The sequence below is a fragment of the Alligator mississippiensis genome, chromosome 2, assembly GCF_030867095.1.
Source record: "Alligator mississippiensis isolate rAllMis1 chromosome 2, rAllMis1, whole genome shotgun sequence".
Lineage (NCBI taxonomy): Eukaryota > Metazoa > Chordata > Crocodylia > Alligatoridae > Alligator > Alligator mississippiensis.
Window position 1 is genome coordinate 276,815,645 of NC_081825.1, and position 144,179 is coordinate 276,959,823.

At 44.9% G+C, this 144,179-nt stretch overlaps 1 protein-coding gene across 1 annotated transcript; it reads right to left on the reverse strand.

Moving 5' to 3' along the window:
* Positions 1-250: 250 nt before the first annotated feature.
* On the reverse strand, positions 251-89,174 carry PRIMA1 (proline rich membrane anchor 1). The gene is made up of 5 exons (XM_006274360.4): positions 88,958-89,174; positions 88,655-88,791; positions 81,626-81,776; positions 41,593-41,722; positions 251-5,324 (listed from the first exon to the last, which is right to left on the reverse strand). The coding sequence occupies exons 2-5, from the start codon at positions 88,745-88,747 to the stop codon at positions 5,225-5,227; spliced, it is 474 nt and encodes a 157-aa protein (XP_006274422.1). The 5' UTR covers positions 88,748-88,791; positions 88,958-89,174; the 3' UTR covers positions 251-5,224.
* Positions 89,175-144,179: the final 55,005 nt, after the last annotated feature.

A 144,179-nucleotide genomic window follows, 5' to 3' on the forward strand; every position in this document is an offset into this window, starting at 1 on the left:
GAAGAGCTCATTAAAAGAGGGTGTTTGCTATAATAGGGTTAGTCAATCTGTTGCATCATAATCATGGAAAAAAATGGCCCTGCTGTTGGAATTGTTAAAAGTGGAGTTGTCATAATGAGGTTGTACTGCGCACTTAATACAGGCAGTCTTATAAAAGTATGTGAAAAGTGCTTAGTTTGTTTTGCCTTTCAGTATTTCCCATGAATACATATCTATATTCTTAGCTAGAGAGATGACAAGACACAGGAAACTTTTTACAAGTACATTTTTATTTAAAATAAAAATTAATTATGGTGCCTTTTTAAAATAGGGTACTGCACAATCTGTATATGCAACACAGTTTTTGGTACAGAATATACTTATTGAGCAATATCCTTAAATGCTAAATATACGTTAATGGCTTGTTTGAGAAACATGACAACATTAATTCTGATATTTTTCTCTTTAGTCATTTAACCACTGATACAGATTTTCCTATAAACAAGATTTGTTTTCATCTGTACATGTGGTACACAGTCAAGAAGGCAGATCTTAGAATATTTACATTCATGCATTAGTTTTAACACACTATCTTTGAGTTTAAAATCATATATTGTGTTTGTACAGATGCAGGAAGTATTGTGAATGGATGCATATATATGTATAATTATACCAGTCCCCAGTCTCCACTGTTTTGTGACATGTGCAGTCTTTTACACCTGGAAAAATTGAATGCAAAATAGGTGTAAAATGCTACCAAGTTAGAACAATTTATATTCCCTTGGCACGGTGTAAACAAGAACACCAACACGGTAGAGAATTAGGGCTATGTATGCATATATATGTATGCTTCTATCTGAAACTTAGTCACTCTGTCTTTTCTTTTAAAGTCTGTTTTTGCAGGTACTAAGGAAGGTCTGGAATCCACACTGGCCATGTGTTTGTGGTGGGTCCGAGGCAGGAGGTTCTGAGTACCTCTTGCAAAGTGGTGAGCTCCTTCAACTGTCTTTAACTTCACCAAGTCTTGGAGGAGTTCAGCACTTTACAGGATTAGGTTCTTTAAAGTGCTGGTCTCAGATACAGGACTTCAGATTCCAAACATTTCTTTAATTAAAATGAGTGCTTGAAGAAAATTCAGTTAATCCTCTGTCTTCAGACTTAACAAAACATTTGGATGTTTTACCCGTATGTCTGACTATGATTAAGGGGTAGAGCTGTGGTTTCTAAATAAAGCCCTACTCCAATAACAGAACTAGGTACATCTAAAAAAAACTAACTGAAGCCCCAAATTTAGTGTAGGTCAGTCAGTTTGAGTTCAATACAGACAAATCACTTTCTATCTGTTAAGGAGTCAGAGGTGTTCTTGTGACCTGGGTGGCAGTGATGGCATCCTCCATTTTGTGCCCCCTCTAAGTCAGTGCCCACTTCTAATTATGCTACTGTGAGCATCTGTTCGATTAGGTGCACTGAGCTATTACAGGGCCTTTCAACATCTTACCATAAGGGAGGATAGAAATAAATTTAAGTGCATCTATACATGTGCTGGATGTCAGCTCCGATGCATGCTAATTAGCATGCATCAGAGCAGACTCAATTAACTGAGTTTGCACAGCGTCCATGTCAAGTGCATTCACCATCCCTGTGCTTCAAAATGGCATGGGGGGGATGGGTGGTGGTGGATGTGGTTTATGTTGAACATTTGTTGAACACTGAATAAGCTTTAGCTAAAGCACCCCCACTGCCATTTTGAAGCATGGGATGCTGAATACACATGATGCTGTCGGCACTTTAATTAGAGTAGCTCCCAAGAGCAGTTCTAATTAAAGGACCCCCACCCCCAACTCGGAGCACATGTAAACATGTCCCTAAATGCCTCTAGACCTCTACTATGAATTGCCAGTTCTTGCGCTAAGGGATCATTATGCCAGTGAAGCCTTTATTCAGCACAACTGGTATATTTTCTTTGTATTATTTCCTTTGCATTTCATTAAATGGATAATAAGTGTTGCAAGTAACCTGGAGAGCATTAAACAAAACCCCAAGCCACATCAGAAAGCTTCAGAAATAATCCCCAAAAGCACAACCTCATTGGTCTCTCTTTTCTAAAGACTGAAATCTGCTTCTTTATCCAGTACGCCTCTCACTTTAAATTTTGGTGCAATGAATTTAACCAGAATTTTCAGAGTAATGGCTCTTTGGTAAAGGAGAGAAAAGTTCTTAATTTGGCCAATGGATGAGAGAAGAATCTGGAGTGCCGTTACCTTTTTAAATGTTGGGAATGAATATTCAGCAAGAATATCCAGATGAAAATTAATAAAGCTTCACATGCCTAAGCACATTTATTCCATAGGAATTCAATCTATCCTCAGATCCAAACTTTCTCATAACACCACTGACACTTAGCTCTTATATGGTGCTCTTCATTTGTAGAGCTAAACCTGTTGCCATAAGGAATGTAAGTCTTGTTATCCTTCTTACATAGATGGGGAAACTGAGGCACAGAGTGACAAAATGACTCATCACAAGTCACCCAGGAGGCCAGTAGCAAAACTGGGAATAAAACCATTGTTGCGAGAATCCCATGTCCAGTGTTCATTGAAACATACTGCCTACCCAGTGCTCACTGTTGAAGCTTTATGTTTCACTCTGTTTATAGCTTATATAAGGGTTGGATTCTCTTCCCATTGAGGACAATATGATTTTTGCTACTGACATCAGTGAGAGTGAGACTGAGCCCCATTCCTTAGACATCTTACAAAAACAGACACGTTTTGATGGACTTAATGATCTGCAAATCCCTTTGTGACCTTATAGAACATGCCTTTAAAGCTTTGCTAGGAGATAAAGAAAATCAAGGACCAGTAAGAGAAAGTGCTAATCCTGAGCCTGAATCATGCTAAACCTATCTGGATTTCTAGTGTATAGTCTCAGTTCAGCATGCAACCAGTCTCAAACAATGGCACAATTATACAGAAAAAACAAAAGAAAAACATGAAGGAAATGCACCAAAAATAAATGTATGGCTTAAAAAAACCCTTAGAAAGATATTTAAAATGTTTTTATGGTAGTATTTTGGCAATATGTGCCTCAGGAAATGAACATTTGGGATGCAAGATTTACAGAGTAAATTAAATTATGGTTGATCCCACCTGCATCTAAAAACATATCACTGTATTTTGTGCAAACATACATTATAAATACTGCAGTGAGATACATGATCATATTCTTGGGGTGAAGGGTTCTTTACTCCCTTTCACATATGTTTAAAAAATTGCTCCATCTCAAGAACGCCTTGACTTTTAAAAAATAATATCCATGTAGCTAAATTTCTACATAGGGGTATACAGGCTAAAAAGCTAAATAAATAACTCCTTAGATTCCTTCACAACAGTATATAGCAGCACTGTTTTGTCAGTGAGAGGATACAGATATTTACCTATACCCTATCTGTTCATCGGGTAATAGAAAACCAAATGTGGGTCTGAGCAAAAACTGCTGATCTGAATGTCTGAAACTGTATGGAGGAAAAGAGCTTCAGAGTCCAAATTTTATAGCTTCTCCTTATCTGTAATGGCCTAAATGTTGAACACCATATCTGGGAAACCACATGCTCTGGAGGATTCAAAATTCAGATGCACATTTTGTTGCTCAGACACATCTTCATATAATATTTAAAGTATCAATGTATTTCAGTACTGAAATACTCAAATGCCAAGGTGCGGTCGTTTTATGCAGCGAGGCTGCATTGGCTTGCTTGAGTTGCTCAAAGACAAAGAGACAGAGTATTATTGAAGTTTGACAGCAACACAACAAGCCACAGTGTGGTTCATATTTTTTTCACTGAATTGTGTTTTCAGCACAGTAATAAATGGAGACTTACAAAATGAATGTGTGACAGAAAAGAAAATGTTAAACATCCTATTTCAGGAAGGCAGGGCACTGTAGATTAAACATTGGCCTTTATTCTAGGGGATTACTGACTGAGTCTAACCTGAGATCCTAAGTGAAATGAGTTTGGTGGATTCAGCTTTGCTTCAAGTTGTCTGCAATCCACATCACAAAAAGACACATCACAAAGCTATCGCATATAATTTGGCACAGTTGGCAGTCTCTGCTCAGGAAAGGCAGAGAACTGAGCTAACACGGGCACATCAATTTAACAGTCCCTGGTAAATGGCCCTCTATGTCAGGTCTATGAAGTCCTTAGTGGGACAACTTGGAAAACTTAAAACCTTGACACCCTTTTTTCCTCCTCTTGCCCAGCAGCTAATCAGAGGATAAGGAGGGCTTCAGTTTCCACTGCTGCTAGTCCTTTTATCACAATTGAGCCCATATATTCACTCCAAAATGTAAACAAAATCCTTTCTAGAGGGATTCTCTGACAGATCTGTGTGGTGCAAAGACAGTAAATGTGCAGAACTTCACAGAGGACAAGAGAACTAGAAATGTTTGTAAAGCTAAGAAATAAAAGCTATGCAGTAAAAAAAGAGGCTGATTATGAAATAACAGTGTTCAAAGCACCTTGTAAATATTACCTCTATCTTTCATTAGCAATGCTAATTGCTAATGATCCTACTTGGATTTCTTTTGCCTGAAAAGTCTTCAGCCATGGAAATTGCATAGTCACCAGACTGCAGATTTATTTCCTGGGTTAATTCACAAGTTCATGCAGTTTTTGGTTCCTTGGTGGATTAACAAACCCCTTTTTCCCTTTTTCATAACAAAATAATAATTGTTATTTAAGCATACAAAGCTGGGAGCTTGTAAATGAAAATGCTGTGCAAGCCAGAGAAGCATGCAGGTGATGACTTCCACCCTCTGAACCTCAGACCCATTTATACTAAGTTGCTGCCACTCTGGCAGATCACCTTCACATCAAAGGATTCTACTTAAGCAGCTCTTTGTGGACAGTCAATCAAAAATAAAGAGAAAAAAAAAAGAAGAGGAGGAACCTGGAGGCATCGTGATGTTGCTTTCAACAGCTGCAGCATGCAATGATTATGCCTTTGTGAGGTCTTTTCTCTGGATAGCCCTGATTGGCAAGTTTATCCTCCCTTTGACAATCAGCAAGCCTGAAGAGCAGTCTCCTTTTCTTCTCTGAATAACTGATGCGTGCACTATATCTGAAATGAAGTCCTTGGCCACAGAGCGCCTTTCATTTCCTTATTTCACCCACCTTGCATACTTGCGTGTGTGCTTTGAAAGTTTAACACCTCCAGCATCGTGGGGGGGTGGGTCTCAGAGATTATACAACTGCATTATTATCAACTGTTTTGTTGTTTTGGGAGGAGGTCATTGCATATTCAGCTCGATTTGTTCCATTCTCTTCTTTTCTCAGTGGTTTCCTTGGGTGATCATGGGATAGGTGATAAATGGAGGGAGGAGAGGAGAAGAAAGCAGAGAAATAAACATCCACATTACCAACATGGACTGAAAACAAGGACATTTCATAAATGCCCTAGGTTCACGATTAGAAAGTTGTTCTGGACATTAAAACATTTCCTTGTTTTTTAACTTTTTCTGGACCAAGATCAAAACAACAGTTGGTTTTCCCCAGCCTCTTGTTCTCCCTAGAACATAGTGATTAAGTTAATAATATTACATTATACTCTGTTTTGTCAGTGATAGCCAATATGAATGAATTTGGATCAGATGGAAGTTGCTAGAATTATGGTGGGGGAAAGAAATGGGGGGAAAATCACTCTTTAGTTGAAGACCAGGTTCTTCAAGGGCTGGGGCAATGCAAGCTTCCTTATGCCACCTACACCCTCGTGCTTCAAACCCGAGCTGGAGTGAGCGCGCATAAAGTACCTGGTTCAGTCTCCATGTCCGCGTAGTCCTTGGGCTCTGTACTGACAGTACCAAGTAATGCAAACTGTGATAATGAAGAAATCTGTCCGCTAAGGACTGAATTGAGATCGCCAACCCATATAAAAAAATTAATTAAGAGTCATTATAATGTAACAACCAGAACCAGTGACTTTGGGGTGAAAAGTTGTCTTTGTTATGCCATGCCCAGTCTCAGGCCAACAGTTGAATCTCTTCCCCCAGTTTTCAAGTCACTGTGTCACCACCAGGTACCACAACTCTGGTAGACATGCAGTTCCAGAAATGTGCAGCAGGCTTAGAAAACTCTACCAAGTACTACAACAGCCACCTTACAAAAGTATGGTGTTTGTTCAACATTTTAAAGGGTCGCTGAGGAAAGAGACACCAATATAAATGTCATAGCTGAACACTTCCTCTTATGTCAAATAAATATTGTCATGGTTTCCTATCTCTCCCATGAATTCTCTCCTTACAGTGTACCCTTCATATAAACATGAATGTAAAAGTAATCTCAAGTCATGTAAGCAAAAAACAACTGTTGGTTTACCTACAGATTGTAGTCTCTAGCATAAGGCATTTCTACTTCTTTCCTATAGCCAAAAATAATAGCGAGGACTAGAGAAGCAAGCATAAACCACCAATAAAGTCTCTGGTGTTGTTTTTAAGTAGTTTAGTGAATCAACTTCCTCCCCAACCCCTATCCCAAAATAAACTTGAAAAAATCAAGACATTCAGAGTTATATCAGCAGGAAAAGTGATATTAGTTGGAGGGCTTATGGTATCCAATTACATGAAGGCAAACTTGTTCCAGTCACGACACCCATCTACTAAACTTCTTTCTTCACAACCTCTTGAATTTTGCAGCTGCTAAAAGTTAAGCTTGTTAATTTAAGTTGTGGTTCTAACAGTTAGTGAATTAGAGCGGTACTGGAAGAGAAGACCACAGAGCTTTGTTGAGTACTTTGGTACTTATGTAACTAATATTACATGTTACATAGGTAATATTTACCTTTGGCTGTGTACTTAATTACATTACAAATCGTCCAATTGATCTGCTACTCTTCTGACTAGAGAAACAAAGACCTTGATACTGACAGGCCTTTTCTCTCTTCCCCTTCTTTGATATAGAAGAACAATGTGGTAAATGAGTATTTTTAAAAACCTTTCCATTCGTTCCCTAAATTACATTTTTTTTCCTTTTTAGAATCTGAAGTTTGGTTCAAAGGTTAATAGAAAATGAGAAAAGTTTGACCATCTCTATTTTCTAATTTTTCTGTTACATGTCTTCTCTTTCTCTCACTCTTTTATTCCTTATATTGTTCTATTTTCTCTCTTTCTGCTCCTCTCATTCTTCTATGCTTCATTACAAGTCCTCTCCCCTCACTTTTCTCCACCCTTTCTTTCCCCCACTATTTATCATTCCCATTTTTGTATTACTCTTATGTCAGTCTGTTTTCCCCTCTTTCCTCCTCCTGATCCTATCCCCCATGTCTCTCTTTATTCCCATATTGTTGCTTTTGTTCATTTCCCTAATAGCACATGCTCCCAAATCCCTCTGCTCAAAACAGGACCATTCGCAACCACATCATCCCAGCCAAAGTTTTGTCTAGTGGGTCTTAAAAACATCCAAGGACAGAAATGCCACCACCTCTCTGGGTAACCTGTTCCAGTGTTTTAACTACCCGCCTCATGAGAAAATTCTTCCTAATATCTTACCTAAACTTCCCCTGCTGCAACTTCAGACCGTTGCTCCTTGTTCTGTCATCTGCCACCACTGACAACTCTTTAGTCCTATCCTCTTTCGACCCCCCCTTCAGGCAGTCAAAGGCTGCTATTAAATCCTCTCTCAGACTTCTTTTCTCCAGATTAAATAAACTCAGTCCCTCAGCCTCTCCTCAGAAGTCATGTGCCCCAGTCCCCAAACCATTTTTGCTGCCCTCGCTGGACTCTCTCCAATTTCTCCACATCCTTTCTGTAGTGGGTGGCCCAAAACTGGACACAGTACTCCAGATGAGGCCTCACCAGTGCTGAATAGAGGGGAATAATCACTTCCCTTGAACTACTGGCAACATGCCTACTCATGCAGCCCAGTACGCCATTAGCCTTCTTTACAACAAGGGCTGGCTCGTATTCAGCTTATTGTCCGCTGTAACCCCCAGGTCCTTTTCTGAAGAGCTGCTGCCCAGCCTGTACTGGTGCATGAGATTGTTCTGCCCTAAGTGCAGGACTTTTCACTTGTCATGGTTGAACCTCATGAGATTCCTTTTAGCCCAATCCTCCAATTTGTCTAGGTCACTCTGAATGCTAGCTTTACCTTCCAGCATGTCTACTGCTCCCCCAGCTTGGTGTCATCTTCACACTTGCTGAAGGTGCACTCTGTGCCATCTTCTAGGTCATTTATGAAGACACTGAACAAAAACAGCCACAGACCAACCCCTGAGGCACTCCACTTGATACCGACTGCCAACTAGACATCGAGCCATTGAATACTATCCTCTGAGCCTGAAGTTTGAGCCAGTTTTCTATCCACCTGAAAGTCCATTCATCCAGCCCCTCCTTCCATAGTTTGCCTGAAAAATGTTGTGGGAGACTATAGCAAAAGCCAAGCTAAAATCAAGGTACACCACATCCACTGGTCTCCCCCCATCTACAGAGCAAGTCATTTCATCATAGAAGGCAATCAGGTTGGTCAGGCATGACTTGTCCTTGGTGAATCCATGCTAATCACCATCTTCTCCAAGTGCTTAGAAATGGATTCCTTGAGGATCTACTCCATGATTTTTCCAGAGACTGAGGTAAAGCTGACTGGTCTGTAGTTCCCTGGAGATATACAGATTCCATACTTGTTTTTGGTTTCTGTCTTTCCTAGATTTGGAAGAGTGCTCTGGTTAACCAAATGTCTGACAGTCCAGTGGAGTATGGGAGTAAAGCTCTCCTGTGAGTTACTCTTTCAGCTGAATGGAGTTCTACATTCTATTCAAGCAATTAAATGTGAATCTGTGTACTTAAATACACAACATTTAAGTTGCTATTATATACGAAGCCTAAGGTTGCTGTCTTCTCGTTTCACTATTAATGTAACTTAAATCTAAGTATTCAATAAGATCTAGTGTTTTATACTTGCAATACTACACTATAGTTATACTATGCTATACTATACCTATCCCATTTAATGTCCGGTAAGATCATCTGTCCCTAACCCTGCTATGTATAGAACCCTTTGAACTACCATTAAGAGGAAGTGCTTGTTGTTTGTACGCTCCCACTGATGGTCACGGTAAGTTATACATTAGTAGGGAAGTTGTAAGCAGGGAACTCTTCACATGCAAGATATACTCACATAGCAGGAGAAACAGGTGGTTGGTTCGCTAGCTATGATTTGCTACACACATTGCTTTGATGTATAGCAGCAAATTGATCAAGGTACTCCATACAGAGCTGTTTCAAACGAAATGTGTATGCATCTCTGCATAACTTAATGTGGCTCCCAATGCATACGTGAAATGATGCTTCAAAGTCCATAATAACCTTTTCACCATGTACACATTAATCTGTGTGAATCCTAAAACCAAGAAAGTAGCACAACATTTAATGGATATACTTCACATATTAAGCTTTAATGTAAGCTTAGGTTCTTAACCTAGCTTCTTAGAAAATTTTACATCATCTGTGCTAGTAGTCTGCTGGGCTCTGTGTAACACCAAGGTGTAAATTATAACAGTGTATCTAAACAGAATATGTTCTTTATCCAGTAAATTTCTTAAAGAAAAGGCATTTTGAACATTTGATTAGCCCCACAACATTGAAGGCCCCAATTTGTCTCGTGGATACAATATTTTAAAAATCCATAGATGCCCAGCCAGGCAAAACCCGACCTATCAGAGTGGGTTATTTAATTATTATTATTATGCCTTTCAGTCAATACTACATGTCGGTTTATTGACGTTTCAAGAGCACAAGACCACCTAAAATAGGAATAAAAGTTTAGTTAAGAAAGACAAAATTCAGGGCCCAATCCTGTAAAGTGATCAGTTTCCTTAAGTTTTCCTGCACCTTGTATCCTTGTGTTAAGGGTGAGATCCAAAATTGGACATACATGTCACAGTGCCAAGCACTATAATGCCTCATTTTCACATTGCAGGAAAATTCTGTACATAACTTCCCTGCTGAATACCCAGACTCCTTCCCTACCCATTGCAATGAGACAAGTAGGTACCTCTCAGTGAGATCCACAAAACTACTAGTTTGTGTGGGGAACCATGAGCAGATAAAAGCTGAGAACAAAGGTATGTCTCAAATCCTACCTCCTTCTGAGGCTTAGGTGCCTGTCTTGGCTCTACCAGGAGGCACTTCTTTCCATCTGGTATTCACGGCTCTCCTGAGACAGAACTCTCCCCTAGGCCCTTACCTTAAATAAGTATAAACGTCACTTCCTGCTGTTAGAGCTGGAGGCAAAGAATGTTCCTGTAATCCAGTATGTCAGAGGTTACCCCATTTACCCAGGAAATGGGAGTTGTGTTCAATGCCCTCTTAAGCCTGTGAAGATTTAAACCCACATCTTTCAATTCTCAGGAGTGGTAGCAGTTAAGGGTGGGCACTTTTCTGGTTGAAGCTCTTTCTCTTGGCTGAAAAGAATCAGGTTAACTTGACCAAAGAGATGGAACAGCGCTGGCATCCACCTAGGACAAGGGTTTCATGTTCTACTTCAGTATTAGATTCCCATAGTATAGAAGCGTATTGTGCCAGCAGAGAGACACTAGACAGTGACACGGATAGGCCAAATAACCACTTTTCTGTTAGTGGCTAAGATAAATGTATGCAAAAGTTAAAGAGAGCAAATACTGATAAGCAAATGAGAATTTTGAATTGCTTTCAATCTGAATATGAAGATGTTACTAGTCACATATAAAAGACTTAATTCCCTTTCCATCAGTTTTACACTGAGGTAGCTGATAACTTCAGTGAAGTTACTACCAACATATATATATTGGTATAATTACAGGTCTATCATTATTATTTTTCAGCACTCCTTTACGTAAAACTTTGTGACAGAAAGAAGAAAACGACAAATACAGCAGATAAGTATATACATCAAAAGAACTGTTTTACTGGAAGCCTTATAAACAAGACTGGAAGCTTCTGTTCCTTCTATGTTCTCAGTTACATGTTTTTTAAGGGACATGTCAACTTATTTGTCACTCATCAAATGACACAGGAAGTGAAGTGACAGTGTCAGGAACTTAAATAAGCACCATTTATAGACAAACACTTCAAAGACATTCTTAGCTAATTATATTTTAATTAAAACTTCCATGATTTAGAGTGAAAAGAACAGAAAAAATGGCTTTCTTTGAAACTATGCACAATAAAATCCTCTCATTTGGTTTGTGACTGCAACATAACACACAAATAACTGTCTTAGTGCTAACCTACCTACCTTGGTTCTAGTCTTTGACTTGCAGCAATAGCTCAGAGCTCAGTGCAAGCTGTAAAACACTCCCATGAATCTGGCTAGTTACTTGGTTAGCCAGCCTGTGCTACTGTGGGTAAGCTGCTACCAATACACAAGATAGTTTAAAGCTAGCTGGAGCTTGCCTACACATACCCTTCCACTGCTGTGCTGCAAACCTAAACAAGCTGACAATTTGGTTAAGATTGTGCTTTAAACATCCTTACTTAACAAATGCAGGATGGGATGGAGGAATGAGTCTGTATTATTTAATGACATTAGCAGGCAGGACCTCTCATTACCCATCAAAGACTTGTACATTTACAGGAAGTCAATGGAAAATGAAATGAAGCCATTTAAATTTTAACAAAGACAAGGAGTACTGGAGCAACCCCGCCCAAGGAGCTTGATAACAACCAACGAAGAAAAATTAATCTGCTTTCTAGAAATGGCCCATTAAGAAGATTATCATCTACTCAGAGAAATTTAATGCACCAAAAGTATCAGGAACAGTAGAGCTCAGGATCTTCAGTTGTGATCTATCCAACCTTTAGCCCCTGGCCTCTACCATTTCAGCTAATGGGACCTCCTCCAGGTATTCTGGGACTAGGCTTTTGGGACTAGGGTTTATCACTATTATTCTCATTTAGATACATATCCCTCTCTATCCAGAAAGTCTCAGAGTAGCTCACATGTAAGAAAACCACATTTCAAAACAGACAGATACGATACTTTTCTGACAACATTTTGCAAGACTGTGAAATACTCAAGTGATCTGCATTCTGTTTTTTTCCTTGGATTTGTTTCATATGAGTAAGAAAAACTCCATCTGGAGAAATGGAACAAATCCAAGAAAAAGTGACCTCTCCTCCTGTCTCCCTTGTTTACTTCTTTCTGTTTTTGTGATAACTAGACTGCTAGGCGGTGGTGATGGCACAGAAAATCCTCAGATTTTCTGAGAAATTTTTAAGAAATTTTTGATGCATCTTAGTTGCAGGCCAAAAATCTGGCTGTTAGATAGGTGTGGCACCAGAGGACATTTGTGTAGAGAGAATTCTATGGGATTTTGATGCATACACAATATGCAATCATACAAATCAATGGCGGTTGCTATTACAGCATTAATATAGGATCATAGGAAAGTAAGGCTGGAAAAGACCTCACAAGGCCATCTTCTAGTCCAACCCCCTACTCAAGATAGGACCAACCCTGACTAAACCATTCCACTATATAAGAATAGGAGAGCTTACATATACAGGTTGTTGCAGATTTTGCAAATATCTAGAGATAGATATCTTTAGCGTGAAGATTATGTGACACCCTAACATGTCTGTAACTGCTAGTAGCCCCATAGGTGCCACCAGTTTGAGTCCAGAGAACAAGTGACATACTATTGATTACTCAAAGGAAGAGATTAAAGGCTGAGCTACCTCCCACTTCCAACGTAAATGCTCTACGGTTACCATAAAAAGCAGCTCCATCTGGCCAAGATTTTGCCACAAGCTGGGAAGTATTCAATTTTTTGCCAGTGCTCAATCTTTTGAATCTCCCAATACTTTTGTTAATGAATGATTCTCTTATTCAGCTTCCTAATTTTGCTCATTAAAATATTCCAAAGATTTAGGATACTATATGCACAAAAATTACATTGTTCCAGTATTTATGATTAATTGTCACTATGATACATGGCCTTGTCTGCCCTTTCCATTGAAAAATAAGCAGTAATTAATGGATGGCATTGCCTGAATAATGCAGAATGGTTACATTTCAGCTACATCCTTGCTTGGACTATATGGCTTGAGTTCTCTTTTTCTTAAATAGGTTGTCCTAACCACTCCTCATTTGAAGAAATCAATCAATCTTCCACTGTTAGCTATCGAACGTCCACAGTGTTAAAGACCACCATGCTGCGGATGGCCTTGCAGAATTTCTATACCGTGCTGGCTGACTGGAAAACCTTCCAGTGCTTTCTTTCTCACACAGGTATGAAAAAGGGCTCAGAAGAGTATGTACCTGTTCTACTGGGAAACAAAAGAAAGCATTTTCAGTACAAGTCACATTGCATTATTGATTGTAATGGGCTTTGGATCAGGCCCCAAACTACCCTACTTCTTAGGTTAGGCTCTATCCCATCTGAACTCCAGAGTCTTGTCCACTCATTTTCAATGTTCAATTCACAGCTGTCTCCAAAAGCTGCTCTTACCCGAGAAAATTCTAGGATAAATTTTAGCAGGCTTGTGGGTTATTTCCACATTTGGGTCCTTCAACTACCTCAGAAATGGCCAAATCCCCTTTCCTGTATGAGGATAAAATATACTGCCTTTACCCAGGGCTTCTCTTGGGGTATAATATATTTCTCACTGATCTGCAAGTTCTCCAAGTTGTGCAGTCAGTATGTTGGAGAGGGCAGATTTAATACACTCTGCTTTTCCATCATATACTCCTACTTTGGTGCACATGTGCTAATAGTGCAAATAACATTTCTGAGATACATGAAATTAAGGGCAGATGGTGTTTATTCTCCTCTTACTTATAGCTTTGTAAATCCAGACTTCAGTGGAGTCAATCGTGATTTGTCCTGCTCCAGAATGCTGGAGATAGTCACGTTTCCTTCTAGTCTACTAATTAAAGGCACTTTAATGCTCCTTACTTACTGACCACAGGCCACCAACCTTGAGTAAGAGATGAGGCTTTCTTACAAAAAGGCTAATTTCTTTAATGAAGTACTAGCAGCAACTCAACCCTGTTCTACCCAAGCCCTCACATTTCCTAATCAAGACTGCAAAGAGAACTGTAAAAGTTTTTTTCTGACTGCAGCAATTTGATCTATGGTATTATATCCCAGCTACCTCCAATGCAGAAAACATCTTTGATAGATTTTGATGTCCATAGGGAAAAACTGAATGAGCCCAAGGTCAAAAATGAACTCAGCGTGCTGACCTTTCCACCCAGTGAAAAGCCACCTAAAAAAGTAAAAGGAATTAGCATGCTCAGCTAAGGAGGCTTGGATGAAATGAGCTTGAGCAGTGAACTGTAGTGCATTTTGGGTATAAGAAGTCAGCCTCTCTGAAATATCAGCAGCATAAACAAAACACCATAACCCACAGTGATGTTATATATCACTTCAGATGCAAGCTTTATAGAACAGGATGGGAGGGACAATGATTCCATGCATCGGGGTGCCTGGTCGTGGGTTCTATTCTTAGCTGTGCCACAGACTCCAGGTGTGATTTTGGGAAGCCCTTGTTATTATTAATATACAGCAGTGCCCAGAAAGCATAGCTTAAATCAGGACATATTGCACTAGGCACAGTATACAACCTAGTAAAAGGCAGCCCTTTCCTAAACAGCATTCAATTTAAATATCAGTAGGTGCAGCAGACCAGGAGTGGGAGAAACTTCTATTTTGATTTTTACAGAGGATTAAGGGATTTGCACCAGGTCACACAGGAAGTTGGGTATTCAACCCACATTTCCTGTGCACCGTGCAGTGCAGTAAACACATACATCCTTCCTTCTCCAGTCCCTTATTCTGTCAATTTCCTCCTCACTGTGGAGGACAGACGGATGGACCGTCACTGTATCACATAGGGAGGGGCAGGATCTGTGTAAATGGTATTCATATCAGTTGGGACCTTGTAACTGCAAACCAATTCAATAAATTCAATCTGGGAATAAACTTGAAGCCAGTGCAGATCATGAAATTCACACCTAAGCCATAAACCAGATGCTCCCAGTGTTACTGGGCCATTAGAAACTGTACTGACCTTACTACTACCAACCTTCCTGGGAGGGTTAGCATCTTCCTCCAAACCACTGCTCTATTTTTTTTTCTGACCAAACTTGCAGGGATGTGCATAGAACTACGTGCCTTCCCAGGTAGGCTAGGATCATCACAAAGCAGAACTGGCCATAGTAGATCCCTTCTGAGCATGCACAGAAGGACAAGTCTAGTTATACAGTAAGGAAAAGGATCTAAAATATGTTGAAATGATACAAAGTGACTCATACAATTAAACACAGAGGTGCAAGTAGTACTTATGTGCCTCCAAGCAAAATAAGATTTGGGACCAGGTGTCCACAATGTAGTTCCTAGTACTTTAGTTCTAATAGTGTTGCTGCCACTGCCAGAACTGAAAGGGCACAGAGATATAGTAAGGCCCTGCCATGGAGACATCACTGAGATAGCAGAAGACAGGGATTTGGCATACCCTGATATATCCTAGCAAACCTGAGTAACAGTCTGAATGAGACACTGAGTAAGGCAGAAGAAACCTCCAGAACTCCAATGACTATTTTTTCTAGAGAAAAACCATGGCTGCTGTAGTTTCTATCACTACAAAAATTTAAAAAGATAATCCTTTTCTGTAAAGGAAAAAATAACATAATAGCCCAGGTTTTACTTAGTCCTTAGTTGAACAAATTTCAGTGAGATCAATAGTTTTCTCTAGGTAGGACTGAACAAGAACCTCAGGATTTGATTTATTGTAGGTATCAATTCTAATCTGCAAGAGAATTTTAAAAGGGCATGTGGAAGGAGACACGTAAAATAAGTCAACCTTTCTGCTTTGCATTTTAGACAAACCAGCTTTATCGCAGCATAACTCCTTTCATCTCCTTGGAGTTACTTCTCACTAACATGGGCAGAAGAGGAAACTCAAGCCTACAGGTCCAGCTCCATCCTTCACTATTGGATTGAGATCTAGTTAAACTCAATTGGAGCTGGAGAAGTTACTTTGGATTTACCCTGCTGTAACTAAGTTCCCAAAGTATCCCACAGCAAAGAAACATTATGGAGTGTTTGAAGGATTAAAAGTCAGTTATAGAACCGATTAACTTCCAGGTCTTAATATGAATCTAGTTCAGGTTGACATCTAGTTCAATTTGAGGCTGGTAGTTTGGCACCTGTTCAGGGACCTGTAAAGATAAGCTGCCTTTATCATGCTTCTCTGTCTGTCTCACAATCCTGCTTCATTTTTTGAAAGCTCTGCTGGCAGCCTGAGCAGAAAGGTAGAGAAGTGAAGATGGAAACTTTGCCATACTAGAGACCTAATTATTATTATTGGTAATAATAAGTTTACGTGCTTACTTATTTTTTAACACATAACACTTAGGAGCCACAGTGTATTAATTAGATTACTTATGCAGAACAAGAAGAGTCATCCTCCAAAACAGTTTATAATCTGCTATGTTCTTTCTGAGAATGGATGAAGCCTCAGACTAAATGGTCCAGCATCCTTCACCAGCACTGAACTTATTTAACATTTTTGTAGGCAAGCATAGGAAATGATGTGTGAGGAAGGACTTGGTGGTCATGATACTACTGTATCATATAGGGAGGGCCACAGCTAATGAAGGGCAAACTCAGGTTAGCTTTTTGTGATTGCTTCTCAAGAAAATGACCATCTTTCATACCACTTCTTGCCACTGCCTCAAAAAAAGGCAGATATCAAAGAAAGGAACTGTGTTATTCATCTGTCTGAGGTTCTTCCACTGACTGGTGTATCTCTAAAGTTAAGAATGACTTTTTCTGGCTAACACACCATTGGATCCAGGTTTTTATTTCTTACTATTAATACTCTTTCCTTATCACCAGGAAGTAGCTTTAAGTGTGGCTGTTAGGTTAGAACTGTTAGAAATGCTTCCTGGCATTGCTGTTTAACACTCAGTTCTGAGAGCTGGACAAAAATGGCCTGAATGCCTAGTCCAGTGTGGGGGTCAACTTTTTTTGGCAAGTGTAGCAGTCCACTGCTGCTCTAGTTTCTGCTGCCTGATCTGTTGTTCTGCCCGCTACCCTATCTGCCATGGTGCCACATGCAGAAACTACCCATGCCACTTGTGGCACTCATACTGCAGGTTAGCCATCCCTGGTCTACTCACATCCAGAAAATCGTTCTGAGACTAATACAAATAAATCATCGAAGAATGAGAAGAGTCTGGAGAACCAAGGCCATCATCCAGCTACAGTTCTGCTAATACTTGATCTGTTATATATGATCTCTTCTTGCCTGGGGTCTCTCCCAAACAGATGTACGCTTAATAATGATACAGCTTTATAAATGGGGAGGAAGGACAAAGATAATACAAATAGGATAGTGCAGATACTAGTTTGAAGGGTTTTGATAATTCAAAATCATTGTAACACAGAATTTCAGATTCCATGCTTGGGGCAATACAAGGGCTGCAGCATGCAATGTGCCTAGTGAAGTGGTGGGCATGAAGTTGCCTTAAAGCCCTATATTCATTAGGTGCTAGCCAGAGTAGCTGGTCAGCTGTTCAGGGGATAGTGAAGTAAGCTGAGTCTACCAAAGGGTGGAGCAAGGCATACAGAGATTATGCTTCCTACCAAGTACAGTACAATAACCTTTACAAAGCACTACAGTACACTTTACAATGCACTGTACCTACACAACAGCTCCATCGGGACATTTCTGATTAAAGTAGAAAATGTATAAATAAAGACTTTTGTCTGCACATGGAATTAGGGGAAAATAACTAAAGGTGTGAAGTTAATACACATAAATTAAAATGTGTCTTCCAAAGAAGGTTTAAGTTAGAGCTGAGTCACTTTACTTTTGAATGAAAGCATCCACATGGTATATACTGCCCTTGAATTTGTGCGCATTCACTTCACACTGAATTACTTAATCCAAGTAAACTTTCCTGAGTGTCCACATATAGGCTAACCCTAAAAGGAGCACAGACCCTTTGAAAAGGTGGCCATATTCTTGTCCTTTTAAAAAAGCCTAGGGCCAAACTGTAGTCAACAGAACCGCAGAGATGTAAAAGCATGGTCGCTTAGAGGAGGACCAATTAGCCTGTAGTGTTCAGTAGTGTGACCCTGAAGTTCTGGGCACCTACAATTTCAGCTAAAACAGATGGAAGCTGCAGTTGCTCAGCAACCTAAGCGATCAAGACTATTGGGTCTGCTCCAGCTGCTCTGCACATCTTCAGCAGAAAAAAATCAAATTAATTTAACTGGCTCCCTGAGGACTATGTAGGACAAATCCCTGGGTGATGCAGAGCCAAATTGCTCCAGATCACCCTCCTCCCAGATCCCAGTGCAAAGAATATTGCTGGAGGAAATAAAGTATGCTTTAGGATGTTCCAACACCCTAGTGATCTCACTGCTGAAGTGTATCTTGCAGCCTTTGGATCCTGCCTGTAGCAAAAGGCAGTCCTGAAGCTACTCCAAACAATATCCAAGAATGGACTGAAACCAGAATCACGGAGTGATCAGGTTAAGAGCTCTCTTTGAGTCTTCCTAGAGACTGTGCTTAGTATATCTCAAGCAGCCTTCTCAATTTAAATGTTTAAAACATGCCCAAACCCACAAATCTCCTGAACATGGCTTAAAAATAAGGAGATTAAAAATAAGACTGTGCTTAGTTCTTGCCTTCTGGTTTTTGAGTCTGGGATCATAATTATAAATAAAAGGCAAGATTCTTATTTACTTAGGTGACTGCAAGAGCTGGAACTTTAAGATAAATGCAGAGAATGAGGGGTCTCTTGGTTATGTGATATTCAGCAACAAACCCTCTCGAATTTAAAATGTCAGAATGAGCCTGCATCTCTTTTTAACTACAGTAGTTTAAATCCAAAATGACTCCACTGAAGCCAATGCCAGCATAAAACTAGTCCAAGTTGAGACTGCAGCATTTTTATATGGATGGAGAACTCATGGAACATGGAAAATTCTGGACTTTCTATACTGTATCCTCATCTGAAGTAAAAAACACAGTGAAAAATGGCATACTCATTAGTGCTACTGATACCAAATGAATAGACCACAGAACTGACTATTACGTTCTAATGGATTCCTTGTCAATTCTCTACAAATTAGAAGTGAAAAAGTGGATGACATTTTAATGGAAAATCATTAGAGCAACATTTGGAGCATTCATCTGTTGGTATAAATGACTAATGCAGTGGTCACCAACTGGTTGATCATGATTGACTGGTTGATTGGGGAGCCTCTGACAGTCAATCTCAGCTGGCGGGGGGGGGGGGGGGGCACACAGACTGAGACAGACTGGACAGTCTCAGCCCCACCAGACTGAGATCAATTCTCAGAGGCTCCGCAATCAGGAGTGGCGGGACGCACATGGGAAGTGGCAGGACGCACATGACTGGGCTGAGCTGCACCCCCTGCCGCTGAGGCCGGGCCAGGGGAATGTTCCACTCATGGCCAATTGCCCCCCTGCCCATCACCTAAGTGAGGAGCGCTGCCTGTCAGGGGGTGCACCAGTGCTCTCAGGGGGTGCATGTGCACCCCTGTGCACCCTCTACGTGTTGCCACTGGATTCTGGGCTGTCCTTTCCTTCAAAAAGTGATTTCCACCTTAAAAAGGTTGGATATCACTGCTATAAAGATTTTCTGCAATTGTCTAGTGCTGTTGGTGATGAGGGAACCAAGTGGCATTTTACATTTGATGTGAACAGTTTTCCACCCCGGGAAAATACTATTATGTCTCTGTAATCATAAAAGAGAATAGGAGAAAAATTTTCCCCTTTGGGATCACAGGAAAGTAGGGCTGGAAGGGATCTCACAAGGTCACCTAGTCCAGTCCCCTATTCACAGAAGGATCATCCCTGACTAAAAGCATTCCAGCATAATGTTTCCAACCTAAATTTCCTCTGGTCCTGCTTGAGTCTATTGCTCCTAGTCCTGTCCCCAACAGCCACATAGTTAAGCAGAAATACTGTGCTTATAAAAAAAATCCCAGACTGACAGTCCTGGAGAATGGAGTTTTCTTTTTATTGACAGAACAGATACTGTGCTGGCAGCAACAGGGCAAGCATTCCCACACAGCATTGTGAATGCACTTCAAACTTAGCCATCTTTATGTATAAATGGATCTTCTAATTTCTATGTTCATGCAGTCATTGATCTGTCAGCAGGAGACTGCTAATAAGTGGTAGCCATAATTTTGGTGCTACAGATACTCGACTACTTGATAACCAGGGATCCGGGTTTTCCGTTTCCCATGGAAAACAGAGAAAACCATGGATTCCCTGTTTTTATCAGAGAAAATGTGGATTTCCCCTTTTAGCAGAGAAATCTGCGGATTCTCTGCTTTTGCACAGAGTCCTTGCAGGCTGGCACGGTTCCAGCCTGCAAGAGTTTATTGCAGAAAGGATGGGAAACCCCCAGCCTTTTCTGGAGAGGAATGCAGAGGAGGAAGGGCGGGGCCTGAGCCTCTGAGTCAGCCATGGCTGGGCTCAGGCTCACCCTTTGCCCCTGGAAGTAAGGGGCATAAGGGGGTAAGGGCAGGGGTGCCCCTCTGTCAGCTGCACATGCGCTGGCCAGCCAGAGGGGTTTACTCACTGTTGCTGCCACTGCACCGCCACCACCGTGCCCCGCACTGCCTTCCTGTGGCCCGCTGCACACCTTTGCGGGCAAGCAGTGCAGCAGGAGCAGTGCGGTGGCGGCCACATGCGGGCCACACACGTGCCACCTTGCCAGCTGAGGAGGGAGAGGGTAGCTTGCATGCAGCGGCCACCACCGCACCACCACTACCGCCCTGCAGCCGGCCACTCGGCTCCGTAGGCATGGCTCTGCGGTGGCATCAGTGGTGAGGGGTGGTGGCTGCTGCTTGCCTGTAGAGCTGTGCCCGTGGAGCTGTGCAGCTGGCTGCGGGGCAGCAGCAGTGGTGTGGTGGCAGCCAGAACTGCCACATGTGAGCCCCTGTCTGTAGGCAGGGCTCCTTAGACAAGCAGCAGCGGCATCATGGGATGGTGGTGGTCGTGGCTGCATGCTGACTGGCGGGGGTGTTTCACACACAGCGGCCGCCATAACCTTGCACCACCACTGCCGCTTGACTTCAGAGCCGTGATGGCCACCTCCACGCAGGCATGGGTCCACAAGCAAGTGGCAGTAGTGGCAGCCACTGTATGCAAGCCCCACCCCCACCTCCCAGCTGGCATGCAGCTGGCACAGCCGCCACCCCGCACCACTGTGGAGCCATGCAGCTGGTTGCGGGGCACAAGCAGTGGTGCAGTGGCAACCGCCGCATGCAGGCCCATGCCCTCCCTCCTACCCCACCAGCCAGCTGGCCGGGCGGCACATATGTGGCCCGCACGCAGTGGCTGACGCTGCATCACCACTGCTGTGCCCCATGCCACTTGCCCGCAAATCTGTGCAGCTGGCCGCAGGAAGATTGCGCAGGGTGCAGTGGCAGAGTTGTGGTGGTGGCCACCATGTGCGAACCCCCCTGGCCAGCTGGTGTGTGCGCGGCCCGCAGAGGGGCACCCCTGCCCTCACCCCCGGGCCCTGCTCCTGGGAGCAGCCACAGGGGCACGCTCCCGCCCCCTTCTTGATTTGGCCCCGCTGGCACCTTCCCTTTCCCCCGCCCTGCCCTTCCTCTTCCCTCCACACACACTTTCCTTCTGGGATGGATGTCCGTGTCTGTGCATGCATGTGCCTGTATGTGTGGGGCTGGGGAGCTGTTGTGGGGGAGTGAAGGGCATCAGGAGGGCTAAGGAGGCTGTGGGAGGGGTGAGGGGCACCAGCAGCAGTGGTGGTGGGGGACTTTGGGGGGCCTTTAATTTTAATCAAGGATTTTGAGTTTTAAATCAGAGAATTTGCAATTTTTAAATCCGAGAAAATGAGGATCCCTGTTGATAACTGAGTCCCACCAAACCCAGTCCATCCATATAGACTACTCTCAGATTTTAACAGCCATCAGATCTTGTCAATTTTATGTCTTTGCAAATTAAGTCCTCATTTGTCCTACTGAAGTCAGCTGAGTTGGTTTAGTTGATTGCAATGGGACTTGGATCAGGCCTTGAGAACTCAGTTCTGCACCACTTACAAATAGCCCCATGGAAGCCAGTGCAAAACTGGGCCTTAGGCTGGACCATAACTTACAACCTAGAAATGAAAGGTATTTATATTATCAGCAGACCTTTGAGACCTCCAGGGCATATCTACACCACACTGGAGCACCACATTCAAAGCATTTCTTGCCTACTGGGTCTTACTCTGCACATGCCAATTGCCAAAACATGGTTTGTACCTATATTTAGCATGTGCTGAGTGCTGCTGTCTCAGGCTGGCTCATGCGAGTGGTGCTAGAGTTTCCCAGCACAGCTCAAACGGTGGTTATAAGGTACATTTTTGGGATCGAGTCCTGATGGAGTGGGACTGAATGGGCAGAGCATGTTTTCATGGTAATACTCCCCAGTCCTGTTCTGCATGATCTAGACATAACTCCAGTTCCTTGACATACAGGGCCAGATCCTACTTCACCTAGACACCTAGGTGGACTTAGGTGCTTCAGGGTATTGTGCTTTAGCAATCTGACCCCAGCTTTGGTCAGATAAATCCAGGAGTGTTTTAAAGGTGTTTCTCACACCTTCTTGTGCCCTTCAGCCCCAAACCTCTCTCTGCCATCTGCTGCTTGAACACTGAGAACAGAGATTCCCCAAAGGTCATCTCCTTGACCAAGGATGCTTCAGTTTTCCTCACCTCACCCAGGTCTTGTCAGCTTTTAGCAAAGTGGATTTTGCCAGCTAGAAGAATCACACTTTTGTTTAATCATGTGGGTCAGAAATGACAGATCCGCTCTTCCTTGGAAGAGGTGAACCTATATGGTCAAATGCTCTGAAATCATCTTTACCGCTGACTATTAAGTTATAAAAGATAACAAAAAGATTTATTATGAAAATGATAAGAAATCATAAGAAATCAGTAACTGTATGTTACTGTACTGTTCAGACAGAGATATAAGAATAAACAAACAAAAGGAAATATCAGAGCAAAAATAGGATGTTACCCAGCACCTTTAACTTAAGAATGCAGCTTTTAATCAACTCAGCAGGTCAGAAAGCAACTGCTGCCTCTGACCTTCCTGCAAATTCTTCTGTCAGCCTATTTCATTTCGCTTGCTGGTTGATGGCTTAAATTCATTCCCTATGCCCAGGAAAATTAAAGACAAACACTTGCCCTCATGGCAAGGCTTAAGTATGGTTTCTTTTCTGTCCATGTATATACAGTATCTATTGGATTCATAGGGAGCTCATACTATGCATATAACTTCCTGTCCCCCCACCCCCCAGCATGTTTTTTTGCCAGACCAGAATATTTCCTGATTTGAATTATGACCAGGAGAAGATTTATATCCTTTCAGACATATCCCAAGGATAATTTCTCCACTGTGATAAATATCCTTCCTACTTTCTACTTGCAAGTGCAGGGGAAGTCTGGGATTATGATTTTGGACGTTGCCTACACTGGCAAGTTGAAAGCTGGGTGCCCAGAAGGCCAGGCTTGGGCTGACAATCACCTGATTGTTGGCCCTGGCCCCATCATGAATTCAATTTAAGGCACCATACAAACCATATGGCACTTTAAATTGGGTGCATGTGTAGCACTCTTACCATTTATGCCATGATTAATATATTAATTACAGCACAAATGTAAAATGTAAAGGGAGCCTGAGTTATAGAAAAAGGGTTATATAACACACAGCCCGCTCTTCCTCACTGTATCTGTTTCTTTACCAAACAACCCTAATTAATAATCTTTTTGACTTTATCTTCTTTCTGCCTTAAATCTTAAAATAATAGAAAATTAGGGTTGGAAGGGACCTCAGGAGGTCATCTAGTTCAACCCCCTGCTCAAAGCAAGACCATCTCCAACTCGATCTTTCCAGCCAGGGCTTTGTCTAGTTGGGTTTTAAAAACCTCCAAGCATGGAGTTTCCACCACCTCTCTAGGTAACCTGTTCCAGTGCTTCACCACTCTCTTAGTGAGAAACTTTTTCGTAATATCCTTCCCTTACTGCAACTTGAGACCAGTGCTTCTCATTCTGTCAAATCTTATTGTCTAGCTATGACCTAGGTGTTTAAATGGCAGAGATATAGAAAAGAGACAATTTAAATGGGTATAATTCCACTGAATTCCTTGAAACCACACTGCTTTACAGCAGAAGACAGCTGTACTACATGAGTGCTGCTAAGATGCCAAGTCCATATGGTGGTGCCTTGAGCACAATCAGCAACCAGTGTAATAGTGGGAGGGTCAAATCTCAGTTCCTACCTACCTCCCATCTTAAACTATTTTTGGAGCATCTGCATTTACTAATCAAAATGCACCCACTCAGAGAAAAGGGTAGGAGTTACAGGCATTTAACACTGACATGCTAGAAAAAACAGCTAAAATGTTTTCAGTGCTGAACTCCTTACTCAGTCAGACACAATGGCTGTTATAATGAACACTGGCTGTGTGATCAGCCAGCATCTTAAATGTTCTGTGTCCTGCCTGCAAGATGGCTACTATACAGAGTTTGGAGTTCTACTTAGCAAACTCTTTGCATTTCTTAAAAATGCTTTCATCAAGGGTACAAGATATGGTTATGGTAGAGATAAGTATTAAGGGCCTCAAAGATGATCTGTCCTTACAGCAATATGCCAAACCTGTATGGCATTTAATTTTTTTTTTTAAATTTACTTCTCTGATATCAAGAATATAAAATATAAACAGGTTACTCAAGGTACTTCCACATTTTTGTCCTTGCTGAGCAACATAGGAGGGGAGTATCACAACATATAAACCATGCTGCCAGCATGACGCACACAATGTGCATGCTCCCTTAATACTCTGGGCATGCAAGAGTATGAGCATATAAAGATGGCGCATTAACAATCTCCACTCACAATTTTAGAGGCTTTGTTTCAGGTTCCTTTGACAAAACTGTCTTGTATATATCTTTTAAGCACTTAATATATCTGGGTTCTCCTTTTCAGTGCATATATAATGTGTCTGAGGCATCATGCCAATGTTCTAAGCATTAAAGGTAATGGATAAATCGTAGTATTCAATCCCATACGGACATTGAAAATAGAGGGATTGGAGTTTAGTCTTCCTATTGGCAGGTTTACAATGGTACAGCCCCAATGACTTCTGTGGAGACCCAGAGATTGAGAAAGATTTGGCTCTGGCAATAGTACTACACATAAAAGCACTATACACTAGATTGCATTTCACACATGGTCAACCTGAGGTCAAAAGGTGGAAATCTTCTGAATGTCTAGCATTAAAAAACATCTTGAGGGATGCACCAAATTGACTGTGATCAAATCTGGTTCTTTGAAATGGCTAAAAGAGAAGTAAACCTAAATACAATAAGATTTTTTCACCTTTTTTTCTGTTTTAAATTTGATTCTTTTGAAAGAGAGGGATGAACATAGTAGATCCAAGTACAGTGTGAATAAATCCCTGTCCATGTTTTCCTTTTACATCTTTTAACTCTTAGTGCACCAACTCTTGCTGACCCTTATTACATCATTGTTCATGTTCCTTTTGGCACTGACACTGCAAACTGCAACAAACAGCCTAGGACAGACACACAGGAGATGGCAACTAAGTGTGTGTGAAACAGGCCCTATTCGATTCGGATTTGGCCCAAATCAGGGACAGTGATTCAGTTCGTTGATTCAGATCACTGTCCCCAATTCGATTCGGCCGAATCCAAACCTGAAGCTTTGATGCTGATTCAGAGAATCAGTGATTTGGACAGACACAGTTTTAAATGTTTTTCCTACATATCTCAAGGTACCAGGTGTGGCTCATGAACAGTGTGATACTGGGGCAGATGGAGCAACCCACAGGAGCGTGGGGGCCCCCCCCGCATGCTGGGCGGTGAACCCAGAAGTAGAATGGAAGTACTTCCAGCCCACTTCTGGGTCCACCGGGGAGTGTGCTGGGGGGCTCCCTGCACCCCCCCCCGGGCTCAGCAATCAGTTGGTGATCGGCCCTGGGTACCCCCCAGACCCAGGAGGTACCAACTGTCAAGCCGTTGGGGGGGGGGGTGCTCTCCCTGGCGGACCCAGACGTGCTTCTAGTCCACTTCCGGGTCTGCTGCCAAGCGTGTTGGGGAGCCCCCCGCGCTTCTGTGAGACGCTCCACCTGCCCCAGCATCGTAGCATTCACGAGCTGCCTGCTACCTAGAGGCATGCAGAAAAAACATTTAAAGCTGTGTCTATGTCCAAATTGCTGAATCTTTCCGAATCTCTCTGAATTAATTTGGAGGGTTCTGATTCAATTCAGAGAGATTAAAGGGTCCTCTGATTCGATTTGAATTCAGAGATTCGGCCACCGAATTGGGCCAAATATCCGCCAAATTTAATTAAGGACCGAAACTTCACACAGCCCTAATAGCAATCATTGAGGCTGAAGGCTGCAAAACTCATTTTACTTGTAAGCCTTAAACAAATGTAAGCTCAGATGTCCAGGAGAGGGACTAGGGCGAAGATCTTTAACACTGTCCTTAATTTTATTTGAGAAGCAATGATTTCTTAGGGTGATATATTTTATTGGACCAACTGTATAGTTAGGCTAGAGTCAGACAAGACATGCAAAACATTCTTATCATGTCTTGCTTTCAAAAGCTTGTCTAATTCTATTCCAGCTATATAGTTTGTCCAATAAAAGTTATCACCCTAAGAGCTCCTTTCCTCTCATATAATTTCTGGACTATTACAGCTGAAACTTCACTCTTACTCTACCATTTAATTTTATTCACATTTTCAGAAGGGTACATAAATCTGTATTTACATTTATTTTGGCCTCAACTGTGGTGTTTGTTTTCCTCACAGACATACATTTATTTTAAGAAATAAGAGGTCAAATTGCTCTAGATATTTTTATTTAGTCTCTTGGCCCCCCATCTTTCCACTTCTGGTCTGAGCTTGCTCATTTGAAGTGAATTTCTGTAGGGCTTGTGACCCTGCCAGTTATACATGGATACTACATGGCCCCAAGTTTGAAAACTGCTGATTAAGAATAAGAACATAGGAACTGTCATTTACTGAGTCAGATGGTAGGCCTATCTTGCTCAGTATCCAGTGTCAAACAGTGGCAGACCGGGGGCTGAAAGGGAGAGTGAACAGGGTTTGACCAGGGTTTTTTCCAGTGCTCCTACTTGCAGCCTCCAGCATTTAGGATCTAGGAAGTTCTGATTCAGAGGCTGTGCCCCTAACTCCCATGCTCAATAACTATTGATGTACCTTTTCTTCAAGAATGTGTCCAATCCAGGGGCGGGCAATTATTTTGGGAAGACGGCCACTTACTGAGTTTTGGCAAGCCATCGAGGGCCGCATGACGGGCAGCCAGGGGCAGATAAATAGTAATTTTCTAAATTTTTTAGGGGCCGCACGGGCTGGATAGAATGGCCTGGTGGGCCGCATCCAGCCCATGGGCCACGTTTTGCCCACCTCTGGTCCAATTCCTTTTGGACTCTGGCTAAACTCTCAGAGTTCCACATGTTGTGTGAAAAAGAGCTTCCTTCTGTTAGTTTTAAATTTATTACCAACTAGTTTCATTTTATGACCCCTTGTTCATACACTGAGAGAGAGAGTAAATAATGAATATTTACTTTCTCTTCACCATTTAGTATTTTTAAAACCTTATCATGCCCCCCCCCCCAGTCTCTCTTTTCTAAACTGAATAGGCCTAGCTTCTTTAGTCTCTCCTTATATGAATAACCCTCCATACCACTAATCATCCTTGATGCCGTTCTCTGAACATCCTCTAATTCTTCCATATCCTTTTAGATGTCTGGGAACCAAAACTCAGCACGGTATCAAGGTATATCATGGATTTATAAAGGGGCATAACAAGACTTCCTTTTCTGTTTTGCTTACAGCTCCATTCTTAATACTCCCTAACACTGATCGCTGTTTGAATGCTGCCGAACACTGAATTTTAGTGAACTGTCCACAATTACTCTCAGATCTCTTTCCTGTATGGTAACAGCTAATGTGGAGCCCATCACAGTGTAGGTATAGTTTGGGTTATTTTTGCCCAGGTGCATCACTTTACACTTGTCTATTGAATTTCATCTGCCATTTAGCTGCCCAGTCACTCAATAGTGCCAGAAACTTCTGTAGTTTCACTTTACCACTTTGAATAAATATCGTTTCATCTGCACATGTGGCCACCATGTGACTTCCCCACTTTTCCAGATCATTTATGAATATGTTAAACAGCTCCAGTCCCAGCACAGATCCCTGGGGAACCCTGCTGCTTACTTCCTTCCATCCTGAAAGCTGACCATTTATGCTCTTTGTTTTCTCTCTCTAAAACAATTTGTAATCCATGTCATGTAATCCCATGACTACCTAACCTACTCCTGCTCAGTGCAAACAATTACGATGTCATAGGGATCACGGAGACCTGGTGGGACTCCACCCATGACTGGACCACGGGGATAGTTGGCTATACCCTGTACAGGAGGGATCGTGTAGAGAAAAGGGGCGGGGGTGTAGCTCTCTATGTTAAGGAAAGCTACGCGTCCCTGCAAGCCGATATTGGCAACCAGGGTGGACGGCTGGAGACCCTCTGGGTTAAAATCCGTGGGGAACATGGCACAGGGGATACAAGGGTGGGAGTCTATTACAGACCTCCCACCCAAAGTCCTGAGCTAGACCAGGAGTTTGCCCAGGAACTGGCTGAGGCAGCTTGCTCCAGGACCATGGTTGTTATGGGTGACTTCAATTACCCAGACATCTCGTGGGAGGATCGCTCAGCAAAATCTGAGCGGTCGCAGAGCTTCCTCTCGTGCGTGGATGACCTCTACCTGACTCAAGAAGTCTATGGGCCAACGAGAGGCAAAGCGCTGCTCGACCTGGTGCTGGCTACTGGGGAGGACCTAGTCGGCGACCTAGTGATCGATGGGAAGCTGGGTGACAGTGACCACGAGCTGATCACCTTCACCATCCGCCGAAAAGCTGGCAAGTCAGTCAGCAACACGCAAGTCCTTGACTTCAGGAAAGCCGACTTTGACAAGCTCAGGAGGCTTGTCAGTGAGGCCCTAAGGGACTGTGACCACAGGGAGAGGGGAGTTCAAGAAGAGTGGTTGCTCCTCAAGGGAGTGATCCTCAATGCACAAACTAAGTCTATTCCATCTCGGAGGAAAGGCAGCAAGAGGGCACAGCAGCCCCCCTGGCTCTCCAGGGACCTAGCAGACCTCCTGAGGCTAAAAAGAAAGGCCTACAAAGGATGGAGGATGGGAGTCACCTCCAAGGAGGATTATTCTGCACTGGTCCGGTCCTGTAGGGAGCAGACCAGGAAAGCCAAGGCTGCAACTGAACTCTAGCTAGCTTTGAGCATCAAGGACAATAAAAAGTCCTTTTTCAGATATGTGGGGAGCCGGAGGATAAGCAGGGGCAACGTTGGACCCCTGCTGAACCAGATGGGGCAACTGACAACTGACGCCCAGGAAAAAGCCAACCTATTAAATAGGTACTTTGCGTCGGTCTTTCATCAGCCCCATGGGACGCCCGTGCCCGCTACAGGGCTGGGAAGTCCGGGTGAGGGTGATCCCCTGCCCTCCATTAATGCTGACTTTGTGAAGGAACATCTTGAGAAGCTGGATACCTTCAAGTCAGCCGGCCCTGACAATCTTCACCCCAGGGTACTCAAGGAGCTGGCGAGCATCATAGCCCAGCCTCTAGCGCGGATCTTTGAAAACTCTTGGCGCTCTGGTGTAGTGCCCGAAGACTGGAAGAAGGCCAATGTGGTGCCTATCTTCAAGAAAGGGAGGAAAGTGGATCCGGCTAACTATAGGCCCATCAGCCTGACTTCTATCCCGGGGAAGATCTTAGAAAAGTTTATTAAGGAGGCCATCCTTAATGGACTGGCCGACGCCAACATCTTAAGGGATAGCCAGCACGGGTTTGTTGCGGGTAGGTCTTGCTTGACCAATCTCATTTCCTTCTACGACCAGGTGACCTATCACCTGGACAAGGGAGATGAGATTGATGTCATATATCTTGACTTCAAAAAAGCCTTCGATCTGGTGTCCCATGATCGTCTCTTGGAGAAACTGGCCAATTGTCGCCTTGGGTCCCCCACGATCCACTGGCTGGAAAATTGGCTCCGGGGTCGGACCCAGAGGGTAGTAATTGATGGAAGTCACTCATCGTGGTGTCCTGTGACCAGTGGGGTCCCCCAGGGCTCTGTCCTTGGACCCATACTGTTCAACATCTTCATTAATGATGTGGACACTGGAGTCAGAAGCGGACTGGCCAAGTTCGCCGATGACACCAAACTTTGGGGCAAAGCATCCACGCCAGAAGACAGGCGGGTGATCCAGGCTGACCTGGACAGGCTCAGCAAGTGGGCGGATGAGAATCTGATGGTGTTCAACGCCGATAAATGCAAGGTTCTCCACCTTGGGAAAAAAAACCCGCAGCATCCTTATAGGCTCAGCAGTGCTATGTTGGCTAGCACTATGGAAGAAAGAGACTTGGGGGTCATCATTGACCACAAGATGAACATGAGCCTGCAATGCGATGCTGCGGCTAGTATAGCAACCAAAACGCTGGCTTGCATCCATAGATGCTTCTCAAGCAAATCCCGGGACGTCATTCTCCCCCTGTACTCGGCCTTAGTGAGGCCGCAGCTGGAGTACTGCGTCCAGTTTTGGGCTCCACAATTCAAAAAGGATGTGGAGAAGCTTGAGAGAGTCCAGAGAAGAGCCACGCGCATGATCAGAGCTCAGGGAAGCAGACCCTACGATGACAGGCTGAGAGCCCTGGGGCTCTTTAGCCTGGAAAAGCACAGGCTCAGGGGTGATCTGATGGCCACCTACAAGTTTATCAGGGGTGACCATCAGTATCTAGGGGAACGTTTGTTCACCAGAGCGGCCCAAGGGATGACGAGGACGAATGGTCACAAACTGCTACAAGACCATTTCAGGCTGGACATAAGGAAGAATTTCTTTACTGTCCGAGCCCCCAAGGTCTGGAACAGCCTGCCACTGGAGGTGGTTCAAGCGCCTTCATTGAACACCTTCAAGATGAAACTGGATGCTTATCTTGCTGGGATCCTATGACCCCAGCTGACGTCCTGCCCTTTGGGCGGGGGGCTGGACTCGATGATCTTCCGAGGTCCCTTCCAGCCCTAATGTCTATGAAATCTATGAAAACTTTGTTAAGAGTCTCTGATGGAGAGCCTTGTCAAAGGCATTTGGAAATCCAGATATTCTATGTCAACTGGATCCCCAGACCTGCCTGCTTTTTGACACCCTCAATGAACACTACTAGGTCGGTGAGGCGTAATTTTCCTCTGACATAGCCAAGTTGATTCTTCCCCAGCAAGTCATGTCCATCCATGTGCTGAACAATTCTTCTTTTTAAAAAAATTATTATTGTTTCTACCAGTTTTCCAGGAACAGAAGTTATCCTCACTGGCCTGTAGTTTCCTAGGTCTCCTCTAGCACCTTTTTTAAATATGGGAATCACTTTGGCAATCCTCAGTCTTCTGGTAACAAAGCTGTTCTTATTGCTTGTAGTTACTGAGGTGGTGTGGCAGAGCACCTGCATGTCTGCCAATTTAAGGTCTGAATTTGGCAGTGGAGCAGCTGGCAGGTGGGTGCTAGCTCATCAAGGCTAGCACATGACCCCAGGAGGGCCCTGAGATTGGCCGAGTGGGAGGAGCAACCTCCATTTTAGCCCAGGCTGCAGAGGGGAAAGCAGCAGTCTGATGGGGGAGACCAGAGTGACAAAACTGGCCGAGCGGCTGCTCAGAAAACACCTTGGAGATAAGGGCACGTGCTGTGGGGGTTGGCCGGAGGCTCCTAGTCCTGGGTATGATATAAAACTGCACCCTGCCAGGGAAGGGTGGCCTGGTGGGACTCCCTGTAGTGGGGGAGTCCCCAAGAAACGCCAGGCCAGTTACCTCCCTGGTGAAAGGCAAGCAGGGGACCCTGAAAACCCCCGCCCCTGCCTGCAGGCGGGTTATAACACAAGTGGGGCCAGGCAAGCAGACCCGAAGTACTACATAGAGTAAGGCAGGTTGACAGTGGTCCGGGAAGTGGACAGTACACAAGAGGCCCTGCGAGAAAGTATGGTGCATAAGAGGCCTAAAGGGGCAGTGTGTGTGTGGTGGATGCTAGAAGTCATACCAAAGGCAGAATTTGGCCCGACCTGAGGCCAGAATTATTCATCAACTGAGACTGTCATCTGCGAGGCATGGAACACATGTACGGGGACGGGAGGCTGGAGCGTGTACGAAGGCCCTTGTAAGGGCGAGCAATGGGCAGCCTCCCACCTTGGTAACATCCTTCATATTTATTTTCACCAAGGCATGGCAGGAAAGTGAGGTGGGGGTTTAGCCCTGAACAGGTGGGCAGCCGGCACTGAAACCTGGCCCTGCAAGGCCAGCCTGCTACAGATGGCTAGAATTTTTTAATGCTGTGCACGCTTGTATAAAACAAAACAAGGGCTTTGGGATGGTGGCAAGCATCCTTAGAATTTATTAGTAGTAATATTTCATATTTCCATCATAATAATGCCCAAAAACTTCAGTGAAGACCAAGATCCCACTCTTTTACATGCTGCACAAACATGAAGATATGCCCCTCCCCAGACAGTTACAATCTAAGAATTCTGGGGTGTCATATCCAGGTTCAAGACTTTAAGGGACAAATGACTTAATTCTTAATTTTTAACATGTATAACTTTTAACTTGCTGAAGGAACAAATAATGAGCCCCCTGATGCCCCTGGGACATAGGAAAACTTTATTATATCTATTTTGTAGGCAAGGAAACTGAGAAGGAGAGATATTAAGGGTTGGGTTGTTGATGGTCCCTACTTAATTGTACAAGGGGAAAGGGTATAAAGAGTCCTGCCCTGCCCATGCTTGTACAAGGGTAGTCCACACTGTGATGAAGAACAAATGTTTCTGTAGGCTCTAAATACTTGCAATGGCAGCTTTCATTTCAAGGTCTAAAGACAAGACCACAGCCCTGATATCCTTGGCACCAGCCAGACACGGAATAGAGAGCGTGCTGCACCCCCTGCATAGATGGAATAGTTACTGAATCTACATGCATGCCGTAGAAAACTGAAGGGTCTTTGAAAAATCTACTTCGCTGTTCAGGTGTACTGGGCTATGACGCATCTACTCTGCATCCATTCCAGGTCAATTCAAAGTGAAAAGAGCATCATAAGATTCTTGTTAGTTACACAAGGCTACAGAGCAGTGATTCTCAATGATGGTATTGTGGCACCCTGGGGTACCTTGAGATCCTTTCAAGGGTGCCACAGGATATCAAATAATGTTAGTGCTGTTAGGTTTGCAGACATAATCCACAAGATAAACCCAGGTATCTCAAATAGGAATCTGTGATGTCAAGCATTTTGACCTGATATGGGTTTTCTGAGTTCTTTGCAACTGAAAAATTGCTCTACTATAATTCTGCAGTAAAAAATGAGTGAAAAGTAAAAGCTGACACTTTCTGAGTGGTGCCTTGAGTATAACAAGGGATGTCTTGAGCCTAAAGAGGGTAAGAACCCCTGCTATAGAAGAACCATGGCTGGCACTCAAATTGTTCTGGTTTCTGTAGCATACCAGACTGTGGCTCTATCTTAACTGACGGGCTTGCAGTAAAACTAAACACAGAAATATCAGATACACTTGATCATGGCCAGTACCTTAGCAAGGGGGGGGGGGGGAGTGAGCAGGGTATCTGCCTCAGGTGCTGAAGCAAAGGGGTGCCAACAGATGCTGCCCAGTTCTGGTGGGGCATGAAATGGCACTGTAAGCAGCTCATTTGTGGGGGTGCAGGGACAGGGGGAAGGTGGCTCCTGCCACTGTGTACACCCCTGGGCAAGGATGGGGGGGCATGTGCCCCCCGGATCTGTGTGCAGGGTGAGGGTGGGTTGCCACTGTGGGCTTTCCCCAGGCACCAAACTTCCTTGCCACAGCACTGATCATGGCAAACTGTGAAAGGATGCAGGCTGCACCAAAGTTGGAAGCCTTCAGAAGGGTGGTTAGATTGTAGGGACAGATATTGTTTGGTGCACAAGATGTGGAAGCCAGTTTGCATGCCTAATGGTTAGTGTTAAAGAAGATGCCAAGTCCAGAGTAAAAGGGAACGTCTACACATTGCCATATGGCAATGTTGTTATGGGACTCTGTGCTTTAGTATTTCCTTTTGTAAGTACTAAGGCATGGTGCAGTACAGGTGGTTACTGTACTGTGCACTGGGCACATGGTTAAATTTTGCCACTGTGCCACCATAGCAGCATGATATACCCGGGGAGCATGCTGCTACAGCGACATAGCAGGTGATTGCTGTAGTGTGCTGTAGTCCATTGTTACATTACCATAGGGTGACATGTAGACACGCTCAAAGGAGCTGAATACTAATATAGAGTCAGACAGGAGTGTTGGAAAGATTAGTCATTTAGGCAGTCCCTCTAGAAGGGCAAGTGACATAAAAACCAAGACAAAGCACATTTACTAATATGTCGCAAAGAATGAGAAACCTCTGCCAGGAGGAAAGACTATACTAGAATGGAACTTGGCTCAGAGGGCCACCGAGATTCATTCTTCCTGATACGTTTCTTCTATCTTTCTCTAGATAGGTTTACTTCCTGAAGACATTGGGGGGAGGAGCTGGTTGGGAATTTCTCAGCCTATCCAAAACACAACTGCTCAATAAAACCAAACAACTGTCTATGTTGAAAGCAATTATGCTTCAGAATGATATATTTTATTTCATTTGCCAGGGTTTGTCAATAAATATACTTTAAAAAGAATCCAGGAATCTAAACTATTGGGGAATGCTGCCAACAGCTCTTGGGCATCCGTTTAACAAAACTTGTACTGAAAGGATTCACTGCAAAGGAGAAATACACTAGTTACTCTGAAAACCAATTTCACTTAATGAGATTTTCTTTTATAGACACTTATCCCTCATCTGAGCTGTTCTCAGGTTAGCATTTGTCAATAATGTAATCCTCAACACACAACTCAGCAGTTAAGCTGACATTAGGTTCAGAGAAGTGAAAATTTTTCTTAGATCTTCCTAACCAGGTTGCCTTTGCCTGGCACATGTATTGCTCCTTGTTGCAACAGTAAACACCAAAACATTATGTTTGAAGTCTCTAATGGCTTTCTTAAGGTAGCTCTAAACTCAGATAGCTATATTTTTTGTATGCTGTCCCACCTACCAGGAGGTAACCAACAGTATAGGTATTTCCCTAGAAAAAAGACAGAATTGGGAGTTGGCTCCCATATGTTTTTATAACAAATGTAAGTTATATAAATGATAATAAAACTTATTGTACTGCTAAGTAACAAGCAAATAATCTGGTTTATATTACAATTATGGTTTTGGCCTCCAAAATGCCTTTCTGAATCTTCAGATGACATACTAGAAGCAAAGATCCTGTTCTTGGATATATGTGCCAAATCTTATCAACACTTTTCCTGCAGTGTTGAGAAAAGCACTTTTGTCATTCTTTCCAAAGAACTAAAAGCACAATCATTGTGTCCTGAAGTAATTGGCAGAGTTAACGCAATCTGGAGAAGAACCAAATTATTTTCCAAAGCAATATTACAACGCCATAGTAAGATAAGTAGTCTCTTGTGGAAACCTCTTGGTGTCCTGTAGAACTGGGTTACATTCTCCAAGAATTCAAGACGGTATGCAAACAGTAAAACTGCATTTTAACATACACATACTGTTTATGGCAGAGCAGTAAAATTCATACAGCTGCTTAAACTTCACCATTTCACTTTGAAAAGGCATAGCCCATGCACCACAGTCTTCATAGCTGATATATTTTGGAATTCAGCCCTCGAAACCTTTTGGTATTTCCACTGCTTCATCACTGCACCTTGTTTTCAAGTTTGATAACATGTGTTGAGGACTACATCATACCCTTCAACCCTACATTTAATTTATATAACAGAAACTGAATCCTGAGAAGCCTGTTAGTCAAGAAAGAATAGACTAAATGTTAGACTTTTTGCAGATTATCCTTGTTTTGCTCAGAATAGAGTAAAAGTGTTAATTGCCATGTCTCATATTCTTTCAAACTAACTTACTGCTGTATTGTGTGGTACTGTGGCTAAGTACACATTGAAGTTTCTTGTCTGGACTGTATCCACAGTAGCCTGAGTGATTGTCAAAACATCAGGTTATAAACAAAACATCATAAGTAACTTGAAGCACACAGCGCTGCACTCTGTGAGTTCCAGTGACCCCACGTGCATCCAGTTCTTCAACTTAAATCTAATTTTCTATGGCAGTAAGAGGGGCTTTAAAATCTTTCTTGACACCCAGTTTTGCTCTTTGATGCCCAGAATGGGTATGATTGCAATTTAATTATCTTCTCAGCAAGACCAGGACTATTGTGTACCTTATAAAATGCCATTATGCACTTTGGGCTTGTAGCAAGAATGGCATAAAGCTTGTCCAAAATTCTGGAAGAAAGTTAAACTTCTCAAAAGGATGATGCCATCTGAACCAAAATCAGACTGAGATATTTTGCTCTACTGTCAGTCTGGTTCCTATGATCGAACTTCAGAGTCCTCCAAGTCATTCAGTCATTGGAGAACATCATCCATCCATTGCTTGACGTGGAATATTTGCAGAATTCAGACTATGTTCAAACCAAAGAGCTTTAAGCTTCTCTTGGAACAGATCAGTTGTTGCTCTTTTTTATTTCAGAGAAGTATAAATATCTCTCTTAGCTGTGTTTTGTGCATATATCATACCAAAAAGGTCAGATCATACCGAAAAGACAGACTGTGTCAGGGTGCTCTCAGGGTGCTTTCATCTTAACCTTTTCTCAAGCTGGCCACAAATCTTTGTACCAGTACTTAATATAATGGGTTTCAGATGCTTGTTGAAGAAACATTCAGCAACACAAGCAACATATGCAACCTTTTGATGTAGAAAACTTAGTCAACTTCATATGTTGGGTTTGGAATGAAATGAGCACCTATTGAATTAGCTGACAAAACCCTTATTTGACAATAGTTTCCCATATCACAGGAGCAATCTGAGCATTTTGAGCATTCACTGGGATATTGGTGACCTTGCACCATTGCTTGAAATTTAATCTGTAACTGTGGATTCAGTGGATTTGACATAATCATTTTCTTCTGAATTACTGATATCTTTGGTATTCTTACTAACTAAGGATCATTTGTGATTGGCTTTATTTTGAAGTGGCCAGATCTCTAGTTCATCAGTTCCTTGGCCTGCGTCAGTGAAATGACAGAATCATAAGGTTGGGAGTAACCTCAAGGATCATTTAAGCTAACCCCCTGCAGAAATGCAGGATGCATTATTTCTATACTATCCCAAATACTTATTTGGCCTCTTCTAGGAAACTAATAAGGAAGGAGAACCCACAATGTCTCTAGGCAACATAAATGCTTTGGATTAACTTTGCAGAAGCAATATCATTTTTAACCCTCTCTAATATATTTTCTTCAGTTGATTTAGATGCAAAAAAAACAACCCACCCCCTCCAATATCTGAGGTATTTTCCATGATGGCCATAAGTTATTTCTCTCTTTCATTGTGCTTTGTGTAACAAGATGCATTTCCACCAAGCCCAAACATGATTTCTTGGAAAACAACCTGACTTGAAGAAGTAGGGATAATTCTGATGCAATGTCAATAGGTTGATACAGAACACTGTAACAGCAAAACACTACTGGTTGTCATAGATTTCATAGACAACAGGGCTGGAAGGGACCTCGCAAGATCATCACATAGAACCCCCTGCCCAAGGGGCAGGAAGTCTGCTGGGGTCAAATGATCCCAGCAAGATAAGCATCCAAGTGTGTTTTAAAGGTGTTCAGAGTAGGTGCTTGCACCACTTTTGGGGGGAGTCTATTCCTGACTCTGGGGACTCGGATGGTAAAGAAGTTTTTTCTTATGTCCACCTTAAAATGGTCTTCCCGGAGTTTATGACCATTAGACCTTGTCTTCTCTTGGGGCGCTCTGGTGAACAGCTGTTCTCCCAGTGCCTGGTGCACACCCCTAATATACTTATAGGCTGCCACCAAGCCCCCCCCTGAGCCTTTGCTTTTCCAGGCTGAAGAGTCCCATGCTTCTCAGCCCTTCCTCGTAAGACTTGTTCTCTTGTCCTCTAATCACGCGCATGGCTCTCCTCTGAACTCTTTCAAGCTTCTCCACATCCTTCCTAAAGTGCGGAGCCCAGAACTCAATGCAGTACTCCAGCTGTGGCCTCACCAAGCCTGAATACAGCAGGAGGATGACTTCTTGGGTCTTGCTTGAGATGCATCAATAGGTGCAAACCAGAGTTTTGTTTGCTTTGCTGGCTGCAGCATCACATTCTGCTGCTTTTGCTGCACATGATGTCAGACATGGTGTGTCTACCATGCTGTCCAGCAAGCAAAAGCAAAAGGGTCTTTTTATTTTGCATATTGATTATCCAGCTAATATTGTTCATAAGATCCTAAGAAATCAGGGCTGGAAGGGACCTACTGAGAGGATCTAGTTCAGCCCCCTCCTTAAGGCAGTATCATCCCTGACTAAACCATCTGAGCCAACTGTCTATCTAACCTGCTCTTGAAAATTTTCAGGGATGGAGAATCCATGGTTTCTCTAGGTAGCCTGTTCCAATGCTTGACCATCCTCCTTGTCAGGACGTTCTTCCTAAAAACATCAGGACTGAAGCCAGGACCTGAACTTCTTAAAACTGAAAAGTGCACAGCTCTACCACCCCCATTGTAATTGCTATTAACTTTTAAAAAGATATAATTCTGTGCAACAAGAGCTGATTTCAGTGTTGCAAAAGGCAGCTTACATGTTATGGAGACTTTCAACAAATAGAGCTCATTCTCAATGAAAATAAGAAAATAAACTGATAATTGCTACAGGAAATGAGTTCAAACAGGATGGGGAGCACCTTGCACAGTGTGCAAAAATCTGATCTTTGCATGATTCCTAAGCAAATGGCAGCCTCTGGAAATTATCTGTCTTGCCTGCAGAGGAATGTTCCTGGGGTTACTGCCCTGAAGAGCGATTCCGTGCTTGGGACCTGTAGAACTGACTGTCGCTCTCTCCATGAATGCCCTTGAGTATTCCTTCTGGTTACAACTAGATACAAACTTCAGGTTGAATATGTTTTGCAAACACTGGTAGCACACACAAGCAATATTCTATGGTTCAGATTCCTCTAATAGGGCTTATCAAAAGTTTTGCATCTGTTTTTGATAGAAAATCAGGTTTCTAACAACATAAACATTTTCATAAAACTGTCTTCCTTGTGCTGAAAATCTCTACATTTTTATTAAAAACACCCAACATTTAGTTTTGGGGCAGAACTCCCCAAACAATTTTAATATTATAAAAGCCTTAGTCCAGGGGCGGGCAATTATTTTGAACGGAGGACTGCTTACCCAGTTTTGGCAGGCTGTCAAGGGCCGCATGGGTAGCCCTGCCCCTTGACAAGTGCCCCACTCCCTGGTCCCAGGGCCAGCACCAGTGGGGCCTAGAGCAGGGCGCAGGCTGGCAGGGGTCCGTGGAGCTGGGCTGGGCTGCACCAGTAGGGAGAAGGGGGAGCTGGCCCGGATCCATAGAGTCCCTGCTGGCTGGGACCCCATGCTCCTGCCACCCTGCTCTAGGCCCCACTGGCACTGGCACTGGGACACCGGTACAGGCCCCGTGCTCCCACTGGCTCCCCGCCCGCTCACACCCAGTGCCCCCCAGCCCCGTGGTACAGGCAGGGGTCAGCGCACAGCCCTGACCCCCTGCTCGCTAGCAGGGAAGAAGCTGGTGCTGAGCATGGGGAAAAGCGGCCCCTCACCTGCCCCATGGCTGGTACCCTGTGTTGCAGGTGCTCGCAGCCCACATGGGGCTGTCCGGAGCGGGCACAGGCAGCCCCACGTGGGCTGCAAGCATCTGTAGTGTGGGCAGGGAAGTGCTGCTTCCCCCCTGCCATGCTCTCCTTCCATGCCTGGGGTCCCCCCCGCCACTTACCTGAGCTTTCAGAGCCGGGGCAGCCACATGCTCCCAGCCCAGAAACCTGGGGCTTCCAGCTGGGGGCGGGGCTGGGCGGGCCTGCTGTTGTTGGAGCCCGCCGGGCTTCCCTTGGGTCCTACTGCCCTTGGTTCCTGTTTTTTTGACAGGAACCAAGGGCAGAGAAATATTAATTTTCCTAATTTTTTTAGGGGCCCCGCGGGCCAGACAGAATGGCCTCGCAGGCTACATCTGGCCCGTGGGCCATATTTTGCCCACCCCTGCCTTAGTCTGTCTGTCTGTCTGTAATACTTTATTCGCACTCTGATTGGTTGTCCGAAACAACCAAAGTGCTCCAAGAGCATTCCGGACAGGAGGCAGTGGCCAGAACGCCCCCCCCCCCCCCCTTACAGCCAGCAGGGAGCGGGAGGCGGCAGGGAACAGGGGAGGGAGGGAGGGGAGCAGGAAGGGGAGTGGGTGTTACTGTGGCAGCTCACTGCCATGTGCAAGCTCCCCTCTACACCCTGGTCCTAGGACATGGTTGGGGGGGGCAATGGGTCTGGGCCCAAAGTGGTGGGGGGGAAGGGAGAGGATGGGGGGGAGGAATGGCCCCAGACCTGAAAGGGGGGGCAACGCAGGCTTCTGTCCTTGCCCCCTCCCATCCCCCACCCCCCCATCATGCTTGTTGGGCAATTTGCTAGTGTGGTTCATAAATGTCACTGCTACTGTAGACTAATTACATAGGGGCTGTAAGTTGGATAACTTGTACTTCCATTCTTCTCTTTAAGTTGGCTACCCACAGCCAGAGCATGGCTCCATAGCCCTCCACTCACAAGATTCTTTGTAATGACCAGTCCCATCACTGCAGGTTTATTTATATAAACCTCTGTCTATATTTTATAACCATCTCTAGCCTGCACCATTGTTGACAAAGCAGAGGCAGGCTGTAGTTTTGCAGCTGAACCCAGGTTGCTAGAGACAGTCTAGACATTAGTTTCCCAGTGGAATGAGGACATCCAGCTCTGCATTTGGGTCTCAAGAAAACAATTTGGAACCTAGAATGGGTCAGTTATACAGTCCACAAATAAAGAATTTAGTTATGTATTCTATGGTTTGGGTGACTGGAGGCTGAATCATTCTAAGGGGCAATTATTAGTGACAAGCTTGAACAAAAAAACACCTAGCTCAATACTTTTGAATTCTGGGTTAAATCAGATCAGGATCCAGATCCAGATTTGAACAGTACCAATGGTTCCTACTTCTATACTGGACCAAACAAAAACCTGGATGCATATGCCAGCACTCTGAGCACCTCCACTTTGGGGAAAGTATCCATTACAATCTTAACTTTGTGCTGAGGCTCATCTTGAATTGTCATCAAGACTGAGTACTTGTGCACTGAACCTAATCCTTTAGGCAGGAAAGAAGTCAGGTTATAAAGACTGGTTTTATAACAAAAGCACAGACAAGCTATTGATGGCTGGGGTGTTGCAGGAAGCATTAGGGAAAGGAAACTGGAACCTAACATGGCAGCCATAGACCTACTCATATTTGAGGAGGTGATTTGCTCAAGGCAAATATGCCCAAACTTACCTTTTTATGGCTTTGTAGCAAATGATGACAACTACAATGAGGAACACTAGCGTGGCGCAGCATACTGCAATGATAATAATCAGGCCTGGCCACCAGGTCCCCTCAGGCGGGCAGTAGGTAGACTTTGTAGCTGTAAAAGATAACATGAAATACATATATGAGTTCTCTTAAGTATAAATTTTATAATCAGATATGCTTTATTCTCCTGGAATACAGTATTATTACATTGAGGTCTTAGACATAAACAAAGAAGTTATTTTACATACAGGACCTTGTACTCAATGTGGCTTGAGTACTACATAGTACAGCAGGTCATCGAGTGCTGGCCACGGCGCTTTGTGCCACTCAGTCGTCCACCACCTTGTGCTCAGAGAGAAGGGGGAAGGCACAGATCTGCTGCTAGCCATAATCTCTTTTCTGTGAGTGATTGCCATCTCTTGCAGCAAAGGCTTTCATTTTACAGAGAGGCATCATGCTGATAAGTGTAGGCTTTTAAAAAAATTAGAGAAGGTTTATCTAGGAGAAGTGGCACGACTTCCAGCCAAAGTTAGAGCTGTTATCATCATTATTAACCTTGGATGGAGGGCAGGGTATTGGTTTTAAAAAGAACAGGAGTTCTATTACATTTATTAATTGCTTTTGGAGGACTTGATTTGACAAGCTTTTTAGTTCTACTGCATTTCACTTTGAGACTTTTGCTCAGTGTACACGCGTTGGTGTGTTGCTTATAAAAACATAAACTACAAGAGACATAAAGTTATTGTTAAAGGACTAAATTCTGCCTATAGGCACTACCCAGAGTAAGAAATAACTTGCTCTAGAAATAATATTAAGAGGCGTTTAACTCAGAAGTACTTTTGGAGCTATGAGACACCTAACTACACAGTAGCCTAGTTTACTGTGCAGTAAGCGCACACATCTATACATGCGCGTGCTTACTGCATAGTAAAAACCCTTAATCACACACAAATTTGTTACCAGCAAACTCAATCAAAAGGTTTTATAATTTGGATCTCAACTTTTGGCTCAAAACCACAAGGATACACTTGACTCCATAGATAGAGAGAATAATTTTATTACAGTTCACTCTTTCCAGAATTAGGTAAACAAATAAACAGTGCCATTCACCAATGAATCAAAGGATGTCTCTTCCAAATGATGTTCAATCATTCTGTACATTGGGCCCAGTTTTCCTCAAAGCTCCACCAGTTTAAATTAAGTCTTTGATGTCATGTAGGTGTAAAATAGGTGCAAGTAAGGAATCAGACCAATCATATGTGGATCTGATATTCAGATGGAGATTACAACTGCTTCAATCTACTCTTGCCTGTGTTTGCTTGCTTCCCTCCTCAGACCTGATAAAGAATGTTATGCATTTGGAAGCTTGTCTAACTTCGTTCCAATCATACTTGTCCGATAAAAAAATCTCGCCTTTCACACAGTTTCTGGACCATCATGGTTACAGCATAATGTATAATTAACCACCTTATACAATCATAGAAAATTAGTGTTCAAAGGGACTTCAGGAGGTTATTTAGTCCAACCCCCTGGTCAAAGCAGGACCATACCCAACTAGATCTTTCCAGCCAGGGCCCCCTGCCAGCTCATTGGGTATGTCCAGATGAACATGGCCATGCAGTATGTGGTGCTGCAAACATGTTTGCAGGGCCAGGGTACCAATGCACACATGGCATGGGCATTCCCTGGGGACAAGAACCAGCAGTGCAAGGTGCACTGCTGCTACTTGTCTCCAGGGAAACAAACATTGAGGGCAGATTTGCTCTCAACAGGGTACATTTGTAGACGCATTCTCAGGAAGGCTTCCTGGGCAGCATTTTATTGTGCAATAAGCCTATATCAAATAAATAGCAGGTGTAGACACACCCTCCATCCATCTTTCACCTACCTTCTCAACTGCAGCACAAAGCATAGGATGAAAAGCATTAGAAAACTGAAAATATGTTTTAAAAAGGTACATGGGAAGAGCCAAGTAATTATGGCAAGTCAGCATGACATTACTCCTGGCAAAATATTAGAAGAGCTGATATAGGACTTAATAAATAAAGAGTTAAAAGAGATTAATTGATGCTATTTAACATGTCTCTTAAAAAATAAATCCTGTCAAACCAACTTGATATCACTTTTTGATAAAATTACAAGTTTGGCTGATAAAAGTAACAGTCTCGGTGTAAGAGACTTCATAAGGCATATGACTAGGTCTCAGAAAACATTTTAAGAAACCAGAATGATACAAAATCAACATGGCATACATTAAATGGATTGAAAACTGATTATTTAAAAGATCTAGAGATGTAACCGCAAAAGGTATGTGTTTCCCATAGAGATCTTGTTCTTGCCTTGGAATAATATAATGGTTTTATCAAAGTCCTTGGAGAAAATACAAAATAATTGCTAATAAAGATATTAAATGATAGCAAGATTGACAGTGGTAAATAATGAAGTTGGTGGGTCAATGCTCTATACAGTAAAATCCCTGGTATCTGGCATTCTACTATCCAGAACACTCTACTAACTGGACTTTCCAACTGGCTGGCTGGGCGCGGGGGGAGTGGGGAGCTTACACGCAGTAGCTGCCACCGCCACCTATCACCCTTCAAGGTTGTTGCTCCATGTGCAGCCGCTAGCCCCCACACCCTGCTCCATGTTCAGCTGCCACCACTCTCCCCTCCTCCAGCCTCCCCACTCCACATCTGTCTGGAAACCCATGCTCCTCAGGTAACCAGCATTTTTAGAGATCCAGCACCCCCCATTCCCTGCTCATGCTGGATAACAGGGATTTTACTGTATTACTTAGTAAACGGAATGCAAAAAAAACAATACGGGCTTGAATGTATGGCAGAAGGCAGGCTAGGTATGCATCTTATAGACTGACTAAATCTGAGATGTATACAGCATAAACTTTCATGGGCTCAAGCTCATTTCATCAGATGCTGGGCACAAAAGCTTATGCTATATACAGCTCTGATTTAGTTAGTCTGTAAGGTGCAAATCTACCCTGCCTTCTGCCCGACTTCAGACTAACATGGTTAACTACCTCTCTCTTTCAATGTATGGTTATACATCCATGTTCAGGGATTGTAAATTGTCTTTACAGGATATGGAATTTCATGGGTAGCACTGATTCTAAGAAGACTTCAGAACATGGGCAACTGGTGCCTCCTGACTCTGGGGGGGCCACCAGTGGCTGATCGCCAACCGGGGGAGTGGGGGGTCCCCTAGTGGCCAATCACTGACCCTGGAAGCACTGGCAGCAAAATCAGAAGTGCCACTGGCAAAACTGGAAGTGCCGCTAGCACTTCGGGGGGGGCACACCAGCCGGTGCTCCTCACTCCCCAGCCACCGAAGGCCAATCTTGGGGGGGTGGCACGTGCTTCACCTATGCTTCAGGACCTTGCTGGATAATGAACTGCCAGTACAGTGCTATGGCAAAGAAGGCTAATGTGATCATTTGACCCATAAAAAAGGAAATATATCACCTCTATGATTGGCACTGATGCAACTAGTACTTGAATACTTTTGTCCATTTCTAATCTCCACACTTCAAGAAGGATGTTGAGAAAATAGAAAAGGCTCAAAGAAATGCCATAAGAATGACTAAACAGTTGGAAAACATACCCTTACACCAAAAAACAAAAGGGGATCAATCTATTTAGCTTGTCAAAGACAAGATTAAAGGGACTAACCACGATGTATCAGTGGAAGTATCAATGGAAACTGATAAAAGAGGGCTCCTCCACCCAGCAGGCAATTATAATAAGGTCCAATTACTTAAAGGTAAAGTTTAACAAAATTAGACTAGAAATAAGCTTTATATTTTAACGCTAAGGCTTGGTATAGACAGGCAAAAAGCTTGAGGCTGAATTGATTCAGTCTTTGCAGGTTAATTTAAACTGCACAGATTAAATTGAGACAGAAGTGAACAGACATTCACCTTTCATTCAGGAAATGCAGACACATGCCTCAAGCGTCTTGGGCCAGAAGCCAAGGGGCGCTAGAGAACAGCTCTCTAGCACATAGCCAGCATAGGCTCTGTGTTTGCTTCCTCTTCCTGCTGCCCCCAGGGTCTCTGGGATTTGTGGTCCAAAATTACACCAGCAGGACTCTACAGGGTTGCTCATCATTTCCTCTTCCTGCTTCCAGGTGCTTCTGGGATTTGTAGTCCATAGTCACAGCCAGCAGTATGTTTCAGCGGGGGAAGGGATGCTTAATCCCCCTCCCTGGCCCCAGGCCCCAACTGGGGTTTGTCTGGGGAGATAGTTCCCCGCCCCTGAAAATGGGGCTGCATCCCCAGCCGGGCTAGCCCTGTCCTCCCCCTTGTCAGCCAGCCCTCACTGCCCCAGCTAGGGAGCAGAGGGGCTGGGCCAGCCCTGCTCTCTGGAGCAGACAGCATAGCCCAGCCCAGGGCTATAAAGCATGCTGGGATGCTGGAGGACTGTGATTTAACTTGAACCAGGAAGGGGTCTGGGACAGAAGTTTCATAAACTGGTTTGACCCAAATCAGTTAAGTCTGATACTATATTCAACCAGGTTTATCTTAAACCAGTTTCAGCCATTTTGAAATTGGTTTATGTGCACTGAACTTCTGTTCTGTTACAGGTTTAAACCAATTTCTGATCACTTACACCGGCCAAGTACAACAGGAGAATGACGTCCCGGGATTTGCTTGCTTCTATGGATGCAAGCCAGCATTTTGCTCGCTTTACTAGCCACAGCATCACATTGAAGGCTCATGTTCATCTTGTGGTCAATCATGACCCCCAAGTCCCTTTCATCTGTAGTGCTGACCAGCGTAGCACCGCTAAGCCTATAAGCATGCTGCAGGTTTTCCCTCCCAAGGTGGAGAACCTTGCATTTTTTGGTGTTAAACACCATCAGGTTCTCATCCGCCCATTTCATGAGCCTGTCAAGAGCTAAATGATTGTGGCAGATTCTCCATCACTGGAAATTTTAAAATTAAGCCCAGGTGCTTTTTCTACAAGACTTAAAGCAAGAATTAAATCAAGGACATCCTATAGCCAACAGCCCTTTTTGGCCTTAAATCTACAAAATTATGAAGCACAAACCATTGTTAAATTTATTCTTAACAGGCTGCAATTAGAGCAGCATAAAGCCAAAATAAATGCAATGGATTGATGGAATCATTTCAGATTTATGCTGGATAACTAGATCTCATCTGCTGCAAACAGGCTTATGAAAGCATTTAGATCAAAGAAATTCTGTGAAATATTTCAACACTAGAAAAATCGCTTACAAGTTTTTTCCTCAACCAATTTATCCTAGCAACTCTCACTGCTGCAAGGAAACATTCCCAACCCCAATTACAATTCTAATTTTATACTCTAGTCAGTGAGTATCTGTAGTCATCTACTCTGGCCAAAACATCCATGTACCATAAAATATTAACCCAGCTACTGAATGTTTGTGTGAGTGATCAAACTCAAACTCTTCTTTGACTAATGCAAACTGAAGATTGTGTTAGTGGGAAGTTAGTGGCACAATAGAATCACAGTGAAATCTCAAATTCTGCTTAACAAATCTCAGTATTGACTTTTGACCTTCAGCAATCAAACCTGAAATCTTCCCAACCTGTTAGAACCATAGCCATGCTGTTATGTTGAAGCAGTTTATGGGCATGTATTCTCAGTCAGAGCTAAGGTTATTATGTATATATGTCATGAAAAATTTTATATGCCAAAAATGTCCCTAATAGAATCTAGAAATTATAATGATAAAAGAATATTTGTATAAATTACTTTTGATTATTGCACCTTGTACTGATTAGATTTTGTAAACCTAATGCTCTTGTTTATAGTGATCAGAGTAATACTTTATTCTGTGTTTCAGCCTTTACTGTAGGCTCATGATTTCAGTGAGGAAGCAGGTACTACATTTTAATGGAACTGGAACTTTTAAGGCAGGGATTTTCCATGTAATTCTGTTGCAGAGAAGATTATGGATTTACACGATGCTGCTTTCCAGGACTTCACAACTGTCAACAGTCTATTCATAAGCAAGGATAACAGAGGAGAGCTCTGAGTCAGAACACTGCTTATTCTCTGCCTGTCAGAACTATATTCCAACAGCCATCTCAATAAAACTAAATATGGGTCTGATTCGTAAAACAGATCAGCAGGCATTGACCCTTACACCCACACAGTGTCCCCATGAGAAGTCTCTCAGGACAACCGTTCTGTGTGTACAGATCTGTTTATAGGATCAGACCCAAACAGCTGGCAATTGTGCAGTGACATGACGTACAAGGACTGTAGCTTCTCTCACCTCTTTACAACAAAAACTACTTCATATGTAAGAAAGGGAATAATGCTTTCAAGATAAATCAGAGCTGACTGGCCATTGTTTTTACTCTTGCTTTTATTGTGCTCTTATAGAAATGTTAAGGAAGTTTGCATGGTTTTAGTACTGGGTATTCACTTCAAACCAAATTCCAGTTCTGTACGCAGGCAGAACTTCTATTGGCAGTGTAAGGACAGCTAGGATTGACCACATATTTTTAAGTAGGAAACTTGGAATTTATCTTTGTATACTCTACTTTGTTTTGAAAGCACTCTCACTTTTCAAGGAACTGCATGTTCTCACAGGCGTGATTAGAACAGAAAGTGAATTAGTGACGTGTGTGCAGGATACTTATCTCCAGTTGCCTATAGAAATACATACAGACTTAGATAGTTATAGTATATTGAAGAGCATCAGTCTAATGCTTAGAACAGAGTTTTGGGTTCTGTTCTATTCTTGGCTCTGCTGTTTACTTGCCATATGGCCTTAGTAAACTCACAGAACCTGTCTGTGCCATCTGTAAAGTGGGCATAAATAATACAGTACAACAGCAACTATCTTAACATGATGGACTGAATAAGGTCAGATAACTGAAGTGTTTTGATAACTGGGGGGATTTTAAAATGTGACTGATAAATGTTGGGGTATAAGGCCCTGATTCAAACAACAGGGATATTGGGAAAGGTATACTGAGGTACTGATAACTGTTGAGCTGGATTCTGACACACTCCAACAAAGGGCTGTTCACACTGACACATCTCTTTCAGCTCAATATTGTGAAAGGGGACAATTGTGCAACTGGAGTCATGGTTTGAATCTGGAACCCACCTCTCCCACCCAAGGCACCAGAAGAAGCCTGGGTCTTGATTTTAGCTCAGGCTCCTCAAGCCTCTCTCTTGCATTTGCCTACGGCACAAAGATACTGTGACTGTCTAAAGCTGTGATGATATAACTCTCAAAATCAGAATCTGAAATCTGGGATAATTTAAGGGGGAGGGAAGTCTAAGGTCCTAGTTCAGGCATTTCTCATTGTGAAGGTGAACTGTGTGAATCAATTTGGGTCTTAACAACATGAACCAGAGAAGAGCAAAGTAATGTGTATAGGTACCACAGACCCCAAGCTAATACCCGTTCCTGCTGTTATAGCAGTGATTAATTTATACCCTGTTGAATATCATTAGGATATTAAACTATGGGTGCTCTCTCATCATTTCATTGACTGATGAACGTGCACCTCGCTTTTTGGTTCTGTTACTTATGTAGCACTCCAGCTAATTTACAAAATATTGCCAGGCTGACACAGCTGCTTGGGGAGAATGATTTTGCTTCCCTCAGAAGTGCCCTTGCTTTTTCAAGGCTGAATTACTGTCATTTTTAAACTTTTGATCACATTATCTCAAAGAATTCCATTTATGGAAGGGCAGCCATTTGTGTCCCTCTTGACAGGTGTTCCTAGATGGCTCCATGCATCAATCTCATTCAAAACTTCATAGATGACTTCTTGTGAAGTTTATTTTGAATCAACTGGAAGAGACTTCTACTGACCTTGAGTTCTTTAAACAGAGACACTCAAACACACTATAAACATTCTTCTTTCTTCAAATACTACTATATGGTTAAAAAAGCCATAATCCATCGCTTTGTAAATTTGGTCGGGTTATAATTACACAGTGATAAATGCCATACTGTTCTGTTAGGCTGCTCCCTGATTATTGATAATACTTCCTTTCAGGAGGTTCAAATGTGTTGATATTCTAAAATAAGTTTTAAACTAAAGGAACATCTAAGATTCCTGCACTTGGGTTATAGCTGTGTTTAATGACTGGTCATTTTCAAAAGCATCCCTGTCAAACAGTCATGAACTGGATCTCAACTTATGTGATCCTATTTCTATGTGTGGTGAACTGCCCCAGACAAAGTAGACACACATCATTCAGTATGAGTGCAATCACTGCACGTGTAAAAGCAGATTGCTTGGTTCATCCAAATGTCCTGCTGTGTTTTGATCTGTACATGCAAAAAAATAATCACAAAGCAAGGCTGAAGATGTCAACCACAGTGTTTGTTCTGTACTTTCTAGACACTCCTTCCCGATTGTGCTGTTAGATATGCTGGTTTTATTAAGAAATCATTCAGACATTACTGGGCTGAATTTGGCTCTGGGTAACACAGCACACTCCTAAAAATTCCGTTAATACCTGGAGGATTATTCTGGATATATGTTGGTGGGAGAATGTATACACAGAATTTGTCTTAGAGGTTTCATACCCAGCAAAACTTGTCTGTAATCTGAATCAAGCAGCACATGTCTGCTCCAGACACCACTGAACACAATAGAAATATAGAATCATAGAAAATTAGGGCTGGAAAAGACCTCAGGTGGTCGTCTAGTCCAACCCCTTCAGGACCACTCTCAACTAGATCATTCCAGCCAGGGCTTTGTTGAGTTGGGCCTTAAAAACCTCCAAGGATGGAGATTCCACCACCTCTTTAGGTAACCAATTCCAATGCTTCTCTGCCTTCTTAGTGAGAAAGTTTTTCCTAATATCCAACCTAAACCTCCCTTGCTAGAACTTGAGACTTGCTCCTTGTTCTGTCACCTGTTACCCCTGAGAACAATCTAGTTCCATCCTCTTCGACTGCCCCCCCTTCAGGTAGTTAAAGGCTTCTATCAAATCCTGCCCCCCCCCCATTCCCCACCCGCATCTTCTCTTCTGCAGAATAAATAAGCACAGTTCCCTCAGCCTGCCCTCATAGGTCATGTGCCCCAGCACCCCTAACCATTTTCACTGCCCTCCACTGGACTGTCTCCAACTTGTCCACATCCTTTCTATAGTGGGGGCGCAAAACTAAACACATTACTCCAGATATGGCCTCACCAGTGCTGAACAGAAGCAAATAATTACTTCCCTTGATTTGCTGGCAATGCTCCTACTAATGCAGCACAGTATGCCATTAGCCTTCTTGGCAACAAGGGCACACTGTTGAGTCATACCCAGCTTATTATCCACTTTAACCCTTAGGTCCTTTTCTGCAGAGCTGCTGCTTAGCCAGTTGGTCCCAAGCCTGTACCTGTGCATGGGATTCTTTCATCCTAAGTGCACTTGTCCTTATTGAACCTCATGAGATTTCTTTTGGCCCAATCCTCCAATTTGTCTAGGTCACTCTGAATCTCAGCACTACCCTCCAGTGTATCTACTACAACCCCCAGCTTAGTGTCGTCTGTGAACTACCTTAGGGTAGTTCCATCCCATCTTCCAGATTGTTAATGATCCACAGAACCAGTTATCTTATCATAGAAGGCAATCAGGTTGGTCAGGCATGACTTGCTCTTGGTAAATCCATGCCAACTGTTCCTAATCACCTTCTCCTCCTCCAAGTACTTAGAAATGGATTCTTTAAGGACCTGCTCCATGATTTTTCCAGAGAAAGAGGTGGAGCTGACTGGTCTGTAATTCCCTGGATCCTCCTTCTTCTCTTTCTTAAAGATGGACAATATATTTGCCCTTTTCCAATCGTCCAGCCAAGACCTCCCCTGATTGCCACGAGTTTTCCAGGTAATGGCCAGCGGCTCTGCAATCACATTAGCCAACACCCTTAGATGCACTGCATTCAGCCCCATGGACTTCTATACATCCAGTTCTCCTAAATAGTCCCTAATCTGTTCAGCGGTCAGGCTGCAGTCTCACCAGTGCTGAGTAGAGTGGAAGAATCACCTCCTTGGTTTTGCTGGACATTCATCGATTGATGCATGCCAGAATATTATTTGCCCTACTGGCTACAGCATTGGACTGCCGCTCATATTCATGCTGTGGTCTATCATTACCCCCAGGTCCATTTCATTTGTGCTTCTAGTCAGTTTGGTGCCACCAAGCCTGTAGAACCACTTCTGGCAGTCCTTCCTCTACAGTCCCAGACGTTTCCTCATGGTGGAGGATGCTTTGGAGACTTGCTATATCCTCTTGTCTTGCCTTCTCTCTGAGGAACACCACCAGGAGGCATCACTCACATCACAGGCACTCCCCTGCCTGGCTGACACTGGAAGGAACCTGCAAGATGCATTCTGCACAGCACCAAACCTGGACCTGGGTGGGAGCTTTGATGGTGTGCAATCCTGCCTGGACAGGCACCTCACAGATGGAAGCAAAGGAAGAGCTGGAAGTGGCAGTGGCTCTGGGATTGTGACATCCTCCAGCCATCTCTGGGTCTTCTAATCTGCTGCCTCTCATTTCCTACCTCTTTTTCCAAGCAGGCCTTCCCTAGGAAACTCCTCTGTAGCTGGCTTGGTTGCTGTTCCTTGATTCTGAAGCATTCCCTTTTCCCTGCAAACCGCTTTCCTCTCACCAAGCTTACAGCAAAAGAATATAAGAGAATTGCCAAGCAAAGTCCCTAGCAAACTCCACCTTGCCCTGGATCCTAGTTAAACAAGGGGCTTAAGTCTTAGTCCACCTGCTGAGTTTTAGCTGCTTAAAATAAAACTATGTAGGATAGTCAGTCCTAACTACATATACAAATAAAGAATCTTACCTTACAGGCTCTCCGTCAATCACATTCTCATTGACCTCAGGGGGCATTGTGAGCTGGTCCTATGAAAGCACAGGCAACCCCCGCTTAACGCTGTTTTGCTTAACATTATTTTGCTATAACACTCGTTTTACATTTATACCCGATTCCACTTAGTGCTCAGCGAGTTTCTTTATAATGCTCACAGGCATCGTACAGCTGACAGCAGGGAGCATTTGTCTTGCCATCTTGGTTCGTCAAAAAAATCTGGTTTTGCTTAATGCTATTCCGCTTAACGCTCGGGTTTTAGGGAACCAATTAAGAGTGCTAAGCAGGGGTTGCCTGTAAGGTATTGATGTTTAAGAGACCACAGAAAAGCAGAGATCCTTTTGGTAGGTGTTTGCCATTCAAGTTCTTCTTTTAAAGAAGCTGAATTCAGGTCCATGTCTGAGGGCCTGATTCCCAGTACAAAGTAGCCTTGAAATACATCAGTTAGCTTAGCTGTAAATGAGAATCAGGCCTTGGATGTCTTAATAGTCAAGGGTCAGAGCCTAGGCTTATATAACCTGGCTGATCCCCACCAGCTGGACTAAATCAGCATGGTTAAGGATCCAACCCAAAGTATTTGTCTGGGTGGCAGATGATCACTTGCCCAACTGGAGAATTCAAACGGGGATCTAAATTTAAAACTTCCCTGAGGTTTTGGGTTCTTCAGGTCCAGGTTTCTATTTGGGGCCTATCTAGTCTTTTGTTATAATAGCAGTGTTGTAATATGTATGAGTCAGCATTAGTTCAAGAGTTCTCTGCTTGTTTATTGTCTTTTATTACAAGGGAACATTTACAAATGTGTTTGGATAATCCACGTCATAAGAACATGCTGTATGTACTCAAGGCTGCTCTGACAGACAAAGCCAGCCAACATGGAAAAAAACACACACACCTTCTCACAAAGTGCACTGTGAGGAAATTTGTTGCTTGGACTTCAGTGCAAATATAGATCTTCCATGGTTACGTTTTACAATTGTTTCTGTTGGTAGGAACAAGACCCATGTTTTCCTTTGCGTCTTTGTGTCTAAACAGTCCTTCCAAGAAAGGATTGTACTGTACTTGGCTAAATCAAAAATCAAGAAAGCATTCACTTTCAAACCAAAGCAGGGCAGAGAAGAAAATGTAGCAGGCCTGACCTGCAAAGAGAGACATGCAGCATCCTATCAAATTGAACAGCAAAGGTGACGTTGATAATGACTCAGGTTCCTAAGTTCTAGTCCTTTTCAGACAGACAGGTTACTGGCCTTGGAAATGACTTGCAAATGGCAGTAGTAATGCAAGACAAGGTTCCTTGGGTGAATTTGATATCTTTTATTAGACCAACCCAAATGGTTGGAGAATAGTTATTAACCAAGCTTTTGGGTTCAAAAACCCTTCGTCAGGCTAAGGACGCTGCAGCAGTTGCTGCGTGCTCTTCCTGGATGGAATGAAAAGTAAAGAAGCCAGGGGCTGGGCTGGGCTGGGGAGTCAGTTGCCAGGCAGATTGTAATGTATCAAAAATCCAATGTCTATGTTTAGTCCCTGATCTCTAGTATCCAGGAGGTTGATGAAATGGAGCTCATAGGCTCGTCTCTGGGATGTGTTGTGTAAATTTCCCTTGAGGATCAACGAATGCAACGAATTTATCTTCCTAAGCTCCTGATATTACTGCTTCAACAAAAATGAAAGATTTCAAACATTTCCTTGAAAACACTGGTATCAGTGAGAAAGACTATTTCTATCCTTGGAAATTTTCATGAGCAGGCTGGACAGACACTTGTTTGAAACGGTTTAGTCAGGAGCAATCCTGCCTTAAGCAAGGGAGTGAACTAGATGACCTTGTGAGATCCCTTCCAGCCCTGCCGGCTGCTGTCCAGTGGTGGGGCGATCCCCACTGCCCCATGCTGCATGCGGGGCTCTGTCGTGAGCCCTCCAACCCCCGCTCTCCCATGGCTGTCCCGCCCGCCCCAGCTCTGGCCCTTTAAGAACATTTTTTTTTAACCCCCCTGAACTCACTGGCTCCTGCAGCGGCCTCGGGGCTTCTGGGAGCTTGTGTAGAGCCCCCCGCGTGGCTGGACAGCAGCCAGTGAGTCGGGGCTTTTTTTGTTTTTTGCTTAAAGAGCCAAGAGCTGGAATGGGCAGGGCAGCCATGGGGGGGGGAGGGGTCTGTGGGTTCATGGCAGAGCCCCCCATGCAATGCGGGGCAGCAAGGATGGCCCCCCTGCCTGGCAGCAGCCAGTGACTGCTGGGAGCTGGGCAGGGCAGCCATTGCTGGGGCTGGGATAGCAGGTGAGGGATGCAGCCTGTATGATTTGGAGATTTGGTTGATTCAGCAGCAGCCGAATCTCCAAACCAGATATGGCCAAATCAATTCAGAACAGTGACTGGAATCACCAAATTGAATCACTGTCCCCCAAATCGGCCAAATCCGAATCCGAAGCAAACGCTGGCTGCTTTGCACAGGTCTACTAATTATTCATAACACCACCAGTCTGAGGCAGGTAGCATTATCTTAATTTTACAGGTGGGAAAACTGAGGCACAAATATTTAAATGATGAGTCCAAAGGTATAGAAGGAAATGGTGGCAACCAGGATTTAGGAATATCAAGAGGCAGGATTAGCTCTCAGCTTTGCTCAGTCCTGTGCTAAGGCTACTCTTTTTTTTCAGAAATAGGATCAAAGCAAAAGTAAGCTCTGCACATAAAAAATTTCTGCAAGATCTTGAATTGTAAGAGAATCAGCTCTTCTGAACTGAATGGTACAAGGGGTGAAGAACATACAGAAAGCCACACTTGAGTTAACACACAGGAGCTGATCTGAAGCTCCCAGTACAGAAATATAAACTAAGGTTAAATAGCTCAATAAAAGACAACGTTTACATTAGGCTGGGTCATAACCAGTCAACTTAATCCAAACATCCTGGGATTGGTTTGGGCAATCATAAGTCCTTAATAGTATCACATCATAACCTTGCTCCATCTGAACCCGCTACTGTACTCAAAAAAGTAAAATCCCATCATGCAGAGCAATTGAGGAGCTGTCAGCCCAGGGGAGTCCTTCAAACCAGGGGCCTATACTGGTTACGCTTATCTCTGGTATAGGGATGCCACTGGGAAACCTGAACAACATACAGGTTCTGATGAAATAATAAGCCACCTAAATTTACTCCAACATTTAAACCAAACCAAAGCCAAAAAACCTTTGTGTCAGTTTGCTTTCTTTTTTTGTTAACACATACTTCAAAACACTTCCCACAGATTTGCACTACAACTATATCAGAAATACCATGATGCTGACTTGTTCATGGCACATACTCAACCTAACTGTAAATCAGGGAAGAAGGACAAGTTCACTGGAAAGTCTGTCCTGGTTAATAACTAATTTCTTGATGAATAAATGTCCAGGTAAGGTTTGTTGAACTAAAACTGGCAGATATTGGTTATTCATATGGCATCTGGTGCTTTTGTTTGTTACACAGTGCTCCCAGTACTGCTAAACCCTGCAGTTGCTCTGCACCATATGTTCCTACTACTGTTTTAAAGGGATACTGCAATCCCTCTGCGGAGGAAACTTATGCTATAATGAAAACATGTGTGGGATGATGCTGGAGAAATTCCTTCCCCCACAGCTTTTAAACTGTAGACATTGTTTTTCTACACTGTCACTTTTTCCTTTTCTCCTTGACTTTTTTTTTCATTCTAAAAATATTTTCTTTTTAAAGTGAGAAACGTGCTTAGTTACAGGAAGTGGAGCTTGCAAGACATATGAAGGGAGTCATTTTGCAGAAGTGTTCTAACTGGCATGGCTAATGGAAGGGGGTGAATGGCACAGTAGAAGAAGGGGGCTTGTTCCTGGTATGCATTTGGAGAATGCATTTATTAAAGTGAAAGATGGTGGATTGGGAGTGCATGTAAACTATACAGATCAAATGGACACTTGGAGGAGATGGTGTAGATCCTGCCTTTAGTGGGGGTTGGACTAGATGACCCCCTGATTCCTACCAGCCCTATTTTTCTATGATTCTATATTCTGAAGGTTGAGGGATCTGCACATCCGAGTTAAAGTTCAATTGCAAATTTAAGTTTCTCTACTACATCATTAGCTCCTCTACGGGGATTTCATTTGTAGATCCCCAAACCCTCTAAAGAATGAAGGCTAAATGTCATTACCCCACTCTACTGATGTGCAGCAGCTTCTCCACGGTAAGAAAAATCACGCACAGGCATGACTGCAGTAGAACCTGAGTTGCAATAAGAACCTGTCAATCCCAGATCAGTCTTGTCAGCCATCTTCAGACCCACAAATAAGACAATCATGGAAGACAATCATCCTCAACTCCAAAGGATTGTTAATAAATGAATGATAACATAATGCTATAACTCTGTGTTAACATCCAACTATGACATTTACCTTTACAGTAACATGCATGCTGAGCTCATGATCAGCCATCATCCTCAGAAAATTCTCTGTCACACCACTTTGCTAAGTAGCAGTCTTCCACTAAGAAAAGTATGCCACTTATCCATCTGATTCTCTCTGTAATTGGACTACCTCTGCTTTTATTCTGATTAAATCCAACTCCATTGATTTTTGTCCTGAACAAATTAGAATTGACTTTAGTGAAGTTTACAGCTGAAATTCAGTTGCCTCCTTACAGAAGCACAGTAGCTTTAGAAACCTCATGAACACAAGTAGACCAGTGATTCTCAACCAGGGTGCCATTCTATTTTTCCACAGTATAAAAAAGTGAGTGAAAGATAAGAACTGGCACTTTTCTAAGGGTTGCCCTGAGTCTAAAAGCTTGACAACCACTCAATAGACCAGTGTGCCATTGCATTAGTTAATTTTCCTCTAGCTGAATCTGTACAAAACTAGAGAAATGCAGTGGTTCATGAGACCCTATGTTTGGCATGTAAAGTAACAGAAAGGGGACAGTTTGGTTTAGGGGAGGAGGCAGGCATTTGGTAACTGATAGATCTGGCTTCTGTCATCTGCCCTGCCACTGACCCACTCTGTGATTAAGTCAGTCAAGCCAGTATGTCCAAGCATGGTGGCCTGACTTCCTGAAGTGGTCCAAAATCAACAGTTCCCACAGAAGTCAATCAGATCTGCAGGTATCTAGGGCTTCTAAAAAGCAGACCACAAATGCCTGAAGATTTGCTTTTAAATTAGTATTCAAGAAGCTATATAAAAGTGGCCTGATTTTCAGAGGCTCTAGCACACTCAGCAAACTGAAAAATTCAGGACACTTTTATTTTGGTACCAGGCTAGGAATAGAAGAGGCTTCCAGATTTTAAAATGTAGGTCTTAATAGTTCTTTGATGATTTAGACAGTGATGCCTCGTGAATTAAACCCCAGTCTGGGGTTTAAGAAGAATTTGAATCTAGTCCCAGCTCCTCATCAACATGCCAGATGGCTGTAGGTATGTCACTTCAGCTCTCTGCACCTCAGTTGTAAAATGGAGATAATGGCATTGACTTCCACTGTAAAGCACTGAAAGACCTAGACATGACAAGTGCTGTATAAAAGAGAGGTAGTTAGCCATATTAGTCTGAAGTCAGGCAGAAGGCAAGGTAGATTTGCACCTTATAAACTAACTAAAATCAGAAGTACATAGTATAATTTTTCATAAACAGTGATTTAACTTCATTATTATCACTATTATTGTTATTCTTTGTTTCTCTATCTCTAAAATAAGAAGAAAAAGTTTTCACCCTGTTATGGAAGAACATTTTATGTTTCTATGTGGATTAAATGTTATTTCACTTAATAAACCCAATTTTTATTTTTTTATTTTCCTATCAACTAACTAAATACAGCAATTGGAGAAAAGTAGTAAATATGGAACAACAACAATGCAGAATTGGCCCAGGGACAACAATTCTCAATGCTAATAGTTGAATAGCTGAGATACAGTATGAGCTTGCACGTACAGTACCATCCACTTCATTGCACATATACACAGCCTTACACTCATATGGCAAACAACACACTCAGAAAGCTCACATGCCTCTCCTCAGTAATAAAAATCAATGCACAGCAAACCATGGGTATCATTCATGCCACAGCACAGGGAGAAAAATACTGAAAAAGAGACTTTAAAATACAAAGCACTGCAGTGAAGCATGCTCTTGTAATTTTAGCTCATTGCTTCCTAAAAATTGTGTTAATACCATGTCATAATGTTATTCTTCAGCAAATAGTTGTATTTTTAAGCCCCTCTTCCCCTACCCTGTTCTATTTTCATCAGCAAAAAACTCTGTAGGCCGGATCTAAGAATAAGCCCAGAATGATACAGCAAGGTGCACTCACAATTTTAAAAAAGATAAATTTAACACTTGCAAAAGGTGCCAGACTGACAGCCTGCTTGACTGCACCTTTACAGAACAGGTACTAGAGATTCTCGTATAGTGCCCTGCCAACATGCCCCAACCCCTTCTGCGAGGAATTACATCAGGGAAAGGACAACTCTGTCTCTTGCTATTTCAAGTTCTGAGCTTTTCTGCTGTGACTACTAATAAGGGAAAGATGAGAGGTATACAGTTTGGTGGTTTCCAAGGCATGCTTTCTGCCCACTGGGATTTAGAGCCTGGTCCTCCACATAATTCAATATACATAGGAATAATTTTAACACAGGCAGTAACTTCTTAGAAGTAGGCTCACTGATATGAATCAAATGTGCAGAGACATTTTCAGACTCTTAAGGTCCTTAGGGATGGGACTGCCTTTATTTGTGCTGTGTACAGCACTAGGCACTTAGCACTACAAAATAATAGCAATAATGGAAAAGGTAGAAGCTCATCTCTAAATCAGAGATGGTGGATGAAAGAAGATGCTGTATCCTGAAGATCTCTCCCATTTTCTCATGCATCCTTGAATACTTGCTGCATCCATTTTTGTAAGACCAGTGGAAGTCTCGTGAGACCTGCATAGAGCAAGGATTTCTGTGGGTTTTTTGCAGTGAATACAAGATCCAACCCTAGATTATGCCAGCAACCAGCATTCACCCCATGGATTCACTTCAATGCCTGATTATACACCAGTGGGGAATTGCAGAATGGGGTAGCACGCCGTGTACAATTTACTCCAGCAAATGTGTGAAGTCAAGTGCTGTACTCACTCCTGAGGAGCACCTGAGTTTGTGTGCAGGGAGCAAAGGACACAGAAGGCCTCCTTTGGACTCGCTGCCATGTCTGCAGTCAGATTTTCAGAGAGGGGGTTTGACTCAAGAATGACTGCTCCAGACACTGGGCTGCAGTAATAGGTACTGTTCAATAAAGAGTACAATAAAACATCCTCCCCCTCCAGAAAAGAACATTGTGGCCCATCATTTAGGATGCTAACTAGGGACTCGGGAAATCCAGGTTCCAGTGGCACCTAGGCACCTAAACATTTCTGATAACCTTTCTTGATAGCTACTTGCATTGTTAGGTACCTAACTAATTTTAATAATCTCCATTTCTAATCTGTAAAATGATGATAATACTTTCCCACTTACAAATGTGTTGTGAAGATCAGTACATTCAAGATTGTGAGGCACTAAGGGTGCCTCACAATCTTCCACCAGTGCTTTTATGGGTCTTACTGGGACCCATAAAAGCACCTTAGATAAATATAGGTCATGAACAGATGTACAAACACATACCCCAGTGTAATTTACAGCACTTTTGTATCCAAGGATAAATTCCTGGAATCAGGAACAGACAGATGTGCCACTATTGTACGGTAGCTGCACACAGTCAGTGGCTATTGCTGAATCTCAGAGATGCCAGGGGAGCAATAATTGCCTTTTCTTTTAACAAGTGGCCATACCAGGATGGGCGTGGACAAATTAAACCTAAATTTGCATAATTTACACCAACAGACTTCAACCCTTCATTCTTTTCCTTGGTCTAAAAGTGAAGCTAATTTCAATGGAAAGGATTGATGAGGCTGTCCACTTGGAATGCATCAAAAAAATCATTATAGACATTGGATTTATGGCACATTATAACCTGCCTGTCATTTGATAACCCCAGACCTGCATTTTGCAGACTGGCTTCCAATCCACCCAGGAGAGCACCCAAAGAAACAACACACTCTCCCTGTGCCTGAAGAAGGGTGTTTGTACCTGAAAGCTTGCAAAGAACAATTTTTCCAACTATTTAGTTGATCTAATAAAAAATATCACATTTATCCAAAGAACCTTGTTTGCCTATGTCCTTAGATCAATACAGCTACAACCAACATCAAAAAGTATAATCACGTCATCTACCCAGCACTAAGTGATACCCCTTCAGATTTTCGAATCCTTCTCATGCATGCTTCTCTGTAAGCCAGGTGCTGTGGGAAGATGCATCTTTCTTCCATGCTAAAAGTACATGGCACTGCCTAGGATTGCTGCCAAAGCCAGTGTCACATGCACAGAGTTCCTGTGCAAACAACAGCCAAGTGATGATTCCCGCAGCAGCGTAAGCAGAAGAAGCTGGCCATTACTAGCCACTGATGGCCTTTCTTCCTACCAAGTGAAATACCTCCTCCTTGTTACATGTCTGTCTTGGCTGGACTTTCATGATAAACACCACACAGGATAGCTTCTGAACTGTCTAGCAACTACAACTTTTTTTTGGTAAAAGAACTGAATTTAGCCTCCTGATAATAATCCTTACTACTTGCCAGCAAAGCAAACATTTGCAAGAGTGGATATGAAAGTCTATTTTGTGGCCTTCAATGTAGAGAAATGCAGGGTGCTCCACCTTTGGAGGAAGAACCAGCAGCATACTTATAGGCTCGGCAGTGCTACACTCACTGGCACCATGATCGAAAGAGACTTGGGGGCCTTGATTGACTGATCACAAGATGAATATGAGCCATCAATGCAATACTATAGCTGGCACAGCAAACCAAACTCTGGCATGCATTCACTGATGCATCTCGAGCAAAACCAGGGACATCATCCTCCTGCTTTATTCATCCTTAGTGAGGCTGTAGCTGGAGGACTGAGTCCAGTTTTGGGCCCCCCACTTCAGGAGGGATGTGGATAAGCTTGAGAAAGTCCAGAGGAAAGTCCCAAATGATCAAAGGCCAAGAGGGCAAGTCTTATGATGAGAGGCTGAGGGACTTGGGACTCTTCAGCCTGGAGAAGAGAAGGCTCAGGGGGGACTTGGTGGCAGACTACAAGTATATAAGGGAGGTGTATCAGGACCATGGCTCCCCAAGGGATAACAAAGTCTAATGGCCACAAACTCCTGGAAGGCCGCTTTAGACTGGACATAAGAAAAAACTTCTTTACATTCTGTGCACCCAGGGTCTGGAACAGACTCCCCCCAGAAGTGGTGCAAGCACCTACTCTAGACTCATTGAAAAGGCATCTAGATGTTTAAGTCTGCTGGGGTCAAATGATCCCAGCAGACTTCCTGCCTATGGCAGGGGGACCAGACTTGATGATCTCACGAGGTCCCTTCCAGCCCCTAATGTCTATGAAATCTGTGAACTGAGTCAGAGACTAAATGACTTCCCAAAGGCCATACATCCAGTCAGTAGCAGGAACAGGACCCAAAAATGCCAACCCTGGTCTATTCCCTATGAAGTGGGCCACGTGGCCTCTTCTTCCCAGGTGTCATCATCAGGAATCTGGATTTTCTATTCAGCACAGAAAAACACAGATTCTTCTCAGTTTAAGGAGAGAAACATGGATTTTCTCTTTTAAAGGAGAAAAATATGGGAGACAGGGGGTTTCCCTTTGCAGGCTGGCAGAATTCAAGCCTGCAAGGTGCTGGGGAGAGTGGGAGGAGCGCAATCAGGCCAGGTGTACTATGTGCATGTGCGCCTGCCACTGCACGCACCCTGGGAGGGCATGGGGGGCATGTGCCCTTGATTTGTGCGTGGGGCGGGGTGGGATGCTGCTGTGGGCTGGAGCTGGATGCTGTGCTGAGCTCTTCCCAGCAGGGGCGGGGCTGGGCTGGGCTTGGGGCGCGTGGCAGTGGCACTGTGAGGTGGGGTTGGAGGGCATATGCTGCAGCTCCACTCCCAGCCCTGTGACACCGCCCGGTGCAGCCCTGAATGAACACCCCGCTTCCACTCATGCACCGGGAAAAGCGCCGCCAGAGCCCATGCTGAGCCCACCCCCCAGCATGAAAAGCCCCGCGCAGTGCTGACTCCAGGTCCACCGGAGATTAGAGTTTATAGTATAAGAGATTATATAGTTTTGATACAGGATGTATTGGATACTATGCTAATTCTGTACTGGAACCTCTTTCTGCCTTAATATTCTACTGTAGTCTTAGTCTAGGTGCTTCTCTTTATCAAATGACTTGGCTAAACTGGAGACATTTGTTCCTCATGTGAATGTTTGTCTATCTGTAAATGCCTGTAAATGCTCCACTGATTAGGAAGTTAAAAGCCTTCAGTGAAGCTATTGATGAGTCAGAGGCTGCTATTTTTCCAAACAATCTTTTGGCTGTGGCAGGAGCAGAGTGGTGCTCATTTTGTCAAGTCAGTAAGCACCTCTTAATTGGCACAAGCACTGTAGAAACAGAAAACTAAGCAATTGTCCTGATTATAGGAGGCCCACAGGAATGCATGATTCTTGTACAGATTCATTATTGTTTCTTGCCTTGTTTTTTACAATAAGCAGGATAAAAATGTTTGCAGCGCCTTTACAGTATATAAGGGAGTTTTAAATATCATAAATAATTGTAACATAATTATTAATATACATTATTACTAAATGTGAACATAATTACTAATAATTAACATAAATACACACTAGAAATGGATCTACTATAAGCATAACAAATACGGTTGACAAAAACAATAATCATTATTTATATTAATTTTGTAGTTATATTAATAAATGATATCACATGATAACAATATATAGAAGCAAATAAAAATGAGCACTTCCTCGTTATTCACTACAGTATTTTACAACTTCGAAATGTGGCTTTTAAATAGATCAGGTTTTTCAGTTGTTCAGTGGTTAGAAATGCTTTATGCTAAACATGTCTTGGAAAAAACTCAATGAAGCAGGATATTTACCATGGAACCAATAAAGCAGATTCTACTTCATTATCCCTAAGAGTTGTAAAACTAACTTCACATTCGGTTTGCAAGTGGTATTCAATTTTGTTTTATCGCCTGTATTTAAAGACGTGACTATATCAATGGAGCAAAGTGAAGGTCCAGGTCATCATTTATCTCGGCAAGCCTTCCATGCACTGTAGCTCAGCTCCTAGCGTTTAATGCCTGCCTGACATGCTGAGTGCATTCAACCCCTGCTGATTTCAGTGGCAAGTGAAAGTAATATGAGAAAGCTTTCAACCCTGGAAGACTGGTGGGAACCCTGCTTTGGGGTTGTTAAGGTAGAGCAGTCCCTGTCCTTATTCTCTTTTGTACCTATAGGCTAGGGACAGATATTCAAAAAGCGTGAGCCTGAATTGATTCAATCTTTGCAGGGTAGTCTAACCTGCAGAAATTGAACTGGTTTGCAAGTGGATAGAGATTCCCTTTTCATTCCAGAAATGCAGGCACATGCCAGCGGTGGCTCAGACCAGAAGCCCAGGAGCACTAGAGCAGCCCTCCCTTCCCTTCCACAGGGAAACTGAGCTGGCGGGGGGCAGTGCGGGGGAACGTGGCCAGGCCCAGGCAGGCCTGAGTAAGACTGAGGAGGGTTTAAACCCGAACCTTGGCCTGCAGGGTTTGGAGGGTGGGGGAATAGGGAGCGTGGCCAGACCACTGTAACTGGGGAGGGGAGAGCTCTGCCCACCCCAGTGACTCCCTAACAGCTGGGAGCCATCCCAACACACAGCACTGCCGGCCCCACAGAGGAACTCTTCCCCCTCCTCCCCTTATCCCACTGCCACAGGGTGTGGAGGGGGGCTCTGTTCAGTGTGGGGGACTCTTCCACCTCCTCCTCCAGCTGCTACGGAGCGGGGAGGGGGCTCTGCGGGGCTGTCCAGCCCAGGAAGGGGACTCTTCCCCCTGTTCCTCCCCACCTCCCATCCATCCATCTATCCATCTATCTTATCAGTTGAACACAATGTTTTATTGATATACTTACAAGTTTAAAGCACTTTAGAAGCCTACCCGTGCCTCAGTCACTAGAGGTGCACTGACTCATCAGTCCCATATTGGATTGGCACTGATATAGGGAAAATTGAAAGTATCGTAAATCAGTTTTATTTGCCTGATGCAGCCAATAATGTGACCGATAAATTGCACGTGCACAGCTGCAGCATGCATGGGGCCAGGAGCAGAGCCCAACAGCTTGGAAACCAGTATCTGGCTGGTAAGTCTGATGTGGAAGAAGGGAAGGGGCGGGGCAGATTGAGGGCCCCAGGGTGAGGGAGGGAGTGGGGCTGGGGCAGGCACTGCTCAGCTAGGGTGGGCAGGCACGGTATGGAGCCATAAGTGGCTCATCTGGGAGGCACGGGGGGGCCCTGCTCTGAGCCCACCCTCAACAAGAAAAGCCACACTCAGCGCCAGCACCTCCATGCACCTGCAGCATGCCCTGTGCTGTGCAGATCTGGGGGCACACCCCCTGCCCACCCTCCCATGGTGCAAGCAGTGGTGGGAGCTGCCCCCACCCCATGAGCCTGACCTCCACCCCATGCTCCTCCCCAGCTGGGCAGCACCTGCCCCTGCCCCTCCCCGCAGGTGGTGTTGATCTGCCCCCCCATGCCCCTTCCCTCTGTCATGACCCAAAGGGTATGATTTTGTGTGTGCTTCGGCACTGCAGAATTATTTCCCGCCACATGGAGCTTTCTTTGCACAGTGCAATTCTCAGTTGCATAGAGAAAACCCCGGTGCAAAGGAGTTCCCGCCACCCATATGTGAATTTGTGTCCCACTATTGGCTGTTTCTAAATTATTCCCACGTGGCGGCTAGCGATTGGCTTGCTAGCCGTATAAGAGGCTTGAGCAGTTTCCGCCCAAGTTGGAGGAGGAGAAGGAGGACTTCACATCTCATGAAGAACTCTAAGCGCGCTGTGGAGCTTAACGAACCCAGCGTGTGCCTTAAGAAGGATACAGGGGCCTGATCAACCTCTAGCCTCTCCCCATCGCTGCCTGATCCCTCGACGTACCCTTCCCTGTGTCGCTTGTGAAGAGTCACCTTTCGGACTCTCATCGTGGTACTCAGAGCTCTTCTCGGGTTATTTTGTCCGGTTGATTCGACGGGCTCGCGGTTCTAGAGCTCTCAGCCGGCCTTGGACCCGAGTTCGCAGTTAGAACTCTTGTCCGCTCTTCTTCTTTTCTATCCATAACTGCAACGCAAGCAAGTTTTCCTGCCTGCACCGTGACCATCTACGGTGTAAGTAAAATAATCTTTAATCAACCGCTACGCATCCGTGCCTAATTCTAGTCCGCCGTGCCGAATTCCCCGACCCACGTGCCAGGACTGCTGGTCACAGCCCGCCGCGCGCCCCCGAAAGCCTCGGACTACTCCTGGCCCGCACATGGCGACGAGGATGGGATCCGGGGAAAGCACGATGGAGCTAGAATTAGTTAAGAACTGCCCTTGGCACAGTGGAAAACGTAAAGTAGAGAACTTCATGGAACTGGAGGTACATATCGCTTACCACCAGGCGGGCAGAATGGGTGAGAGGTTTATCAGCAGACGCCTTTCGCTGACGGGAGAAGAGGGAGCTTCCGAAGATGGAGCCCCGAGAGAGAGGGAAGTGTATCTTCACCCCGCGGCATTCGGGTGTATAATGAATAATGAACGGGTCCTGTTTAGGCCCCTCGACACTGTGTCCCTCGCCAGAGTCAGCCCGGCAGGCACAGTAAACCCGACCCTCACCCGGGAGCGTGCCCGTTGCCTAAGATGTGCTCAGGAGAGTGAAGAACTGGTGCCGATCGACCGGTTCGCCCCCTTTATGGTGGCGTCTAGATTGAGGGGTCGCGAGCTTCCATCTGAGCTCCGCAAGGATCTGGAGACGGAGGGACACGCCACAGATGAGAGGGTGGCCCCGAATTACGACAAGGGGAGAATGTTAACTGCAACATTTCGTACTATAACTGATCTGATGCAGAAAAATGCAAGTTTAAGAGCCCAGCTGCATATGGCCGTTCAAGCGGTCAAAGAAGTGGCTGTGAAAGAAAATCTTGAGACGCCACGTCAAGATGGTGCCGAGCAAGAGGGAGACCGCGTGGAATAACTGGAAGAGAAGGGTGGAGCTTCGGAGGAACTCGTGAGAGTTCGGCCGGCGACCCTGCCCACCGACTCAGCATCGCTTCCAGTGACCACGCCTTCTTGCCGACGGAAGGGAGAATCGAGTGGAGGAGTGCATCCGCCCCTCCTGCCTGAAAAAATAACAGCATCGACTCCCGAAATAACAGCTCGTCCTGTAGCCACGATCAACCCAGTGATTGATGCACAAGATGAAGTTTGTGCCGCCACCAGTCGCATTCGTGCTTGGACGGAGTTACAGGAGCTGTACAGAGAATCTGAAATGGAATCTGACGAGGCTATAGTCTCATGGCTGGGACTCATGTCCATGGAGTTTGAGTAATCTTCTGCGTCAGTTGTCCCAACTGCGTATCCTGATGGAGCCAAGAATATCTAGCGATCAGAAACGTCGACACCCGACCGAGGCTCAAAGCACAAGACATCGCGAATCCGATCTTCCATCATTGCCACAGAGAACACCAGAGGAGCGATACATGTTTGGATTTCTCCTACAGCGTTCTGGACTCAATAAGCGGCAACTTCGGATTTTAGGGGACGCAGGCTAATGGCAACTGGCCTATGAGTTAGGTTTTCATTATCTGGAAGAGCTAGACGACGGCTCCTCGACGATTTCATCCAGTTGAGCGTGGAAGAGATGGTTGTCCGGAGTAGCAAACACCTGTATTATATGTTTTAGAAATGATAGTGTGGTTCCATGTGAATTTTGTAAATATTAGTGAAATAACTGTTTTAAGAGAATTCTTTTCACAGATCCGAAATTCAGAGTGCGTGGCGGAGAGAAGCCCCAAGAAGGATAACATCATCGGCAGAAGTGAGGGCTTGACGCGCGACTTCGCCATGACGCCCACTGAAGCCCTGATCGTGCAGTTTTTTGTTACGAATCTGGTTATGTGTGTATGTATTTGTGCCGGCTATTATTTAATTTGATCCCTGGAGGACGAACTTCTTATGTTAGCTGATTTTGTGTTTACCCGTTTAGTTCAACGACCCGTTATAAGAGCTACTGGCGACCCGAGTGACGAGCATGTGGTATAATTCAGCTGTGCCTTCAGCAAGGGGGGATGTCATGACCCAAAGGGTATGATTTTGTGTGTGCTTCAGCACTGCAGAATTATTTCCCGCCACATGGAGCTTTCTTTGCACGGTGCAATTCTCAGTTGCATAGAGAAAACCCCGGTGCAAAGGAGTTCCCGCCACCCATATGTAAATTTGTGTCCCACTATTGGCTGTTTCTAAATTATTCCCATGTGGCGGCTAGCGATTGGCTTGCTAGCCGTATAAGAGGCTTGAGCAGTTTCCGCCCAAGTTGGAGGAGGAGAAGGAGGACTTCACATCTCGTGAAGAACTCTAAGCGCGCTGTGGAGCTTAACGAACCCAGTGTGAGCCTTAAGAAGGATACAGAGGCCTGATCAACCTCTAGCCTCTCCCCATCGCTGCCTGATCCCTCGACGTACCCTTCCCTGTGTCGCTCGTGGAGAGTCACCTTTCGGACTCTCATCGTGGTATCCAGAGCTCTTCTCGGGTTATTTCATCCGGTTGATTCGACGGGCTCGCGGTTCTAGAGCTCTCAGCCGGCCTTGGACCAGAGTTCGCAGTTAGAACTCTTGTCCGCTCTTCTTCTTTTCTATCCGTAACTGCAACGCAAGCAAGTTTTCCTGCCTGCACCGTGACCATCTACGGTGTAAGTAAAATAATCTTTAATCAACCGGTACGCATCCGTGCCTAATTCTAGTCCGCCGTGCCGAATTCCCCGACCCACGTGCCAGGACTGCTGGCCACAGCCCGCCACGCACCCCCGAAAGCCTCGGACCGCTCCCAGCCCGCACACCCTCCTCCATCCCCTTCCACCACAACGGGCTGACCACCTGATGGCAGCTGTATCAGATATCAGATTGGTATTGGTCACTATGCCTCCTTAAATATTGACTATCGGTATCAGCCCCCAAAATCTCTATTAGTACACCCCTATTTAAAATGTATTTAAAATCACATTTTTAAGGGACAAAATGTGTTGATGATAAAGATTCATCAGCAGAGAAACTATTTAAACATATCAAAGCCCAAAAATTCTGTCAAAGAGAAGAAGACTCAGTGAGACACTATGTCGCCATAGCAATGAGCTGCGGCAACCTAGCTCATCGCTAGAGTTATGTAGCACTGGCAGGTGCTAACCCTGATGCTGCTGCTACTGCGGAGTATGGTCAAAAATGGCCCGTGTGCTGCCAGGACTATGCAGTACCAACTGCAGTCAAGGGGACATGTAGATGCACCAGTTAAAACCTAGTAAAAATTAGATAAAATATTTCAGAATTACTGTAGGGAGCAATACTGAAATAGGAAGGCAACAGACAATATGACCTAAAAAGTTGTTCATAATAATAGAGAGAGATGCATAGATATTGTCCTTTGTATACGGAGATGCTGTTCACATCATCAGTTAGTCGCATAAGTGCATTATTGTGGACCTTGCACAGACTCATCTGCTGTCTTTTCACTAATCTAACTCAAGGCTCAATGTAACACCCAGAGTGCCTGAAGAGTTTGAAACTGATGGCTTTTATTTTTAATCCACCTGCCGAAGAAATCCTGTAGTTCCATCCTCCTCCCTGTCTGAGAGGGATGATTAACAACATTCAGTTGTAGCCGTGTTGGTCTAAGTGCTGTTTTGTGCTCAGAGGACACAGGCAGCCAGGGGAATGTATAATCTCTGGATCCTGACATGGGTTACCCATTAAACAGGCTCTGAACCACTCATTACTCATAGAGTGAGACATTTTTGAGTATGAAAAGAAGCAGAACTTGAGGATCCTTGGAAACTTTACTGTTGAAGCTCAGGTGTCTCAGGCAGAGGTTTGTAGGACTATATTTTTAGAATTAGGTGACTAAATACTACCTAAATTCTCCTGTAGGTGATTAAAGCCCTTTGTGTAACTAGCCCTTACTGCCAGCTTGGTGGGTAGTGTAATGTGAAAACCAGATTAGGATGGTAGTCCATGGCCACCAGCTATGGGCTGGATCTTAATCAGATGTTACAACCTCTCAATCTCATTACCAGTTCTTGGAATCATCACCCACCAATACAAAGGAAACATTTTCTGAAGAAAACAAGATGTTAATGTTTGCGCTGTATTGTACCACACGAACAGTTCTCTCACACAAAAGATGCAACAGCTGTGTCATGAAAACTGAAACACCTTTTCTAGTCCAACCTTCTCCTTATATTTAGAAGGGCATCTTGTAAAAACAGACTTGTGGCAAAGTGTATTCTCTCACTGTAATTGTTGTTACTACCAACATCTGTGTGCACGAGCTTATAGTTAGGCTGAGCCACCCTTCCTGCAGTGCTACAGTTCTGCTCCAGTAAGTCTAATTTGTGAAGTCTTTTTATGTAGTAGTTGTTTCTCCTAACAATGGAAGGTGCGAAGCACAAGAGTGTAACATCTTCCCTCTGTTAACACACTAAACTTGTCTAGAATATAAATCTGAGACTTCCATGACATGTGCTGTTACATCGATTTAGATTCTCTCTCAAAACTACTTGAAACTGTTCTTTTCATAAATGTTAGGGGCTGGAAGGGACCTTTCAAGATCATCAACAGGTGTTCTGCCAGTCCCTGCCACCAAGTCCCCTCTGAGCCTTCTCTTCTCCAGACTGAATGATGAGACCCAAGTCTCTCAGCCTCTCATTGTTAGGCTTACTCTCCATACCTCTTGCCATATGCATAGCCCTCTTTTGGATTCTCTCAAGCCTCTCCACATCCTTCCTGAAGTGTGGTGCCCAGAACTGGACACAATACTCCAGCTGCAGCCTCACCAAGACCAAGTAAAGTGGGAGGATGACATGCTTAGTCTTGTTTGAGGTGCATCGGTAGATGCATGCCAGTGTTTTGTTTGTTTTGCTGGCTACGGCATCGCATTGGTGGCTCATGTTCATTCTATGGTCTATCAAGACTCCCAGGTTTCCTAAAGGTGTGGTGCTAGTAAGTGTAGCACTACCAAGCCTGTAAGTACACTGTGGGTTGTTTCTCCCCAGGTGGAGCACCTCACTCTTCTCAGTGTTGTACATCATTAGGTTTTGATCTGCCCACCTTACAAGCCTGTCCAGGTCAGCCTGTATCCCCAGCCTACCATCCAATATGACCACAGTCCCCCATAACCTGGTGTCATCTGAGAACTCTGCCAGTCTTCCTTTAACACCCAAATCCAAATGATTAATTAATATGTTAAAAAGCACTGGTCCAAGTACTGAATCCTGAGGGATGCCACTGGTCACCATGCACCATGTTGACTCAGTTCCATATATTATTCCTCTCTGGGTCCTGCTTCAGAGCCAATTACCTACCCACCAGACCATTAGGTTATTAAGGCTGCAGTTCCCAATTTTACCATGAGCATGTTGTGGGAGATCAAGTCAAAGGCTTTTTTGAAATCCAAGTAAGTGACAGCAACCTCATCTCCCTTATTCAGGCAGCATGTAACCTGATCATAGAAGGAAATTAGGTTGGTCAGGCATGACCTGCCCAGAATGAAGCCGTGTTGACTATCTATAAGAATGTTGCCTTCCATTAGTCTATTGCTAATGGATTCTTTGATAATTTTTTCCAGGATTTTTCCAGGGCTTGAGGTCAAACTGATTGGCCTGTAATTCCCTGGATCCTCCTTCCTTCTTTTCTTATAGATAGACACATTAGCCCTCTTCCAGTCTTCTGGAACCTCTCCCGAGCGCCATGAGATGTCAAATAGTTTTGCCACGGGTCATGCAATGACGTTGGGCAATTCTTTCAGCACTCTCAGGTGCAGTTCATCTGGTCCTGCTGACTTTTAGATATCCAGACTCTCTAGATGTTCCCTCACAAGATCATGCAAGGCATTCTCTCTCAGCTGTTTCTCTTGCATTCAAAAGCAACCATGTAGCTGGTCCAGTAAAAAAAGATACCATCTAAGAAATTCTTGCCTCACATAATTTCTGGACCATCATGCCTATAACATCACTCTTGACTAACCCAAGCATTTTCTCCTGTTATGGATACAATGGTCCCCAATGGGTCCTCCAATAAGGACTTGCAGTGGTACTACTACCTCCCTGTCACTGGCCAGAGAAACCTCTGCCAGGATTTAGGCTGTAGAAAAATATAAATAAAAACAAACTTTTCCCTATATTTTTAACCTCCAAGAACCCTGGGGTAATTTAGATTCCATTTTAGGGCTTTTCTTACAGTAAACTTACTAGTAAAATGGAATACACTGTAAATGTTTGAGCAGCTCAAAATCCAGCTCTAGATCTGAATCAAAACTTTTCTAAAGTTCTAAGGGATTCCAGTCCATATCCCAACTTAGCTACAAATGCATATTGTGGCAATTTGTCCTATAAAGGACAAATCTATTCAGCTTTCCCAGAGCGCCACTGAATTAATCTTGCAAGCTTTCAAAAAACAGAACAGTTTATTTATGCTGACACAGTTGCTAAAAAGTTACTATGAGGGTTTTTGTTAGTTTGTTTGGGGTTTTTTGACATTTCACTAGCTCAAAACATTAGTAAATTAAGTCTATTACTGTGACTGAAACTCAAGCTGAAGGATTCCAGAAATAAAAGGGAAAGATTTTCCTATGAAAAACAAAATAGTACAATTATAGCCTGGAGATATGGAGTCCTACTCGATGTAATTCACTTTGGCTTTGCACTGACTTGATTGTATTGCTATCTTAACTGAGAGCTAGGGGCCAACTTCCACAGAGTTCATGAGCTGTAAAGAGCTAACCATATATCCTGATGCAAGTGTCCAACTAGTCAAATGCTGCTCTACATGGTTTCAGGTTGCACTCTAACAATGATTTCATTTAAATGTGGTTTGTAATTAAAACTTGCATGTTTAACTAAATTAGAGCCAGTCCCTTGCCTGCCTGGCAAGCTCTGTTGTTTGGTGCAGCAGTGGTGTTGATACCAGGGTGTCCCCCTTCATGAGGGGCAGCTTGGGCAGGCAATAGTCACAGCCATTTAATAACAGCATATAAAGAGAATAGGGTTTATTGTCCCATTTCCCTTCCTTGCAGGAGTCGATGTTGGTCTGACCCTCAGGCAAAAGCCCCACTACTGACTTCAGAGAACACTTTGCTTCTGAAAGGACTTGGGGTCCTGATCCATGATTTTTAATCTTAAATTCATGCACTAGTATTTCAAGTAAGGTGCTGTCTTTGCTGAGATGCATCACCAAGAACCCTTCTACACTCCCAAAATATTTAAGGACTGAAAAAAAAGTGTTTTCACTTCTGACCGTGAAGAACATTATCTGAATTCTCTTAATTCTTCAAATCTATAAAACTGGGCTAGAAAACTAGCATAAACAGCCTCTATCACACTATTTTATCCTGTCTCCTTGGCTAGAATCCAGGGATGCAGGGATACACAGAAGAGGAAAAATAGAAAACATCTTAGCTTAGGAGAAGACTTTGGCCATCTACAGAACTATTGACCCTATTTTTCCCTGTTCAGAGAGTACCTAGAGTCTCAATGAGGAGGTCGTACCTTGCTTCCTAGCATCTGTATAAAAAGTTAAGCATTAGCCATCCTACAGTAATGGGCAAGGTCATGGTTTGGTTCTCCCTAGTTTTCTGGGCAAGGAGAAGCAGGCAACTCCTTATCTAAGAGCCAAGAAGTTAGCGTCATTCCTGAATATGCTCAGAACCTCTTTCAGAGAAAGTCTTGTTGAGTAAGATCTCTTCCCAAGGGCCTGTTGGCTGTGCACCCCCTTCATTTCTGCTCACTCAGGCACAGTGGAGTCTTCCTTCCAACTTTTTCCTCAGCTCTCACAAGGAGGCACAGATGAACTATTGGTCCATATCCATGTATCATCATGACCATCATGAAGTAGGTAGATTCCTGGTCCTTTTAGTTTTATTGACACAAGGCATGATCTGACCATTACTGATCTTTTAAAGCGACAATGTTGGTGCAGACAAATTTCCAAGAACACAATACAGAATTTGGGATGCATGCGTGAAAGATTCTCATTTTGTCAACTCATTCACAATTTATTCTGCTGCCAAAATTCAGGATTTATGATGTACAAAGAAAAACTGTACCTATTTTCCTCAGACCATTGTGATGGCATTTAAAAAAATTAGAAAAGCCTCCCAACTGAATATACCTCGACACACAGGAAAATGCACGTTGCATGTTTTGCTACTGAAGAATTCTGGGAAGAGCCAAATGGGCACAGTTTCTTCTTTTTTTTTAAACAAGATTTCCTTTTTTAAAAATAACATTGGGCAATATTCATCCACAGTGTGCCTTTAGGCCAGTGGAGCTTAAATTGGTCCAACAGACACAAAGAAACAAAACAGAATAAGAATTTGTTCAAAGAAAATGAGGAAGGAAATGGCTGCATGTTGAAACATGTTGCAAATACAGTAGTCACAGGAGAGGTGTCACCTCTGTTGCCTAGCTGCAGCAGAAGCTTAGCAGGAGCATAGCATGAGCCAGATGACATATTACAGCTGAAAAGTAGATGAGCAGGCCTCTCTCTCATGTTACCAAACTTGATTACAGTCCCTACTGATGTACCATATTTACTTGAATCTAAGATGACCCTGAATATAAGGCAACCCTGCAAATTATTAGAATCTACATACAGAAAATGTATAAGTATGTTATAATTTGCCCCATATAGGGCATGTCTACATGTGGCCATATGGCATCTTTGTTACTGCACCATCATTTAGTACTTCCTTTTGGAAGTACTAAAAGATGGCAGAGTAACAGCCTGTATTGCACTGTGCCAGCCACACCTGGTTATTTTTGGCTGCTTCATTGCCGTAGCAATGTGTTATAACAAGGGAGTGCATTGCTATGGTGAGGTAGCAGCAGCATCATGGTTTTTGCCAACAGGAGCTATGACGCTGTAGTATGTTGCTACAGTGCCATAGTGTCTTGTATAGATGTGCCCACTGTGTCTGATTATTGGAGGGTTGTCTTAAATTTATTCCCCCACCCCCCGATGCTAAATCAGGGAAAGCAGTGCCTGAGGGGGGGGAGGGGGGCAGGTCAGGCAGCACCCTTGCCCTCTACCCCCCACCCACTTCTTTCCCCTGCAGCCTTCCTGCCACTCCACCACCTATACACCCCGAATGCCAACTCCCCACAGTCCCCAGCTCCCACAACCTTTCTCCACCGTCTACTCTGCCAATAGTTAATTAGTTATACAAAGGGATCTTGGAGTCATTATTGATTCCAAGATGAACATGGGCTGCCAATGTGAGGACGCAGTCAGTAAGGCTAACCGCACCTTGTCATGCATCCAGGAGATGCATCACAAGCAGGTTGAAGGAGGTGATCCTCCCCCTCTGCGCGACACTGGTCAGGCCGCAGTTGGAGTACTGCGTCCAGTTCTGGGCACCGCACTTCAGGAGGGATGTGGACAGCATCGAGAGGGTCCAAAGGAGGGTCACCCGCATGATCAGGGGGCAGCAGGGCAGGCCCTATGAAGAGAGGCTACAGGACCTGAACCTGTTCAGCCTCCACAAAAGAAGGCTGAGAGGGGATCTGGTGGTCGTCTATAAACTTACCAAGGGGGACAAGAGGGGAACGGGAGAGTCCTTATTCGCCTGGGCACTACCAGGAGTAACTAGGAATAACAGCTACAAGTTGACTGAGAGTAGGTTCAGGCTGTACATCAGGAGGCACTATTTCATAGTCAGGGCGGCTAGGATCTGGAACCAACTTCCAAGGGAAGTGGTGCTGGCTCCTACCCTGGGGGTCTTTAAAAGGAGGCTAGATAATCAGCTAGCCAGGGTCGTTTGACCCCAGTACTCTTTCTTGCCCATGGCAGGGGGTTGGACATGATCTGCTCAGGTCCTTTCAGACCCTACCAACTATGAAAGCAGAACAGTGTCAACAGATCTCCCCAAAACACCCCAGAGTCTGCATCTTGCGGACTTTCCTGAAGTGGGAGACATGAATTCAAACCCTCACAGATAAAAGAATGGATTAAACATGGGAGAGGTCCTGGGTAAAGGCAGGTCTCCTCCAGCCCTTTTCCTTTCTTTTCTAAAAATGTTTCAGGGGAGGGAGGGAGGGAAGGGGGTGTGTGTGTGTGTGTGTGTGTGTGTGTGTGTGTGTGTGTGTGTGTGTGTGTGTGTGTGTGTGTGTGTGTGTGTGTGTTGGGGGGAGGGGCTTACTGCAATAAGCAAAAAAATTCTTGGTTTCAAATCTGAAACCTTGGATTGGCTTGATTGCCAATCCAAAAATCGCTTATCTTCACATCCCTGCTCTGGACTGTGAACCTCTGCCCTGTTTAAATAACACATTGGGGAGACCATCATACTAATTTAGTGGTAGGCCTAAAATTTCAGAAGTGTTCACAAACTTTGGGGGCGTCCATTTTAATACATGGGGCCAATTGCTAATTGGCTCCCTTGAAATCCAAATACTTTGGATTATTGTAATTTACTTTATTGGAGATATCTGGTAAAAACAGCAAAGCAAATCCAGTCTGCAGAAAACAGAAGCGCACAAATCACTGAGACTGCACCATATCATTCTCTGCTAATATACCCATACCATAGGTATTTCTGGTGCAATTCAAGTCCCTGGCCTTCAAGGCCCTCAGAGGAGTAGGAGAAGAGACCAATGGGACAGCTTCACTCCTATGTGCCCAAGAGAAAGCTCACATGAACCAGGAATGAAGTACTCCTGCACTTCATGGCTGCACATGAAACAGAATTAGAATTAGTCTACTGTGCATTAAACAACATGAAAAGACCGTGTGCCATTGCTACTGCATATTAGCACCAGCTACTGAGTATTTATGTAGTCCATCATATTAGAGGTACTAGAGTTAATGCACAGTACCAACAGTACATTAATGCATGTGTAGACGTGCCCACTATGGTCTGAGCCATGAAACCCTAAATGGCATTAAATAAAATATGATGGCAAGTAATAGGCTGTCTAGAAAGACTTAAGGTAGATGTGATACAAAGAAGAGATACAAGATTTAGGAAGGGTCCTGAGAAACTAGAAAATGCCATCTGGAAGGAGGTATTAAAAAAAATTAGAGAATGAAAAAGAGCTAAAGATCATTGATGAAGGAACAGATCCAAAAAGAGAGTTCAGGTTTTAATTTAATTAATTCAGATATATCCTCAAGGTGCACTGAAAAACAGTACAATCTAGTTTTATAATCATTTTAGTACAGTACCGAAGTATCTCCCTACGAGAGATGAATGCTAAAGGGCTTTTTCCTTCCTTTTTTAATTCACTACTAATTTGTTTGGGATCCTATTGATTTTTTTCATAGGGGGAATTAGCTGATTATTACTCAATCTATTGGAGAAAATGCTGTAATTAGGCCTCAGACTTGATCACCATATTTAACATTAGGCTCTGTGCAAGCAGTCTGCAGTGTAAGAAACTACAATTATTCAATACAGAAATGCTAGGCAGAGCTCAAATTCAGACACATTGATCTACTTGTTGATAGAAAATTGTCCGAACAGACACTAAATGCAATCTAATGCTCAAATCATCTCCTCAAACACTCACACCATTAAACATAATAAAGGACATATGAGGGCTACAAAAAACCAGTAGTGCAAAGCACCTAGTAATTAGTGAATTTCCACAATTAGGCCCAAACCACAATAACAATTATGAAAGGATTTAGGAATGATTTAGAGCTGTATCAACTAATAGTTCGCCCACAAAGTGCTTTTAAAAATTGTACTTGGCAGTTTGCAGCCTTTCCATAGGAAAATCGACAATGAGCTTTGACAGCAAGGTCCTAAATCTTGTCTAAATGCCTCAGGGTTCAGACACTTCATCTGTAAAGGTAAAAATCGTGTATACTCCCTGTGCTGATGCTTCTTGCTGAGGCGCTCTAGTCCTTCAACTTTAATGATTTCAGGTGCACACTGCATTTCTAGCATCAACCATTTAATAATAGCTTCTCTTGTCCCTTGCCTGTCCTCTTCTCCTGAATTAAACATCCACAACATCGATATTTAACAAGATGACTTATATTTTGTAGCAAAAGAGATTGCTGGGGATGTGTATTAATTCATGATACTTACAGTTTTTGTGTTTTTTTTAAATAAAGGGGGATAGTACGTTTCATATATGAGACACTGCATTGCTATTCCAAACCGTGATGGGTAATAGGATGTGTAATTTATTTTCAATTTTTAAATATATGTATTTAAAACACAATAGCTTGTTAAAAAAATTGGCATGTGAAGTTCAATTATTTAGGGCTGGAATAGCCCTTTGAAATCTAACCTCAGTATGACTGTCACAGCAACAGGTCCAAGAGCCACAATTTGCACACCACTTCCTCCTTGTAATCTGTGCTAACTTCTTTTCAGATATAGTTTTCTTCTCAATTTGCACTGGCTTTGGCCAGTCTCTTGGCAGATAGAACCAATATTTATTTCATCCACTCCCTATCCACCACATTAGCAGCTACATAGCCTGGCAATACTGAGGGCATACTCGGAGTGGGGTGGGGGGGCAGGGAGGGAATCTTTTATATTCCTTACTTCCCACTGCATATAGGCAAGATTAAGGCCTCAGTATACAAAGATATCAGATCAGGGTTCAAATCTTACCTCAGGTGATAACATGGTTAACAAGGAGAGGAATCACCTGATCTTCTTTTGCAGAGGACAATGCCATACCTCCTAGCTGGGCACAACAATCTATTTTTGGTCTAGGCTTACTATAATTCAGGACTGAGATACAAGGTATAAAACTATACAGAAAAGCTTGACTGTCCATATTACACTTGACTCTCCCCCATGTTCATCCCTCTCCTTCATGATGCTTACTGATGTAATTTAATGTAAAGGTGACCTTTTGCAATTTACAGCATCATGCTCTGGGCCAAAAGTTCTGGGTGTAATAAATAAACCGTTGTGTATAAAGGTCCTGAATCATATACCTCTTGATGCATTTTAATTCTCTTGATTTTAATGGTAGTCAAAGTTACTGACATAAATGCTACAGAGTAGGACTGTGCGAAGCTTTGGGTGCTGATTTGATTCGGAGGAGATCTGGCCCGATTCAGTGGCTGAATCTCTGAATCCGAATTGAATCAGGGGACCAATTCAAAGGTCTCTGAACCTTTGCAAAAGATTCGGAGAGCCTTGATGATTCGGACAGTCCTCAGTGGCTGCAGCAGGGAGCTGCAGCTGACTCCGAGGTGGTAAGTACTAGGGACAGAGGAGGGGACCAAGGGGGGACCCCTGCCAGCTCCCCCAACCCCACCCTGCACCCCCAGCCCCCCAACGGCTGCCCCAGCTCAGTACTTTAAAAAAAAAAAAGCTCCGGTGCTCAACAGGTGCTGCCAGGCAGGGGGAGGAGAGATCCCCACTGCCCCCCACTGCATGGGGGGGTTCTGCCACAAGCCCCCCAGACCCACCCTACTCCCCCAGATCCCCCACAGGTGCCCCACCCAGGCCAGCTCTGGCCCTTTAAGAAAAAAAAACAAACAAGAAAAGCCCCGGGACTCACCGCCTTGGGGCTTCAGGGGCTTGTGCAGAGCCCCCAACATGGCGTGGGGCAATGGGGGGCAGCAGGGATCACCCCCTGCCAGCAGGAGTGATGAATGCAGGGTTTTTTTTAATTTTTTTTTCTTAAAGGTCCAGAGCTGGCCCGGGTGGGGTACCCATGATGGGGCTGGGGGAGCAAGGGGCTTGTGCAGAGCCCCCCCATGCAGCATGGGGCAGCAGAGATCACCCCTCACCCAGCAGCACCTGCTGAGGGGCGCTTTTTTTTAAACAAGTGCTGGGAGCTGGGGCAGGCAGGGCAGCATTGTCTTGCTGGGAGAGGTGCAGGGGATGGGCCCGGCTGATTCAGAATTTCGGCAGCAGCCGAATCTCCAAAATCAGATTTGGCCGAATCGAATCAGGACCGTGATTTGAATCACCAAATCGAATCTCTGTCCCAAATCGGCTGAATCTGAAGTGAATAGTAGCCGCTTCGCACATGCTTACTACAGAGTTTCATCAGTGACTTATACTTTGGATTGCTGTGTCAGGTGCAAAGTTAGTGGCCCAGGCACAAGTGAAGGTGAGGCTGACTGAAGTGATGGAGTTTGTTTTCAGTGTGGGGGAAAAGTGAAGGGGAATGCATGTCTTCTCAAATGCTGACATAGTACCTTCCTGATACTAAAAAAACTTTGATCTTGTTTTTTCAAGCTGTCAAGACAGTATTTTTTCCAAGTGCTTCAAAACACTATTATTTTGCTCCTTGTCTTACACTCCTGTGGTGTGGCACAGATACCAAATACGTGTCAGACAAAAGGTGCACTTCAAACTTTTGATTTTGACATCTGCCATGCTGAAAATTTTGCAGCATCTTCCTTCAAGCGTTCAGCCCACTTGAGCATTGGTCTACCAAGTGATAAAGCATGAAGGGATCAAACAAAATGCTTAAATTTCCCTGCATGGAGATAGTATTTAGAAGGATACATTGCAGTACTGATCACACAGGGAATTTATTTCAGCAGGCCAGGACTTAAAATGAATGTTGCCTTTTTTGAGAAATGTATCTGCAAAAGTATAGGTAAGGTAACTCCCAGGAACTAGACATGTCTGACTAGAATCTAAGCACTGTCACAAAGTCCCCAAAACAGTCCATGGGTAGGAAAAGTATACATAGGGGACTGTGGATGCCACAAAATAGTTCTACATTGTTCAGGTAAGCCAGGACATCCCATGCCAATTCTGTGAATCAACCCCACCTAGACCTTCCAGGGGAACTATACAGAACATGTGGATTTGGCTTCTGGCAACTACCCTAGAACTCCTGCACGTGGAAAATGGGGGACTTTCCACAGCACAGAAAGGATACATACAAAAGCTAATTCAGTTAAGCATTAGACTCAGTTCCCATTACATTTTACAGTATAATCCTTTCCAACTGGCAGGAGTTCACTGTGCTCCTGCCTATTAGCCTCACCTGTCCTACGCCCTCAGCCAACCACAGGGAGTCTAGAGATCCCAGCAGGATAATTTTGCAGAGGCAGCACTCCTCATTTTCACACCTCCTGGCTGGTCACCCACAGAGCTGTCACCCCATCTGCCCAACCATGCCATGTGTGACAATCTGAGACCCAGAAGCGTACCAACAGCATGTTTCCTACTGCATTGTGGAAGAGGCTCTAGAGAGCAGTTGGGAGAACCAAAGTCCATGGAATTAGGTCTGGGTGTGCTTCAAGCATAACAAGAGTCCTTCACTGAAGGATCCAGTGGTCCACAAACCTGGGCATAAGTGAGAGCAGTAGCCTCCAACTACTACTGCCCACCACTTTGCAGTAGAATCTGAACAACAGTTATGCAGCTATACAGATTAGAGATACTGAATGTGCATCTCAACCCCATAAGGATGTGGTTGAGAACACTGTTTACTTGGGCTTTCATCTTTGGATATACCTTTCACTTTTCCTATACTTTAAATAAAAGAAAACTTGAAGCACTGGGGCAAACTCCCAGCTGATACAAATCGGGATAGCTCTGCTCATATCAAGGGGGAGCAAAACTGAAGATCTGTATTCTCCAGTCATATTGTTTGACTTCTGGCCTGTCCACAGAGCCTGAATTGTTTGTCCTGTATGTAAGCTACCCAAAGATTTCCAAATTACCTGCCCAGAGAAACAGGAGTGTGTGTGTGTGGGGGGGGGGGGGGGGGGGCATAAAATATATTTTAGATGTTTATGAAAATGACAAATATTATAGAAGGCAAGGTGAGAAATCCTGAGACTAGGATACTATTGAGTCATTTAGAACTTAAAAACTTAATGAGAAGTGGGAATTTCTCTGGCTCTTCTACAAAAACAAGACATTATTAATTGCTCAGAAGATGTATTTCCATTTCACTAACAGCATTATTTCATTTCTAAGTGGAAAATTACAAGCAAGGCAGTTTTGCCCTCTCCCACACTCTTTCACTTCCCATCTGTTCAAATGTCCCCTATAACTCTCTCCTTTATCCAACATACACAATAATATGCATCTCTACTTACTTGGGACTACAAGCAACCTTGGCGGTGGTGGAGGTGGTGGAGGGGGTGGTAAAGGAGGAGGTGGTCTACACTGGCAAATTTGTTGACAACTCTCCGTAACTTTCTCTGCTACAGCTTTGGAACATGACTTCTGGGGTTCACCCTGAGTGATCTGTAATAAAAAAAAAAATGAGTTATTTACTGGAAACTTGCCTCAAGCTAAAGAGAGCTAATAAACATTACAAGTTGTTTAGATTCCTTTCCTTAAGGACTGATGTGAGGACCAGATTAGTTCTCCTTCCTGTTCTGCCAAATTACCTTTTCCATGTGTTTACAGTCTATTTTTGTCAAACTTTGCTCTTTGCTCTAATAAGAGAACAGAAGAGGGCCCAAACTTTGCTCATCTGAGGACTGCATACACCACACACACATTCCAGTCTGGACTGTATACTCCATGCTATGCCATTAATCTCTCTGATTATATATATAATGTTAACAATAAAAAGGTAATTATGGGGAATTACAGAACCCTGGCATTTGGCACATAGACTATATTTTTGTCATCCCTTGTATACAACACAACAGCTTGGTAGTCACAACAAGTAGCTTTTACAATATGTTTCTAGCCAAATATTTGGCATATTAACATATTTATCAACCTAGAGAATATTGGAGGATCTTAACATGACAAACGTGACACCGAAGAAAATTAAAGAAGAAAAGTTAACCTTATAAAAATGAATGTTTACAAAGGTCCCAATAGTTTCTAATGGGTACTCAGGTCCATGGGTCTCTAAACAGACTCTTTCTGAATCAGATTTCAAATGCCAAATCCTATTTTAAAGAAGTGATATTATAAATTAAGAACTACAATATCCAAACTTGTATTTTAGACCATGGTTTAGGATGGCATCACAGCATAGCTTTATGCCCAGATGAAGTCACTGGGGCTTAACTATGTGCTGAAGTGCTGTCTTGAATAGGGGTACTGTATTGATCAAGACCCCCAGAAGAGACACAACAAAAATAGTATTAGCAAAGGTCTATCCAGTAATTTTTTACTATCTTCCCCTTAACTGCAGTAAAATATGTTGATCCTTGCATCCCCTCCTCTTACAGGTGTTACACAGTTTTATATTCACCTATTTATGATCAAATATTATATTACAGTGCCCACTAAAACCAGCACACACAACTGCTCACATGCACGGTATGCCTAAATACAGAAAGATATAGTATACTTCTTTGACTATTTAGAGATAATATTTTGTAGTCGAAACAAAGAAAAAAAAGAAAGAAAGAAATGGGGATAAGAAAAAGCTATGATTAGCTGAGCTGGAAGAAAAGCTCTGATCAGCACATATCAGAAGGTCCAGTACTTTGAACTGCTTGCCACGTTCCAGATATAGGAAAAATCAAATTTAATCACATATACTTTCCAACTTTTTAACAGAAGTTAAAAAAAATACTTGACTAGGATGGTTTAGTCAGGAATAATCCTGCCTTGAGCAAGGGGCTGGACTAGATGACCCATGAGGTCCTATTTTCCTGTGATCCTATGAACTTTCCCCTTTACAATCAGGTAACAATAAGGAGATAGTTATAGACCATGGCAAAAAGTTTCCAAGAACTACATGGACTCTTTGAACTCTAATGACTCAGCTTTATAATCTTCCACAGATGGTGATAAATCTGTCTGCTAAGTAGGTTTCTTTTTTCTGTAAAATACATTCTTAGAGTTCACAAGCCGAAGAAGAACCTGTACTCTTAAACTGTTTATATATAGTAGTGTGTTAATGATAGTTTCATGGACCCAATAGATAAGACACTACTTCCTACAATACCAAACCTGGTGACCTTAAAGCTTTCCTGGCTTTGGTCAGTAGTGGTGACATTTATGCTTATCAGGGAGGATATAGGATGGTAGATTATTGCTTTGTAGATAACCAAGGAGAAACTGTCAGTCCACATCCCTTGACATGATATCCACTTTAGTAAATGCTTCAGGTTACTAAAATTACGTGGGAGCCAGGAAAAATGGGTGATTGATCATGAGATGGAATAACACCACATAGATTTGGGAGTCAACTTTTTATCTGTAGAATAGAAGGAGCTTGGTGTATACACGTGATGATACTGATGGTATGGGAAAGCTAGACTGACTTATTGCTCTACCTTAATACCAGCCAAGGCCAAAAAGTTTGTTCTGTCCTTTTTTTAGAACTATTGACTGGCTTTTAAATCCCCAGAGGCTCTCTCGTCATGGGCTGGTAATAGCAAATCATGGGATATTTTCTCAATTATTTTGCCAAAAGATTAACCTTATATATCTCCAGCCATATCCCAGGCTTGCATCCTATTTCTGTATCTAAAGGGACTACTTTGGGGTTTTTTTTGATGCTTAGTCTACCCACTAGCTACGATTAATAGCTCCAGCTGATTTATTCTTTGAAAATGATTGAAATTCAAAAGGGTGGGTTTAATCTCCTATTTGTTTTATTCATTATTTTGTCACTCAGTAAAAAGTATTCAGAACTGTAAAGTGATTTCTATGTTCTCTACATTGCTCCACTGAGCAGCCATCTTTCAGTAACACTGCTTGCTGTTGGTCATGCCCATTGCCAAATTCCCCTCTCCCCTTCTCCTAACATATAAATTTAAAAGAACTGAAGATGTACATTTAGCTGAAAGAGGACTGAATTTGACATGAAAGATGAAGCTCTCCAAGATGGAGAAGCATTCTTAAGCATTTTCGTAAGTGGATTAACTAGGAATAATGAAATAGAATTAAGAAAAGGAATGCAACCAATTTGGGCTCATTCTCAAGAAAAACTTTCTACTGGTGATGCCTCTTAGCCTTCCAGTAAAAGGCATGGAAGGTCATTACTTAAGTCTTTTAAATGTAAACAGAACAAATCACAAAAAAACCATGCTGTGGAACAACCCTGTTCTAGCAGAGGATGATTAAAGAAATGACCTAACGTTGCTTTTCTAATGTTTATAATTCAACGTAAGGTGCTTTTATAATGGATAGTAGAAGTAAAAGGCATATTGAAAAAGCCTGGCCTTTCTATGAAAGATTCCACTACTAACACATAGGTCTCAAACTTGGGCATTTGTTCTTTTTGTCAAATGCTAGTTACATAAAGACTTCAGGAGCATTTCACAGATGATGATGCATCAGTTACTGATTTGGCTTCCCTTCAGTTTACTCTTCACTGCGGTCACTAGGGATCTCTGAATATCAAGCAAGTAGGGTTTGCTCTCTATATTGCTCTACTGAGCAGCCATCTTTCAGTGACATTTCCTACTGTTGGTCATGCCCCGGAACTTCTATTTCGTTTACCTATCTAAAATATAGTTCTTTTGTTTCAACCTAGAATTGTCAATATTCTTAGCAACGTATCAGCTTGCAGACTCTGCCTGTCAGAGTTTAAGGCAAGGCAAACTATTAGTAGTAAAGACTGTTCCTCCGTTTTTAGTCTACCAACAAACGATATATGGTTCTAACAATTTATGTAAACATATTTTACATAAGGGCAGGCATTTCTTAATAGTCTGGTAAATGAAACTCTGCTTCCACAAATATAAATGGAAAAGCAAACAAAAAGTGCTGTGAACTTGTCTGAACAGAACTGGAAAGCCAGCTATATAAAGTTCCCATTTGGGAGATAATTTCTTTTTAATCAGAGATTTTCAAGAGAAACTGAGATTCCATTCTACGCTGCACAGCACGTGGAAGCAAGGCTATGCTTGTACAAAGCCTCACTGACTTCAATAGGGATCCATGCAATCAGAGCAGTCCAGGTGTATATTACAACATGGAGACTGGGCTCCATATCTGGGAATAGAGGATTACAGTGCAAACTCTAGCTGCTGGTCTCCAAGGGAAAGTGGAAACGAGCATGGATCCAGTGGAAGGATGGTAATTGAAAAAGAAAAGTTTTCTGCTAATTGATGGGGATTTGAGAACTCTGACTGCCCAGTGATATAGCAATAACCTTCTTCATGACAGTTGTCTAGTAATGATTTATACTATGTGGAGTATTAAAAAAGCATTTAAAAAGTATTAATAAACTGCCCCATCCTGAGCAGTGCCGAGTCATGGGCCAATCTCGGGGGGGGGGCACATATCCCCTCCCCCCCCGGGGCTCCCCCTACCAGTCGCCTGTGTCAAGGAGGGTGTTCCATGCATACAGGGCAGGATGGAGGCAAGAGTGAAAGTAATTGTGGGAAAGGAGACAGTTTTCACTGATGGAGCAAAGTGGGTAAGGAGCAGCACTGTGAGACAACAATGGGCAAGTAGGGAAAGGTACAGCTATGAAATGCACCTTGAAGATGAAGAGAAGGAGCCTGAACTTCATGTTATGGAAAGATGGATGTTAAGGAGGGAAGTCATTCAAAGACAAGGGCAACCTCAGGACAAAAAGATGCAGTTATGCAAGGGTCGGCAACATACGGCCCACAGACCAGTTCTAGCCTGCAGAGCCACTGGGTCTCCAGCCCTTGGAGCTGGAGGGTTTTGCCTGTTTTTGCTCCCATGACCACACTGACACCAGGCAGTAAAGAGCTGTGCTTGGGCCAGGCTGCTTCCAGCTGCTTTTGGGCTGATGCTGCTTCTCCCCACCCTCCCGACTCTGGTCTGATACAGGCCAGGTAGTTTTGGTGGCATGTCAGTGGGAAGGGGCTTTGCTTATGTCCACAGAACCAAGCAGTGGGGAGCTGCAACTGTGCCACTGACGCTTGGCCCAGCCTCCCGCTCCCCAGCTGCAGGACAGGTGTAGCTTCTAGCCAATGAGGAGCTGAGCCAGGGCTGGGCATCTGTACCTATGCTGCCACTGCTTCTCCCCAGAGCTGCAGAATGGGCGCAGCTTCCAACCAATAGGGAGCTACACTCGGGCTGGGTGGCAGCACAGACACAGTTTGCAGCTCCCTACCAGTTGGAAAGCTAAGGAGTGGGGGACTGGGAGAAGGGTAGTGGTGCGGGCACAGCTCCCAACTGCCCTGCTCCAGTACAGGTACAAGGAAAGCCCCCTGTTGCTGATGTACCACCAAATGCCCAGGTTGGACTGGAGCTGGGTTGTTCTGACCTGCAGCTTTGTAAAATGTTGCTGGCCCCTGCAATTATGCATTAAATCAAGCCAAGAGAATTTCTAAGCCACTGAGGGGAAGGCTGAGCAACCCAGTTTTGCCTTTCTATATCTCGTTTCAATTATTCTTGATTTAATTCTTTCATTTTCAAGGGGGGAAAAAAAAAAAAAATCACCTGAGCAGTTTTCGGAAGAGATGTTTATGCACAATCAACGATTACCAGATTTAATTATTAAATGAAAGAAAGAGCTGTTTTCAAAATGTCTCTTTCTTGAAGCGATTACCTTTTCCTTAAACAGGCACATTCCAGAAGTTAGTTTAACCACCTGAATTTTAGAGCAGGGCAGTCAACAGAATAAACGGGAGAGTTGGTGGCTTTCTTGGTTTTGATTTGTGTGTGCTTCTGTTTCGTTTTGTAGTTGGGGAGTTCCAAATTTTATAATCCTGGACAAAATGTTAAACAAACAAACAATCCCAGGTTAATCTTTTGGAATGCACAAAATTTAGAACAGAGAACAATTGCAACTGCAATTGTTTGGTACCAAAACAGAACTAGCCCATCAATCACTCCTTTGAAGACAGATATGATAAATAGAGTGTAAAATATCAAAATGATGCATTTTGTGTCAGCTTTCCTGCTGTTTTGGTTGTTTCAGCCAGACAACCACTATCCCTTCTAGCCTGGTATTTGCTCTCAATCCATCTGCATGAGGGTTACTGGTCATCCTGTATTATAATCAAGGTCACAGCACATAACAGTCAGAGTTGGAGAATGGACAAAGCTGAATCAGCTTTTACCCAGCAAATTCTCATTACAAGTCAACGTCAGACACCATGCCAAAACATCACCAGAATTAGACTTTCAGAGCTTCTCCTAACGGGTTTCTTGCTCTGTTCATATTGCCATCTACAGTAATTACTCTTCCAATCGTCTCACTGTCAACGTGTTACAGAAGGTCAACAACATCTTGCTCAGAAAGACCAAGTTTCAATCCTTGAGCACAGGACTCAGCAGGGCACTGATCTTTTAAACACTCTATGGAAGCTTTCATCCAGTGATCAGAAATAAGTGGAAATACACGTCAGGAAGCAACAGCTATGGATACAGTGCTATTCTTCAATGTTTTTTTGAGGGCTATTGCTTTTGAAAGTCAACAATTTGCAAATATTAAATTCTGAATAATTCTCCCTGTGTAAATGTCAATACCACAAGCACTCCCCACCCCCATCATATATACCAGAGACAATCCTAGCCCCACTGAAAGCAATGGGAGTTTTTCTACTGATTTCAGTAAGGTCATGATTCCACCCCTCACATATATATATCCACGTGCATCTCAGCCCTTGTGCTCTGTCTAAAAACACATATAGATTACTTATTGCAAACGCATCCACGCTGTGGCAGACGGCGATGGAGACAAGACGTGCCCCCCGATGAGATTACAGTCACTGCCAGCGCTGAATAACGGCCCTGTCATTTAGCATTTGTATATAGCGCCCTAGGACTGCGTGTGTGCATGCTGTGGAAGACAATCAAACTGTCTGCCCAAGATTGCCCAAGTTCCCTGCGGTACCGAAAAAATACTCAAAGCCACGTGAAAAGGTGGAAATGATTTTAAAAAGCCGTGGATCCCTCAGAGGTGTCCAAACTGTTACAAAAATCAGCAACAACAATAAGCCTTTTAAAAACCTCAGGCTTGCTCCTTTACCCCGCAGCCCTGGCGGTGCCCCCGCTTTCCCCTTCAGGGCTAGGGAGCATCTGCAGCCGGGAAGGGAGGCTGCAGGGCTGCCTGTGAGGCTGCCCTCCTCTTCGCCGTCCCTTCCAGCGGCTGGCTCCAAGCACTGCCCCGGTCCCAGCAGGAGGGTCCCAAGCCCGGCTCCCCTCCCCGGCCCCAGCCGCGTCCCCCCCTCGGACCAACTTCTCCCGAGTTGCGAGGGGCTGGGCGGGGGGCGCCTTACCTGGATGAAGCCCCGCAGGGGGTGGAGCGCCAGCGGCAGGGGAGGCCAGCAGCAGTGGGGGAGCAGCAACAGCAGCAGCTCCCGGAGCAGCATCCCGCCTGCGGGCCGAGGGCGCCCGGCGCTCCGCACCTGCGACACTGAACACAGAGCGCCCAGCACAGCGCCGCTCGCACCCATGCCCAGAGCGCCGCGCCGCGCCTCCCCGCTCCGTCCCGGCAGGGCCGGGCAGGGGGCTTCCCCAGGGACCGCGCACAACCCCTCCCTCGCCCCGGGCACGGCGGGCGGCTGCAGCCCCGCACTTACCGCGGCTCCGGGCGGAGGCTGCGGGCTCCGGGTTGGCGTGCCGGGGGCAGCTGCAAAAGTTTGCAGCGGGAGCACGAGCCGCTGCCCCGGCCCCGCCTCCCCGCGCCCCCCGGCTCTCATGGGGGAGGGGAGGCTCCTGCTCGCGCCCCCCGCGCCGAGGCACCGGCCCTGGAGCCGCTCCCCGCCGGCGGGAGGCACGTGCGAGGGGGGCAGAGCCGGAGGCGCGCGGCTCGCCTGCCAGCCTCAGCCGTGCCGGCCTCCCGCCGCCGCCGCCGCTGCAGTGATTTTTCACGCCCATGCAGCCGGGCCGGGGTGCGCGGCGCTGGTGCTGCCCCCGGCCTGGGCACCCCGCGCCAGGGCGGGCAGGGGGGCCGGGCCGGGCCGCTCCTGTTGCACCTTCTCCGAGGCGCCAGCTCGCAGCCTGCCCGCCGGCGGCTGAGCTGGAAAGGCCTCTGGCCCCGTTGCACGCAGAGGGCAGCGGCGGGACGAGGGCCGGAAAGGGCTCCGCGCCTGCTGCTCCAGGGGTGGTGAAAGGGAGCTCAGCGCTCCCGCGGATCGGCCACAAGCGGCGGGTTGAAGGTCACCTAGGCAGGGGGAGGAGGTGAGGGATGTAGGGCACCTTTCCCGCTTGGGGGCCTGCCTGGCTTACTTTAGGGACACCCCCGACACCACCTGCCCCTTGTGCCAGCAGAGGGAGGCGCGGGCGCAGCCCCTCTTCTGCCTCCGCGCTTCTGGCTGCGCTTCTTCCCGCACCCCTTCTCTTCCGCCCCGCCAAGGCCTGGCACCGCCTGCTCAGCCTCTCCCCGGCTCTGGAAAGTTGGCTGTCTACAAGACCAGGAAAGCAGCTGTGGCCAGGGGGAACCTGAGCGAGTGTGGGGCTGTCTTCCTGGACCTCTGCTTAGGCCCCTGTGCCATTGTGCTGGGCAGCCTCTGCAGGCTCCCTTGACTCAGGGGGGGCCTGGGTGCTGGCTTGTATGCTGTGCTCCATGGGCGACTGGTGCCTCCTGAGTCAGGGGGAGCGCTTGCCCCCCCAGCGGCCAGTCAGTGACCAGTGCAATTGGCCATGGGGGGACTGGCGACCGGTGCAATTGACCCCCCTCGGTTAGCAAGATTGGCAATGGGGGGACTGCGGGGATTGCTTCTCCTGGTGCCCCCGCTCCCCAGCCGGTGCTCTCACTTGCCCCCCTTGCCCATAGCCTAAGCGGGGAACGCTCCTGTCAGGGGGTGCACCAGCACTCTGAAGGGGTGCACAGGCACCCCCATGCACCACTGCTCTGCTCAGTGCCCACTTCTGGACCCCTTGTTTCGAACCTGTAACCCTCACTCCTGCTCCTGTTTTCTTTTTATTTGTCCCAAGGAATCAGTTGACGTGTCCCCACTGGCCTCACTTATTAAGAGAGACTTATAGTAATTCATGATGGACCTACGCCGATGATTTTAAGGCACATCAAATAGGTCTGACTCGTGAGTGGTCTGGTGTGCTCTGCTTGGTGTCCCTTCTCGGTGCACTTGTTTTGAACCTAGGACCTTTGCTCCCATCCCTATTTTGTCTTTTTGTTGTTTCAAGCTATCACTAATGTGCCCTTATTGGCTCCCTCATCACGGTGGGGTTATAGCTCTACTTGTTGGGCTTCAGCCCATGTTCTCAAATGGCACAGCAAAAGGCCTGAGGACTGGGCCCCCCTACCCATTCTGTCCACAGAAAAAGTTTAAAACATGGTCACAAAGAGGAAGAGGAAATAACAAAGTCAAACAAACCATAAGATAAGAAGGACTTTGGGACCTGAAGGTCTAAAGGGCTACAAGCCTGGCAAAGTCAAGTGTTTTCTTCTAGGAAGCAAAATATACCTCAGCCTGGTGTGTGGGATTAGCCTGCCGTGGGAACAAGTTACTTGCTATATGATTTTTTTTCAATGTTTCGTGAGATGTAATAATGAAAGAGGCTTTGTGACACTTATATCTATTGTGTTTCTGTGTGATAATGAAGCACATTGGAACATTTAACAGCCCTCACAGGGAAGTGGATAAAGGATCCTTTATTGTAAGGGTGCCACAGTGTTGCTTCTTTACAAAGCAGAAATAGAGTGGAGGGATAAAGGAAAATGGGTTTAGTTTTTACTGAGCCTGTTAATGAGTAAAACTGCAGGAAGCCCCTCTGTGAATGACAGCTGTTGCTGATATTTAGACTTATCTTCTGTCAAAATGCTAGAAAATATTGTTTGCCGCACCGAAGGCTCAAGTCATATTTTTACTGTCACATGCGCTGTTTATAATAAAGCATAGAGAGACAACTAAATCACATCAGGTCTCATAACCTCTCTCCCAAACTGTGAGGGGGTTTGAAATCCAAACCAAGATTCAGAGCCAAATTTTGCAAATAATTCCTATGTCAGTGAAGGGCCAGAGCAAAATCTTGGTTCTGACCATTCCCAACTTTGCAGTTCTTGGAATCCCCTTATGGGGTCCTGAGCCCAGCTCTAGCTTTATATTTTAGACACAGCTGTAGAGGACTATGAAGATGCTGAATTAATTTTTCCTCCAAATTTCTGGCACAAACTCAGCCTAGTTAAGCAAAACTGTTTCATAAATCTGCTTTGTGAAGCAAGAATGAAAATATGTTAACACTTCTGCCAATAATTGGCTCGCATTCTCTTCTTACACTTCTTTTACACCTCTATGGCTCCACTGACTTCGCAGAAGTAACTCCTGATTTACAGTGTTGGAAATGTGAGGAAAATCGGGCCCCACAATATCTTATTAAGACTCACAATGCAGTGTAATGGAGTTCTGGGCTGAATTGGGCACAGCACACCTATGTATTTATTTGTAAACTCCTATATATTCTGTGTGCATGTTTGAATAGAATAGACAGACACAGAGATTATGACTTTGGATACAGCTGGTAATCGTACAATAAATATATATTCTGCAATCGTGCTGAAAAAGCTGAACTCCATTTCCATAAGTCTACTATGTAACACAGTGCTTAATATATTGTGCTTGTTCAATTATACTTTTACTGAGCTAGAGTCACAAGAGACTGCAAGCTTTTCAGGCTTTCTGGTGATTTCCTTAAGGTATTTCAGCACTCGGTCATAGTACAGAACATAATAAATTGCACCATCTGTATACATAGTTCTTGGTTCCTGACAGAATGAGAGATAAGGCTCTAGGCATTGTAAGCCAAAAAAAATACAACGCAGATTTCTTTTCTTTCAGTGTTTACAGTGACTTAATGTCAAAAGAACTGTAGATTTTGCTGCCATTAGCAACTGTCCAAGCACCAGTGTCTAAGTGTTGTTCCTTCGGTTCAAAGACACACCAGGGAACTGAGGACACAGGGGCCAAACCTCTATCCTGTTATACAGGAGCAACTGCAATCCATAAAGCTGCGTTAATAAGTAAGAGCAAAATTTGGTCTGGGTAATCTGCATCCTCTTTGCTTTGGGATGATAACTGCCATATCCCTTAATGATACTACCAGACTTCAGACACTAAATCAAATATCAACTATGAGTCAAATCCTGCAGTCCACACAGAGGCACATTTCTTGTTAAAGTAAATAGTATTGTGTAAGTGCTGCATAGGTACCCTGTTCTCCTCGAGTTAACACATCAGGCCCTTCATTAACTTTAAAATTTTCTACAGAATTGTATTTCCCCTCTGTGGACAGAATAAACAATATTATTTCATGTTTAAAAGAATTAAAGTTTCAAGAAGGGGCACATTCCTAACTTTGAGCACTGAGTTTACAGTTAAGTACATATTTAAATGCTTTGCTGAATCGTGGCTTCAAAAGGGGACTCAAGTTCAGGGCCAAAGTGGAGTTAAATTGGTTTTAAGTATATGTTTAAGTGCTTCGCTGAATCACAGCCAAAATTAGTATGGGGGGATATGATATTCTAGTCTGGAGACACTGGGCCAGAATCTATTCCACCTATTTAGGTACAGGTTTCTCTTGCTTTATGCTGTACATGCATTCCTGGAAAACAGCACATAACTCAAATTCAGATAAAAGGAACCCATTTTACAATGTAACAAATAGGGATATGTTCCAAGACCTCGACTGTACTGACCCCCAAACCCAGTTCTACCATTTTTACAAGACAATTTTGGTACTCTCTGTGGGGGCTGGGCCCCAATCCCGCCGCCAAGTGCGAGTCGGGGGGGGCGATCCGCGGCCCGTCTTTGCGCACGCGGGCTGTGGCCAGCAGCCCGGGCACGCGGGGTCGGAGAAAACCGGTGGCGAGCTAGAATTAGTCACAAACGCGTAGTGGTTGATCAAAAGATTATTTTACTTACACCGAAGATGGTCACGGTGCAGGCAGGAAAACTTGCTTGAGTTACAGTTGCAGATAGAAAAGAAGAGAGACGGACTAGAGTTCCTCCTCGTGAACACTCTTCTAGCCCATCCGGTTGGAGGCTCTAAACCGCAAGCCCATCGGACCAACCGGAAAAAGTCCGTATGGTAAAGAGCTCTGAATACACTCACTCACACAAAGTTTGCTAGGCTCCGTGGATCCTTTTTGCGCTCAGGGAAGAAGGATACGTCGGGATTGCGCTTGGTGACAGGGAGAGGCTAGAGGCTGATCAGACCTCTGTTGCCTGCTTAAGAGAGGTGCGTTGGGTCCGTGAGGCTCCGCAATGCATAGAGATCTTCACATAGCGTGAAGTCTCCTCCTCCTGATGTTCGTGGAGTCCTCCAACTTGGGCGGAAACTACACAAGCTTTTTATACGGCTAGCAAGCCAATCACTAGCCTCCACGTGTGCATAATTTAGAACTAGCCAACGGTGGGGCACAAATTTGAATACAAATGGCAGGAACTCCTTGCAACGTGCATCTCTGTGCTGCAACAAAGAAATGCACCCTGCAAAGAAAGCTACAAAATGGCGGGAACTTCTTTTGCACCCGGGGTTCTCCCTTGCAGCGGAAAACTCCACCGTGCAAAGAAGCTGCAATTTGGCGGGAAATAATTCAGTGATGCCAAAGCACACACAAAACAAAAATCACAACTTTGGGTTGTGACACTCTCCAACAGCAGATAGCACACACAATCACAGAGCACTATCATAATGGGGTTGGCACCTATAGAAACACGTGTCACAGACAAGGAGCAAAGAGCACAGATCCATACAGGAGGCTATATTTTAGTAATCATCATTCCCACAATGCACCGCACCAAGCAGCTAACTGTGGGCTTCCACTGCACAGATCGCATAAGAGTGAACTTACCTCACATAACACATTTTTGGTATAAAAATGGTCATCACATAAGAGCGAATTTACACATACAGAACCTGCATAAAGCAAGGGAAACCTGTACATAAGTAAGTAGACTTAGGCATCTAAATGTGATTCTGTTTTACCCTGCTCGAGTCCCTGAAAAACAGTTAAAAGGAAGGTGGGTCCTACTTCTCACTGCTTTTTGGTGACTCAATCTTAAGGGTAAGATGATTGCACATTGCAAAAGTAGATGCATGACTGGATTTTAAGGAACTTAAACAGAATGAAATAGAATCACGTTTCAGTGCCTAAATTCACTTAGATGCATAAAAGGTAGAATAGAACCTGCTCATAGGTGTGCACTGAGACAAGCATGGTTTAGTGGCCCAGACCTAGAAATGAAGAACCCTTGAGTTGTAAGTCTCAGTCTGACAACAAGTTTCTCTGTAACTTGGGAGCAGATCCCCAGCTAGTGTACATTTTTAACTTCAGGATCAAATGATTACACAGTGCATTGATGATGAAAAATGCTGCAGAACTGCATACTGCAAGAGCTTGCATTAGACATAGAATAGGTTGGAAATAAGTTCTGTCCGTTTCAGGGAAATGCTGCACTGTGTTATTCAAATGATCTGTCAAAAGTAACACAACAACAAGTTCCCTGTTTTAGTCACACCCATATAAATTGACAACAACTTCAATTTAATGGCTGGGGATTCTCCAAATTTACATCAGAGTGACTAAGAGGAGCAGGTGATCTTAAAAAATTACTCTGGTCTTTGGTTTGATTATATTGATGGGACTAATTTATCTCTTTTTATCAAGTAGTGACAAAAATATAATCATAACAACATGAATAGTGTGACTATTGAGGGAACCTCCCAATGACTGGAACACTAGTTACTTATCAGCATAATCATTAGCTGCATTCTTTTATTCCAGGAAGTCATGTTGGTTACAGAAAACAATACAGGTTGTTTTTATAAATTGTTTTAAATTGTTCTGAAGTCCTGGAGTAAGATCCCATTCACAGTTGCCCTGCTGAAAATGTGAAGTAATTTCACTGAAATCAACAGGTTTATACTAATCTAATTTAAAGCAGAATTTGTCCCCACTTCTCACATAATTGATTGTGCTTTCAGCTGGGGAGAGACTCAAAGAAAAGAAAGGTTGACACATTTCTACGAAGATCTTTTTGGTCAATGAGGTCTTGAAAAAAACTGACATTTTATCTTCTACCAAATGCTAGTCACATTTCAGAATGTGTCAGTTAAGTAAAAATATTTTTTATTAAAGGTAATATAAACAAACAAAAATGTTTTATGGCAGAAATTTCCAAGCTTTGTTCTGTTCAGTAGCGTGTTCTCCATCAGTCTCATAGCTATTTTCTATCAGGAATGCTGTCAGAAGAACTGTATACATACATCATCATTGTTATTTCTAACTTTCCAATTGCAAGGAATACATTACTGTTATTACTGTAATTGAAACAGTTCTATTCCTCTTTCAGTTAAGGTGTTTACAGGGCTGCAAACACCATGATGCTGTGATTGTTGGTTTTCATCTAGGGGCATCCCAAAGTATTTTATAGACTCTGTTGAAAATGTATAAAAGATACATAAAATTAAGTTCCTGAAATATATTAGGCACCTAAAGAAGATGTCTGATTTTCATTCAGTAGTTTCCCTTGACTCCAGATACAGAGGTAAGATTTCCAAAGTGGAAATGGACCAGCTCAGCAGCATCACTGTTCTTACTTATAAACATAAAAAGAGGTCTTGACTCACTTTCAGAGAGGGGTATCTCATATAATACGATATTGCTTTTTGACTGGGTATTAGTTACTGCTCAGCTTTCAAATATTTTTACTTTTCAGGATTTAATACCCATCACCTGGACATGTAAAAGCTGTCCTTTACTCAACAAGGACACTCCTCCAGAGAGAGAGACTGCACTTTTGAAAGAGCCACCTAGATACCATGTGAAGAATTGCTTTAATAAAGAAGAACCCCTCCCCCCCCCCTCCCCACACACACACACACACACACAAATCACAAACCATTAGTTATGACATATCATCCCTCTCTGGAACCTAGATGGAAAATCCTCAAACAATTGCAACCCATACTAGCAGGAGACCCAGTTCTCAAAGAGATCTTCCTAGAACCACCCATCCTAGTCTTTAAACAAACACCGAACCTCACCAACTTCATCACCAGAAGCAAACTTCCTACAGCCCAAAATGCACTGAATGGATCCAGACCATGCCAGGACAAGAAATGTAAAGCCTACCAACACATCTCCACCACCCCCACAATTACTAGACCTGACAACAGAACCATCAACATTCCTGGACCTTACACCTGCATCTCCAGAAATGCCCTGATGGAAAATATATAGGAGAGACCAAACAACAACTGCACATGAGAATGAATGCACACTGAAAATCTAACAAAGACAAAAATATCCAATTACTTGTGGGGGCACATTTCTTACAAGAGAACCACTCTCTCCAGTCTTTCAGTACTAATTCTCAAAGGGAATTTCCAAAATACCTTTCACCGATGAGCTTCACATCATCAACCTACTGGATACAAAAAATCATGGACTAAATATAGACATTGGATTTAGGACACATCATAACTTGCCTGACATCTGACTCCCCAGGTAAACTCTCCACTTTTTACCAGCTATTCTCATTCCCTTCCTACCCACTTGCCTGTCTTTCATCCTTTGACTACAGCTACATTCATTCCCCCTTCATCAGATGACCCCAGCAAGGTGAGCTTCCAGATGTTTTTTGAAGATTTCCAGAGTAGGTAATTGTACCTTCTCTGGAGGGAGTCTGTTCCAGACCCTGGACACTCATACTGTAATGAAGTTTTCCCTTAGCCCAATCAAAATCAATCTAGGGACAGACATTACACATAAATTGGTTTAAGTGATCAGAAACTGGTTTAAACCTATAACAGAACAGACATTCAGTGCACATAAACCAGTTTGAAAATGGCTGAAACTGGTTTGAGATAAACTTGGTTCAATGTAGTGTCAGACTTAACTGATTTTGGTCAAACAATGTCTGTCCCAGACCTCCTCCTGGTTTAACTTAAATCAGAGTCCCCCAGCATCACAGATGCTTTGCAGCCTGGGGTGGAACTGTCTGCTCCAGAGAGCAGGGCTGGCCCCTTCCCTCTGCTCCCTAGCTGGAGCTCTGGCAGGGACAGTGGCATCTTCCTGGCTTCCCCCCACCCCCCACCCCCATCACCACTCCCTGCACAAGCAGGGATTCCTCCCTCCCCTCTCCCAGAACACGGACCATAGCCAGCACATGGTATTCTAGCTAATGCTGAGAGGTGTCTTTGTAATGTAGACAGGACAAATGCAGACAGGACAGTGTCTGCTTAGGGCTTTTTGGAGCTAATCAACAGGTCAGCTAGTAATGCCACTCTGTTCCTTCCTTGGAAAAAATGTTTAAGAAGAGCTTGAACTAAGGAGAGAGGCTTTTGTTTTCTTAATGGGCTGATGAACACTGAGTTAGGGGTAATAAACATTGTGTTATCAACTCCCTGCTGGGCTGGTGGGTGGGGGTGAACCCCTCCCTAATCAGTGTGTCCTGCCGGGGCCTGACCACAAATCCCCTCAGTTCAGCATTGCAGAAGGGAAGGGAGGGCTGCTCTAGTGTCCCCCTGCTTCTGGCCTGAGCCACTGCAGGCACGTACCTGCATTTCCTCAGTCCAGAGTTCCCAACCTTTTTTATACTGTAGACTGGCACAGGAGTGGGATGGGGTGCATGCAGCTGGCTGCCTCCTTCTTGGGGCTACCCAGCTTTAACCCTGTATGTGACTGCTGGCAGTGGAGGCCGCTCACCCGGGTGGAGAGACAGGGCTCTGAGCGGGGGGCTTGTGCCACAACCCAGCAGCAAACCCTTCACAGCCCAGTACCGGGCTATGGCCAGGAGGTTGGGAACCTCTGGTGCAGAGGGGATGTCTGTGCAATTAAAAAACCGGTTCAGCCTAGCCAGGTTAGACCAACCTGCAAATATTGAATCAATTTAGGCTTAGGCTTTTTGAATGTCTGTCCCTAGCCTAGGAGTTTATTACCATTATTTCTTGCCTTCCCCTGGAGGGCTTTGGCAAACAGTTGCTCACCCAGGCCATGATGTGCTTAGATATTTATAGGCTGCCACCAAGTCCCCTCTAAGCCTTCTCTTCTCCAGGCTGAACAGTCCCATGTCTTTCAGCCTCTCCTTGTATGGCCTGCTCTCTAGACCTCTGATCATACGCATAGCTCTCCTTTGGACTCTCTCAAGCTTTTCCACATCCTTCTTGAAATGCGGCATCCAGAACTCGACACAGTACTCCAGTTGTAGCCTCACCAAAGCCAAGTAGAGACATCCTTTGTCTTGCTTCAGATGCATTGGTAGATGCATGCCAGTGTCTTGTTCATTTTGCTGGCTACAGCATTTCATTGGTGGCTTGTGTCTATTTTGTGGTCGATTACAACCCCCAGGTCCCTTTCAGTTGCAGTGCTAGCAAGTGCAGTGTTGCCAAGCCTGTAAGTGTGTTGTGGGTTGTTTCTTCCCAGATGGAGCACTTTACATTTCTCAGTGTTAAATGTCATCAGGTTTACATCCACCCAGCTTGCAAGCCTGTCCAGGTCAGCCAGTATCCCCAACCTATCCTCCAGGGTGACTGCACTCCCCCATAATTTGGTGTTATCTGCAAACTTTGCCAGTGTGCTTTTAACACCTGAATCCAAATCATTAATGAATAAGTTGAAAAGCACTGGTTCAAGTACTGAACCCTGAGGGATGCCACTGGTCATCATGCGCCATGTTGACTCAGTTTTGTCTATTAATACTCTCTGGGTCCTGCCTCAGAGCCACTTACCTAGCCACCGGACTATTAAGTTGTCAAGGCCGCAGTTCCCCAATTTTACCATGAGGACATCGTGGGAGACCAAGTCAAAGGTCTTTTTGAAATTCAAGTATATGACATCAACCTCATCACCCTTATCCAGGTGGTGTGTTACCTGATCATACAAGGAAATGAGGTAGGTCAGGTATGACCTACCTGAAGCCATCTGATAGGGAGGCTGCCCCTAGATGGCAAAGGGGGTTTTGGGTGATAGGCCCTTGTCTGGGCTGAGGCACCTTAGCCTTAGCCTGAGGAACCTTAGCCCACTTCACTCTAGCTGGGTCCCTCAGCCCTGGGTCCACCATATCAGGACCTTAGGCTCTGGGCTCCCCAACCCCTGGCCTTGCTTTCTGCAGACTCTGGGCCACCCCCCAGCCCCTCAGTCCTTGTTGGCAGGTACTCAGTTCTCCAACACGTCACAGTCCTGCTTCCAAAATATTTATGTTTCTTTCCCATACCACCCACCAGATTTCAGGCTCTCAAAGTGCTCTGTAGCCTCCAATCCTTTGTAGCCACCAATCTCAGCACCCCTGTAGCCTCCAATCCTCCCCATACAGCCACATTCAGTCCTCCAGTTTAAATGCAAACCAAAAACATGAGCGTCTGCTTCCAAAGCACAGTTTCCCCTCCTTGAGTTAATCTCACCCTGGAGTAAGATTACCACGAAGACTTGAGGCACTTATCTGTTGCTGCTTGGGGTACAAGGTTCTTGTAACCCTCCTGTGATACAGTCTTTTCTCTGTAGGCAGCTTGAATTGGCTCTTCCTTGGAGCCTTGCCTTCTGCAGCTTCTATGGCCAGATCCCGCTTCTGCATCAGGCCTTGGGCTTATGAGTCTCTTCCTGGGTTACCTGACCCTCTACTTCTGCCCTAAGCCTACCAATCACCTCCTGCACCTGGGTAGGTGGCCATTTTATTTAAGGCCCCATTGCCACAGTAAGCCTATTCCATATTCTAGGGCCAGTCAGCTGGCCCTGGGCTCCCTCTGCCACTCAGTAATGGGGCAGGGGTGCTGGTACAGATGGTCAGTATCTATTTTGTTACAGAAATGGGCATAAGCAAATCAAAATAAGCTTGTAAGTTTGTTAGTAGAAATGTTCTTCTGGTTTCTAGACATTAGCATTACCAGCAAATTGCCTTCCTCAGAGAAAAGTCTCTGTATTGGCTCCTCTTTGTTCATTGTTCCCACATACATAAACTCCCTGTGTATTTCATTTAGGGTGTTACAGGTACTGCATTAAAAAGAAATAAAAGTCTCCGTGTTTGCCATTTAGCGGAATACTTTTACTGGCTCTATCTTCACCGAACCCCAAGGGGCCATAACTCTCCAAAACAATGACCCTGGGGACTCCTGACACCATCTTACATATGACTGGGGTGCTTGAGGTGTTTCCTCCATATTAGTATCAGTGGTTGCTCTGGATCAGTGTTTCCCAAACTTTTCATACCTGGGGCACACTTTTTTTCTGGATTAAAACTGGCAGCACACTTTTCTGAATTTCGCAGAACGCCAGTTGAAAATCTCTGAGATTATGTCAAAATTCAGCAAAGACCTGGAGGGGAGGCTTCGAGGCCAAAGAAGTTGAGCATCACTGATCTAGCTGGTGCCACTTGAAGGAAGTTAGGGCAGGACCTCACCCTGCTGTGCCCCGTTCTCTCCACTGTCTGTCCCTTCCTGCCCCCTGGTTTACCTCCCCACTGCTAAGCCTGCTCTGGCAGGGTCTGACATACTGTCAGCCACCCCTATGGCCCCTCCTGCCTGCCCTAGGAGCGTGGGAGGAGTGGAATGAATGAGCTGGACTACAAACTGTGGCTCTATCACTGCAGCTTCCTGCCCACCTGCTCATAGTAGACTGCACTGCTGGGAGTGCTGTGGGGAGCTGGCACAAGGGCTGCCTGGAGGCAGGAAAAAGTGGGGGAAGGCAGCAGTTCCCAGATGAGTAGCTGCAGCTGCCGCTTGAATAGCTGGGGCAGGTGGAGGATGCCAGAAAGAGGAGGAGAATATTTTCCTTCTTGCACAAAGGGATCTCATAGTGCATTTCCATTGCTTTTATGCCACAGCACACCTACTGGGAATCACTGCTCTAACTAACAGCGACTACATGAGGGACCATCTCCCAAGCTCTTTACAAATTAGGGAGTGCCTCTAAATTATAACTCTGGTCACTACACATGGGAGATTCCAGTCCTAACCCTAGGATCTTGGGAATTCCAAATGTTGTTCTGGTTCACTCCTCATTGCTCCTACCCAGGTCTCCTTGCAGCATGGCACAATAATGAGCTCCGCTGTCAATGGTGGCCTAGTGCTGGGTTTGTAATATCCTATTACATATGCAGTAGTAACGGATCAATAGCTCTTTAGGAGCTTGTAGTCAGACAGATGGTCCCATTAAAATCACAGCTGTTTGGATAGCTGGCTCTTAGCTCTTAACTTTGATCAATGTAAAATATTCACCAAAATTCTGATTTAGGCACTGTATCAAAATATGTTATTTTCGTTTCTTCTTTTAACAAACATCAAGCTGCAGTGCAGTATATTGTATCACCACTGGCTACAACAGCCACAGTTTTGGTTGGGCCAAAGTAACAATGGGAGCTGATGCCAATATTTATACTAAAATATAACACAGATTTGGGGGTGTCATGAAGAAAAACTAAGACAAGCAAAGTCCTTGAATCTGCTCCCTACTTAGTTGTATTGAAAAATACTGTACCTCCCTTCCTGAGCTGTCCCACTGAAATGTGAGGTGGTGTTCACAAAGTAAGATACTGCTCAGTATGCGTAATGGTAACAGAATACAGACCTCAGCATGTGTGTCTTGGACAAAGGACAAATTGGAATGTACTTGGGATACAATAGCAATCTGAAAGTATAGAGAGGATATGGTACCTGTGCTAGGCAAGTATTAACACCTGGGGAATGGTCTGATTAAATTCCCTTTATCAGCAGAGCTAGAGTCCCAGTTTCCCTGAGTAGAACTTTTTTATTTGACAGGTTCAACATTTGGACATTTATCTTGCTGGGATCCTTTGACCCTAGCTGACTTTCTGCCTCTGGGGCAGGAGGCTGGACTCAATGATCTTTTGAGGTCCCCTCCAGCCCTAATGTCTATGAAAAAAAAAAAGGTTTCACTGATGTACTACTCAAAATGAAGACTGATAATGCTGAGCCCTGAGAAGGGAGACCTGTTGTTCTGCAGCATTGCTAGTAATGAAACCGTGGGATAAGACTCAGAAAAGTAAAACTTAGGGTTAATGACAAGAAAATCACTTTCCTCTGGACTATGATAGCTAACAACTTGGGGGAGCTCTTTCACTTGAGATGTTTAAATTACCCAGACACAACACTCAAGAATGTATTGGAGAGACAGAGCTATGTCAACAGCTCTGGATGGTGGACCTTTTCTATCCATAACTCCTGTGATCTATGCAAACAAAGCTTTCTTGTTGTTTATTTCTGAGTTCTGCTGTTGCTAATCTGAAGTCTGAATTATGCTTGGAGAGTGATGTTTTAGTTTTCTAGGCAGACAAGGTTCCTTGGGTGAACTTGATATCTTTTATTGGACCAACCCAAATAGTTGGAGAATAGTTATTAAGCAAGCTTCCGGGTTCAAAAACCCTTCGTCAGGCTAAGGAAGTTTCAGCAGTTGGTGTGTGCTCTTCCTGGATGGAATGAAAAGTAAAGAAGCCAGGGGCTGGGCTGGGCTGGGCTGGGGAGTCAGTTGCCAGGCAGATTATAATGTATACAAAATCCAGTGTCTATGTTTAGTCCATGATCTCTAGTATCCAGGAGGTTGATGAAATGGAGCTCATAGGCTCGTCTCTGGGAAGTGTTGTGTAAGTTTCCCTTGAGGATCAGGACTGAGAGATTGGAGAGAGAGTGGCCCGCCTGTGAGAAATGTGCCCCCACCGGTAATTGGGTATTTCTGTCTTTGATAGATTTCCAGTGTGCGTTCATTCTGGTGCGCAGTTGTTGTTTGGTCTCTCCTATGTATTTTCCATCAGGGCATTTGGTGCATTGGATGAGGTATATTACATTTCTGGAGGTGCAGCTGTAAGATCCTGGGATGCCGATGGCTCTGTTGTGGGGTGTAGTAATAGTGGGGGTGGTGGACAGGTGTTGGCAGGTTTTGCATTTCTTGTCCTGGCACGGTCTGGATCCTTTTGGTGTGTTCTGGGCTTGAGGAAGTTTGCTTCTGGTGATAAGGTTGGCGAGGTTCAGTGCTTGTTTGAAGGCTAGTATGGGTGGCTCTGGGAAGATCTTTTTAAGAAAAGTGTCTCTTTCTAGTATGGGTTACAATTTTTTGAGGATTTTCCATACAGGTTCAAGGGATGGGTGATAGGTCATAACCAGCGGTGCGCGATTTGTGGGTGTTTTTCTTCTGTACTGCAGCAGTTCTTCACGTGGTATCCAGGTGGCTCTTTCAAACGTGCGATCTATCTCTCTGGACGAGTGTCCTTGTTGGGTAAAAGCCTTTTTAAGATTGGTGACGTGGCAATCCCGGGTGTTCTCTTCAGTACAAATGCGGTGGTATCTGAGGGCTTGGCTGTATATCATAGTTTTTTTGGTGTGTTTAGGGTGATTGCTGGTTCTGTGCAGATATGTATGTTGGTCTGTGGGTTTCTTGTATACTGTGGTCTGTATTTTACCCTTCTGGATACTGATCATTGTGTCTAAAAAGGAGATGTTGGTGCTGGAGTATTCTAAAGAAAGTCAGATGGAGGGATGGTGATTGTTGAATTTCTGATGGAACTCAATCAGAGATTGTAGGTTTTCAGTCCAAATGATGAAGATGTCATCGATGTATCTTAAGTATAGCAAGGGTTTGATGGTGCAGTTCTTGAGGAAGTCTTCTTCCAGGTGGCTCATAAAAAGGTTGGCATACTGTGGGGCCATTTTAGTGCCCATAGCTTTAGTTTTCTCATATTTACCATCATCATTATCATTTACCTGGTGTAATGTGGTAGTGCACACAGGCCTCATTCAAGGGCTAAGGCTGCTGTGAGCTCAGGTCCCAATTATTTCATGCTTGAAATCTAACAGACAGACCATATCAAACCACAGATGTCTGTTGTTGCCCTTCTGCCATTTTCTCGGGTACTGTCCAAGCTCCCTAGTGCACAAGGCTTGCTGGCTCTTCTTGTTGCATCCTCACCACACAGTAGGCAACTCTTACGGCTTTCAGGACAAAAGTCTTTGAACGGTATTTTCATAGTGGAGTGAATCTTCCCCTGACATAAATGTCCCACGAGAAGAAGTGCAGAAAACAGCATAGAGATGATTGCAAGACAGATACAAAGCAATATTCTATCCCTTTTTCCTTAAGCTTTACCTTAAGGTGATTAATATTGTGACATGTTATCACTCAGCAATTCCCAGTGAATACAATAGTCCTCTTCTTTTTTTACCCCATAACAGATGGCTCCCTCTCCAAGTTGTCTGTTTTTTGCAATACTTTTAGTTGCTTTCTGTACACCTGTGTTAGACAAAACAACTTCCCAGCAATAAAGGAAGCCCTCCCACCTGTTCCTCAAGACACACACATGCACATATACAAATACTGATAGCTGCTGAAACCAAATGAAAGGATTGTTGTCATCTACTTTCAAGCATATGTTGTGAAACAAAGTAAAACAAAAATGTAGCAAGAAATTATTTACAAAGCTGTATTTCAATTGAGTGTTTCTGATGACTTTTATTAATTATTGAATAATTTAATAAATTATTCAAGCTTTTCCTGCAGTTTATAGTATCATCAAAAACCCTTAAGTGGTGGAATCAGTCAGATGCCACATTGTGTTCCTGCCTCTGTGTAAATAGTGTGTTTCCATAAAGGCGGAAAGGGAGCCTATTTGAACCTCTAATCTGTTTATTGCTATTTTTTCTGGTAAACTCATGTGTGAAGCAATCCTATCTGAACAAGTCTTTCAGTAGCTTTTCTAACTATTCTCAGCAAGTGTGGTATGTGTATCTAGATACAAACCAGTTCCTCCCTCCCTTTCTTTTTCTCTGTATCTGTATTTTTGTGCCTTGTTCTTCTTCCATCTGCACGAGTGACGAAACGCAAGCATCTTCACATTTTGAATCCTGCTATGAATCCACATATTGCCAAGCGTCCAATCACAATAAGACACTAAAGCAGAGGCTTCAGAGCTCTGAAGAGTGGAAGGCTTTTAAAAATCTGGGTCCCAACTGTACAGCTTTAGATACCATCTCTATTAAAAATAAAAGTAAGTTGTAGGGACAATTTTGGACAAAAAGGGAAAGGTTAAATGGATTGACTGCAAAACTGACAAAAAGCCAGCCTCTCTCCTGAAAAGATAGAATTGTGTTAGGAACAACTTGTTCCCTTTTTGCCTGCTGCCCCATTGCCTTTGGAGGAAAGAATGTGATGGGAGGGATTTAGTCTGACCTCACCTACTTTTTCAAAGACTGAGGCCACTTTTGCAGCAGTACATTTACAAAGTGGTTAAACCAAGTGCCCTATATGACTTCCTCTCTGGCTAATGATAGGAGTGCAGAGTGCCAGGCAAGATGGTCTCTTCTTAGGGAGGATGGGGTATCACCTGGACCTTTTTCATCAATGATTTGTTGTATTCCAGATGATAGAATCAAATCCTAAGAATCTGGGCCTTGAGTGAATTCTTAAAGAAGTCAATGGAAAGATTCCAGCATTAGATTAGACTGTAAAATCTAAGTCTCAGCAACAGGCTTGGAATGTGAATCTCATCATGGGATCCAGAGCAGTGTTTCCCAACCAGTGTGCCATGGCACAAAAGTGTGCAATCAGAAATGAACAAGTATGCCACGGAATTTTGCCATGGCAATGAGCTACAATAGGTATGAGGATGGGGAATGCCTTATGTAACAGAAGGCCTTCTTGGGACCAGTTGGATGTTGGCCTGCTCACCTGTCTCTGAGGTAACCACCTGTTTCCCTCGCCTGCCATGCCTTGATGATTAATGGTTACAATGTTACTCAGGTGGGAGGCTGTCCATTTTGAACCCCGATGTGAAGGAGAATATCTGCAGCTGTATTCTACCCCTACACTGTGGTCCAAGCCTTGTAGATGGCATCCCAGGCAGCTACACTCAGCTATACCCTTCACCCCATTAGCTGTGGTCCCCTCTCTGGGGCCTTCGGCTCCCACTTAGGCCCTGGCCCCATCTCAGGCCATTTGGGATCCTGAGTCTCTTGCTCTCTGGGCATCCCTCGTGGTGGGCCCCTGGCCCTACGACCCCTCTCTGAGCCCAGCATGGACAAGTCAAGGTCCCTCAGGACAAGTCTAAGCTGCATGCCTGTCTTCACCCTTACAACTTTGCTGGAACAACTGAGCCGCAGGGCTTTCCAAGCTCTTCCAGGTCTGGGCTTTCCCTAGCTAGGACTGTGTGGGGGCTGAACATTATTATGCGCCCCTGACCTGCCTTTCACTAGGGAGGTTCATGGTCCTGCTATTTCATAGGGCTGCCACCCCACCATCAGTCCCACCAGGCCTCCCAACCCTGGCAGGGTGCAGTTTTAGGTCATGCCCAGGACCTGGAGCCTCCTCCATCCCCACAGCCCCAGCTCATGGCAGGGCCAACAGCAAACTGCTGCTCCGCTCTATATAGCTTGGTCTCAAAATAGCCGCTGCAATCAAGCATCTGGCTGCTGCCTGCTCCAGCCCATAAAGTGGCAGGCAGGCACCACCAGTGCCCTGCCATACTTAACAGGTGTGCTGCAGAACATTTTTATTAATGTAAGTGTGCCTTGGGCTAGAAAAGGTTGGGAAACACTGTTCTAAGAGACAGAAAGCAAACAAGCAGATGTGTACCAAGTATGGAAGGCAACATGGCCTCAAATACTGTGCTGCATTTGGAAAGCTGTTTTAACTGTAACAAGAGGAACCATTTTGCCAAGTACTGCAGATCCCAAAGCACATAAAACTCAAGTGCACACAGTTGAGCAAACCATGGAAGAGGACTTTTTTATAGATATGGTAGAATCAAGCCAAAATCAATGCAGGGTGGAGGGAGACAACCAGATTTTTCCAGTGGAAATGCTAGGAACAATGGTTTTATTTAAATTGGACACTGGAGCTCCGGTTAATATTTTAACTGAACAAGGCTGTAGAAAATTAAAACTGAGACCAAAAGTGAATCCAACAAACATCAAAATAACTGATTATTCAGGAACAAATATACCAATCAAAGGGTGGTACACTGCTAGCCTCCAATATAAGAACAGAGTATACAAACTCTCTTTCATTGTGGTGCCTTGGAAGGTGACACCAGTTTTGGGTCTGGCAACTTGTGCACTTTCAATACAAAAAGACACAAAATTGATGCCTCCTTATGGTCCTCTTGGTTGTCATGGCCCAAATGCAGCCAATTTTCTTAGGAAGAAACTAATTGCCTATACAGGAGGAACTGTACCTATGGACATAAATACAAATACTATCATGCAGAAAGAAGAAATCAGTCTCAGTGCTCTTTAGCTAATGAACCTGGTGCCATATGCAGAGGCACAGGTGCCAGAAGTGCAAATCAATTGGATAACAGTATAAGGACTCAAGTGTAGCAAGACTTGGAAGAAAAACATCCCACCAAAAAGAAACTGGATCTGATACTTCATTGGTCTGAGACAAAAATGAAGCCTCCTGAAAGACTAACAGAACTGTTAAAAGTGCTACAGAAAAGGGGGAATAGGAAAGTGAATGGTAAAGACTCACTTCAGAGTGATGTGCTAGTAAACTTTCCTCTGTAGATGGACATTAATGGATTTTGGGCTTGATTGATTTTTGTAGTTGTTGTTAAGAGAGAAGATGTAGTGATAACAGCTATCATTTAGAGACACTCCTTAATTTAGAAGAGCTGGAAATTGGGAGATGGTCCCTCAGTTAGGTAGTAGCTGTTAGTTATCTAGAGAGACCAAGGGTGCAGAGGTTGTCTACTGCTCCACAATACAGTTCACTGTTTGGTCCTTCTCATTTGTTACATGCTTGTATTTACTGAACCCAGTGATCATCACTACACCATGAAACTTCAGTCTCCACCTGGTTAGCAGGCCAGAACCACATTTTTACTGCTCTAATACGTTTCTTCATATGACCCCTTCCACAGAGACTTACATGCACTTGGAATCACACAAAATGTACTTAGTCTCTTTCTCGCCTTCCCCTGATGCCCTATGATGAGGCATCACAAGCTTTCTAAAACCAAATTTAGCCCTGCTGTAAGTAGACAGAGCTCCCACTGGCATTAGTTGCACCCAGTTATTCCAGCCAAGCTTAATATTGTCCTTTGAGCTGGCTTTTCCTTTGTTTTGTTCCAGAAATATCAAACGCTCTTGTTCCATTCAGAAAATATATTACAGTTGTCTGCACCCTGGAACAGAGACCCATCTGTTTTCCTGTTGTTTTCAAGCTGTCACAAGGGGTTACCTCTCTATTAGTCACTCAGTGATCTATGGTTGGAGGTGCTGAAGTTGACACAACAGAATGTATTTAGATCCAGTTAGCCACTGTCATCATTTCAAGGTTATTTCTCCAGACTCTGGGTTTATCTCAAAACAGAACAGAAAGATAACAAAGTAGATAGATAGGTTTTTCAGCAAGCAGAAGGCTGTACTTGGTCATGCTTTAGGAATTCCTTTTTGTTCTGTCCCTTCTTTCTGCATATAGAATATTGTAGGCACTTTCTAATTTGTTACATTGCAGTTAGTATCCAAAACTCCATCCCTATTGCTTCACTTAGTTGAAGCCAATCAGTAACGTTTCAGAACTCTTTATGAAGTAATTTGATAGATGATGCTCACGTGTACACTCACACCCCCACTCACACAGACCCGTACTCACTGCCTGATACACATCAAATCACAGAACCTTTCACTACTTTTTTCCTGTCTATAAAAGAGGGCTAAATACTTGCCTTCCTAAGACATGGCTTCTTTCACTGTTTGTAAGGAACTCTTAGGTTCCTCAATGAAAGCTGCTATAGAAGTGCAAAATATTGTTGTCATAAAATAGTCTAAATATTTATCTCATGATGGGGAAGTGAAAGTTTCCTTCTCCCTGCTTCACATGCCTGCACAATAGGAATCTGCAAATCAGTCTTATACATCACTACAGAGTAATTCTGATCTGAAGCCCATTGAAGAAAATGGATTCAGGGGGCGCATCCCCATGAACATGCATGTGTGTTTCCCAGGGGACAAATAGCCTTACCTGGGGCCCTGTGGGCCTCCTGGGGCAGCAGTGGTGGCAATCTGGGCATTCAGAGCCTGGCCAGCAGCCAGAGCATGACTCTGGCAGGCCAGTCTGCTTTCTGGCAGAGCATGCTGCTGCCACGTGCGCCACGTCACTTTTTTTTGGCAGTTTTTATTGACACCAGGATCTCTCAGTGTCAAAACCCCCCACACCATGCTGGAAATTAGTAGCATGGTGAATGCATGCACATGCACTGCATGCAGTTTGCAGTGCTGCAAACTGAACGTGTGCGCTCGTGAGGACACTCCCAGGCTGTGCATTGAATGTATGAGTCATATCTTATATATTTTTAAGGTTTTACAGTGAATCTAGGTTTACCTTTTCTTCTCCAGATCACTGTACTCCCTAGTGCATGGCCATATTATGCAGTGTCTACATCACAAATTATGGTCCTGATGAGGTGTGACAGCAGTATGTTTGGTAACATATCAATGTAATAAAAAAAGAAAGGTGCTGAAATGCTTTACACTGAGTTTCTGCTCTGGATGTTCTCATACAACAGGACATAAATTACCCAGACTGTAACATTATTTATTTCACAGATTGTCACAATAGCTCAAAATCACTTTCCATGCAGTCCGGTTTGCAAGAATGTATATAAATAATAGACCCTCCCCATATGAAGACCCTTTATGTCAACAGTCATTCATCACCCTATCATTTCAACACACCAGTGGCCTTGAACTTTGTGCCAGTCACAGGAGATGTGATCCATCTTCTGCTAAAAGAAGCTTGACCTCTCGTCCTCTTAACATAAGCAGTTTGTTCTGTTCCTTTTTCTGATTTATATTAACAAGTTTGCATGCTTGGTATAAAGTGTAACTAGTTAGGGTTAAAGTTAGCTTGAGCCTATGGGAATAAACCTAAGAAAAGGCAACGAGTAAAAGGGGAATAATCTAGTACCTAGACTGTAAAATCTTTTGGGGAGGGACTGCCTTTTCCTGAAGTCCAGACTATAAGTCTCTTGTACATGGTGTTGAGAAGTTACTCACATGAACAATTCCACTGAAATCAGTAGGTGGAATAAGTAACTGGTCATCAGCATTAGGGGTTCATAATAATTCAGTCCAGCTTGTTTGTCTAGCTGTTACAAATAAATCAAAATACAAATATATAAAAATACAAATAAATAAAAAGAATAAGAAGGTCAAACTTTCAGAACTGGGTCTTAGAGTCATGCCCATGACAGACAGTTTGTGGAGTAAGGAGCCACTAAGGTCCCCTCTACACATTACACTTAAGGCATGATTAACCAGGTAATCATGCCTTAAGTTGTGACCTAGCTACATGTTCAACCAATTAATAATGTGAAACAAGCAATAAAATAAACAATAAGCTACAAAGGTATACCACAAAAAATGTGCAATAACTTTGTAGCTTGTTCTAATCACGCCATTAATTGAACATGTGGGCAAGTGCTCCCCTGTGGCTGGGACCCCCATCAGCTGAGGGGCTCCCAGACACAGGGTTGCCCCACCTGTTGCCAGCCCCACAGCTGAGGAGGCTCACAGTGGTGGCAATGTTGTCAGCTGCAGGACTTGCAATGGGGAGAACACTGCCCCTGCTATAAGCCCCACATCTCATGAGTCTTGCAGTGGCAGCTGTGTTCTCCCCACTGCCCCTGCTGTGAGACCTGCAACTGAGCATGGGCGACTGGTGCCTCCTGAGTCTGGGGGACCCCCAGATCACTGATGGGGTGGGTGTCTCCAGTGGCCAATCACTGACTGGGTGGGGGGGGGTCCCCCAGCACTTCTACCGCCACTTCCAGTTTCGTGACTGGTGCTTCCAGGGAATGCATAGCCAATCTCCGGATGCATGTGCACCTGTGTGCATCCCCTACACACCACCAATGCAACTGAGGATGCTTATATTAGAGGCACCAGTGATAAGCATGTTGGTATCTAATGTGCAATCCCACAATTGCACCTCCTGGTATGCACGTGTGGTATTGCAGGAGGCACAACAGTATGGATCATGTGTTAGATCCCATTGCACCTTTACCTGCATATGTAGAGAGGCTCTAAGACAATGAAGGCAGCAGAACCAGGTTCTTGCTAATAATGATACATCATATCTTATTCTGGCCTAGTACCACCTGAAATGCACCCAGAATCCGATGTGTTATACTGGACTGTTTGCTAGTAAGGAGACAGCAATTGACAGCAGCTCTTGCAAAGTGCTCATCTTTATACTGTTTCCCTACACTTGCAGAGAGTTGAATCGGTTCCCATCTTTCAAGGTCCAATCTTATTGATCACCAGATCTAGGTTTACTTTTCCTATATTCTTTAAATTATTCCTTAATTTAATTCCCGCTGTATCACCCCATCCTCAGCCTCCACTTTGAAGTAAAGCCCCCTTTTTGTGACTGGCATAATTTTGGATCCACTTCAGTATCTTTAAGCACTTTGAGATTTTTTGATGATTGCCATTATATGAGATAGGAAACATTATGTTGTTAGAACTTTAAATTATAAAAGATTTTTCAGGTTTGGAATTTGAATACATATTTTTGTGACTCAGTCATGAATAATCACCATTTGCATATAATACTTTCCTGCATTCAACCTATCATCCCTCGGATTTAATCCTTTTTTTTAGTTTTGCTGATGAAAATGGATTCTAAAGCTAAATTATAGAAGCAATTATGAACCACCTTGCTAAGTAATCCTTGTGATGTATGTGGATGCATATGTATGCATGCATTAAAGGTGTGCCTGAGCCTCACAGCCCATCAGGCTACTATGGTTAAAGCTCACCAGTTTCTATAGCCAATACGCAAAGGAGTGATGTGGTTGTAATCATATCTGGCCACTCTTGACTCTCCAAGTCAAATGACTAGGAACTCATTTACCACTGAGTCAACTGTAAGCAACATTTGGCACAAATCTAGAGTAAGGCTTGGCCTCATGCTTCTGGAGTGGGAGAGAGACCCACTCTTCCACTCTGCCCTACAATGTTGTGTCCCAATGAGCATGAATATGCAGGGACACACATTTCCCATGGGACAAAAAGCTGCAGCACATGAGGTCTGGTGTCACAAAGTGACCCAGGTGAGGTAGGGGAGATTGAGGCCAGCACCTATGGTCCTGGGGGCCTCCAGGGGCAGCAGGGGCGCTGAGCCAGCTGCTCAGATCGTGGCCGGCAGCTAGAGCATAGCTCTGACTGGCCAAGATCCCTTTCTGTCTTGCCCGATTTTTTTCATTGGTAGCTTTTTTTTTACATCAGGATCTCCCAGTGTCAAAAAAACTGCCACGCTGTAAATTTGCAGCACGGTGAATGGGTGGATGTGCACCACATGTGGGTTGCAGCATCTCAAGCTGCTTTGAGGCTTCACAAACCACACATGCATGCTAATCAGGATGCACCCCAAATGTGTATTTTTCTGAGATAGACACAAAAGCTGGTTAGCAAACCAGTTCTTCCCCTTTGGCAACCAGTTGCTTTATCAGCATTCAGAGTTAACATGACAACTTTATTTGCCCCAAATCAGGGTCCCAGTCTATCAGGTACCATACCAAGGTAGAGCAGTAAGCAGCCTGAGCCCCAAAGACCTTACTGTGTACTGAACAAAGCATTGATAGGGGAAAGAGATATAATATGCAAACAATAATAATTAGTATTCATAGCATTTATAACTGTCTTTTGCCATTGGAATAACTTTCCTTGGAAACAACAGCATAATTTGCTTTGGTGGCATTATGTGTCTTGCCTAGCCATCTATTTAGCTGTTATTTTACAGTTCTCTTTCATTAAGTAAATAGACTGATAATGAGTAACAGCATTGTCTTCCAGGTTTTGATGTAACTAAATGCAATGTATTCAAGACTCTAGCAACTTTATTTGATATATTAGAAATACAAAGCACCCAGGGCATATGTTGCAACATATTTATGCAAATTCAACTCCATCATTGTAAATCTCGTGTAGGAGATTAAAAAAAATCAGGTATGTAATCAAAACTGATTTCTCCGATGCTTTATGAAATTGAGCTGGTTACATGATTAGCATTAGACCTGACCTAGGACACTCAAAAGATGCTGATGTTCAGAGTCCATCTTATTTCTGGTCAGCTGTATCAGCTACACTTGCCTATGGGAACTACAGAAATTGTGGAGAGACTTTTTCTGTAGGAAATGATCTTGTCTTTTCTTTTTATGGTTCTGGACCATGATTACCCATCAAATAAATTCAAGGTTTGAACTTCCTCTTTCTTCAAAACTAATTTAATTAGCAATCTTCTCTCCAAATATCTCAAATGGTCGCCAACTCCCATGTGTCTGTATGTGTTAAGAAACTAAAAGTACTATTGCCAGATATCAAAAAGAATCCACTGTCCTGCTGGAGAAATAGAATAGTTATAATAAGACTGATTTTTTCCTCCTTCGAGTCTGCAAATACTTATGCATGTGAGTAGTTTTACACACAGGAATGATCCCACTATGGTTAACTGGACATCTCATCAGGTGAAAATCTCATGTCTGATAGGTATGCGTGCTGATAAGTGTTGCAGTAGTGGGTCTGCCATTGCCCTAATTGATTAATTTTAGCATTTTGGGGTCATCTTTAGTCTCTTGATAACATACTCATGAGGATAAAGAGTGGTCTGAGTATCTCATAATTTATACCAGTTCTACATGCATCTGATTTCACTGAAGTCATGCCAGATTTTCACTGACGTGAGATATAATCCTTGTGAGATTGGGCCCTGTATTTTCTTCATTTGCCATGGCATATGCATCACTAATCTGAGTTTTGTGCAATCTGTTTCTAGGCAGGGGAAACTTTGGAGTTATTTTTTCCCCAATTCAGTTATAAATATGCTTTAATGTCAGCTTTGATTGCAGCATTATTTTTCTATTTTGTGATGTGGTGAGTGTTTTAACCTCTTTCTTGAACTCTTTTTGTGCTGCCTTTCAATTTTTATTAATGTGTTCTGTCTTCTTTTTCTTTTTTTTACTGCTGATTTAAGTCTCTGATCTTGCAAACATTTAACTAGGTGCATTACTTTCCTTGTAGACTATTCCCATTAACTACTATAAGGCTGCTCATATGTATGTATTCCATTTATATATCACACTTCTCAAAAAAAACTCAGCAGCTTACAACATAAAGCAAAAAACTTATAAGAGCAAATAAAATATTAAATAAGATATAAAGGTAACAAAAACTCCCCGAATGATATATCTCTATGTATCTAAATGATATCAAGGAACATCATTTGACTGAGCAAACCATGGTGCAGAGGAACTGGAAAACTTCCTCCTCTTCAGTACGTAAACATCAAGCGTGGCAGGTAAAAGAGGGTTTGTGCCGTAAGCATTTGACACCTGAGGTCAAACTGTTCAGTCATAAGGGTGAGCGTGCAGAAGACCCTGCCATGAGATGTAAACATCTGGCTATGACAACACATGGATGTTTATACTCACCCAGTTCAAACACTCAGAAAAGCTCACCTGATTCTCGCTTGCCATGTCTTGGTGTTGAAGGTTTGTTTGTCAGGAGGTGGTCTAATCTGCTGCGTGTTGACCCAGATATGCCAGATCCAATTCTTCTTTGGGACTCTTACCTCCCTTACATCCCATCCAAGCACCACCCAGCTATTCAAGTGTCAGTCATGCCCTTGGCTCCCAATGGGTGTTCTTTTTTTTCTTCAACCCCTTAGGCCTGCGGTTGTCTCAGGCCCGATATGGCAGCTAAACCGACCCCAACAGTCATTCTGTCAAGGCTTGGTAAATGGAAAAGAGATGAAGAACAACACAAAGCAGGAAACTGGAACTTGGGTAAGTCTTTCAGCCCATAGGGCCATTATGGCCACTGGCAGCAACCTCCTGCAACAGTGCAAGTCAGTCCTGAGGGTTCATAGATTTATAGATTCATAGATGTTAGCATCGGAAGGGACCTCAATAGATCATCGAGTCCGACCCCCTGCATAAGCAGGAAAGAGTGCTGGGTCTAGATGACCCCAGCTAGATACTCATCTAACCTCCTCTTGAAGACCCCCAGGGTAGGGGAGAGCACCACCTCCCTTGGGAGCCCGTTCCAGACCTTGGCCACTCGAACTGTGAAGAAGTTCTTCCTAATGTCCAATCTAAATCTGCTCTCTGCTAGCTTGTGGCCATTGTTTCTTGCAACCCCCGGGGGCGCCTTGGTGAATAAATACTCACCAATTCCCTTCTGTGCCCCCGTGATGAACTTATAGGCGGCCACAAGGTCACCTCTCAACCTTCTCTTGCGGAGGCTGAAAAGGTCCAGTTTCTCTAGTCTCTCCTCGTAGGGCTTGGTCTGCAGGCCCTTGACTATATGAGTTGCCCTTCTCTGGACCCTCTCCAGGTTATCCGCATCCTTCTTGAAGTGTGGCGCCCAGAATTGCACGCAGTACTCCAACTGCGGTCTGACCAGCGCCCTATAGAGGGGAAGTATCACCTCCCTGGACCTATTCGTCATGCATCTGCTGATGCACGATAACGTGCCATTGGCTTTTCTGATGGCTTCGTCACACTGCCGGCTCATGTTCATCTTGGAGTCCACTAGGACTCCAAGATCCCTTTCCACCTCTGTGCCACCCAGCAGGTCATTCCCTAGGCTGTAGGTGTGCTAGACATTTTTCCTCCCTAGGTGCAGCACTTTGCATTTCTCCTTGTTGAACTGCATCCTGTTGTTTTCTGCCCACTTGTCCAACCTATCCAGGTCTGCTTGCAGCTGTTCCCTGCCCTCTGGCGTGTCCACTTCTCCCCATAGCTTTGTGTCATCTGCAAACTTGGACAGAGTACATTTGACTCCCTCGTCCAAGTCACTGATGAAGACATTAAAGAGTATCGGTCCAAGGACCGAGCCCTGCGGGACCCCACTGCCCACACCCTTCCAGGTCGAGACCGACCCATCCACCACGACTCTCTGGGTACGGCCCTCTAGCCAATTTGCCACCCACCGGACTGTGTAGTCATCCACATCACAGCCTCTTAACTTGTCCACCAGTATGGGGTGGGATACCGTATTGAAGGCCTTCCTGAAGTCTAAGTATACGACATCCACCCCTCCTCCTGTGTCCAGGCGTTTCGTAACCTGGTCATAGAAAGAGACTAGATTGGTCAGGCACGATCTGCCCGCCACAAACCCGTGCTGGTTTCTCCTCAGCATAATTTGTCCTGCCGGGCTCTCACAAATGTGAGCCTTGATAATTTTTTCAAAGACTTTACCAAGGATGGAGGTGACACTGACCGGCCTATAGTTGCCCGGGTGCTCCTTCCTCCCCTTTTTGAAAATGGGGACCACGTTAGCCCTTTTCCAGTCCTCCGGGACTTGGCCCGTGCGCCACGAGCGTGCAAATATTCCCACCAGTGGCTCTGCAATGATGTCGGCCAGTGCCTTCAGCACCCTCGGATGGAGCTCATCCGGGCCTGCCGACTTAAAGGCATCCAGTTCTTCCAAGTGACTCTGCACCACCTCAGGATCTACGTATGGAAGTCTGGCGCCTTGCTGCTGCCTCTCTACAACCCCAGTGAGAGACTTGTCGTGCCCCTCACTTAGGAACACTGAGGCAAAGAACTCGTTGAGGAGTTCAGCCTTGTCCCCCCTGTCTGTCACCAATTGTTTCTGCCCATTTAGCAGGGGTCCTATTCCTCCCTGGGCCTTCCTTTTACTCCCAATATATCTAAAAAACAATTTCTTGTTGTCTTTTACTTGGGTTGCCATCCTCAGCTCCATGGTAGCTTTGGCCCGCCTAACTGCCTCCCTACAAGCACGAGCAGAGGAGGTATATTCATCTTTAGTGATCTCTCCCTGTTTCCACTTTTTATGTGCTCCCTTTTTGGCCCTTAGGCTGCCCTGGATTTCTCTGGTCAGCTATGGAATTCTCCTGGCCCCTTTCCCTTTTTTGCCTCGCTCGGGGATCGTCTTGCTTTGTGCCCGAAGGATCGTTTCCTTAAGGCACAGCCACCCTTCTTGGGCTCCCATCCCTTCAAAACTCCTACTCTGCAGTGCGTCCTTGACTAATCGCCTGAGTGCATTGAGATCAGCTTTCCTAAAGTCTAGCGCTTTCACCCTACTAGTTACCTTACCCACTCGACGTCTTATGTTGAATTCTATTATTAGGTGATCACTGTCCCCCAGATGGCTACCGATCTGGAGGTCCCCTATCATGTCATCCCCTGTTGCTAATACCAGATCCAGTATGGCATTCCCACTAGTGGGACCATGCACCTCCTGTGTCAGGTGGAGGTCCTGTACACAGGTTAGAAACCTGCGTGAGCGATGGGACTTTGCTGTCTGCGTCTCCCAGCAGATGTCCGGGTAGTTTAGGTCCCCCATGACTACTGCCTCTTTAGCTTTTATGGTCTCTGAGAGTTGCCTCAGGAGCCCCGCATCTATTTCTTCCCCTTGGTGTGGGGGTCTGTAGCAGACCCCTACCACCAAATCCCTTTCTCCTTGCCCCCCATGTAGCCTAACCCACAATCCTTCTACTTCCTCAACCTTGGATTGGAATATAGGAGAAATTCTGGCCAATATCGCTGTTGCAGGGCAATGAGCCTGAAGGGGTGGAGACCAATGTTCCCTCTAAAGAGTAGCGGTCCATGAGCATGCTGCCTCAGTCCGTGAGCACGCTGCTTCAGCCCGGCGTGGGACACTTACCAAAGGGGGCTGAGGGCTGGAGGCTGGGGGATGGGTCCTGGAGGCCGGGGCCAGAGGCTGAAGCTGAGAGGCTGAAGGCCGGAGGCTGGGGCTGGGGGCCACAGCTGGGCTGGAGCTGAGAGGCTGGGGGCTGGAGGCTGTGGGCCAGGGGCTGGAGGCTGGGGGCTAGAGCTGAGAGGCTGGGGTGGGAGGCTGGAGCTGGGGGCTGGAGGCCGGTGGCTGGAGCTGTAGCCAGGGGCCAAGGGCTGGAGCTGGGGGCCAGGGGCCAGAGGCTGGAGCTGGAGCAGGCTCCGCCGGCTCCATGGAAATGCTCCACTCCCCTGCATCATGGCCAGGGAGTGGAGCACTTCCCCAGAGCCAGCGGAGCCCGTGCCAACCCCCAGCTCCAGCCTCCATCCCTGCCTTGCCTCACCTTGGGGAGGAGCTGCTGCCTGCCCCAAGTGAGGCTCCACTGGCTCCGGGACACTGCTCCATTCCCCTGCATCGCCTCAGGGAGTGAGGAGGCACATGGTGTCAGGGCTGGGGAGCGGAGCAGCGTCCTGGAATCGGCAGAGCCTCACTTGGGGCAGGCAGCGGCTCCTCCCTGAGGTGTGGCAAGGGAGTAATGGAGGCTGGAGTGGGGGGCTGGTGCAGGCTCTGCCGGCTACAGGGAAGTGCTCCACTCCCCGGCCCTGATGCCACATGCCTCCTCACTCCCCAAGGCGAAGCGGGGGAGTGGAGCAGTTCCCCAGAGCTGGTGGAGCCTGTGCCAGGTTCACTCCCCTACCTCACCTAGGAGCTGACCTTCAGCTCCTCTCCTGGTGCGTGGCCTTGAAAAGTCTGTGAGCGGCCAGACTTTTAGTTGTGCGCGGCTGCGCACATGTGCACCTTAGAGGGAACCTTGGTGGAGACCCTTTTCTCGGGGGCGGAGAAGCAGTGGGAAAACAACCCTTAAAGCCACGTGAGCCAAGAAAACTTACTGGGTGCAGGCATGGTGGCAAGAAGCAGAGAACCACAGGAAGATATACTGGGTGCAAGCACTGGGTTGATGAGAGAAGATGACATCATCAATCAGCACTGGCAGTCAACTACAAAAGCTGGCTACTGGGGAGAAGTTGGGGAGCAACAGCAACGCTGCAGCTGGGTGCTCCCAGTTGGCATACCTAGCTGTTCTACAAGCCAGAGACATCACAGACAGTCCCAAAGAGGAGCCTGCCTCCCTGAGGAGTAATGTCCAGCACCAGACAAGAGCAGGATGTCAAGGGATGGATGACACAGTGACACACAGCTCCTCTGAGATCCCGGGCTGAGAATCAGCCCTCTCCCTATCTCCCAGGTTTTCTGCTCTGGTATCCCAACACTCCAGCATTTGAGTTCCCCTCTAGAGTCCATCTTGCCCCACTTCTGGTCTTGGCATCAGGCCAGAAATACCAGCACAGCTGCAGGGAGGTGCAACCCAGATGGAGAAGCTGCTAGTAAAGTGGGTCTCCGACTGTGACTTCCAGTCCCTTGTTGTTGCCAACTCTGGTGGGTAGGTCAGTTGTTTCCCTCTGTGGCTGTGGGTTTAAAAGGGGCTTTTCTCACCTCTTCATGGGTACATTTAGTTTAGAGGTGAGGCAAAGCAAATCAGGTTTATATTATGTTTCAGCAAAAATATTGTAACTGTAGAACAGTAGGACACTGAAAAAAGCTGTGTAGAGAAGATGTAGAATCTTCTTCCACAGTGGTTTTCAAGAAAAGTCTAGATGAACATCTATCTGGAATGGTTTAGGAACAGTGAATCCTGCATTTGTGTGGGGGCTTGAATAACCCTTGATGTCCCCCCACCACAGCAGTTCTAACTATCCATTTTTTCTAATCTAATAGGAAAGAGTTACTAAAAGCTAAAAACATATACGTATTCTTCATTCCTTCTCTTTTTCCTCTCTGTGGTAGGGACGAGGCCATGGAGAAGAGCTCACCTGAAGAAGGAGATGAATGGAGCCAGCGGGATCCTGCGCCGAGCTGGAAGTGCAGCAGAAAAAACTGCCACACCAGAGAAAGAAGAAATAAAAAGAGCAACGGTTCTGGGAGGAGCCAGGAGCAGCTCCCATGCCAGCATGGACATGCTTTATGGTTGCGTGCTGGCACCAATTCACCAACCAGCCCCTTAAAAATGGAATAAAACCCCCGATGGACTGGGGGCAGGAGGAACCGGAAGTGGGTTCCCCGGTGGGCCCAGAGTGGCCCTGGGCAGAGTATAGCCCCACTGAGAGTAAGTGGTGGCAGCCCCAGGAAGGAGACTCTGAAAATAAGCTAAATCCAAGAGGGCTAAACTACTTACCTGAGATGGTGCCATGGATTTCAGACATCTCCAGACAGGAGTGGACCAACCAGGAACCTGAGGAGAGAAGGAGAGATGGACACTTGGACCGCAGCAAGTACAAACCAGAGAGAGGGAAAAATACATTGGGAAGCAAGGTACCCTGGGGTCAGGAAAGAGTCTAGGCCAGTTCCAATATGGCCTAAAAAAAGCTGGATGAGATGCCGTCCAAACGTGACTATTGTAACTCGAAAGGCCAAGATAAAATAATCTATACTGTGACCAGTCCTAGAGAATTGGGAAATAAGATCCTTGGCTGGTGCTAGGTGGGGTGTAGGAGAGGCGGGGCCCCAAAATGGGAAGACAGAGGTGAAGATTGAAGGAGGGTGCCAGAAAAGGTGGGGCATACCATTTTCCTTCCAATTAAACAAGCTTATTCCAGCAAGATGTGGCAGGATAGAATCCCTGAGGACCTTCCAAGAAATCTAACCCAACAGCAAGCTGTCCATTCCCCAAGCAACAGCGAAGTCTGAAAAAAACATACAAACAAAGCACACTGGTGAACGGCACAGAAGATTACACTCTCCCCCTTCCACAATCTTAGAGAGAAATTGAGTTCTCAGTGCTCCCTTATTGGCTTCAGTAGGGTTGCATTGGTTTTAAAGAAAGTTGTATTTAGCCTAAGGTACCTAGTTACGCTGATGGTTCTTCAAGCTAAACTGAAGAGTCAGCTTGACATGAACAGTATTGACCTTTTACCCAACAAAGGAGATTTAATGCCAGTTATTTATAGAAGGCTTAAATAATATAATTCCCCCAAAAGGCTGCCTACCGAGAGAGAGAACTAACATAACTCATGCTTACAATATACACATCCATGACTCATACACGCCAAACAGTCACTGCATGAACTTACTTGGTTCCATTGACCTGTGAGGGCCTATAGTAGCTTGAATTAAAATTTAAATCTGCTGCTCCTTTCCCCATATTCCTCTTGCAGTGACTGACTTTCGTACCCCCGGTAACAAAATACTTGAGCTGTACTACAGAATTCTTCAGAATGGACGCTGTTGATAGCTATTCTCTCCCCAGTTGTTTTCAGGGCAGACACATGACTCACTGGTCAAATGTGACCTATCTGAGAATATTTCCAGGGGTGTTTTGATTATTGAGTACGATCAACATTGTCCTGACATTTGCCCAGGTGCCTGTGCTCTGTTTTCAAAGTCTTTGCTCTTATTCACTTTCATTGAATTTACAGTTATCTCTTATAGTTGGGATTAATGTGGATTTTATTTTAGAAGTGAGTATAAAGTTCATTTGCAGGGTATTTATTGCCTCAGCTCCAGAGCAGTGATAAATCTTTCTTGAAACAAAATGGCCTAGTGCTTGCTTTGTGCTCATTAAGTTTGTCTAAACACGCAAAAAGTTCTTATTTAATCTCTTCCTGGCATCAATTCCTATAACTTAGAAGTAAAATGCATTGACCATTGTACATGAATGTCCCATAGTGCCAGAAACCAGATCATGAGGCCCTTTTACCAACTGCTTTTCACCTCAGAAACCAGGGCTTTTATTAGCAAACTAAACTGTATTTGTGCAAGGCCTTGTGTGTGTATCACCAACACTGCATTTGAAGGGCAGCATCTGTGAAAGCTTCTAGCCTACTCCTCCTCAAAATATCTCCCAAATAGTTCCACCACCTCTCACAGCCCTCAAACATGGGGCACAGCTGTAAATGATTCCCTCACTTCTCCCCAGCACCTCACTGCATGCCCGTAGCTGGCCTTCACTGCCTTCCACCCTTCACATACAGAAACAAAGTTTGAAGGTCACTTCAGCTGCAGACAATACTCTTCCTCGGAGAGACCAACCCCTCTTGTCCACCCATGACTACCTTTTTTGCTGCCCTGGTTGCATTGCTGATTCAGCCTCCCATAACCTCTATCATCTACTGCAATGAATAACTGCAAAGGGTCACTGCAGTAACTTACCTCTTCACTTCACCTTGGCAACTCCCTCCTGACTGACTACTGTGCCACGGCATAGCTCAGCCTGCCTTCAACCCAGCTCTGCCCTCCCCTCTCTGTCTCTAGTTTGTTCAAATTCCCTAGAAACAAAGCTACCCAGTATAGGTTCCCATGAGGAGTGAGCAAAGAAACATTACCAGGAGAGGATGACGGACAGAATAATTATAGAAGAAAGGCTGGCTTGATTAGTGGAAGATCTGGGTTATTAACACCTATGGAGTAAAGCAATTAGCAGAAATCAAGTATATAATAATGAGCCATGAAGTGAATTGATTCCCTCAGCTCTACCTGAACAGAAGCATGGCTGTCCCTACCGGGCAATTTGTTTTAAATGTTAAGTGGCGCATGAACTAAAGAAGGGTGTGGCTGTGCACCCCAACCCTCCCCCTACTCCTGGAGCTGCCCCTGTCCATAGGCCTCCATCCAAGATATGGGATGTGTGTAGACGAAACAGGGGCCCTAAATTGAAGTGGTAAGTTTTTAAAAATACCGCTTCAATTTAATGGCCTTTAAACCCCCGTGTTGTGCACACCCCCCAACTTATTTGCCTCTCCGGCGGTGGGGAGGAGAAGGCAAGCTGCTGGCGGGCAGAGTAGTCCATGGGCTGTGGGGGGAATGGAGCAGCGGCAGCCCCCACCAGGCAGCACCTGCCTATAGGCATCTGGTTTGGACGGTACCAGGGGGCACCACAGCCATGGAGGGAAGCACTAGGCCCCCACGCAGCTCAGGCAGGCAGGCTTCAGGGAATAATAATAATTAAAAAAGATCAATCTTCCCGCTTTTCTTGGGTGGAGCCTATATTCCCAGAATACTGCCAGGCTGCCTGCATGGGCTTCCTGCAGAGCCCCTGAGCTGAATGGAGCCCGGTGCTTCACTCCATGGCTATAGGGAAGCAAACTAAAACTCCTCGAAGGAGTTTTAGTTTGCTGCACCCCAAGTCATTTAAGGCGCATTACACTGCCGAATTTGCTATAGTGGCTAGAATTAGAGCGCAATATGCCACCAACACGTGCAAACACTAACACCATTGAAGTGGTGCAAAAGCTTTAAAGCCCACTTTAAAGTGTCATGCACACGTGCCCCTCATTTTGTCTACACATAGCCATAAGCACCAAAGTGGAAAAAAGCAGCTAGTGATTTTGGGTGTCTCCATTTTTTATTCCTAAACTGAGACAACGTATTGGTGCCTGATTATCAGAAAGGGTTGAGAACTTATCCTCTGAAAAACAGGCCCAGTTTGAGCACCCAAAATCAGAGGCAATAAAACCTTTAGCCAGTATGAAAAATATTAGTTTATGCATAATTTTACTAGAGCTTTTTATGTCCCAGGAGCAATCTTCAAAGTCAAGCCTATAAAAAGAAATAATCTCTGAATATATTATTAAATGCATAATACAGTGACACCAACTTCAACTGCAAACAAAGTTAGAGCCACCTTTATTTCTCATTGGTATCACACATGCTTGGTCCTTGGTTCTTGCAATCTTATATGATTATCTTCTCACAAAACACAAGAGCTTAGGATGTGTACCTCTTCAAAAGATTTTAATACAAACACATTTTAAACTTAATGGATGAGTCACTTCAACCATCTAGTATAAAAGGTGCTTAGGCATCTATGTACTATGAATAAACTGATACATAGATATGTGACGGGGGCTGCTCTCAGGGCCAGGGCTCACGCCGGCCCATCCACCTGTCTCTATGGGGCAGTCCTCCCAGTCTCTCCTGCCATGACTTTGCTGTTTCCATAACCTGGTGGAAAATGCGGGAGACTGCCCATTACATGCCCTGATGCCAGGGGGCGCTATCTGCGACTCCGAACTTTCCTACACCACAGCCCATGCCTTGCAGATGGCATCCATGGTGACATTATGCTCCTGGCCTAGAGCCGGGCCAAGCTTAGCCCTCACTGTCAGGCCTCTTTCACACACACACATTCATTCCACCCTCCTCTCACTAGGGCCTCTTGCACTCTACCCCTCTCACAGGGCCTCTCTCTCACACCGACAACTTATTCTGCCCTGCTCCCTCTTAGAGTGGCCATAGGCTTTCTCTGGATCGTGCCTTGGGTGGCAGATGTACAGTCTCTTGGGTCTCTCCCGCAACCCTCACCTGGGTAGTGACCAGCCAAGTTCCTGACCCAGGCCAAGCTTGCCCTGGCCTCTCCCGGGGCAGCTTTACATAAACATACACAAATGGCCCTATGTACTGGGCTCCCAGCTCTCTGTTCCCCCTCACTGGGGCTCCACGCTTCCCTCAACTTGATCTCCAGGGGGCTGGCCCATGTGCTGCCCTTCAGGCTGTCCCACAGCCCTACTCAGCACATCCCCTTGTGCTGCCATTCAAGCTGACACTCAGCCCTACTCAACCCTCTTCTGGGCTCTGGCTACCACCCCCTCTCTGGGGTTACACATCTATCCCCTCCTTTGGGACTCCGGGGTTTCCCTCCCCTGCGGAGGCTCAGGTGGCCACAGCCATGCCTGGCCCCACCTGGGTCTTACACCCTCTTTGGGCTCAGGTGGCCATAGCCATGCCTGGCCTCCTTGTACCCACAGTGTTGTGGGGGCTAGGGGTTAAGGTGCCCTGACCCACCTGTTACTGGAGTGGTAACTGGCCTGGTATTTCCTGGCAGCCCCCACACCACCAGGAGCCTCACCAGGCCACCCATCCTCAGCAGGGTGCAGTTTTAGGTCATGCCCAGGACCAAGAACCTCCTGCTCTTACCTACGACATGTTTCATACAGCCTTTCTGCCAGGCAATGTTTCTGCCTGGGTAGCCAGCAACAAACTGCTGTATTTATATAGGCAGCAAGTGTTTTCAAATGGCCCTTAAAGTGGCAGACACTGCAAGTGCACTGCCACAAGATAATATTCTCCTCCCTGCTTTTTATTATTATACATGCTTTTTATTATTTCTCTACAAGTGGTTTCACTGAAGTTGATGAGCTCTATATGATGTATCCTTAATGCATATTAGTCCATTAAATCATGCATAAAAATTCTTTAAGGATATCTTTTATGCTCTGTTCAGTAGACAAGTTACTGTTTGATCATTTGCACTTGCTGCTTGTCCTGCGATATAGTCCTATATGAATCTTCATGTTTCAATGTTTCTGTTTTGAAAATCACTGTGTGGCACAAGGAAATCTATTGTAAACCTTGCTTTGCAGATTTAGGAAGAGACTCAACAAAAAATTCTGCTTCTTCATCAACATCAGAGCTTTGTCCTCTAATGGTACGTTTAGTCATGTATTTTGCCATTGCATTTCTTTGCAATTTGTGGACTGCGACACACTTTTGTGTCCAAAATGGTTGCTTTTATTATATCCAAGAGCTGCTAACTCTAGTGGCTGTGGTTACATCTAATCTACAAATCTGTGTACAAAAGCTGAAGAGCTTAAATTTACCAGCAACTTTTGACTATACCATATTGCTGCTTTCTCTAGACTGCTTTGTAGAAACTAAATTTCAAATATTCTTTCATAGATTTCATAGATTTCTAGGATTGGAAGGGACCTATTAGATCAACGAGTCTGACCCCCTGCTCTGGGCAGAAAAGAGAGCTGGGGTCAGATGACTCCAGCCAGGTGCTTGTCTAATCTCCTCTTGAACACCTCCAAGGTAGGGGAAAGTACCACCTCCCTTGGAAGTCCATTCCATATGTTGGCAACCCTCACCATGAAGAATTTCTTCCTGATGTCCAATCTAAATCTATTTTCCTTCAGTTTATGGCCATTGTTTCTAGTAACCCCAAGGGGTGCCCTGGTAAACAGAGTATCCCCTATTCCCTGCTGACACCTCCTGATGAGTCTGTAGACAGCCACAAGATCACCTCTAAGCCTTCTCTTGAGGAGGCTGAAAAGATTCAGGTCCCTCAGTCTGTCTTCATAGGATCTTACCTGCAGGCCCTCAACCATATAAGTAGCCCTCCTCTGAACCCTTTCTATGTTATCCACATCCCTCTTGAAGTGCGACGCCCAAAACTGGATGCAGTACTCCAGTTGCGGCCTCACCAATGCCACATAGAGGGGAAGCATCACCTCCCTAGACCTGCTCATGATGCACCTGCTATTGCAAGACAGAGTGCAGTTAGCCTTACTTATTACCTCATCACATTGGTGACTCATGTTCATTTTTGTGTTGACTACGACTCCAAGATCCCTTTCCACTGATGTGGTAAGTAGAATGGTACTTCCCAGTCTAGAAGTGTATTGGTGAATTTTTCTCCCCAGGTGCAGCACTTTGTACTTATTTTTATCCCTTCCATTTGTCATCAAGTTACAATGTAAAACTTGATAGATTTGTAATTTTCTAAATGTGTCCTGTCTCCCTTCTTGAATATTGAAATATTGGTATTTATCTCTACTCTTGATGAATACTCAAGATGTCATGTTAGATTTTATTTTCAGCGTCTTCACATAGAAAATTGTCTGGTCCAGTTAATCTGCTGAAATTAAGTTAATTAGCCATTAGATGTAGGGTTTGCTTCACTGCAGTTTAGCAAAGCAGAAAAGTCTTCTGCACTAATAAAGACAGAAATCTTCCATTCGCCAGAGGTGTGGTTACATATGCAAATTACACACAAACTCTCAAAACAAAAATTGTAACATTACTTGTTCATTAACCCAGCAATTTGTGATGTATTTAATACCAATGTATGGTGTTCAGCAGAATATTCAGCAACATTTCCTGGATCATCAGATGGCAAAAAGAGACTGCTAAACATATGACCTAATAAACTTTGACAAACATCAAGGGATTCAGGTTGGACCTACCTCCATGATGTGGTTAAAGTAAAAGGCAAGAGAAAAAGGCTCCTTCCACAATAAAATGAGGAAAACAGAATAAGCATGAGCTGAAATGATAAATTATAGAGGATGTCATGGGAAGAAATCAAACCAATCTCTCCAAATATTTTTAGCATACTCAGTTTCCATTCAGTTGCTCAACAGGAGGTTAAGCAATCTCACCTGGCAGCTTATTAACACTCTGCTCATTGGCAAGAATACAGGAAGCGATCTACAAGGGCCTTGTGTAATCAAATCCTTTTGAAAATGGCACAAGAGAATCTGTGCAAAACTGTGGGTTAATAAGCTGCTTACAAGACAGAATGTTAGGCCAAATCTGTGCAAGAGCATTGTTATATGGAAGCAAAGTCACCTCATATTTTCACAACCACAACAATATATATCTATTACACAACTACAATAATATATATATATTATCATAGTTGAGAAAATTTGTGAGCTGACTGCTTCCATATAACAATGCTCATGCATAGGCTTGGCCTAACATTCTGTTCTATCTATCTATCTATCTATCTATCTATCTATCTATCTATCTATCTATCTATCTATCTATCTATCTATCTATCTCTGTAGATTCATGTTACAAATAATTGCTGCAGAAGGAAAGATAGATTTCCCTTCCTTCCTTCTGCTTTGGATGCTTCAGACCAGGCTCACTTGGAGCTGCACGGGGCGATCCTGAGCGTAAGACTCCCTGACTTCCCACCCCTCTCTTTTCTGACTCCCACCTGTCTAAAAGTCTCTTGTTTCGGTTTATCTCCCTTTCTGATTTTTTTCTTGAATTTTTGCAGTGTTTTTTCTTCTTTTTCGCTGTTTTCTGTCCCCTCCCCCTTTACTTTTGGTTTCTGTCTGCAAGTTGCTACTTTCAGGGTTTCATCCTACAGTTTTATTCCTAACCCCCATAAGCCCCCCCCAACTCTTTTCACTCTGCCCCTTCCCTTCCCTGCCCCCGTCCAGGCACTTAACTTTTTCCCCCCCATTTTTTATGGCTGCATTCCCAGACACTTATCTTTGTAGCAAATATACACATCTTCATTTTTTGTTCCCTTAGCTTTAGCTTTTGAAATTAACCCTGTCCTAGCAGGAATGGCTGCTCCTACACCCAGCAGCTAGCATGGGGATGCCTCTCAAGACCATGTTCCATGGGTCATGTTAACATGGTCCCAGTGATTTACCGGAATGCTTCCACCCTGGTCAACAGGGTGTGTGCGGAGGGCCTAGACATCACAGGTGTACACTATCTTGTCACGCCCCTAGACACCCAGGCAGTGAGGGTGATGATTTCCAATGTGCCCCTACAAGTGACCAACCAGGAGCTGGCTAAGGGACTTGAGCTCTATGGGGTTCCTATGAGTCCCTTTCTCCAACTGACAATCAGAAGCAAGGACCCGAAGCTGAAGCATGTCCTGTCTTTTCAAAGGCAGGTTTTCATGCTCCTTAGGGAGGGCCCTCGGTCTCTGCCTCGCTCCTTGACCCTCATGCATGATGGGCGGAGGGTGGTAATTTATTTTTCCTTAGGGAAGACCACGTGTTTCCAGTGTGGTAGTTCTTCCCACCTGGCAGCCCAGTGCCCATGGGGAAAAGCAGCTGGAACATCGGTGACTGTAGTGGCACTGATGAGACATAGGCTCCACCCAGTGGGGCTGGGAGCTCGTCTTGACCTCCTTTCACCCCTGTTCCATCTGAGGGGGCTGGGGTCTCTGGTGTGAGAGTATCATCCAGCAGAGAAGTGGGACTACTCCCCAGCCCTCTCCCCCACCCATTCCACCTACAGTGCCCACCCCCCGGTGCAGAGACCCCACCAGGTGGAGGGGCTGATATCTCCACTTGCCCCCTGCCTGCCCCAACCACTCTGGCCGAGGTGGCTGGGGTGGCAGATGACTGTGGCACCAAGGCCCTGTTGAATGATGGGGCTTGGACCTCCACCTGGCTGCCCTCTACCATGGCCTTGTCTGAGCTGGCTGTCCCTGGCAGGGTGGGCCAGGAGCAGTCCTGCCTGTCCCCTATGAAGGGTGGGCCACCTGCCACTAGGAAGAAGAAGAACAAAGAGAGGAAGGTGAAGGGGGCCTCTCAGAACACCCCATCCCCACCATTGGCCCTAGGGGGGGGTCGCTGCTGGGGAGCCTGACCCCACTCCGGCTGTTATGCCAGTGACCCTGTTGCACGTGACTGCAGATAGGGATAACTTGGAGGCAGGAGAGGTGATGGTGGGGGTCACTAACCCCTTGCCTGTCTCCCAGCTCCTGGAGTCGGTTGGCAGTAAAAGTAACACAGAATGCCTCTCTTCTGGAGGCCTGACCCAGGGGGCTGCAGAGGAGTCTGCTAACCTCGCATCCCTGCCTACCGAAGTGGATGAGGAAGCTAGTGAGATGGAGATCCAGGTTTCTGAGTGTCACAAGTGATGTCGAGAGCAGGACAGCCTCTCTCTTCACAAGAAGTTGGGGATTGCTCTCTTGGAGTCAGTCCTCGACCTGGACCATGAGAGGAGGCTGATGTGTCTAGACACTGAGTGTGTAGACACTGCATTTGTGTGTGAGCTCCCACCTGGGGTGCAGCCTCACTGTGCTTCTGTTGGAAATGTCCAGCCCATGTTGGCAGACCCCCCTGGGTTGGCCCTGACTACGTGGGTCTCCTGGCCTTTTTGAAGCAGACCAAAGGACAGAAGAATGTAGCAGGGTGCATCACCCAGTGGTGCGCAGATCCTAAACTCTTTGTCAAGGCTGCCAGAGCTACATCCAAACTTATGCAACAAGATCTAGGCAGTTGCCAGATGGCTTACCATCTGGAGAAGCTCACACAGTGGGTGAGAGATGAGTGGGGCCTGGGGGGGTCCCTGGAGTAGAGTAAGGCATGATAGGCCTTCCCCAACCTGTCTCTGCTATTTTGCTCTACTCCTGGGTGCTCGCTCTTCCACCTACACCTTACCTCACTCTTCCTCTCCCACACCCACACCCACACCCACACCCATGGCAGCCATGACCATTGGCACTTTTAACATCAACGGCTGTTGAGATCTGGTGAAATGGGAGGCTGTCCTGGAGCTCCTGCACCACAAGCAGCTGGCCATTGCCTTCCTCCAGGAGACACATTCTGATAGGCTTAACCAGGTGGCTTGGCATGCTGCCTGGTGAGGCCACTTGTTCCTGAGCCATGGCACCATGACTCTCCTATCTCCACAACTACAGCATGATATGGTGGTAGTGCGGGAGGTCATCCCTGGCCATCTGCTGACTGTCCACATTACCCTAGCACAACACCACCTGCTACTTGTCAACATCTACACAACCACTGATGGCCAGGAGAGGGTTGCTTTCTTTGAGACCTTGGCCACCCTCCTGCATGACACTAATGAGGATGATGACCTGCTCCTCATAGGCAGGGACTTTAATTGCACCATTGAAGCCTCGCTTGACTGCACAGGGCCTGAGCCTCACCTGCCCACAGGCCATAAGGTGCAGTCTGCCCTGGAGACTGCAGGCCTCATTGACGTCTGGTGAGCCCTGCATCCTGATGCACGCCAGTACACCTGGGCCAGGATGAGTGCCGGTGGTCTCACCATGGCCCACCTTGACCACCTTTATGTCACCAGACACCATCTGCCACTCCTGGGCAGCGGGCGCATCATTCCCTCAGGCCTGTCAGATCATGGCCTAGCCTGCTGTGAATTGAGTCTGCCAGGGAGAATCTGCGTGCAGGCATCCTATTGGTGCTTCAAAGTCAGCACGCTTCAAGACTCCTATTTCCTGGACTGCTTTGCCCACTTTTGGTGGGGCTGGGAGGCCACAGGACTGAGCTACTCCTCCTGGAAGCTATGGTGGTATGTGGGCAAGGTACAGAACAAGGCCTTTTGCCAGCAGTACACCCATCTGACCACAAATAAACTGTGCCACCATATCTGAGAGCTGGAGGAAGATGTGGCAGAGCTTGAGACTGCCCTGCTGGCTACCTCAAGGCTGCCAATTCTGCAGAAAATTCCTGCATGGCTGGGTGGAGAGAGTGGCCCATGGAGTGAGGATCCGCGCCTGCTGCCAAGAGCTGGCAGAAACCGACTCCCCAACCTGCTTCTTCTTCAACCTCGAGCGGCGGCAGGCAGCAAGCAAAGTCTTAGATTACATCAAGACCCCCGAGGGCCAGGTAATTACAGACCTGCGTGAAGTATGTGAGCATGCCATCTCCTTCTATTGTGACCTGTTTGCAGCTGAGCCGTCCTTCCCTGAAGCCATGCGGGAACTCCATGAGGGCCTGCTACATCTCTGTGCCCTGGAGGCCAGTGAGATTGAGCGGGAATTATCTCTGCAGAAGCTGGCAGCTGCCATGGCTGGCCTCGCCTCCGGCAAAGCCCCAGGCCTCAATGGGTTATCTGCTGAGTTTTACAAGACCTTCTGGCCTCTCCTCAGCCCCTGCCTCCTGTGCGTTTTCCAGGAGAGCCTTGCCAACAAGATCCTGCTGATCAGCCGCCACTGAGCGGTGCTTACGCTGCAGCCCAAGGAGGGAGATCTTGGCTGCATTAACTTGCGGCCAGTCTCCCTGCTGTGCACGAACTACAAGATTCTGACCAAAGTGCTGGCGACACGCCTTCACACCGTCATAGCCTCTGTCATTGGGCCTGAACAGAGCTACTGCATGCTGGGCAGGACCATTCAAGGCAACCTGTTCCTGCTATGCGACCTACTCTCAGCCAGTGAACTCTTCAGCCTAGACATTAGCTTCATCTCTCTGGACCTGGAGAAGGCCTTTGATTGGGTCGGCCATGCCAACCTCTTCCAGACCCTGGAGGCCTTTGGCTTTGGGCCTCTTCACCAGGGTCCTCCGAGTCTTGAATCAAGACGCATCCAACCTGCTCAAGGTGAACAGCGTGCTTTGCACCCCATTCCCCATGCACAGGAGCATCCATCAGGGCTGCCCCTCGTCGGGCATGCTCTATGCCGTGGCCATCAAACTGATGCTGCATGCACTGTGGTGCTGACTGAGTGGTATGGCCTTGCCATTGGCCACAGGCCCATCCATTGGCCCTCCGCTCCAGCTGTCGACATATGCAGATGACAAGACCATCTTCCTTAACACCCAGGAAGACGTGCGGGCCCTGACAGACTGCCAGCAAGCCTATGAATGCACCTCCTTGGCCCATATCAACTGGGCCAAGAGTGATACCCTGCTGCTTGGCACATGGATCAGCACGACCCTCCTGGATTTGCCAGGGGGCTTCACCTGGTGCCATGAAGGCCTCAAGGTCCTAGGCGTGTTCCTCAGGTCACTGACCATCATGGTGCAGGAAGGGGTGGAGGCCTGCCTACAATGGTGGTGCTGGCACCTACCCAGCCTCTCCTACAGTGGACGTATCCTCATCGCAAACAACCTGGTGGCAGTGAGCCTATGGCATTGGTGCACCGTACTCAACCCACCACAGGACCTACTTGAGAGGCTTCAGCGCCTCCTGGTAGATTTTTTCTGGGATGGGTGCCACTGGCTCCCACAACCTGTCCTTTACCTACCTGTCACTGAGGGGGGCCAGTGCCTGGTTGACATGGCGAGCAAGGTGGCCACCTCCTGCCTGCAAGCCCTTCAGTGACTCCTGTACGATGAGGAGCGCAACTGGTGTGCTGGTTCCTGCAGAGGGTGGGAGCGCTAAGCTTCAACCAGAAGCTCTTCCTGCTGGACCTCTGGGTGGTGCTTCTGGCTGTCTGCTGCAGTATGGTATGAGCCTGGCAGGCTACCTTCCACGTCCAGCCCCAGGCCTAGCAGCTGCAGTTCCCACAGCTGCTGAGGGAGCCCGTGGTGCACAACCCAGCCCTGAGGTGCCCCGTGCTTAGCTTGGTATCCGCCAGCCTCACAGTTGCTTTCATCCAGGCATGTATCCTCTACCTGAGCTATCTTCTTGACCGTGCTTAGTCAGCATGGCTCTCACCCAAGGCCCTGACCACCCAGCTAGGCATGTGCTTCATCTGCAGCATGGGCCATCTCCTGTGTAACATCCAGGCTGCCCTCCCACTGGAGGCAGCAGCCATCTTGGATGACCATCTCCAGGCACGCCAGGTCCCCTGCACCGCAGATGCCCTGAGCAAGGCTTTTCCCATGCTGCCACTCACCCCAACCATGGCTGGTGAGCTGGCCGGCGGGTCTGGCACCCTGCTGACGCTCCCTGTGTCTCCTGACAGTGACATGGGTTGCCCCTTTGCTTTTCTGTCACACAGAAACCTATATGCCTGGGTGGTTCATGTCCACCATGCCCAGGTGCTGGCAGGCCACCCTGATACACCATGGTGATAGCGCCTGGGCCCGTCAGATTCCCCACCATCCCACCTGGCTTGGCACACATTGTATAAGCCACAGACCCCCAAGAAGAATGGCACCCTGCAGTGGCTGTTGCTGCGTGGCATCCTAGCCACTGGCACATTTGTGTCCCACTTTGACCCACTGCCTCGACAGCCTGCCCCTTCTGCCCTGGGGGCATTGAGGAAAACTTCTTTCATGATATCCTTGATTTTCCTCGCCTGCGGCCGCTCTTTATTGCCCTTGAGCCGCTGTTGCGGGCTCTGGGCAGAAGCCTCTCGGAAACCACCTACATGTACTCCTACCTGTACTGGGTGGTTGAGCAGTGCACCATCTGCCTGGCCAACTTTCTACCGGGTCAGGCCAAGATGGCCATTCTCCAGAGCCACTGCAAATGGCTTACTGGGACCAGCTCAGATGATGCCCTGTGGCTTTTCAGCCTTCTGGTGCGAGTGCACCTCTCGCTGGAGTTTGAGCATGCTGTGCTCTGGCGGGCAGTGCCCGCCTTTGAGGCACGCTAGGCCTTTGAGGGAGTACTATGCCAGATGAAGGATGGCCATCTTCAATATGTGCTCTGATGTCATAACCGGTCTGGGTGACTGGGCAGATTGGACTGCAACTCCCAGCTCATGCCGTACCCTGGGCCCTCACCAAGCTGTTTTCTTCTTTTTTCTTTGTGTGGGAAGTTGAAGGTGCTGTCATGTGCATGATTAGATAGAGCAGGGTAGGAATAGTTTGTTTATAGAGAGCTGTGGTCTATACAACTGTGTGGCCTGTGTCCTGACTGCATAATGGCATTGTAGCAGGGCACTAAGGTGCCTGCTACTGGGAGAGCTGGAATAGCCGCTCAGGTGCTGGTTGCCAGGATGACCAGAGAGAGCCAGTGTCCCCCACCTGCTAGTGGTCAGCTGACTGGAAGGGGAGGGCCTGGCTCTCATTAAACACCAGAACTGAGGCCAAGGGGGCAGTTCCCTACCAGCAGCCAAGGAGGAAGGAGCTCCCTGCCATGTAAGAGAGGAGAGGATTGATGAAGGAGCAGCGTCTGATACTGCTGAGAGATAAAGGATCCCCGGTAGGCATGAGCATGATTATAGCCGGGTGGCTTCTGTTTGTGTTGTAGCCAAAGGGGCTTGTGTTTGTGTTGCTGTTTTATATCCGGTGGTTTGGGAGAGGCTATTAGGGGTTGGAGGAGGCCTCATTGTAGGGACCCACTCCGGAGTGGGATCCCCAGTGCCAGTGAGGGAGCAGCTTTTGGGTCCTGGATCCTGGCACCAGTGAGGGCGCAGCTTTTGAGACGACCTGTAAAAGGCCAGGGAGGCCTGGAGCACCGGGGGGGGGGGGGGGTGCGGATGTGTGTTTTTCCTGTTGTTTGGACGAGTGGAGTCATGTCCAGATTTTGAACTTGTGACCCCCTTGACTGTGGGCCAGCGCATGTGCCTCTGGGCCAGGGGGTGTCGTGCCTTAGAAGGGAGCTGGAAAAGAGGCCAAGAGCCTCCAGGCACTGGAAGGAAGAGCTAGAGCCTCGGAGTCTAACCCTGTTTGGTGGGTTTGGATGGAGAGGTCTAACTAGAGGAAAAAGGGGTCAGAACCTTATAGGAGAGACCCCAACATACCCAATATAATCGGCAGTCTCCCGCTCGCATACTAATTCCATCAAGACGTGGCAGGCGAGATTAGAGTGGGACAGCAGAGGTCCAAGAGGACTTCAAGGGCGCCCCACGTAAGGCGCGGATGACCCAGAAGATGGTGCTGGGGAGGGCGACCTGTCACAGGCATGTTAGGCACAACATGTAATACAATGAAGGTGTCTGTCACAGTGTTATGAATGTTAAGAATGTAATGCCATGGTGCTCTTGGTTTGATGGTAATTTGTTTGTCTTTGCTTTGTATTTTGGACCTGGAGCCCAAGAGGCCAACTTTTTGTACCCTGAACCCCTGAATAAAGTAGTTAAAAAGTAAAAAAGTCCTTCCTTCCTTCCCAAAAGTTCTTGTCCTGTTTTCATTTAATTACTGGCTTTCACTTGAGCTTATCTTTGGATGCAGACATTTTTAAAGACTATTCTTTAATCAATATTACCCCTTTAAAGCCTTTAACATTTTCTGTATTTTGAATGAATAGGCTCTATGTTTATCAGTCTTTTTTTGCCATATTTCACATGTACCCCTCCCACCCCAGAAATGTTCCTTTCAGTCTTAAGCACAATTTGGAATGTTATTCACTGATGGGGCTTCATTTTTTTTTCTAGTTCTCTTCAAACTGTTGACACTAATGCTCTCCATAACACTTCTTGAGGGCTGTGTTCTATACCTAGTATATATTCAAGATTATGGAGAATTTATCATCATGTGGCCTTAAAGCAGCTTTCTTATAATTCTGGAGTATACACTTATCAAAAGGGCACTGATTAAATACCGTAGGGAAGAAACTTAGTTAAACTGGACCTATGGATGAAAAAACCTATCACTCTATGAAAAACATTTAAAAGAAACCTGTCGCTTCCTTCAAAAATCAAACTGTTTCCTGCATATTCAAGGTTGAGAGATTCTACTTAAAGGCTCGATTATCTGATATCCAAGAGATCTGCGCCCACTCCACCAACCCCCAAATGTTTCTGACATAAATAGTAACATAGAAGTAAAATCATGACTCCAGGGTTCTATCCTCTTTACAGTGCCTGGCATAGGAAGTTAGCTTGGGTGAAAGGTCTAGGTCTGGAATTGTCCCTTGAAACTATAGTTATTTAAGCATAAGATACAGCAGGCTTGAGGTGGCCCTTGCTAGAGGGCAGGCATAGAATGGGAAAAATATAAAAGTGGTATATAATCAAGTCTGATGTCCCTTGGACCACCAGTTCTTACACTCAGCATAGCTTGGATGGACCAGAGAACTGTTTTCAACTGCATACTAACAACCTCATTTCTGACCCTACACCACTTTCCAGAATGTCACCAGAAATGTGGAATCACATGACCTCAGAATTATACAACCAACACGTACACAATTTGCAGCAATATTGCTTTCTTCTGTGATAAGATCCTGATATACTGGACAGAGTAAGCAAGGCTTGGTTAGTACTACTTGCATGACAGAACTGTATGGAAAGGTCAGGGCAATGCAGAAGGTTTTGCTCTTCCTTCTGTGTCAGAAGTGAAATAATTTCCTAGGAAACCACTAGGGTTGCTGGAAATAATAATTATTGGAAAAGATGGAAATGCAGATCCATATTTCAGTCCTTCAGTTTAAGGCTGTTTTTGCTCAGTTCAGTTTCAAACTGAGAACAGATGTAGTAGTTGGCTCAGGATCCGGCTTCATATTCTGAGACCACACAACATTTTGATGCGTTTGATCCTGGGATTTTACTTCAGATCTGACCGTAACTCATATGTTTGTACCTGTCTGTTGTATGGGTATGTGTAACTCATTGAGCAGTTGTCATCTGATTTAGATCTCTTCAAGACAACTCAAAAATCTTGCCACTAGAATTTCTGCTGTTTCCTTAAGACAAAATTCATTAGGAAACACCACCAGTGCTCAGAGGCATTTCATACCAGGCAGCTAAAGTGATTTCAAAGATGTTCATTCATTAAAAAAAGAATAGCTTGTTCAACAATCTTTTCATGATCTATTAAATACAAGAGCTCATGTTTTGTGAAGAGAAAAGCTCATAGGTTAAAGCTGAAATATCCCAGGAACAAATACATTCATGACCACTTAAAAAGAAGAGTCAGCCGAAGTATTGACATTCTTAAATAGGTATGACTATGTCTCATGCCTGGCTGGGTTGCAGAATTTATAACCTTGATAACTTCAACTACAGCAAAATACATGTAAGTAGATCAATTTTTAATACATAGAACTGTAAATCTGACAGATATATGCCCTTTGATGAATCACAGGCTCAACCTCTTGCTTGAAGTTGACAGTAATTTCATTAAATTTAACTTTTAAAAAGTCTCACAATGACGTAATGTTATAAATGATGAACTCATTTAAATTTCTCACTGAAAACACATTATTTAACGACTTGCTTCAGAAGCGCCCAAGCACGCATAGGCTGTATATTTTACAAATTACACTTATTATCAAGAGACCATTTCATGATATTGTGAAGACACTTCTGTGTAGGCTGTAGCTTAAAGGTGGTGATTAGGACCGATGGTTCCTCCTGAGTCTCGAGCTGGGTTTGCTCTGACCCTGAGGAAGTCTGCTTTTCTCCATTTGTGAAATGGAGTAGCTACCAGAGCTCTCATGGGGGTTGAATTTATTAATGTTTGAAAGCACTCAGAGAACCACAGATGAAAAAGTGTCTGAAAAGTAGAATTGTCATTCGTTTACTAGTGTTATGTGTGCTTTTTTAAAGCAAAGGGCCATATTCTAAACCCTGATTTGGTTTTATTAAATTGCCAGCATGGTGCAAAGGACTATAAATCTTCCCTATCAGGACGGCTAATGGAAATCCCTGTTTTCTGTACAGCTTTTATAGTCTCTTCTATTTATACCTGCTGCAGTCAGGTCTGCATCAACAAACTCAGCTTACTTTTTAATTTAAATTTCAAAAGAGAGAGATACTAGAGGGAATTGAGCTTGAAACTATTGTGGGAATACTAAAATTTTGCCTTCCTTGTATACATTTAGCTCCATGATACTGAGTGTTTTAACCCACACTTTGTTCAGGAATTTGGCTCATTCCTATTGCATTATAAAAGCCTCAAGTGGTTCATTTTTCTGGCTATTTCTTAAGGCTTTAAACTAGCAACTGGCATTTAACTACTTTACCACTCACTACCTTAATAGTTGATTTGATTCATGTTTATGCTGACAGCCCTGAGATGTATTTATACATCCTTAATATGTCACCTTCCCCGCCTTTCAGGTATCAGCTGTAATTTCTTCTCCTGCCTTCATGCTCAGCAGAATTTCCATCTTAAATATTCTATCTCTCTGAAACCAATTTACTGTACATGTTATCTCCTGGCACTGGAAAGTACAATATTTAATTTCATTTATAAAAATTAGCATTGCTGTATATTTGCATGTATCTGAATATGAGGCTCACAGCCCCAGTCTGAAAACACATGCTACTGGATCTTATGTTTACTACCATGTGTAGCTTCACTGACTCTCACTGCTTGTAATAGGCTTACATACAGTAATAGGTACTATATCTAGCAATAAGTTTTTGAACAACTTTTAAAGTCCGATTTTTCACTTGTTATTCTATGTTTTTACTAGTGTAACTACACTGATTTCAGTGAAGTCATGTTGGGATGAAACTGGAATAAAGCAGAGGATCAGGCCAATAGGTTTTAACTGGCTACTCAAAGGAGGAGAATTAGGACTGCATTTGCAAGTCTCTGAGGTCATTAAAGGGAAGTTTGTCTAAATCATAATGGTTTCTGGGGCTTTAGTCTGCTCTCATGCAGAAGGTGCCCAGCCAGAGTAGCTCTATTGATGTAAATGGAGTGAAGTCAGCGGGTGCATCTGCACATGCACTTTAATGTGCAGTAGCCTATTTTACTGTGCATTAAAGGGTCATGTAAAAAATCATGTAATTAGGCTAATGTGCAGTAAAATAGGATACTATGCATTATGCATCACTTAAAACCATGCACATTTGTTATTGTACATTAAGGCAGCCTAATGCGCATTTCTTTAGTACCTCACATTGGAGGTACTAAATGCGCATTAGAAAAAGTGCCTTAATGCACATGTAAACATACCCAGTGTCTTACAAGTGCCTTAGGACAACTGATTTTTGCAATCACAACAGTATTTTCAAATGTATTTGTGCCAACTACTTCACCCTTTTCAGCTCATAGAGCAGGCTTGCTTAGAACAGGGGTGGGCAAAATGTTGGATCTGGCCAGCAGCTGGACTCCATTTCCCAGCAGCCTCCACCCTGCAAGTGGTTTCCATTGAGACCCCAGCAGTGGTGGGGCTGTGACAGTGCAGGGCCTGGGTTTTCATGGAGATTGGCCCCAACAGCGCTGACAGGGCGCATGGCTGGGCAGGAAGCTGCTCCAGGGCTGGGACTGGGATCTTCCGGTGGTAACAGCATGGTCCGGAGCTGGGGCAGAGCCATGATCTGCTGCCTGCATGCCCCTGCCCAGGACATGCATGCAGCAGATCAGTCTACCCAGCTCTGGACCACGCTGTCACTACCACAAGATTCCAGCCCCAGAGCAGGTCCCCACCCAGCCACACGCCCTGCCAGCACTGCTGGGACCAGCCTTCATAGAAACCCTGACCTCACACTGTCAGAGCCCTGTTGCTGCTGGGATCTCCATGGAAACTGGCCGCAATCTCCCTAAAATCTGGGTTTAAATTATGGTTTTGGGAACATTCATGATCAAGGAATTATGGTTAAACTGCATCCTCCTAGGTATAGCTTCATGTAGCATTGTAATTCTGAGTCCTAATCCTTTCCCTGCTTCATTCTCATTTCAGATAAGGTGTAAGCACAATTAAAAATTCGTGGGTTGTCTCTAGCAGCAGATGTCATGGACTGCAGTAAATTGGTCAGTGAGCAGTGAAGGCTCCACCCATTCTCCTACTCTCTCTCTCTCCTTGCTCCTGGGGTGGGAGCAGGGAGAATTAGAGTGCATGCACTGCTTGCTTATTCCTGATCATCTTCCCCATCTGCCATAAAGCTGGCAAGTCAGTCAGCAACACGGAAGTCCTTGACTTCAGGAAAGCTGACTTTGACAAGCTCAGGAGGCTTGTCAGTGAGGCCCTAAGGGACCATGACCACAGGGAGAGGGGAGTTCAAGAAGAGTGATTGCTTCTCAAGGGAGTGATCCTCAATGCACAAACTAAGTCTATTCCATCTCAGAGGAAAGGCAACAAGAGGGCACAGCAGCCCCCGGCTCTCCAGGGACCTAGCAGACCTCCTGAGGCTAAAAAGAAAGGCCTACAAAGGATGGAGGATGGGAGTCACCTCCAAGGAGGAATATTCTGCACTGGTCTGGTCCTGCAGGGAGCAAACCAGGAAAGCCAAGGCTGCAACTGAACTCCAACTAGCTTTGAGCATCAAGGACAATAAGAAGTCCTTTTTCAGATATGTGGGGAGCCAGAGGAAAGCAAGGGCAACATTAGACCCCTGTTGAACCAGATGGGATAACTGACAACTGATGCCCAGGAAAAAGCCAACCTATTAAATAGGTACTTTGCGTCGGTCTTTCATCAGTCCCATGGGACGCCCATGCCCGTTACAGGACAGGGAAGTCTGGGTGTGGGAGACTCCTTGCCGTCCATCAATGCTGACCTCATGAAGGAACACCTTGAGAGGCTGGATACCTTCAAGTCAGCTGGCCCTGACAATCTACACCCCAGGGTACTCAAGGAGCTGGCAAGCATCATAGCCCAGCCCCTGACATGGATCTTTGAAAACTCTGGGTGCTCTGGTGTAGTGCCCAAAGACTGGAAGAAGGCCAATGTGGTGCCTATCTTCAAGAAAGGGAGGAAAGTGGATCCGACAAACTATAGGCCCATCAGCCTGACTTCTATCCTGGGGAAGATCTTGGAAAAGTTTATTAAAGAGGCGATCCTTAATGGACTGGCCGACGACAACATCCTGAGGGATAGCCAGCACAGGTTTGTTGTGGGTAGGTCTTGCTTGACCAATCTCATTTCCTTCTATGACCAGGTGACCTATCACCTGGACAAGGGAGAAGAGATTGATTTCATATATCTTGACTTCAAAAAAGCCTTCGATTTGGTATCCCATGATCACCTCTTCGCGAAACTGGCCAATTGTGGCCTTGGGTCCACCATGATCTGCTGGCTGGGAAATTGGCTCCGTGGTTGGACCCAGAGGGTGGTGGTTGACGGAAGTCAATCGTCATGGTGCCCTGTGACCAGTGGGGTCCCCCAAGGCTCTGTCCTTGGACCCATATTGTTCAACATCTTCATTAATGATGTGGACATTGGAGTCAGAAGCAGACTGGCCAAGTTCGCCGATGACACCAAATTTTGGGGCAAAGCATCGACACTAGAAGACAGAAGGACGATCCAGGTTGACCTGGACAGGCTCAGCAAATGGGCGGACAAGAACCTGATGGTGTTTAACGCTGAAAAATGCAAGGGTCTCCACCTTGGGAGAAAAACCTGTAGTGTCCTTATAGGCTCGGCAGTGCTACACTGGCTAGCACTATGGAAGAAAGAGACTTGGGGGTCATCATTGACCACAAGATGAATGTGAGCCATCAATGTGATGCTGCGACTAGTAAAGCGACCAAAACACTGGCTTGCATCCATAGATGCTTCTCAAGCAAATCCCAGGACGTCATTCTTCCCTTGTACTTGGCCTTGGTGAGGCCGCAGCTGGAGTACTGCGTCCAGTTTTGGGCTCCACAATTCAAAAAGGATGTGGAGAAGCTTGAGAGAGTCCAGAGAAGAGCCACACACATGATAAGAGGTCAGGAAAATAGACCTTACGACGACAGGCTGAGTGCTATGGGGCTCTTTAGCCTGGAAAAGCACAGGCTCCAGGGTGATCTGATGGCCGCCTATAAGTTTATCAGGGGTGACCACCAGTATCTGGGGGAATGTTTGTTCACCAGAGCGCCCCAAGGGATGACAAAGTCAAATGGTGACAAACTACTGCAAGACCGATTCAGGCTGGACATAAGAAAGAATTTCTTTACTGTCCGAGCCCCCAAGGTCTGGAACAGCCTGCCACCGGAGGTGGTTCAAGCACCTGCATTGAACACCTTCAAAAGTAAATTGGATGCTTATCTTGCTGGGATACTTTGACCCCAGCTGACTTCCTGCCCCTGGGGCAGGGGGCTGGACTCAGTGATCTTCCGAGGTCCCTTCCAGCCCTAATGTCTATGAAATCTATGAAATCCTATGCAGCTGGACCCAAGATGTGGCTAGCCTAAGGGAAAGTCTCAGTCTTCACTCCCATACATGGCTGCATAGTTGAAGTCAAACTTTAGCTTTATGTGCTTTGCTACCTTTGAAGGACCTTTTGCAACATCTATAGCCTGTATGTTATATTAAAAACAATCAAATAAAAAAGTATCAGCACGTTATAAATAAGAAATCCTGTTGTGCTTAGTCAGTGCTGACCTAAGTGAAGTACAATCTCATAGACCATACATTTTTTATTCTGTCACCTCTTTTTTTTCAAACATAAAGTACTTTTCGGAAAGACAAAATGAATGGCAAGCAGTTACTGGGAAGTAAGCTACCTACCATTACCTAATTGTAACATCAATGCCTGGAGAGATTAGCTATGATGAAAAACTTTGCATGTATTTTTTTTCCAGCAGTCAACCAACACTTCAAAAAGTATGGGTGTTTATGGCATTACTCTGTCAACTTTTTTGTTTCTTTATTTATTACCTGCTATTAGAGACCTCTTATAATTAAATGTAAAACTGTGACCTTTTTAGTCCAAATCTGGTATTCAGCAAAATGAGTCTCAAATACTTTTTAACAGCTCTTTTAAATTTGCTGGCCCATGGATTTTGGTGCTGGGAAATAGTGGCTCAATATCTCTTTTTCTTGCTGGGTTACAGTGTCAGTAGAATCCACAGTGTGGGCCTATGCGTTAATGTGGGTTGCATGGTGTGTACAGAAAAGCAGGGAAAATTTAATGCCCTCATATAATAATAAATGGTTCTTCTTTTATAATTGGCTCCTTCTTGAGAGAGATCTGTCAGCACATTCTAGGGATGTATTTCAGGATAATCTTTCATAGAAATACCTATGTGACAGAATTCTCTCACCAGAATACAGTGCGTCTCTAGGGGCCTTCTTCACAGTTGCAATAAAACCCATCAATCATGCTTTGTAGTCCCTGATCTTAAAGCTTGTTCTCATTTCAATGCACTGGCAGAATCCAGGAGAAATGAATTGTTTGACAATTGTGTGCCTGTGTCCAAGGTGGTGTCTTTATGGTCCAGGAGAAGATTGGAAAGAAAGACTTCAAACTCCCTGAACTCCTCCAAACAACACTGAAGACAGAAACAAATGTTTCCTCTTAAATATGTAAGAACTTAAGAAGATTCAAGCTAAGATGTCTTTCACCATAAATTCCAGGTGTGTTTGGTGAAAAGTGACCTGCTGAGAAGCAGAAACAGAAAACCAATCGCGAGCTATGTAGTTTCTCTTTCATTATAATTTCTCTCCATCCCTTCTCCTTCCTTACATTCCACAGGAGCCATAATAAGGTGTTAAGTGTCTAGTTAGTCACTTGCATTTCAGCTTGCTGTTGTACCTTCTTTAGTTTCCAATGCATCGTGTCATTTATAGAGTAACAGAAATCTGAGATCATGGCAGAGAGAATCTAATAAAAAAGGTGAGGTCAGGTGGAAGGACCAGGTTATTTTAATTTTAAAAGAAAAATGTGCGTTTGCATCATTAAGAACCCAACAGGTCTCATTCTCTCATTGTTATTGATGACCTGAGGGAAAGAAGGGCCTGACTGCAACAGGCAAGATATCTCCATATAGCTGTGTAAATCTGCACACTGTTGCAAAGATAGTCAGGCCAAAAGCATGACTCAAAGCACACAGAAATCAATGCAAGCTCTTCCATTGACCTCAGTGGGCTTTAGACCTTTAGGGCCTAAATGGGGAAGGCAAGGATAATAGGATTCACACATGGAGACTGGCTGGGACCCATGTGGGCATCTAGGAGCAGGACAGGCAGCTGGGACCAGGGCTGGGGCTGGGCTGGGGATCTTGGAGCTGTGGCAGTGAAGGGCCAGGACATGGGCCCTGGGCAGAGCCACAGTCTGCTCCCGGCATGCCCGTGGAACCAGTGCCCATCGCAGGGATGTGAAGGCAGTGAATTGTGGCTCTG

Bases quoted from the DNA above. Each gene is read 5' to 3' on its own strand.
- PRIMA1 (XM_006274360.4), bottom strand. From the start codon at position 88,747: ATGCTGCTCCGGGAGCTGCTGCTGTTGCTGCTCCCCCACTGCTGCTGG. The intron at 81,777-88,654 runs GTAAGGCGCCCC...TTTTTATTACAG, and splicing joins CCCTGCGGGGCTTCATCCAG to ATCACTCAGGGTGAACCCCA. The intron at 41,723-81,625 runs GTAAGTAGAGAT...TATCTTTTACAG, and splicing joins AAGGTTGCTTGTAGTCCCAA to CTACAAAGTCTACCTACTGC.